This window comes from Bufo gargarizans, chromosome 2, assembly GCF_014858855.1.
Source record: "Bufo gargarizans isolate SCDJY-AF-19 chromosome 2, ASM1485885v1, whole genome shotgun sequence".
Classification (NCBI taxonomy): domain Eukaryota; kingdom Metazoa; phylum Chordata; class Amphibia; order Anura; family Bufonidae; genus Bufo; species Bufo gargarizans.
Window position 1 is genome coordinate 568,951,358 of NC_058081.1, and position 144,179 is coordinate 569,095,536.

Here is a 144,179-nt window from a genome sequence, read left to right on the forward strand (position 1 = left end):
CCAACTACATGACAATCAGTCCAACTAAATTTTTTTATACAAAGTTGGCATTTGACCAAGATATTTATCTCACCCAGCATGGGTATATGTAAAATGACACCCCAAAACACATTGCCCAATTTCTCCTGAGTACGGCGATACCAGATGTGTGACACTTTTCTGCAGCCTAGGTGGGCAAAGGGGCACACATTCCAAAGAGCACCTTTAAGATTTCACCGGCCATTTTTTGCAGATTTTGATTTCAAACTACTTCGCACACATTAGGGCCCCTAAATTGCCAGGGCAGTATAACTACCCCACAAGTGACCCCATTTTGGAAAGAAGACACCCCAAGGTATTCCGTGAGGGGCATGGGGAGTTCCTAGAATTTTTAATTTTTTGTCACAAGTTAGTGGAATATGAGACTTTGTTAGAAAAAAAAAAACAAATCATCATTTTCCGCTAACTTGTGACAAAAAAAATAATAATTTTAGGAACTCGCCATGCCCCTCACGGAATACCTTGGGGTGTCTTCTTTTCAAAATGGGGTCACTTGTGGGGTATTTATACTGCCCTGGCATTCTAGGGGCCCTAATGTGTGCAAAGTAGTTTGAAATCAAAATGTGTAAAAAATGACCTGTGAAATCCTAAAGGTGCTCTTTGGAATGTGTGCCCCTTTGCCCACCTAGGCGGCAAAAAAGTGTCACACATGTGGTATCACCATACTCAGGAGAAGTTGGGGAATGTATTTTAGGGTGTCATTTTACATATACCCATGCTGGGTGAGAGAAATATCTTGGCAAAAGACAACTTTTCCAATTTTTTTATACAAAGTTGGCATTTGACCAAGATATTTATCTCACCCAGCATGGGTATATGTAAAATGACACACTAAAACACATTCCCCAACTTCTCCTGAGTACGGCGATACCACATGTGTGACACTTTTTTGCAGCCTAGATGCGCAAAGCGGCCCAAATTCCTTTTAGGAGGGCATTTTTAGACATTTGGATCCCAGACTTCTTCTCACGCTTTCGGGCCCCTAAAATGCCAGGTCAGTATAAATACCCCACATGTGACCCCATTTTGGAAAGAAGACACCCCAAGGTATTCAATGAGGGGCATGGCGAGTTCATAGAATTTAAATTTTTTTGGGCACAAGTTAGCGGAAATTGATTTTTATTGTATTTTCTCACAAAGTCTCCCTTTCCGCTAACTTGGGACAAAAATTTCAATCTTTCATGGACTCAATATGCCCCTCACGGAATACCTTGGGGTGTCTTCTTTCTGAAATGGGGTCACATGTGGGGTATTTATACTGCCCTGGCATTTTAGGGGCCCTAAAGCGTGAGAAGAAGTCTGGAATATAAATGTCTAAAAAATTTTACGCATTTGGATTCCGTGAGGGGTATGGTGAGTTCATGTGAGATTTTATTTTTTGACACAAGTTAGTGGAATATGAGACTTTGTAAGAAAAAAAAACAATTTCCGCTAACTTGGGCCAAAAAAATGTCTGAATGGAGCCTTACAGGGGGGTGATCAATGACAGGGGGGAGATCAGGGAATCTATATGGGTGATCACCCCCCTGTCATTGATCACCCCCCTGTAAGGCTCCATTCAGACGTCCGTATGTGTTTTGCGGATAAGATCCATGTATCCGTGGATCACCCCCCTGTCATTGATCACCCCCCTGTCATTGATCACCCCCCCTGTAAGGCTCCATTCAGACGTCCGTATGATTTTTACGGATCCACGGATACATGGATCGGATCCGCAAAACACATACGGACATCTGAATAGAGCCTTACAGGGGGGTGATCAATGACAGGGAGGTGATCACCCATATAGATTCCCTGATCACCCCCCTGTCATTGATTACCCCCCTGTCATTGATCACCCCCCTGTAAGGCTTCATTCAGACGTCTGTATGATTTTTACGGATCCACGGATACATGGATCAGATCCGCAAAACACGTACGGACGTCTGAATGGAGCCTTAACGGGGGGTGATCAATGACAGGGAGGTGATCGCCCATATAGATTCCCTGATCACCCCCCTGTCATTGATCACCCCCCTGTAAGGCTACATTCAGACGTCCGTATGTGTTTTGCGGATCCGATCCATGTATCCGTGAATCCGTAAAAATCATACGGACGTCTGAATGGAGCCTTATAGGGGGTGATCAGGGAATCTATATGGGTGATCACCCCCCTGTCATTGATCACCCCCCTGTAAGGCTCCATTAAGACGTCCGTATGATTTTTACGGATCCACGGATACATGGATCGGATCCGCAAAACACATACGGACGTCTGAATGGAGCCTTACAGGGGGGTGATCAATGACAGGGAGGTGATCACCCATATAGATTCCCTGATCACCCCCCTGTCATTGATCACCCCCCTGTGGGGGGTCTATATGGGTGATCACATCCCTGTCATTGATCACCCCCCTGTAAGGCTCCATTCAGACGTCCGTATGTGTTTTGCGGATCCGATCCATGTATCCGTGGATCTGTAAAAATCATACGGACGTCTGAATGGAGCCTTACAGGGGGGTGATTAATGACAGGGGGGTGATCAGGGAATCTATATGGGTGATCACCTCCCTGTCATTGATCACCCCCCTGTAAGGCTCCATTCAGACGTCCGTATGTGTTTTGCGGATCCGATCCATGTATCCGTGGATCCGTAAAAATCATACGGACGTCTGAATGGAGCCTTACAGGGGGGTGATCAATGACAGGGGGGTGATCAGGGAATCTATATGGGTGATCACCTCCCTGTCATTGATCACCCCCCTGTAAGGCTCCATTCAGACGTCCGTACGTGTTTTGCAGATCCGATCCATGTATCCGTGGATCCGTAAAAATCATAAGTTTTTTTATCACAATAAAAGCACACAGAGCTATGGGGACTGGGTATTGTGGATGTGCTAGCGGCAATCTAGAAACCCATGTCCTCAGCTCTATACACAAAATCCTGGTGACAGGTTCCCTTTAAGCTTCTGTCACAGCCTACACCTAAGGCTACTTTCACACTAGCGTTTCTATTTTCCGGTATTGAGATCCGTGATAGGGTCCCTATTCATTGTCAATTGGGACAAAATGTAACTGAACAGAACCGAATGCTCCAAAATGCATTGAGTTCTGTATGGTTGCGTTCTCGTACCGGAGAGCAAACCGCAACATGTTGCAGTTTTCTTTCCATCATAGGATCCGGAGCAAGACGGATCCGTCATGACCCACAATGCAAGTTAATGGGGACAGATCTGTTTTCTCTGACACAATCGGACACAATAGAAAACAAATCCGTCCCCATTGACTTTCAATGGCTATGTTACAGATAATACAACAGGATCCGTTCATAACTGATGCAGATGGTTGTATTATCAGTAACTGAAGCATTTTTGCTGAGCCTGCCTGATCCAGCAAAAACGTTAGTGTGAAAGTAGCCTTAAAGGGGTTGTCCGGGTTCAGTCCCCCCTGACTTGAGCATCGGAGCAGTTAATGCTCTGATGCTCTCCTTTGCCCTGCACTAAATCGCACAGGGAAAAGGCATTTTTTGGAGATCTGGTGACGTACCGGGCTCTCCATGGGGCTGCCAGGAAGCCCGGTGACGTCACCGGCACTGATGGGCGGGATTTAGCGCTGCCCTAGCGAGTAAAACGGCTAGGTCAGCGCTAAAGCCCACCTATCAGAGCCGGTGACGTCACCGAACACACTGCCGGGCGGAGGCCTCCGCCCGCCAGTGTGTTATTGGAAACAAAAGAGACAATCGTGCAGGGCAAGGGAGCGCATCGGAGCATGAGATGCCCCAATGCTAGCCTCAGGGGGACTGCCTGGGTGAAAATAAGGGTATGTCCGGGTTCAGGGTATGTCCGGGGTAACATATATACATCGGGAGCTTTTCTTGATGTATATATTACATGAAGACCAAAGCAACAATCTGAACATAGGCCCTGATTTATCATACCTTCACTCCAAAATTCTGGCTTCAAGGAGTTGCAAAATGTGGCTTTTGCGACCTTTTTGGGCTCAGTTGTGCAAAAATAAATTGTGATATTTTGCATTTTTAAACAAGTCACTCAGTTTTGAAATATGGGTGGAGAAGTTGGTGTGGTTAGCTATGTTAATCAGTTTCATTCCAGATTTAGGCCTCTTGCACACAACCGTTTGTATTTTGTGGTATTTTACAGAACGGAACAGCTGTCCCTTCATAGAACAGTACTATCCTTTTCCTTATGTGGCCAATAATTGGACAGTTTTTTTTGTGGACCCATTGAAGCGAATGGTTCCGGTCTGCAAAAAAAACTGAACGGACACAGAAAGAAAATACGTTTGTGAGCAAGAGGCCTTAAATAGTTACATAGTTAATACAGTTGAAAAAGACATAAGTCCATCAAGTTCAACCAAGGGAAAGGTGGGGGACGTGAAATCCCAGAAGTAAGTGAGACTCAAATGTCTTTAGATTTAGGCTACATTCATGTGTGCGGACCCATTAATTTCTATGCAGCCGCAAAAGATGAGTACAGCACACCTCGTGCTGTCCGTAACTGTTGCTCCGTGCCCCCGCAAAAAAAATACATGTCTTATTCTTGTCCGCAATTGCGGACAAGAATAGACATTTTCTATGACAGCCGCAGCATGTGCGGTCTGCAAATTGCGGAACGCACATGGTCCGGTGTACGTGTTTTTTCGGATCCGCAAAACACGTTTGTGTGAATGTAGCCTTATTGTGATTTTTAAAAAGTCACAAAAGAAGTTGCAATTTCACTACAGTAGCAGGGTGGAGTAGGAAATCTGGAGTCATTTTTCTAGACAAAAGTGTTAGGTTTAGTCCCATTTCACAAGAGCGAGTTTTCCGTGCGGGTGCAATGCATGAAGTGAACGCATTGCACCCGCACTGAATCCTGACCCATTCATTTCAATGGGTCTGTGTACATGAGCGTTGTTTTTCATGCATCAATTCTGCGTTGCGTGAGAATCGTAGCATGTTCTATATTCTGCAGAAGTGAATGGGGCTTCAGTGAAAAGACAAAACTGACTGAACTTGCTTGAGAAATGGTGCGAGTTTCACTGGACGCACCCTGACACAATCCGTATTGTTTGTGTGAAAGAGACCCTAAGGATAAGAGAAATTTATCAAACAACTTGAGACATTTGATAAATGTGGCATAAAGTACTCCAATACAGACTCAAGCAAAACTGACTTCAAATATTCCCCTCATAGTCTCAGCGTGGCAGGAGAAGCACACTTTTCGGCATGTGTCATGTCAATGGCTGCCTATGGCTATGTTCAGAATATACACAGAACGCAACCATCACATGACCAAGCCAGCTTCACACATTTGCCACACATCCTCCTCCGTGTGGAACTGCAAGTCTCAGCAGGTCTACCTCACCCCCTCTTAATCATCTCATGTTGTTCCAGTGTAGGAGTTGCACAGTATGATATGACAGCCCAGCTACACGACTTGCAAAACCAGACTGACACGGAGTGGATGACTCCCACTTTCTGCCCTCCCCGATGGGAGTAACTGGAGGCAGCCAGTGAGCTCTGGAGGGGGCAGTTCTGCTTTGTGAATCATTCAACAGAGGGTGAAGTCCTAAAGTTTGTAGTTTACATTGTAAAGCAGGGACCGAGGCAACTGCAGTGCTGAAATTCATCCCTTCTCACATAGCCTTTGTTACAAGGACATTTATTATTCTCCGGTGAGTAGTGGTTGAGTGCGGGGCTCTGCATACTGGAGATTTTACTTGCTTGATACGTTAGCATCCATGTCCGTGTGTCTGTTGTACTGTATAATGAAGGGTCTGACAATGTCTTCATGGAATAGAGGTCCACCACATGTGCCACTGTGAAAGATCGGAAAAATCGTCTACGCTGACAGTGGTGGGGGGCAGTTATCTTTATGATCACCGTGCCCATATCTATGTTGTGTTTAATGCAACTTGTTTCAATGTAGAAGCTACTATCTAATCTGCAAATATATAGAATTGCCAGGGGGTCCAGGACACCTCCAAACACAAGAGATCCACCATGGCCAATTCACCAACAGAAAATACCCAAAAAAGTATGACAGACCTAAATTTCACAGAATTTTTAGGGGCTCAAGACTGAAATTTAGAATATGTTTCTATCAATCTGATGTCCATGGAGGGATCCCTTATTTGTCCTCGTTCTTTCCAAGCGCTAAACCTTTGACGTGTAGCGTGAGCATTAGGATTTGTAACTCAGGGCTAGGTCATGACTTCCAGTAACGGGGCTTCTTCAACACAGATTTTAAGGAAACCTCAAGACTTGTGAAATACATTTCCACAAGCAGTAAATGATGACGTGCGAGCTCGCAGACCAGCGAGTGTGAGCTGATGGATGAATAATTCAGATGGTTTAATGAGGTATACAATATACTGGCAATGTTTGCCTCGCAGAAATCGGTCGTTAGCGGCGTGATGTCTGGGTTGTATTAGAGTAAGGAATTCACACATGCTTTAATGTTATAGCAAGCACATTTAGTTTATCTGGGGGTTTCTTATGGATAAGCAGATCTTTGATGTGCAGCTGCCCGTCAGAGGTTAAAAGATGGAGGCCTGTTATCAATTGTGAGCAGTCAAAGCTCATTCGATGGGGCGCCTGGATGCTTAAAACCTTTTCATATTCACGCTACACTGGCTGGATAGGATGCGAACGAGTTCTGGGTGCTGAAGTCACCTAGCTACTCCGACCTTGAGCTAGGGCTGTGAAGAAAAGTCTACTTCCCCCTCTGCCCCAAGACGAGATTGAAGGGACGATGACTATGGAGGAGACTGATAGCTCTGAGGAAGGGTCACACGCACATCACTTTATAAAATAACAAAATAATTGATACTCATGTCTTTTCTCCCCTGCCGCTTTCTGGGAAGTGCTGCCCGCCACTGTTTGTTTACCTGGCTGCAGCTGTGACTTTTCATTGGCCACAGCAGCGACATACCATCTACAGCTGAGGCCATTGACCTGTGTGCAGCCAATCACTGGAATGTCACTGCTGCAGCCAGGAAGATAATGTCAGGGGTGAGGATGATGAGAGTGCATTGCTGTAAGCAGCAGGAGAGAAATGGGTTGAGAATGGATTCTTTTGTTATTTTAGCAAAAAATTAAATTAGACCAGCACCTCCAAACAATATGGAATAATATAGGTGCATGCTACCATAAATGACATGCAAAAGCAAACCCACTGCTTCAAGCACCCAGACACAAGCAAACACTTTAAACATGGATTACTCTGAATTGCATTACTTCTATACTAACTATATATGAAAATTAGAAGCTATTTGCGCACATTTTGATCAAAATTGTGTCGGGGCCCATCTACCAGAGACAAAGAGGCTTGTACAGATGGGAACCTACACTATCAGCATAAGGCCTCTTGCACACGACCGTATGGCCTTTTCAGTGTTTTGCAGTCTGTTTTTCACGGATCCATTGTTTTGTATTTTGTTTCCGTTGTGTTTCCGTTTTTCTGTAACGTTTTTCCGTATGGGATATACAGTAATTACATAGAAAAAATTGGGCTGGGCATAAAATTTTCAATAGATGGTCCCGCAAAAACGGAACATATACGGATGCATTTCCATATGTGTTCCGTTTTTTTGGCGGAGCCATTGACTTGAATGGAGCTACAGAATGTAATTCGCGAGCAATAATAGGACATGTTCTATCTTTCAACGGACGAAAAAACAGAAATACGGAAACGGAATGCATACGGAGTACATAATTTTATTATTTTTTTTTTTTTTTTTTTGCGGAACCATTGAAATGAATAGTTCCGTATACGGACTGTATACGGAATGCAAAAAACGGCCTGTAAACGGAAAAAAAAATTGGTTGTGTGAAAGAGGCCTAAAGCCTACAACAGTCAGGGCAGTTTGGGGTCAGCTATAGTATACTCTATTTAAAAGCCTTGGCCAGATGGGCAGGAGCGCACTGTCTAAACTGAGGCAGCCGCTCCCCCAGATGTGCAATGCAAAAAATGAAATTAGACCAGCACCTCCAAACAATAAGTAATAAAGTGCAGGTGCACATTACCATGGCTGACATGTAAAAGCCAACAAACAGTATATATAGCAGCACACTGCACCAAACACAGACACCTGCAAGCACTGGAAACATGGATTGCTCTGAATTACATTACTGCTTTACTTACTATATATGAAAATATGAAGCTCTTTGTGCACTTTTTTTTATTTTCTTATATAGTAAGTATAGCAGTAATGTAATTCAGCGTAATCCATGTATCCGGTGCTTGCAGGTGTCTTTGGGTTTGGAGCAGGGTGCTGCTACATAAACTGTTTGTTCGCTTTTGTCATTTTAGAACATTCACAGCGACTGCCCGAGTTTTTATTCTACTTGAACAATCCTTTAAAGGGGTTGTTCATCCCTTCGGGCAGACCCTCAGCGTGGCCGGGCCTGCAGAGGGAATCACATCTACCTGATCGCCGCTGCTGGATTCTGGCTCCTTTGCTTTCTCAGCACCTCTGTGTGACCCAGTGACATAATGGGGGGCATGTCACTGCTGCAGCCAGTCGTGGCTGCAGTGGGTACGTGAATCCTGTCAAACCAGATGTTGACGTGGGGAGACCTGAGAGATGCAGCAGCGATGGGGGAGCGAAGGAGCTAGAACCCAGTGGCAGGGATCAGGTAAGTATGATTCCCTCCGAAGTCTGGCCATGCTGGGGAAGGGTCTGCCTAGAAGGCCCACAGGGGTTAATAACCCCTTTAAGGTGTCCATAAGAATATGAGCCAAACACCTGATTTTGGTGGGACCTGATGACCAGTTAATGTGTATTGGGGTGTCCCAACTTTCCCCCCATGGCAGTTGTCAGGGGAAGAAAGGGTCGGACATGCTAGATTCCAACATGTCCAATCTTTTTTCCCCTCAAAAGTTACTCACAAAGCTGTCCGTCAGCAGCTAATTCCTCTCTCCCCATTGAAGACACATGATTGCCTGGCCAAGCCCAGCATTTAGGAGTAAGTTGGGAGCTATCTAAGGTATATCGCCACCTTCAGAGCAAAGGCTGCTGAATGTAGATGTCTGTTTAACTGTTCAGGAACCCAGTGTAATGGACCCATAGTGGTCAAAGTCTTCTTCAGGAACATATAAATATGGCTAACGCAACACTGGAACGCTATCATAGGCTATCTGTTAGGCCTGATGCACACGGCTGTTGGCCTGCCATATGAATTGGGTCCGCAATCCGCTTCTGACACACCACAAAAAATAGTGCATGCAAGTGTATGGGCTGTTTGCGGGCCACAATACGGGCACTGGCCAACAACGACCGTGTGCATGAGGCCTTAAAGGGATTATTCGTGACATAGAAAAGGAGTAAATGTGGAAAATTCCTTCAAATGTGATGGTCATGGCTAATATACTTTGTGGGTAAGAGTTAGGGTTTGTCCACATGGGGTCCACTGCTGATCTTCTGCAGATAGCAAAATCCAGACCACAAGAAGCCGATTTTCTTTCAAACTTGATAGCACATAGCTTATGCTAGTCACTGCAGGACAGTTCACACTGCAGATTCTTCCAGCAGCGTGTGGATGAGATGTTACCACTTAGGGTGGGTTCACATCTGTGTTCTGAATTCCATTATGGCTTTCCATTATAACATGGTTATAATGGAAAATAACAGAATCCATAAGTCGGAAGTCAAAACGGAATCCTTTAAGAGGCGTTCCGCTTTGCTTTCCGTCACAATAGAAGTCTATGGTAATCATGACGCATCCGTCTGGTTCCCGTTATGCAAGATGGAGAACAGAGTCCTGTCGACAGGACTTTTTTTTCCGTTCTGCATAACGGAAACCAGACGGATCCGTTATGATTACCATAGACTTCTATTATGACGGAAAGCAAAGCGGAATGACTTTTAAAGGCTTCTGTTTTGCATTCCGTCATAATACAAGTCTATGAGCAGCATAACGGATCCTTCCTGGTTTCCGTTATGCAGGACTGGACTCCTGCATAATGGAAACCAGGACGGATCAGTTCTACTGCCCATTGACTTGTATTATGAAGGATCAAAACGGAATGCCTCTTGAAGACATCCGTCTTATGGATTACGTTATTTTCCATTATTACCATGTTATAATGGAAAGCCATAACGGAATCCATAACGCTGATGTGAACCCACCCTTACCGGTACAGCAATATGCTGCAAACTCACCACATGCAAATCTGCAGCATATCCATCCCACACGGACATACCCTAGAAGTGGAACTTCAGGCTTCTGGCAAAGGCCAAGGAGCAACGTGAGCCTCTGATTCAATAGTTGTCACATCTCTGACAACTAATAGAAAATAAAAAAAATACAATGGGGGTCATTTACAAAGACCAGCTTTTTTTATGAGGGTCTTTGTTCCCCCCCCTGCGCTTTTCATACATTCGGTGCTTCTACTGCAGTCAGTGCGCCTGGAATGAAAAACGCCTCCACTTCCTGAGTGTTCACGGTTGGAGTTCACAACTTGCAATTTGCCATAATATGTGTAGCCATTTGTTTGCAGTGGAAAACCAGTTGGGAGCCATGTTTGCTTACTCGTGCTTGCTTACAGAGGAGGACAGATGTATTGAACTCATCCTGACAATTGTTCAAGCAGGAAAGTAAAGACATGCTTAGAAGGTAGATTGCAGTAGATGAGATGACCCCAATTACAGTCTTTCTGGCACATAAGTGCCGTTCTTTTAGCGTAGCTTGCGGCAGTAAGTCGAATATGTAAGTGTGCACAACGCCCTACCCCTGGGCACCACCTCTGCTACTTTAGTGCATATACTCTCCCCCCTTTTACTGACAATGGATATATCAGTTCGTAGTCTAAACTGCTCCTTGTAAGGATACAGACATCTAAACTTGTGTCCAATGCTTTTAATCTGCACCAGCTTTTTCGCATGAGGTCTTCTCTGTTCTGCTATTTTTCCAAAAGCTGAGCAGCAGATGTTTTCTCTTTATTTGTGCATATCTGTAACAGGGTGGGGGGTGTTGGCTGTTCATCTTCACATCAATGGAAAATAGTGATGCACATGGCACGTGTTATCATTTGACCATAGCTCTGAAACTTCTTAGCCCTCATGTGCGCTTAAAGGAGCCTCTTATCTGGACCTCCATTTATCTAAATAAGGAGCTGCTGGCCATCACTAGGCCGCTCAAGCTGGGACGCCCGGTGCAGGACAAACCTGGCATGGGAGTAGCTATAGGGGTTGCAGTCGCTACCGGGCCATGAAGCCTGAGTGGGCCCAAAGACCCTTGTGCTACACAAGAAGACACTGGTATTATAGAAAGTGCATGCTGGTTCAGTTACACCTCTGGCTGGAGAGAAGGGGTTAGGTCAAGAATTTAGCATTGGGGCATTCCCGTTTCATTTTTTTTCCTCAGGCAGCACGAAGGCAATGTGCTTCCCTGCCCCTGGCCACAAAGTACTGAGGGAAGAGGGGCCAAGCTGAACTCTTGCACCAGGGCTCATGAGCCTTTAGCTACACCCCTGAAATCTGGTATTACACCCTTTCAAATATATGGACTATGTAAATACGTATTTGAGCTGACAGGGCAGAAGACACTGGAGGACATTTACTAAAGACCGGCATTTCATACACCAGTCTTAGATCAAACCAATTTATTAAGGGGTGCAGGACTCGTATTAAATTGTTCACATCTTCTGTTGTCAGTGCACCAGAAACTAGAATCTATTCCGTCTCCTGGTGTAATGTGTGGCATTTTTCTGGTGCACATGTTGTTAATATAGTTGGTCCAAAGGCCGCCTCCTCCCACCCACATCCTGCCCACTTTTTTAGAAAAGCGATGAGCTTGTCATAAAAAGCCAAAAATGCACAAACTTTGTTGTAAATCGCAACTTGTGACAAAATTTGTGATTTTGATCAAATTGGTCTAGAGCTTTAATAAATGCCATCAACTATTTGTAGCAGCTTTCCGCTCTTGCTGACAGACGGGGTCATGCATGAAGAAGACCCTTCATAATGTCCTAATTGGCCAAATTAATGTAGACTTCTACATGGAAAAGGAATTCCAGAGTAATATATGACATTGATTATCAAATGCCAACCTTGTGACAGGAAGCCATCTTTTCAATCCAATGCAATATATTGGTGATGTCATCATCTCCATTTGCTGCTGTGCCGTCACAGTTGGTTTGGAGAGGACCACCATCCATCAGTGATGTCACCTTGTGCTGGAGATCATGGACTTGAGCCCCTCCTTACCCTCTGCAGGGTGTCAATGGGTGTCACCAGCATTGTATAATGGTTGGAATATTTCAATAGTTGAGTAGATTCATAGAAAACTTTATCTAAGCTACATTTTGTGTTGACTTCATCTCCTGTTGTGACATTTCTCTTGAGTCAAGGTTGCTAGGAAAACTGATTCAAACCAGATGCCATGGAAAAGTTTACTTGTAAGCATAACAGCTAAAGTTTGTGATTCAGCGCTGCATGCCTTACTAATACAAGGAATTTTAGATGATTGTTATATTAGAAGTTTTTTGTTTAGAAGGTTTTCCTATGTAAGACATTTATGGCATGTTGGTTTAAAGGGATTGTCTCGCCTGTAACATTGGTGGCTGCAGGCATTGGACCCCACTTATAAGGCATTCATGGTATATTAAAGGGGTTGTCTTACCTGGAACATTGGTGGCTGCAGGGATTGGGCCACCTTATAATTCACTAATGGTATATTAAAGGGGCTGTCTCACCTGGACTGTTGGTGGCGTATCACTAGGATATGCAATCAGTGTCAGAAAGGATGGGAGCCACACTAATCTCTAGAACGAAGCCCCTAAAGAGAACAAGAGCGGACAGCGGCTGCGCGGCTGCAATCCATTAATTTCTGTAGGGGTCCCGAAAATAGCCAAGCAGTGTGCTTTACTATTTTTGGAAGTCCCATCAATGGGAAGCACCATAGCTCCATTCATTTCTGTGGAATTACCGACTGTATTCAGTGGTCCCATAGAAATTGATAGAAGACAGCCGCGTATGCAGCGCGCTCTTGTTCTCTTTGGAAGCTTTGTTATAGAGATAGGTGGGACCTGCACCTTTCTAACATTGGTGGCATATCCTAGCGATATGCCACTAATCTTCCAGGTGAGACAATACCTTTAATGCACCATTGGTGCCTTCAAAAGTGAGGTCCAACCCCTGCATCACCAGATATGGATACAGCTCATGACTATAGTATAGAGCGGCAATATACACTTGCCAACTATATGCCAAGACCAGGAAGCGCCCAATACCAGCATTAGTGGGAGTCTGAGTGGCTTTAGGCCCCAATTACAAGTATCATATTTGATTTCCATGATGACATCTACTTCATGTCTGATGACAATCTGCGTCCATTGCATGTGAAGGAAGTATCTGCAACCCCATCTACATGTTACCAAAAATCTCTATGTGGCTTTTTATCTGTGTTGCTGATGTGCACAATACTTATTTCTGCAATACGCAAAGAAAAGCTGAGTTCATACTGTGCATTTGTGGCAGGAGTCTGACTACTAGTGTCAGATTTCCACCAGTGGATCCTCTTGGTAAATTGAGTTTTTTGTGGCTTGGATCACTCCTATAGAGAAAATTATGAAATGAGGAAAGTTAGCATTCCTTAGAGGTCCTATCTCACACAAGGGAAACATGGTGACTGGCCTCTCATGTGTTTATTAACCTGACATTAGCACTTTACATGATGAATTATTGTTGTAAGTCGTAACCTATAAAGATTCACTTGTAAAAGACTAAAGTCACAAGATGTTCTTTGCTAATAGATCTCGGCTTTTCCATCTTAGGCCCTTTCTCCTATTAATGTCATTATTTTACACGGACAATATCAAACAAATAAAGATTAAAGACAATCTGTAGGAAAACTGCTAACAAAAGGAATACTAGAATGACATCTATTCAAATCTGCGAACATTCCATATCAGGCCAAGGGACAAATTTGTGCTAAGGTGACTTTACTTTGGGATCGGACCAGATGGACAAGTCTTTGCTCCTCACGTGTGTCCATGGTCCGTGGGCATCCATAGCCTTGTCACTGGTTGTAACAATGGCGATCCGTGCCTGCCTTCATCTCCTTGCTCTGTCACGCGGGCATCAGAGTGGTGTTAGGCCTGTCCAGTCCACTCTGGGCCTGCAGCCTCTCACTTCTTTGTTCTGTGTTCTCCTGCTGCTTTTCAAGCACTGAGACCTCTGATCTGTGCCTGCGCTGTATCTCCCGATCTCAGTGCTTGATCAGCTGACCAAGCGGTGAGACCAGGAGATTTAGCGCTGCACAGATGACAGGTGTGAGTTCTTGGAGAGCAGCAGGAGAACACAGAACCAGGAGAGCAGACACAGGCACATGGCTATACCTTATGTCTAGCACTGTCAATCCAGGGGAAGTGAGAAGGGAGTATAACAGACTGGTGCTCCGAGGGCTTTGGCCAGCCTCTTGGTGCTCCATTTAGGTCACTAGCATATAAATAAAAATGTTGCCTGATTTAATAGGACAGATCATTCTAACAAAGGCTCTTTAAAATTGTGCTTTAAGGAAGTTTTCCATTTTACTTTTACATGCTTTAAAGTGTTTTGCATCAGCATTCTTTTAATAGTCATTTATGAAGTTAGCTGTAATTTTGCAACATATTGTATTTTACCTTTATTGCTCCTATCTTCCGTTCTAGGCTGTGGTCACATGTCCATGCAGCTCTTACTTATTTCCTGTGATGTTATGTCCAGTGTCATTGATAGGGGAGTGTCTATGTAACTAAATGGGTGGGAGGAGCTATAAACTAGCTGGGTGTTGTTAGGGTCAGTGATAGTGGAGTGTCTATGTAACTAGCTGGGTGGGAGGAGCTATAAACTAGCTGAGTGTTAGGGTTGGTGATAGGGGAGTGTCTATGTAACTAGCTGGGTGGGAGGAGCTATAAACTAGCTGGGTGTTGTTAGGGTCGGTGATAGGGGAGTGTCTATGTAACTAGCTGGGTGGGAGGAGCTATAAACTAGCTGAGTGTTAGGGGCAGTGATAGGGAAGTGTCTATGTAACTAGCTGGGTGGGAGGAGCTATAAACTAGCTGGGTGCTGTTAGGGGCAGTGATAGGGGCGTGTCTATGTAACTCGCTGGCAGCTATAAAAAAAACTGGGTGTTAGGGTTGGTGTTGGAGCTGTGGCAGAGAAAGGAGAAGTGCATCATGGGTTTGGTTGGTTACAGCCACAGGAAGTGCTACATACAGGATGGAAACAGACCAGATTTGTGTACATGGTAAATTCATACACATATGATCACTGTATACCTGTTTAGTACAATAGTGGGAGGTGACAAGCTTCTGAAACCTTTGGCACTGCTTATCTCTGGGAACAAGGGATTGGTCATGTTGAAATCCACATTTCTGCCACAAAGGGGCAGTCAGGTGGCTTCTATGAACACTACGGTAGTTTGTTGGGAGATGTTCTTTTTACACGTTCTATAGAGAAATTACTATAAAACCCTCTATGTTCACATATATTAGGGGTATGCAAACCTCTAAGGGTGTGTTCACATCACGTTTCTACCATCCACATAGCAGACCTGTGTACTGATATGCGAAAAACATTAATGAGCAGCATCAGAAGGGCCTCCATTTGTATTCGTTTTACATAGACTTCAATGTTAAAAAAACAAAGACATATTTGTCGCTGTCCAAGACACCAAAAGCAGAGTCTATTACGCTTTTATGTTGGGCAAAAATAACAGACATTGATGTTTGTGTAAAACGTATGCAAATGGATGCTCTTCTGTTGGCATCTGTATGGATATGCTAAGCAAATGATAGAAACGTGATGTGAACGTAGCCTGGTGTAACTTCACACCAATCACCCCACTAACTTAAAGGGGCTTTCCTGCATTACTGGCATATCCACAAGATATGCATACACGACTGATACATGCAGGTCCGCCTTTGACATAAATTTCAAGTATCTCAATAGATCGGTGAGAAGAGATGAACAGATGAAAGTAATGTATGTACACCATCACCAGTTCCTGTTTCCTGTCACTGATGGTTTCCTGTTCTCCACCATCAGATATAAATTGTTTTCTGATGTTTTTCTTGACTTTTTAAGGTTCCCCTTAAGTTATACTTGAACATTAAAGGATTATGCAATTTACAGCATATTTCCCGGGACGTCTGTAATGCAGGATGACAGAGGCCAGATCAAGACTAGTGGAGGTATTTTTGGGAAGTAGGAATCTGATGGGTTCAGTTGTACTGCCATAATATAGTTCAAATGAATGAGCGAGCATGTAATATAGAGTAGGTCTTAGTAGCGGTTCTATATGCAAGTAGTGTGTGTTCTATATAGGGAACCTTTCTACAATACCCTGATATCTCCTTGAGTCTGGATGACATGCTCTTCTAGACAATCTTGGGGGAAGTGCTGGTAGTGCTATGTATGGTCATTACTTCTCCACTGTAAAATGTGACCACAATAGATCATTTCTCACTATTTAAGTGTTTTAAAGGGGTTGTCCAGCTTATGACACAGATTGGTATAATACAATAAAATAAGATATACTCACCTTACTGTTCTCCTGCTACCTTTTCCAATGCATACCGGGTCCCCTGCTTGTCTCTGTTTCCTGGTCCCTCTTGTCACACAGGAAGTATCCACTCAACCAATCACTAGCCAAAGTGTTGACCCACCTCAGCCAGTGATTGGCTGAGCAGGCATCTCCTGTGTCAGAAAGTGGAAACTAGCGAGGACTCAGTAACTGTTGTAACAGTATGGTGAGGATCACTTCTTTTATTGTTTTAAGCCAATCTGAGACAGGTTTTTAAAACCTTTCCCTGACCAAACATCTTTAAGTGTTATTGAATCAACCCCTATCTTCTCACATGTGTATGATGCTTTAACTAGGTTCTGCATTCAAGTCCATTGTAAAAGGAAAAAAAAAAATTGTTCTTTCTGGAAAACTGGAGTCTGCGAGGCAGGAAAACATGAGTTTTCCATCTGTAAACCTGAAGATTTATTGGCCACAAGTGAGTCTTCAGCTTTAACATTTCTCTGGAAACTGGGTCAGATTTTCAGCATTTCTACTTAAAGAACAATGATTCCTATATGAGAGCAGAGCTTGGTGTAAAGTTCTCAGGTATGCCACAAATAGCTAAAGGAAAGTTGTAGAAATACACTGATTATAAAAGCAGCCCCCCTCCCCGATGAGCTGACCACAAGTTCTCCAGCTGCTGGGACCTCCTGCGGGAAGCTCTTATCACCAAGGGAGCCATGATCCAAAAATGTATTTGAATCAGTCAGCAGTCCATTTAATGCACATACAGTCAGGTCCATAAATATTGGGACATCGACACAAGTCTAGCATTTTTGGCTCTATACACCACCACAATGGATTTGAAATGAAACTAACAATATGTACTTTAACTGCAGACTGACAGCTTTAATTTGAGGGTATTTACATCCAAATCAGGTGAACGGTGTAGGAGTCACAACAGTTTGCATATGTGCCTCCCATTTGTTAAGGGACCAAAAGTAATGGGACAGAATAATAATCATAAATTAAACTTTCACTTTTTAATACTTGGTTGCAAATCCTTTGCAGTCAATTACAGCCTGAAGTCTGGAACGCATAGACATCACCAGATGCCCGGTTTCATCCCTGGTGATGCTCTGCCAGGCCTCTACTGCAACTGTCTTCAGTTCCTGCTTGTTCTTGGGGCATTTTCCCTTCAGTTTTGTCTTCAGCAAGTGAAATGCATGCTCAATCGGATTCAGGTCAGGTGATTGACTTGGCCATTGCATAACATTCCACTTCTTTCCCTTAAACAACGCTTTGGTTTCTTTTGCAGTATGCTTTGGGTCATTGTCCATCTGCACTGTGAAGCAACGTCCAATGAGTTCTGAAGCATTTGGCTGAATATGAGCAGATAATATTGCCCAAAACACTTCAGAATTCATCCTGCTGCTTTTGTCAGCAGTCACATCATCAAGAAATACAAGAGAACCAGTTCCATTGGCAGCCATACATGCCCACACCATGATACTACCACCACCATGCTTCACTAATGAGGTGGTATGCTTAGGATCATGAGCAGTTCCTTTCCTTCTCCATACTCTTCTCTTCCCATCACTCTGGTACAAGTTGATCTTGGTCTCATCTGTCCATAGGATGTTGTTCCAGAACTGTGAAGGCTTTTTTAGATGTCGTTTGGCAAACTCTAATCTGGCCTTCCTGTTTTTGAGGCTCACCAATGGTTTACATCTTGTGGTGAACCCACTGTATTCACTTTGGTGAAGTCTTCTCTTGATTGTTGACTTTGACACACATACACCTACCTCCTGGAGAGTATTATTGATCTGGCCAACTGTTGTGAAGGGTGTTTTCTTCACCAGGGAAAGAATTCTTTGGTCATCCACCACAGTTGTTTTCCGTGGTCTTCCGGGTCTTTTGGTTTTGCTGAGCTCACCAATGCGTTCCTTCTTTTTAAGAATGTTCCAAACAGTTGTTTGGCCGCGCCTAATTTTTTTTCTATCTCTCTGATGGGGTTGTTTTGTTTTTTCAGCCTAATGATGGCTTGCTTCACTGATAGTGACAGCTCTTTGGATCTCATCTTGAGAGTTGACAGCAACAGATTCCAAATGCAAATAGCACACTTGAAATGAACTTTGGACCTTTGATCTGCTCGTTGTAATTAGGATAATGAGGGAATAACACACACCTGGCCATGGAACAGCTGAGAAGCCAATTGTCCCATTACTTTTGTTCCCTTAACAAGTGGGAGGCACATATGCAAACTGTTGTAATTCCTACACGGTTCACCTGATTTGGATGTAAATACCCTCAAATTAAAGCTGACAGTCTGCAGTTAAAGCACATCTTGTTCATTTCAAATCTATTGTGGGTGTGTATAGAGCCAAAAATGTTACAATTGTCTTGATGTCCCAATATTTATGGACCTGACTGTATATGTCAAGTGTACCAGATTGGGAGCTGTTCCTTGTAGTGGCCCTTTGCTCCGGGTATTAGTTGTGGCTCATAAATCACTGACTGACTCTATTAGGCTTTGTTCACGTCATGGCCTCAATTTGAAGGATACCCTTCTGGCATATACCTCTGACGGCTGACATACAATGCCCCCTACACTTCCTTCCACTCCTGCGGTAAATTTTGCCCCATGATGCACTTTTTTTTACTGGATTCTGTATACTATACCTTTTGTTTGTGGTATACTGGCCCAACACAGGCCAAAAGGACACAATTGTGGTTGTCGAACAGATAATGGAACCGCTGTGGATACACTGAGTATGAGTGTGAACGCAGCCTTACATCGGTATTAAATAAAACAATGCAATGTCCAAAAGTCTGATAAACTGGCTACAACAAAGAAATTTAAAAAAAATATTACTGGCTTTACATGCAGTACAGATTTGCCACATATGCCATAGATTTTTTAATGAAATTTCTGCCACACATTGACCAGCAGATCCCTGCATGGATTAATCCTCATTGTAATTCAATGGAGCTAATCTGCGGATTTTCCATATGGAATCCATGGCAATAATGCTGTGGTTTTAAAAGATCGTATGGTGTAACTCATTATTCCACGCTGATATTTTCCACCTCATTTGCATGCATTGCTGGCAGAATGTTAGTAGATTCGGTTAGGATTTAGCCATGGAATCCCTGTCTATCTCCTGACAGAACATGGAATAATACGGTAATTTTGTTATCTATACTGAAACCTCTTTGAGATGACCACCCAAAATTGCATTGGAAAGTGTTGGTCTGCTCAAAGCAGACGGCCAGTGTGCATAATATATGATAAAACTGGAAATCGCAGTGATTGAGACAACAGGAGATAATAACCTGCAGGCAGCAAACACAGGCTGTCCAAAAACAGTCTATTCCCACACAACATTGGGTATATGCTGCAGATGCACCCAGCTTAAAATAGCCTGGGGCATGGAAAAAGTTATTGAAAGTCCAAAGCGTTATGAGTCATGGAGTCAGTCATGGAGCTGCGACAATATGCAATCAGTTATAGCATAGCTTGCCAAACAAATTGTGTACAAAAGGTCTTTTTAAATCCATGCAATTCTTAAAATGTGAATAGCGTTCAGTAAGTTGTTATGGGAAACAGATCTATGCCCATTGTGGGCAGCGGCATTGATACATCTAGTGGACATGCGCCGGCGCGAAACCAACGACCAGTGCGCATTTCCGGGCCGGCGGTGAACTGCACATGTGCGGGATCTGGGCCGGTACTGGGGATGACGCAACAGACTTACAGGGCGGGACAAACAAGAGGCTGGGGAGAAGTAATGTGAAAAAAAGGCAGAGTGGCCCGGGCACCTACACCACAAACCCTGCCCCTGGGCACTTGCGAGCCCTCATTTGCATATGGATTAAACATTGTTTTTTTCGGCTGGTAAAAGTCACAACAAAAGAAGAAAGGTACCACTGGAATCACGGGTAGTTGTGCCAGAGCGCCATGTAAGCAGTGTGTAACGTCCAATTTTGGTGACAGATTCCCTTTAACCACCTACTGTCTGGGCATGGTCAGACAATGCAAATGTGCTTGATTATGAGGGAGTCAAGATACATAGTTATCGACCAAAGCAGCAGCCAACAGCTCATTAAGGCTCCATTCACACGTCGGCAATTTTGTTCCGCATTTTGTGGAACGGAATTGCGGACCCATTCATTTCTATGGTCCGCAATTCCGGGTCCGCAATTCCATTCCCGAAAAAAATTAAAAAATAGAACATGTCCTATTCTTGTCCGCAATTGTGGACAACAACAGGCATAATCTATTAGTGCCTGCAATGTGCAGTCTGCAAAATGCGGAACGCACATTGCCGCTGTCTGTGTTTTGTGGATCCGCAAAACACGTTGCGGATGTGTGAATGGACCCTAACGGTCCATTCACACGTCCGAAAAATGGGTCAGCATCCGTTCCGCAATTTTGCGGAACAGGCGCGGACCATTAATTTTCAATGGGGCCGGAATGTGCTGTCCGCATCCGCATTTGCGTATCCGCACTTCCGTTCTGCAAAAAAAATAGAACATGTCCTTTTGTTGTCCGCAATTGCGGACAAGAAAAGGCATTTTCAATGAGAGTGCCGGCGATGTGCAGTCCGAAAAATGCGGAACGCACTTTGCCGGTGTCCATGTGTTGCGGATCCGCAAAACACATGCGGACGTGTGAATGGACCCTAATGTGTATGTGGCTTTAGATGTATATTTAGAGGACATAAACTAATATCGGCAGCCTTACAGATCCTAATAGCAAGGACTAATAGAACCAATTGGACAGGGTATGACTGTGTAGGGACATGCCGCATTGACAAGAAGGCTTGTAACCTAGTTGTCAGTTTATTCAAACTTTGCCAGGATGAATAACAGAGGAACATCACAAAGCAGAGATCTAGGAAGAGATGCTCTAGAATTGTCATAGGGAATACAAGCATGTCCTAAAACAAACATATCAGGAGAGAAGACAGATTGTGGGGACTACATTTCACAGGGCATAGTGGTCGGTGACTCCACATTTGATGTTGTATTACTCATCCTGTCCATGAGTCTAGTTTTTACTTCCTCGCTGGTTTACAATGTGGAGCTTGAACTAGAAGATAAAGAGCTTTCTGTCACACAGTGTGAGCTGTATTTGGTGAGTAAGTCCCAGTGCTAAGAGCAGCCTTTGTTGCCCAAAGAGGCCTCTTCCAAGCCCGGGGGCGTGATGCGGGGAGTCACAATGTGCCTTAAAATAGCTCAAATTAGCTTAATGATGTGTTCAACATTTCATATCATTCTGAAAGCAACCTGATCTTACACATTTCAGCCAATCTGCATAAAAGCATTGTAAATGACTATAAAAGCAACATAAATAAAGGCAGAAATGCATCATTATACAACCTAAAGTGTAACCTGAGGCTTCTGGTCCCAGTGCAAAAAGTGTAATGGGTCACCCAATGAGGGGTGCACTTTCTTAACTCACCAATTTCTTAACCTAACCCCTTCACTTCAGCCCTACTGTTACATTACATACAGAGCTACAAAACATACAGGGTAATACAGCGCCACACACCTCTTACATCCAGTGATGTCTCCTCTGATGTAGACGTTCTCTTTCTTTATCGTCTCCATTCAGACCAGACCGCCATGATGATTTTTTTCAGCCATCTCTTGTCTCTGCAGAGTTTTACAGACATCTGTTTCCTACTTTTCCATCCTCCTCCCCACCTTCTGAACACCCCATCCTGCCACCTGTAATACTGTACCCACTGTGCTTCCCTACACTATAATGCAGAAACAGATAATCCTCTTGAAAATACTATTATCACACAGATAGTACCCCTTGAATAATTATTGGCACACAGTGCCCTAAAAAATAACTGTGCCCAGCAAATAGTGTCCCCGAAACTTATAGTACCGTAAACATATTGTCCTCCAAAAACAATTGTGCTCGGCCTGATACTGTGCCAGGGTGCCTCCCAAAGTAACAGTCCTCCCAAAAGTCCCACCAATAGTAATAATTCTCTGCCAGAGTGCATAGTGTTAACAGTGCACCCAATAGTAATAATGTCCCTCATTTTGCCCCCAGAATTATGCCCCCATAGTGCCCCCAGTAGTATTAATCCCTCCTATAATTGCGTGCCTGTACAAAAAATACCACCTTAAAATGGGTCCCAGTACAAAAAATTACCCCTTATAATGTTTGCCAGTAAAATAATTCCCCCTTGCAATGTGTGACAGTACAAAAATACCCTCTTTTGTGTGCCAATACAAAAAATACTCCCTTATAACGTTTGCCAGTACAAAAAAAAACACCTTTTAGTGCCCCCTGTAGAACAAATGTCCCGATAGTGGCCACTTTAGAATGTGTGCCAGTACTAAAAATATTCCCTTATAAGGTGTTTCAGTACAAAAAAACACCCCCTTTTAGTGGCCCTAGTAGACCAGTGACCAACCTTATAATGTGTGCCAGTACAAAAATAATCCTTTTTATAGCCGCTATGCCCCCATAGTGCTAGCTCCAGTTATAAAAATAATGATCCCCACCCCATTGTGGCTCAACAGCGTGCTGACAAATAAAAATAATAAACTTAAATACTTACCTCCATTCTGCTGTCAGCAATGCAGTGCAAGACCCAGACCTCTTCTAGTCTGTGCCCTGAGCTCTATGCGACCCTGCTCAGGCAGCGTGATAATGATGACATGGGTCTCTGATAGGCTATAGAAACTAGGACTAGAGAAAACGGTGAGCCAGGGAGACATTGCTCCCATGCCCCGTCGCAACATTCAACTGTATTTCTGTCCTGAGTACAGCGATGCAGTTAAAAATATAGAGATGAGCGTTTCCACAATGGAAGTGCTCAGTTCCCATGGCCCTTCCGCTGCCCCCATATTGCCCCTATCAGCTACTGTCTGAGGCAATCGCCTCACCTCGCCTCATTGGTGGTGCACTCCTGCACCTGCAATGAGCAGAACACTGGTACAGTGGGTCAGCTATGCAGTGGGTCAGTATATAGGTGTAGTAGTCTATAGTAGTTTGTGACCCTAATTGCAGCTTGCGCAGGTACTGTAGCAGGGCCCTTTAAGATGTTATAACTCACGTACCAGGTGAGGAATGCCAGAGGGGGGATAATGTCTCTGTGTAGCAGATATGGTAGTGTCAACGGTGTCTCCTACCTTGGTACGGCTGGACGCCTGGATCCTGGCTCACTTGCAATAAATTGAGTGTGGTCAGTAGGAGTTATGGTGGAATGATTGAGATCCAGACAGGAGATATAATCCAACTTTTCTTTACTTAATGGCAACAGATATCCATACGAGTTACAGCAATAGTCTTTTGGGTCCCAGCAGGTATTGGCAATATGTGGCAGGAATTTGTATCTATTCTGCTTCTTGTCATATGCCTAAGGAGTCTGGCAGGTATTTATCTTCTGCTCTGTCTGACTTCTGCTTGTAGTGGGCCTGACTAGCTGAGGAGGTATTTGGCTTCTCCTGGACTCTGGATATGTACTCACAGCACTGCTCGCAGGGAATGATGTCATCCTGGAGATCTGAAGTTCTGGAGGTTGTTGCTTGCCTGTCACCAGCTGAGGTAAAAGACTCAGGCTGGGAAGATGGATCCTTGCCTCAGCCGAGGCGGGATCCAGGGTTGAGATCCCTGGTTCTGGGAGCTCCTACCAACACAACCTACCCCAGCAGGGGGTGGCTGGTACACTGACTACACTTCCTTCTCCTCCTCATGAGACAGGACATGGGAACGTCCCACTTCTGCTCACACAGGAGAGCCTAGACTGGAATGGACTATTCCAGACTAGATCTACTAACTAACCATGGTCTGCTTACATATTGCTGCCACCTGCTGGCGGACAGGGAAATCACAGCAAATACATGACTCAAGCCTGGAAAATACATATACAGGAAAATGCTAAGTTAGATTACACAAGATGATAACAAATATACACTTGACATATTGTAGCAGGGAGATAGGGTTTTTAGTGACATACTCTGGGATGTTACACACCCAATGATCATTTATCATTCTTAATACTAATGTACTCCTATGTGGCAGAAAGGCCAATGAGCTCCATAAGATCCTAATACCCGGATTCAACTGCAATCTCTGCACCCCTGTAGCCATGTCCCTGTAGGTACCCTACAAAATATACCCCTATATGTTCAGTGTCATACCCTTGAACACTATTTAGCGTTCTTTAACCTTTGCCCCTTAAAAAAAAAAACTCACTTATCTGTACCCACTATGCCTGTGCCACTGCCCCATTCCTTGCAGGACCAGGAAGTGGCTCAGTTATGTGACTGCTGTGGCCAGTCACTGGCTTCGGTCACACATGCTTGAATGTCACATACTAGTACTGATGTGTCACAGGACCAAGCCGATTCCTGGTCATGCATGGAACGGAAGCAGCTGGAGACGGGGCAGTGGTGTATGGGGCACAGGTTAGAACCACTGCGGTTGTCGGCATCTAGGCTGCACAAGCTACTTCAATAGGTCCAGCATATGAGGATTTTGTTAGTATATTGTTAAATTGGTCAGAGTTCTCCAGCTGTCACGGCGGGGAGTGGGGGAAACCCCTCACCGAGCGGTGTAAAAGGGTAAATGGGGATCAGCCTGGCCAAAAGGAGTAAAAAGGAGCAGGTCACCTCCTACAGCGTCTCTAATCCTCTCCCTGACTCCTCACCGTATGAGCGGACCCCGATGGTAGGACGACTCATACTCAGGATTCCTAGAGACCCTAAGTTGCCCTGGAGAAGGGAAGAGACGACCTGTTTATCCCAGTAATGGAGGAACAGGAGTCTCTATCTGAGGCCAGGCTGCAAGGAGAGGGGAACACATACAGCAGAAGGAGATGGCAGGTAAACGAAACCAATAACACACTTACCTGCCACAGACACACTGACTGGAACCCGTGCACTAGTGCTGCTGTCCACACCAACATTAAAGGACACACCACACACCACATACCACACAGGAACCCAGGACACCTATAGCTGCAATAACATGAGAAAGGGGAATGTTTAGTAAACATGCTGGACACCAAACACCACCAGACATGTAACACCAAACTAGACATACAAACACCCTGAACATAACCCACTCCATACAAATAGGGACAGAAAGGGAAGGAGACACCAGGATGACATTGATGACCACAAGGGTGGCCCTAACTGGACAGATGGAAAACCCTGGACTGGAGCAGATCTCCAGCACCAACAACAGCTGAAGAACAACAGACTCCAGCCAGGGAGCCACAGGGGATAAAACCCTAGTGACCACACCCAGTCAGGGAGTAAAGCCTTACAGCACCAGACAGGACAGAGGGAGGCTACAACTTAAAGGGGAACTGCACCCACAAGCATATCAAACATGTAACCACCGGCAACAGCATGCATGGCAACCGTGTCACGGCAATCACCCAGAAGGCCGAGACACTGCCACCGCATGCTCTCACAGCAACACGTTGCCGCGGGCAACCGCAAGTGTGGCAACAGTGTCACAGCGTACACCATAGGCCGTGACGCCAGCATAAAAATCTCGGAGAAAAATTAGATATATAGCAATAGTATGTGTCCATGAAAGTGAATATTAGCCTAGAGATTGGACCCTTTTAAAATGTAGCTTTTATTGGTTCAATTAAAAAGCAAAATATATCACCCTATGATAACTGGGTGACCGGAAAAAAAAAATAAAAAAAATATATATATATATATATATATGTATATCAAGACAGGATATCGCCCAGCTACCACCGTGAATTGGTGCAAATAATAAATAATAATGAGAGGTTTGGGATTTGGGGAAAGGTTAGGGCACTTTTGATGGGTGCTGGGGATGATTCTCTCCCTGTACCCGCCCTAGGTTAACCCTTTGCCCAGGGATTATCCCCGATGGTGGGATCGCCCTGTCCCCGTACCTACCCTGTCTGGCCCTGTACAACCCTGTACCTTGGGAATTTCACATATATACCAATGTCAATTTTAAATCCCACACCTCTCATCAATGTCATAAGTGCCCTTGGAATTTGCACTATTTACATCCTATTTATTAGTGACACCAGCATAGACAGAGTTTAAGCCACCACTAAATGAAGTTTAGAAATTTACAATGTGCTTTTTTTTAAATCAATGATACATAAGTAATTATATTGTAAGTTCATGCACTCCCCCTAGAGGTGACTGAAGGCAGACAGAATATTATTTTTTAAAAGGAGTCTTCCAGCAGTTCTGACCATGCTAAAGTTCTGACAGCACTAGGTACAGGGCTGGAGATAGCAGTACAAATATACCTCTTGTAGAATGTTTGTAATCAGGAGTGGTGTGAATATGAAGTTTTATTCTGCCAAATTCTCCTCCTTAGGTGTCCAGTTGGTGGGGCTTCACTGTGACATGCTGTCTGCTTTGAACTACTTTACAGATCCTCCCCTGTGCTTTGAGCGACAGAAGTAGTAGTTGGGTGCTACATGTGTCACTCAGAGCAGAAGAGCAGTGCTGTAAAGGAGCTCAATTGAGAGACACTTGCACCAATAGGTATGCCGTACAGTCCGCTTTCCCAACTCCCCATCCTCCGTCTGTCGGGCACAGGGCCTGGACGGACACTAGAGCCAGCAGACATGTCATTCTGTGACTGACTCAGGGTGAGAAAAGCACTCCAGGCCTGCACGCAGCTCACATTAAGGTCTCCCCCTGTTTTTATTTTTTTATTTTGACCCACACTGTTACTAGGAGAGTTGTCTATCTTAGAAGAGTTAGGGACATGTGCAATGAGCAGGACCGTGGTACGGTTAAGCGGCCGCCAAAATATGCAGTGGGTACGGATATGGGTATAGAAGTCTAAAGTTTTTGTTCGTGACGCCAATTGCAATGTGCGCAGGGTACAGTCTCAGGGCCCTTTAAGGTGTTGCAACTGACGTACCAGGTGAGGAATGCCAGAGGGGGGTAATGTCTCTGTGTAGCAGTAGGTATAGTGTCAACGGTGTCTCCTACCTTGGTACGGCTGGACTCCTGGATCCTGGCTCACTTGCAATAAATGAGTGTGTTGCTAGTAGGAGTAATTGAGGGATTTGGTAGCAATGAATGAGCTCCAGACTTAGAAATATAATTCAACTTGTCTTTACTGGAGGCAGCATCAATCCACATGAGATACAGCAATAGTCTTGTGTCCCAGCAGGTATTGGCAATGTATGACATGGATCAATATCTCTTCTGCTTCTATAATATGCCTAGAGAATATGGCAGGAATCTATTTTCTGCTCTGTCTATCTTCTGCCTGGTATGGGACTGACTAGCTGAGGAGGAATTTGGCTTCTCCTGGACTCTGGATGTTACTCACAGTTATGCTCACAGGGAATGGTTCGTTCTGGAGGTCTGGATGTGGATGCTTGCTTGTCACCAGCTAAGGCTGTAAGGCTCAGACTGGGACGGGTGATCTTTGGTCTCAACCGAGACGAGATCCTGGTTTGGGATCCCTATTTCTGGGAGCTCCTACTTGCACAGCCTTCCCCTAGCAGGGGTAGCTGGCACACTAACTCTAACTTCCTTTCCTCCCCATGAGGCAGGATGTGGGAACATTCCACACCTCCTCAAAGAGGGGGAGCTAGAAACAATAAGCTGTTACTAAGGCCCTGCTAACATTGCTGCCACCTGCTGGTGTACATGGATATTACAGCAATTACATGTGACAGGCTTAGAAAATACACATTATTGAGGATGTGATGTTAAATTACACAAGATGACAGTATAAATACACTTAACAGGTTGTAGCAGGGTAAAAGTGTTTCGTAACATAACTCTGGGATGTTACACATGGTCTTGGGGTGTCCTCCTTTTTGTGATTAAGCAAGTGGCCATCCTATGCACCTGAGAGTAGAATCTGGCAGAATAAACCTCCACATTCACACTATTTCGGATAAGAAAAGCTTCACAAAGGGTACTGCTCTTGTCACCTCCTACCTAGTGCTGTCAGCAGTTTAGCATGGTCAAAACATTTTGTACGCCTAAACCAATTAGGAATGAGACGGGCCTCCTCTTCACCACGCCTACCTTTTTAGACCTGGCGTGAGCGGGGAAGAAGTCGCAAATTCTGCCGCACCATGGCATGCAACAGAATCTGCACCAGATATACGCCACAAAAGTGGCGTATGGTCATAAGGGTGGTTTCATATCAGGTTGTTCCCATCCTTTTAACATATACAAAAAACGTATAAATTAAACGGATGCCTCAGGCTGATGCCATACATTTTTTTTTACCAGACTGTGCAGGATACAAAAATATAGTGTGCTGGGTTCTTGTATCTTTTTTTTTGGTAACATATACGTAACATGGAGACATAAAACGTGTTTGAACCCACCCTAAATGCTCCTCATAATCTTTAACCTAACAGCAATCACATACAAATTGTTGGGTCATTTTGTGTCATCTTGTAAAGGGATAGATGTGGCCTCATCCCCTCCAGGAAAGTAACACTAGCTTTGTGAGAAAGCGGAACCTGGAGTGCTGCTATTTCCATTGCATTTACTGTGAGTTGCTGTTAAGATGAGGCAGTTTCTTTAACAAGAAAGGTCTTATACAGCAGTTTATTATGTAAGGCCATCAATAATAGATTGCAGACGGATGCCTTTAAATATTTAAGAAGCCAAGCACAATGGAATGTGTTATCTGGATACGTGCGTCCTCCTATAAAGCCGTATGCTGTACACGTGGCAGAATATCTGTGGTCAGGCGTGTTAGCCCTTTTCCTAATAACTGGATAACCCTTTAATTTATATAATTATATATTTTTATTTGATTCATTCTGCCTAGCGCTTACATATTCTGCTGTGCTGTACAGAGATTGAAAGGCCATTATTAAACATAGCTGTCGTTAATATTAGCCCCTTCTGAAACTGATATATACTGTACCCCCCAGGTCCCCCTGAAATGAACTGAGCGCAGTTTGAGCATGCACACTGTCGCTCTGTTCTGGAGACAGACGAGTACAGCGCTCGGTCATTTCCCAGAACTCCCATAGAGATGAATGGAGCAGCAGTACGCAAGCCCGACCTGCCACTCCTTTTATATAAGGGGTTCCTGTTCTTGTGATTGGTGTAGGACCCAAACTACAAATTGGCATGGTATTAAAAAGCAGGAAGTGCTCAACCCCATATGCAGTGGCGCATCTATACCGGGGGGGGGGGGGCAGATCCTGCACTTGTGGCCCGTTGCTAATGGCAATCCCCAGCAAAAATGCATACAATGGAGGATGCCTGCAGCGGACCACAAGTATCACAATGGACATTCTACACAGGATAGCAAATATGTGGATGTGATAAACAGTATATATAATATAACAAAAACAAAGACAGGTGCACCCTACGGTCTTACTAAGCCCTCAAACTGGTGTTAAAATTGAGAGATTAGCCAACATGTCCTACGTGAGGACATGTCTGAGCCCAAGCACCGCGCCAAGGTTTCTCAAGTAGCTCGGGACCTAACGCTAAACCTACCTGGGCCGTGTGGGCAATACCAGGAGCCAGTGGGCGAATTACAGGAGCGCAAGGTCCGACTCAAAGCAATCTCCCAGTAACCTCCAGCATGGGACCATGCATACAATGGGAGGAGGCAGAGAGCTCTGAGCCCCACCCAAGACTGGCTGATATAGCCCGGGCCTCACATGTGCACCAGAATGCTGCCTGTGGATGGAAATAAAGGCACATTCAGACTAGGAGTTTCTACACCTCCAAAAAATTCCAAATACAAACTACAAATTGGCGTGGTATTAAAAAGCAGGAAGTGCTCAACCCCATATGCAGTGGCGCATCTATACCGGGGGGGCAGATCCTAGACTTGTGGTCCTCTGCTAATGGCAATCCCCAGAAAAAATGCATACAATGGAGGATGCCTTCAGCGGACCACAAGTACCACAATGGACATCCTACACAGGATAACAAATGTGTGGATGTGATAAACAGTATATATAATATAACAAAAACAAAGACAGGTGCACTCTACGGTCTTACTAAGCCCTCAAACTGGTGTTAAAATTGAGAGATTGTTGTTATATTTGGTGTAGGACCCCCACCAATCGGATAGTTATCCTCTATCCTGTGGATAGGGGATAACTCGTCACAACAGGAATATTCCTTTAATCTGTGGTCTGCTGGTGTCAGATGGGGCGCACCTTTTAGTAAATGTGACACATCTTGGGCTATCTGTTCGCCAGAACTGAAATCTACACCTACCAATTCAGCAGTTTTCTGGTGTAATTGATAATAAATTAGCTGGCCGCCTAAGCAAACCCCCCAAAAGTGGGCTTGTGCCAAAATGTGTGAGTTTTTTACGCCAGAAAACTGGCGTAGGGGGTTTAATAATTGTACCTCACAGATACACCAGTATTGACATCATGACTGGCATCAGGCTGTGCCTGCCCGACTATGGCAGGAAACTGTCTGTCACTGATAAGCCGAGCTTCCGTTGTAACAGAGAGATGGGAGAGTACTTATGGTTTTTACTTTTATATTTTCTCTGTCAGGGGGATCATACTGTACATCAAAGCATTTTATCCTAGGAAACCCTGATGACATCATCACTAGGTTTTCCATCGGCAGTAGGTTCTAATAGACTCAGGCAGTCTGCCTTCACATAATTAGCTTATATATGAAATAAAGAGGACCTGTCACCTCTCCTGATGTGTATACATGTATATTTTGGGGAGAATTTATCATGAGCTTAAGGTTGCACGCAGCGGTTTTCGGCTGGCCGATGCTCTGCATATTTGCCGGATTACGGTCGTATCTCTGCCGGTCTCCATTATAGTTAAAGGGTCCGGGTGGCAATGCTGTAGATTCCGGCAGTGCCGGATCCATAGAGACTGGCAGCCTGTTCCCTGCCAGATCTCACAACTCCAAGTGTAAAACTAGTCTAATATTTGAAGTCAGTTTTGAGTTGGCAAATTTATACTTGTGAGAGACAGGGTTGCCAACTGTCCAGAAATTTCTGGAGAGTCCATAAAAATAGGCGACTTTTTTCCTGTGTCCGTGAAAAAAAATAGAAGTGTCTGTGATTTTTTTTAAACTGGTGGTATTTGACTACATTATTTTGGTGGTAATTATCATCATTTTACAGCTCACAGTAAAAGCTGGTAATGAGGTGTTATCAGTATATTGAGATATAGACATGGATTACTTATAACCTTTATCGTTCATTATGGTTTTCAAGTTTGTATGTAAAAAATGTTGGCTATCCCTGATTTTGGGATAAATTGTCCAGAAAAAATAAAAATTATGGTTGGCAACCCTGGTGTGAGAGTGTCCCCACAGCTCTGGGCACTCCCTCTGTTGGCAGATTACCATAGCCACATATCTCATGCCACCCTGGTAATCTTGCGCATGTGCCATTACTGCAAGTATCGGCACATGTGCGATATCAAAATGAATCCTCGTCAATGAATTTGCATGTGCTGCTAAACAAACGTTAATGGCGTGTTCACAATCGCTGGTTCGGTTTACCAGACAGATCATGGTACTCGCAATAACCGTGAAGACAAGAGATTGTCATGGTCTTGCGAGATGTGCGCCCATGTTAATCTGCCGCACATTAGAGAATCGTCTGTAGAGGAATGCTCCCTTTGTTCAAATTAATGAATCGATTTGCTTATCCCTAGACTGATCCTTTGATTTTCCACTCTGAAAAATGAAAGGTAAAATCTGATTGGTTGCTATTTTTTTTCTGGAACAGTTTTGATAATTCTCCATTGTTTGATAGATCTGGAGCATCTTTAAAACTAATACTTTTGTCTAGGAATGCTCCTCCAGTTTTCAGCAACACCCCCCACTGGAGTGGCTTTGGGGCTTTTTTTGCGACTGGGTTTTTATGTAAAGTAAATTCTTGACTCCTCCCCTGTCCAGCACTAGGAAGATTTTTATTTTCATATTTTTTACATGACTGAGTGGGTCGGGGTTGTATGGCAAGTATGGGTGGTCTTGACTATACGTGACAGAGTGGTTGTGGAGAAGTTGCTTGGGGGTCCAGGGTTGGATTATGAGCTATGACTCTTTACCTACTTTTGGTTTGCTTAATTTGAGACATCAGAAATGGGTACAATTTTGGCGTAAAATGGCACATCTTAAGCCCCACCCCTTCCCATGAACTTCTTCCTATTTCGGCTAAGCACCGCCGCATTGTTGAGCATGTCAGAACCTAGGTGCGCCTATTTGCCCCACATTTTTAGACAGTTTCTTTGTGCAGATTTAGACTTACTAAATCTGGAGCCATGAGTTTGTATATAGATTTATAAACTGATGGCTTTTGAGATGTATTCTGATATTAAATATTTCTTCATTGAATCGCTTAAATGCATATTTAGCATCTTTCAGAAAGTGATTGATATATTTCTGGTTATCTCTAATAGCACTTGGCAAGTGTCTAATGGAATGCTACATGTTTGAAGTATCTTTCTGTAAGTTATTACATTTAATGTAGTTTATGTTTAGAAGAGGCTGGAATTTTAGGAATTCGAGATCTGGTATGTTCTCACTCTTATGTTGGTGATCTGTGCCCATCACACCCCTCTGCTCTTGGTACTCACTAGTTCACTGCTCCCTTGTTGGAGTTCTGTGCCTATGGATGTCTTTATATGCCGCCTCAGCGGGTACAAACTTTGGAGTTCTTGGTCTAGGCTTCAGCTAGGCCTGTGAAGCCTGTATGTTCTTCCTAAAGCATAATCCGGGGTTGTGGGTACACTGCTCTCAGCTATTTAAAGGCCCAAAGTGCGTACACCTTCTGTGTTCCCTGCTTATGGCAGCTTTCCCATGGGTATTTAAGGCATCCTCACACAGGAACAGGTGCCTGAGCAATAAGTTCTCGTTAGTTTCTTTCAAAAGCGTTCTATTGTCTTCTTTATCTGCCCATGTACCGAACACTGCCTGACACCGAACACTGCCTGACCTCTGCCTGTTTCTCGTTCTGACCCTGTGCTGCCTGCCCTGATCTTTGGACTGTTTACCTGTTTGCTTGTATGCTGTTTCCTGACTGGCTTGGCTTGTTTACCGACAAGTCCTCAGTACTCTGCACTGGTGTCTCTTCACCCCCTTTGAACTAAGAACCTGCAGAGGAACCACCAAGCCAAAAAAGACCAAAGGATAGATGATAAATTAAAAAGTGAATCAGCACTGGAGGCCCCGCCGTTGAACTACCATGACCACTAGAGTAGGGGTCCCAAGCCCCTATTTAGAGAAGTTTGAATGGAGCAGTGTTCATGAATGCACACAACCACTCCATTACAGCTCTATGGGATTATGTATGACCACTGCATCATTCAAACTCCTCTGAAATGGGAGCTTGGGGCCTCTGTTCTAGTGATTGAGGGGGTCCAGCAGTGGTGATCAGTTTTGCCCTATGCCTTAGATGGGTGGTAAATGTCATGATATAACCCCTTTACAGCATAATAACAATATCGGATAGACTATTTGTAGCTGGTAGAGCATTCCCAGAATAAAATGCATGACTACGAAGAAATATAAATAAAGAAAAATCTAGTTAAAGGGGTTGACCGGGCCCTGAAAAAGGCCAGGTTGGGACTGGGTGGTGGGGATGGAGACACCACAGGGAACCAGAACTCACAAAAAAAGCTTGTCTATTCCAAGTTTTTTTTAGGGCCTAGGCAACACCTTTTAGTGATTAGCTGCCAAATTTTTCCTCTTGTGTAAAGTCTTTTTCTGATGCATTTAGATGTAATGTAGTATTTCTGCATCCAAAACAGCCCCCTAAGTTTTCTCATCCCATGGTTCAAATCATAACTCCCTCTTAACCATTGCTCGTCCTATTCTTGTCCTTTGTGTCCTTTTACATGGGCAGAGAATCTGCAAATAATGAGCGTTGATCACCGATCTGTCACTCAGCACTCATTATTAAATTAATTTGCACTGGCAATGATTGTGAAGTGGTACATATCCCTCTTCTCATACACTTTACTTGATTATCAGCAGAACATTCCTTGTTTACACAGAGAAATGTTCTGCTGAAAAGTTCTGCTGAAATTTTTTTATTTTTGTGGCTGCATGAAAGATGCAATCAGCCAACTGCATGTTCTTATTTGTCAGCTGATCGGTGGACTGCTACATGGGGCAGTGTTCAGGAAGGAACATTTAATCAGTTGATAACAATGGTAAAATGCCTTTAAGTGCCACAACAGTTCTGGTAGTTTTGCATCTCTGCAAGAAAGCCTGGAGAGGAGAGAGGCAAAAATGTGACTGGTGGTGGTAGCGTAGAAAGGAGTAGTAGTAGTGGTACTGTAGTCAAAGTGGCAATCCTCACTCTGATCCTTCCTTGGTCATACAGTCATCGGAGGGGCACAACATTTCTGGTTCCCGAGCTCCCGCCTGATGTTAGGTGGGGTCCCTTGGTGTCATCAGGTCCTGGGGTGCAAGGCAGGGCTCCTTTGTGGCACCGGCAAGGAGAAGCAATTGTGTCACAGTGCAAGTAGGTGATACAAGGCAACGAGGAGGCTGGTTTTGAGGGTAACAAGTCCCTCTAGGTTACATACCCAGGTTTCCCAAGGCTGTATATAGGGATACAGACTGTACAATATATGCCTCTCTGAGTTTTTCCCTAATTAATCTAAACAATTTCCCAAGTCAGCCAAAGAGAGCAATCTCTTTCTCTCTGTATTTCTGCAAAAGGGGCAGGCCAAGCAATAGTTGGTATAGAGTCCGAGAAAAGATTTTTTCCCTGCACCACATTTATCATCAATCCTGAGCCCCTATGATAAATCTGGTGCAGTCTAAACAGCTGGTCTAAGCTTACGCCATCTTTAGGATTAGTAAATGTGTGTGACTAAAAAATGCCACCTTCAAAAAACACTTGCAAAAATTCATTGAATATCATTCAGTGTTTTTTACAAGCCAAAGAAAAAACGTCAGGAAAAAAATGTGTCGGCAGGGGGCTACATTACTGGTACGTGTGCCTCTGAGTGCCTCAAGTAATAGCTCTTTAAATGAAGAAAATAGTTTTCATGTACATTTCAAGCTCTGTTCTGTGATTCATCGTGCAATATCCCAGAATCCTGGACAGTGTTAAGAGTTGAAGAACCTGGAACGCTTCCTTTGTAGGAATCGTAACTCATGCGAGTTCATCCTAGGTGAATGTGTATGCTGGATGAGGAACAATTGAAATTAGGCAGTATAATAGAAGAAATCGCATCCACTAAGAGGTTCACTACTCTGTGGCTAGAGGAGTAGGGGGATTTATATCTTTCTGTTGCCAATGGTTCTGGGATACATTACACAGCAAATTGCTGCTGACTATGCAATTTGTGGGAAGGATTTGTCCCTTGCACCAGTGGAGACTTCTAAGACAAGGCACCTAGCAATATTCCTTTGTTCTTTAGGTTTATAAAGTTTTTATACAGCCCTGCTTGTTCTCTTTTATTCCTTTACACGTTGTTAAATATCTTTTCATATCATATGCATATTTGCCGAAAAAATACTTTTTTTTCCTATACTAGGGCTTCCAGGAAGCTCGACTGGAAAATTTTATTTTGGGAGTGTTGCTTGCCAAGTGGAAATAAGAACCAGAAGGTTCAGAAAACACGTGTCCCCCTCTCCAATTTACCCCTCCCTACTATTTTATTTTCCATTGTTCAGTAAAGGCCAGAAGGGGCAGAAGCAAGCGGATCTATATCAATGTGATATAATAGCTATGATCAGTTTAGATACCTGGAATGGAAGCTAGACCTAATCCTCTGATGCCTCTGTAATAATGCCCCATAATAATGATAATAGTAATACATCTGAAAAGCCATTGGGTCCAATAATGACAGTCATACAGTACCTACTAATGCTTCAGTGGCAATTCATTCATTGCTGTTTTTTTACAGTTATTTGTCTCTCGAGATATAGCATTTCACATATGCCTATATGTTTTATTTGCAATTGCTCCTGTAAGCCATCCCAAGCTAGACTTGGCTCCAGGGGCAGATTGGGAACTTTAAATGGCCCTGGAAACAAAAACTAAAAGTGGCCACATGTTGTAGGTCAAATTTTTAAAAGGAAGAGCAACACAAGTAGACAGGGCCAATACAAGTAGTTGGGGACATCACAAATAGGTGGGGTCAGCAATAACATAGTCAGCAAAAAATACTGTCCCAGCAGAACTAAATTCCACAGTGCAGCACAAAATACTGCCCATGAAGCTGTATCTCTGTGGTGACCATCAATAAATGACAAGCCTGTCCTCCTCCAATTGTCTCTAATTAACATGAAGCAGGGGGCATAGAAGGCGAGATCAGAGCCACAACACCACACCAGCCCTACCTTCAGCATGCTGCCTAAACTTCTAGTAGCAAAGTGCTGTTCCAAGTCACCATCTCCACTGCAGGACACAGGCCTATTCCAGCCTGGGCCTCTGTTTATGAGCTATTTGTACACTGCTTCATATAGTGGCCTGTGGAGGCAAGGAGACATGGGATTCCATGCCACATTGCAGTATTCAACTGTATCACCCTCTTGAGGACAGTGATGCAATGGAATTCATGAGGGCACCTGATGCTGCTGGGCAGGTACATAAGTACCTGATGCCCCTAGCATTAATTAATACTGAGAGCATCAGATCATTATGTACCCATCCAGCAGCTGTGAGGGGTGATTGGGTGGCTCCCTGGGCATCAGCCCATTGGGAAATTTCCCTATAGGGTCTATGGCCATTCCGCCCCTACTTAGCTTAGGTTTGTAGAGTCAAAATGAGCCTAAACTTATTAGGAGCTTGCATATGATGCCATAAAGGACAGCCTGTGCACTACTATTGGATACTATCTTTGACACACCATATGACCCACTTTTATACTCATGATAATTGATGTGTATGGTTGTATACTGGATGTTGTTGTATGCCCTTAAATACAATCATAGGTTCACCAAGTCATTGCTTTCTGTACATTAAAGGCCACGTACACATTAGCGCAATGTTGGCTCAACAGTCTAATGTGTATGGGTAGTTATTGACTCTCCCCCAACAGATGAGAGAAGGATTGGGCAAAGTGAATACTTTCACCCCATCCTTCTGTTCTCCCAGGAGACAAGCCACCCCTAGAGATGTCTGTTAACAGCTTTTTTTTCTCTCCCCAGTGAATACACATACACATTCCGCTGAACTAAATGTGTATACAGTTGCAATAAAAAAAGTATGTGAACCCTTTGAAATGATATGGATTTCTGCACAAATTGGTCATAAAATGTGATCTGATCTTCATCTAAGTCACAACAATAGACAATCACAGTCTGCTTAAACTAATAACACACAAAGAATTCAATGTTACCATGTTTTTATTGAACACACCATGCAAACATTCACAGTGCAGGTGGAAAAAGTATCTGAACCCCTAGACTAATGAATTCTCCAAGAACTAATTGGAGTGAGGTGTCAGCCAACTGGAGTCCACTCAATGAGATGAGATTGGAGGTGTTGGTTACAGCTGCCCTGCCCTATAAAAAACACACACCAGTTCTGGGTTTGCTTTTCACAAGAAGCATTGCCTGATGTGAATGATGCCTCGCACAAAAGAGCTCTTAGAAGACCTACGATTAAGAATTGTTGACTTGCATAAAGCTGGAAAGGTTATAAAAGTATCTCCAAAAGCCTTGCTGTTCATCAATCCATGGTAAGACAAATTGTCTATAAATGGAGAAAGTTCAGCGCTGCTACTACTCTCTCTAGGAGTCGCCGTTCTGTAAAGATGACTGCAAGAGCACAGCGCAGACTGCTCAATGAGGTGAAGAAGAATCCTAGAGTGTCAGCTAAAGACTTACAAAAGTCTCTGGCATATGCTAACATCCCTGTTAGCGAATCTACGATACGTAAAACACTAAAAAAGAATGCATTTCATGGGAGGATATCACAGAGGAAGCCACTGCTGTCCAAAAAAAACATTGCTGCATGTTTACAGTTTGCACAAGAGCACCTGGATGTTCCACAGCAGTACTGGCAAAATATTCTGTGGACAGATAAAACCAAAGTTGAGTTGTTTGGAAGAAACACACAAGACTATGTGTGGAGAAAAAGAGGCACAGCACACCAACATCAAAACCTCATCCCAACTGTGAAGTATGGTGGTGGGGGCATCATGGTTTGGGGCTGCTTTGCTACGTCAGGGCCTGGACGGATTGCAATCATCGAAGGAAAAATGAATTCCCAAGTTTATCAAGACAATTTTGCAGGAGAACTTAAGGCCATCTGTCCACCAGCTGAAGCTCAACAGAAGATGGGTGTTGCAACAGGACAACGACCCAAAGCATAGAAGTAAATCAACAACAGAATGGCTTAAAAATAAGAAAATACGCCTTCTGGAGTGGCCCAGAGTCCTGACCTCAACCCAATTGAGATGCTGTGGCATGACCTCAAGAAAGTGATTCACACTAGACATACTAAGAATATTGCTGAACTGAAACAGTCCTGTAAAGAGGAATGGTCAAGAATTACTCCTGACCGTTGTGCACGTCTGATCTGTAACTAAATGGTAACATTTAATTATTTGTATGTTATTAGTTTAAGCAGACTGTGATTGTCTATTTTTGTGACTTAGATGAAGATCAAATCACATTTTATGACCAATTTGTGCAGAAATCCATATAATTCCAAAGGGTTTACATACTTTTTCTTGCAACTGTATATATAGCGTCAGAAGGGAGATATGTGGCCAACTGATCGGTCTGCCAACAGCTATTGAATGTGTTTATTAAAACTAAGCCACTATTGGACTGGCTGCCGTCAGTAGCAATATAGTGAGGAAAAATCAGGGTAGAAGTCATGATATACTGGGTGATATATTCACAATCTTATAATCTAGATTGCCGCAAACATGAGCACAGTCTTTGTGGTTTTAGCACAGCGGTTGCACCACAGTCAGCATTCACTTCACATACGCTTTGTGAGTTATCGCTTTCCATCTACAAGAAAACTTGATACGTGTCAAGCTCTTGTAATGTCTTGATTAAATCTTGCCTCAGAATGGAAATCGAGCAACAGACATTCTTCATGGCTTAAAAAAATAAATGCATCATTGAGCGCTGCTGTGCAGATGAAAATGTCCACAAGTGTATGTAGCCTGACGTCCAGGAATACAAGCTGGCGGACCTGTGAACGTGCTCACCATCAGATGCTGCAACAGACTTACAGAAAGCAAAGTAGATCTTTGCCAATCTTCTTGACATGTAGCTGACAGCACCAAGTGAGGAAGCCATAAGGAGGTCATAAATGACAGGAACATAGGGCCATATTACAAATCCATCAGATTTATATCCTCTGTAGATAGTCTCCTGAGCTCTATCATCATTGTAACTCATCTACGATCCCTAACCTTTTAAATGTCCTCTAGGCCTCATGCACAGGGCCGTATCCGTTTAGCAGTCTTCAAATCGCGAATCCGCAAAATATGCATGCAGTCTGTATGTCATCCGCATATTATTTGTGGATCCATTGTTTTCAGTGGGTCTGTGGTCCACATTTGCGGACATAGGCTATCTTTTTGAGGAATGGATATACAAATGCAAAAAGAACACGGATGGTGTGCTTTTCGCATCTCTATATCCATTCTGCAAAAAGATAGAACATTCCCATACTTGTCTACTAAATGCGAACCACAGACCCATTGAAGTTAATGGGTCTGCAAAAAATGTGAATTCAACACGAACTGCATCCTTATTTGGCGGAACCGCAGAACAGATGCGGTTGTGTGCATGGGACCTTATGCTTCAACAGGGTAATTGTCTTAACCATCAAGTATCAAGTTGTAAAGCTGTATAACAGTGGACCATGGGTTGGATCCCTCAAGTTAAATTTGGGTGCGATGCAGCAAGAAGATTATGGAAGTCATTTATGACCTGATATACCCCAGTTTTCTTTTGAATATCTGTCGCAGATTGCGGCGCAAAGGTCTTTTGCGCCACAATCTGCAACTTTTCTCCACTCACACCAGGTCTAAAAAAGGGGTCCTGGTGGGGAAGGTGACGGGCCGTTTATCATTTTCTACGCCTGTTTTAGGTGTAGAAAATGGTCTAAATTCAAGACAGCAGAGAAGCTGTCTTACATTTAGACTGGCGGTAGATGTGCTGAAGTTTTGTAGATGCCAGCGCCTCTACGTAACTTCGGCAGATCCACAGTTAGCGCACGGGGTTATCTTAATAAATGACCCCCTATATGTTTTTCACATTTGCATGGATTTTCCCAAACTTCTTCTGTTTGCCTACTCCGAAAACATACAGAACTGCTAGGCCAGGTGACATCCTCTGTCACTGACTATTGTGCAGGTGTTTCTATTCAATTTTTTTATGCTATATTTCAGGGGAGACCCATCAGCATACCTCCCAAGTTTTTGGATGTTTATTATGGTTCATTGTGTGAAATATCCATTTTTTTGAATATCTGTTTTAATTGACACAATAATGAAAACTTCTTCTGAATATAGAATTTTTAAAATACATTTATACAAGGAGTGTAATATAAAGATAGGAACCTTGCGTACACTTTCTGGATCAATATAGTAAAATGTAAATGAAAATCTGATCCCCAAATCAAAAAGAGGGACCTTTTTAAGGGGTTTTCTAAGCTACAAATATTAAGTACAGATCATCAATATTAGATTGGTGGGTGTCTGACACCTGGTGGCACTCCCATCAATCAGCTGTCAGCTGATGGCATTGGAACTCACACAGAGAATGCGACGTGGAAGCAGACAGCTCCATTTTCTGTGTAGTGGTCATGCCAGCTTACTGCAGCTTAGCTTCCATTCAAGTGTCCGGGTGTCAGTCACCCACCAATCTGAAATTGATGCCCCATCCTATGAACAGGTCATCCATACTGTAGCCCAGAAAACCCCTTTTAGGAGCAAAGAGGGACCTGGGCCAAAAGTAGGGGGATCCTGACTGATGGCAGTTTGGGGGTGCTCTTGATGTTAAATGTCCATGTGGGTGCAAGATGGGGCTTAAAATGGTGCAATGGCCAGTGTGTGGTGTTAGGAGAGTCAGTAACCAGGCCAGATTAACAAAACAAAAGTCTCTCTTTACTATGTACAAAATAGGAGTTGTAGTACATCCAGCAGTTATCTGTGCACTGAGCAAATTCTTCCCAGATGCATGAGATAAGCAAGTAGTTGGCAGCAATGGCTCTCTGATTACCCTTTCTATTCCTAAAGTCTCAGTGACTAGGATCTCTGGTTAACAATTGCAATCTGGCACCCAGGGCTGTAGTGTCCACCAATCTGAATTATAGAGGGTATCTTAGCAGGTTTCCCCTCTCCCGCAGCAGGTTTGGGAACGCTTTATGCTGGGTGACCTTGCTGACTTTTACACTGTAGCCATGCAAATCCTCCTTTCATACCCAAAAGCTTGTGGATGTACCGAAGGCTCCAGGGCTTGAAGCTGGAGTCTGGGGGAGAGAAGCCCGCTCCCTACTTTCTCTTTCTCTACAGTGACTCTGGAATTAGGGGGTTGGGCCAGCCCAAACCCTAAGCTCCAGAAAAGGTTGGGCCAGGTGGTGAATCCTGACCCTGCTTGGCTCATGCTGGAACATACTGAGTATACAATACAATACATTAACAATACATAACTATACAAGTTTGAAATATTTCTTGCACAATGACAGTTTTTTTTAGTCGGTTCCAACTGTATATAAATTGTGCCCGCCATATGTGCAGAGTCATGTTACTTCCTGTCATACGTTGTCTATCACGGTCACTGAGCTGACCTACCCTTTGCTATTTGTAAAGCCATTCATGTTTAGGGTTCATTCTACAGTTTAAGAAATATGGTTACTAAGACAAAAAGGCTGCCCTAACTGCCCATATGTAATAGTCTATTATGTTAATGACCCCAAATCTCTCGTGATATAACTTGTACTAAGGTCATATGACAGCATAGTTTATTGAAAGCTGCTTTGTAAAGGCAAATATAATAATCCCATTGCAAACCCTCTTTGTTTTATCATATCTTTACATATGGTATCATTCTTGCTAAAGCCAAATACCAGCATATATCTAACAATAATACGGGAAAGCAAAACTGTATATCTGCCAAACAAAATGTAAAAGACCACAGGAGAGATTTACTGAGAGCAGGGTAATCTTATGTACATAGCACTGCAAACACACATTCAATACACTTATTGTAAGTTCTTCCTTTATTTTAGCAGACCTAAGCCGATCCCATTGCCAGCACTGAGAAAACATACTGCTTTCTTCTTAAAGGATCTTAAAGCTTATAAGAAGCAAATAACAGTAAAATATAATGTTCTAGAAGATAAAAAGATCTAAACAGCAGGCTTTTGATAACACATAGGCAGCTAAATCAGGCCATATTCCAGTCACTATAGCTGTGGGGTCAGGTTGTTTCTGTTCAGATTTAGTCATACATACCACAGTGTGTCACTATATAGTGCTCTGTACACAGTGGTGGACTGGCCATAGACCGTACAGGGAAATTTCCTAGTAGGCCGATGCCCGAGGGGCACCCAAGCCCTGCTCACAGCTGCCAGCCTGGTGCTTAATGATCTGATGCCCTCGGCATTAATTAGTGCTAGGAACATCAGGTACTTATGCACCTGGTCAACAGCCGCAAGTGCCATCCTGAATTCAACTGTAAAACTGTCCTCAGAACAGTGATACAGTTGACTACTGTAGTAAGGGCGGCAGTATTTTGTACAGCACTGTGGTATTTGGTTCTGGTATTTTGTGCGGCACTACAGTTTTGTAGGCCTCGCCTACTTCTGTTGTCCCTGCATACTTGTATTGCCACACCTTCTGTCAATTTGGACGCGCCTACAACATGGGGCCACTTTTAGTTTTTTTCCAGGGCCACTTTAAGTTCACAGTCTGCCCATGTCATACATAATTTAATATATGCCTACATATGCATATCAAATCAGAGGAAGATCGGGTCCAGTAGAGACCCATAGAATTCTATGAGTGCTGTATGACGGCTTAGTGCAACTCTGCGTATTAAAGAGGTTTTCCAGGAGTACTGTATTCTCAGAATAGGTCATCAGTATCTGATCGGTGGGAGTTTGAATTCTCACACCTCCAACGATCAGTTGTTTAAAGAGGGCATGGCTTTATGGTGAGCACTGTGGCCTTTTCACAGCATACCAAGTGGCTGTGCTTGGTATTGCAACCCTGGCCCATTAACTGTAAATAGGACTGAGTTGCACATAGGCCATGTGACTGATGAACTTGATGTCACTGGGCCAGGAAGAGGCTGCAGTGCTCACCCGAGTGCTGCAGCCTCTTCAAACAGCTGATTGGCAGGGCTGTCGAGAGTCGGACCCCCACTGATCACTTATTGGTAACCTATCATCAGCATAAGTCATCAATATCAGATCATGGGTGCCTGACACCTTGCACTCCCGTGATCAGTTGTTTAGAAGTAGATCCGGTAAGTCAGTTTGTCGTATTCTGCATGAAATCACTACTTCCTGAACTCCTTCTTACCAGGGTTATTGAACATGCTGAAGAAATCAGTGCAGTGCAAGGTTTTCTAGGTAATCACAGGCTGGAAGATGAATGTAGTGTAGTAGTGAAAGGTTAATGACCTGTAGGCTCAGCAATAAATGGACTTGATGTTATCAGATACAGTATATACAATGATTTTATGGCCTCAAAACAGAAACAAAATCTATATGTATATACAGTATAATATTGCTGATTGCCGCAATTTTTGTGGTCTTACCTTTAAATGGCATTTTGTGATCCATCAGTAAGTCATGAACTGGCCCCTGGCACAACTTACAAGCCCCCCAGAATCTATCATTAGGCAGGAAAGGCCCCAGTCTAGAGGCCAGGTGTGTTATTAAGTGTGCCATCAGAAAAGTCCCTCATACACGTTAGATTATTGTTGGGCAAACCCACAGTTTTCTGCTGAATCGGCCAACAATCTGTTGTGTATGGGTAGATCCAGACTCTTCCATGACAGATGATGGAGAGAGGAAGGATTAACCACATGCTGCTTTCATTCTCCCGGAAGGTGTCTGGCAGTAGCTTTCTCTCCTACCTCCATTCAAAACTGAGCGTGTATGTGTATTGAGGGAGAGACAGCTGTTGACCTACAGTTTTTGAAGGTGTATGGGCACCCTAGGCTGTAAGGTGACTCTTCTGTAAACCCTTCTCACCATGGTTTTTGCATCTGCATTTTTTTTGCAATTGGCTTGGTTTTATGCTTAATCTGCTGTACATGATATCTTGTGCAGTCTTTCTGTGGTTCCTCTCTATGTACTGTATAACTGACAGAACTTTCTGTGACCACATGATATGTACTCAAATGGTGGTCACCCAGACAGGAAGTCATGTGGTGGCCAAGCAACATGATATGTGAATATATCAATATTTGCAGATGCAGAAGATGACATCATTCTTACCAGTGTCTTATGAGGGGTTGGATGAAAGTCATAATTGAGTAAGGAATGCGAAGAAAACTATATTGCGTCTTATTCCAGTGTCATAAATGTCTAACCATAATGATTATCTTTTTAAGTATTTAAAAAGGGAATATCGCTAGTCCACATTATAGTAAATATCCTGGCTATATACGCTGCCTGGCCAACAAAAAAGGTCACCACCTGGATTTAAATACACAAATAGGTAAGAGCTTCCCAGTTGGTTCAGCAAAAAAGAAGCCAGCTGACTGAATGACCAGGTTATTTCATCAATGGATTTTTTCTTCCCTGATGGCACAGGCATATGCCAAGATGACAATGTCAGGATTCATCAGGCTCGAATTTTAAAAGAGTAGTTCAAGAAGAAAGGGACATCATTTTCACACATGGATTGGCCACCAGAGTCCAGACCTGAACCGCATTGAGAATCTTTGGGATGTGCTGGTGAGGACTTTGCACAATGGTCCAAATCTCCCAATACAAGATCTTGGGGATTAAATTAATACAACGCTGGACAGAAATAAATATTGTGACATTGCAGAAGCTTGTGGAAACGCTGCCACAGCAATGTGTGCCATAATCAAAGCTAAAGACGGTCAAACGAAATATTAGTGTGTGACATTTCTTTTGGCCAGGCAGTGTATTAATAATGAGAAATTGCAGTTCCTTAAAGACTTTCTATAAACCTCACTATAGGAGCTTTTGCACTTCTCTGGGGAAGTCACTTCATAAAGATACCATCCCGATTCATACTGATATGTACTGACACGTTAGAAACAGGGTACTTTCCCATGATATATTAAGTAAATGTTTAACTATATGATGAACTGAGTTGAATGTTAGCCCATTTTCTTAGTGGAACCTGATCACATATATTCACTACATTGGGCTAAAAGAGTTCTCCAGGCATTTGGTTGAATTAGGGCATGGTGCTAACCATGGATGTGGCTGCTTCTTTTCCTGTTCAGTTGCATTGACTATGATGCAGCCGAAAAGAAAAAGAAGCAAACACATCCGGTTGAGACCCGGGTGGAAAAGCCCGCTGCGAGGCTGTGGTGCTTTGGTGAGCGCCACAGCATCTTTGTAGGCCAATTATGTCATGTTCATCGGTCACATGGCCTAGGCGGAATTTAGTCCAATTTGAGTGAATTGGGCTGAGCTGTGATACCAAACACAGCCGCTGTCAATGGATGACACTGTGCTTGCTTAGCTGCGAAAAGGCTGCAGGGCTCACTGGAGTGCTTCAGCCTTCTTAACTCATTATCAGTGGGGGTCCTGGGTGTTGGAACTGCTGTTTATATGGCTGGGCAGGGTGGTATACCATAGGGTATTTAGCGGCGACAGGTCTTTGCGTGGCATGCAACTACTTCCACCATTGATTGGCCACAGAAATTATGCACATGTAGATGTCACGTCACGCTTCCAGTTCAGTGGGGACTGTAAGCGGGAGAAAAAGGAGCTCCTTTACTTTTTTTACTTTTGAACCCTGCCTGGCTTATAAACAGGGTTTTCTGGTTTTAAAGACCTTCTTGATCTGAATTTTTTAAGACATCCTCATCTGCATTTTTCTTCCAAATTATGTGGGCATGGCCTCTTAACTGCTAAAACTTAACTTTCTGAGTTGTTGATGTGTAGGGTGTACCAAAACCTTAATTCCAAACCAAAATGAGCAAAATGTACAGTCACACTTTTATCATTCTTGAAATTCTGATGATTGATCTAATGGTTGTCAAGTCTTTGAATAGTAACAGTAGAAAGAGAACTTAGGGAATGTGTTTGGGGAAAAACATGTACAGTAAGACAAGAAGACTTAAAAACTTCCTCAACAGACACTCAGATTAAGATTTGAGCATGTGAGCAATAATCAGTTTATTTTCCAAGGGCAACATCAAGGCTGTGGTGTGAAATCTATGGCAATGGTGCTAGTTTTTATACAAAACTGTGACGGTGTCCTCCTCATTCGAAGGCCTGCAGATGGGGTTAGCGGGCACCTGGGGGAGTTCAAAGCTTCCAAGCAACAAAATGGTCTACAAAGGTGCAGCAGTGTCTTTTAGTTTTTCTTTATCTTTAAAAAAAAATTGACGTTTTCTGCTAATTAGCCCTACTACTCAAGTGCAACTAATTCTGCTGCTGTTTGCTTGAGTACGGATCAGAAACAATCAGTGTGACCAATTTACAATAATAAGGCAAATACAGTACGAAGTCCACCTGCAAGCTGGATGACCCTACTTTTCTTTATTGTATATAGATTGTATGTTGCATATAGGATTAAGTACCAGGTTATATTTGGTGTATCCAGTATATGCATTTATACCCAATTGCTGCCTCGAAAAAGATGTAGTTATGAATGAACTTTGTGATGGACCATGACATTGCCATTTTTGGTGTATATAGGATAGATATGGACAGCATATATCATGAAATCACAAAACATTGCATTTGTCTACATTCTATTTATGTATTTCTGTTAAATTCCCTTTTAAGAAATTCTGTGTTTGCAAAAATTAAATAAATAATTGATATTTCAGTTCTTGTAGCACAAAATTTGACAGAAGTTGCAGGTAACTTCCCATTTTCATGGTTCCTATTTTCTACATCACCTCTGTGTCTTACATATTTAGTCACACAGGAAAAAACAAGAAGTGTTCAGCTTCATGTTCTACATTGAAATGTGATTGGTTTGCTATGGTCAGTTCCTCTCCTTTTATCTGTGCCTTCCATACATAAGGAAGATAATTGATGTTTTCTATATTACGCACACAAGAATATTTTGAAATGTACATTTGTAAATACTGTACCTTGTGGGACGGTGGGAATAAACACTTTGGAGGTTTCTATACCTCCCATTCATGTGTAGTCACTTCACCATTTTTATCTGGGAATGCTCCTGGCACATTATCGGGATTAAATTATGACTAGGCTGACATTGCGTGGACTTTTATGATAGAAGTCTTTTAAAAATAATTTTGGAAGACATTCTATAACTGTAGTTTTATGTGTTTATCAGGCGCCTGACTTAGGGCTCTTTCACACCTGCGTTCTTTTCTTCCGGCATAGAGTTCCGTCGTCGGGGCTCTATGCCGGAAAAATCCTGATCAGTTTTATCCTAATGCATTCTGAATGGAGAGAAATCCGTTCAGGATGCATCAGGATGTCTTCAGTTCCGGACCGGAACGTTTTTTGGCCGGAGAAAATACCGCAGCATGCTGCGCTTTTTGCTCCGGCCAAAAATCCTGAACACTTGTCGCAAGGCCGGATTTGGAATTAATGCCCATTGAAAGGCATTGATCCGGATCCGGCCTTAAGCTAAACGTCGTTTCGGCGCATTGCCGGATCCGACGTTTAGCTTTTTCTGAATGGTTACCATGGCTGCCAAGACGCTAAAGTCTTCTGGCAGCCATGGTAAAGTGTAGTGGGGAGCGGGGGAGCAGTATACTTACCGTCCGTGCGGCTCCCGGGGCGCTCCAAAGTGACGTCAGGACGCCCCACGCGCATGGATGACGTGATCGCATGGCACGTCATCCATGCGCATGGGGCGCTCTGACGTCATTCTGGAGCGCCCCGGGAGCCGCACGGACGGTAAGTATACTGCTCCCCCGCTCCCCACTACTACTATGGCAACCAGGACTTTAATAGCGTCCTGGCTGCCATAGTAACACTGAACGCATTTTGAAGATGGATACGTCTTGAAATGCTTTCAGTTCACTTGCGTTTTTCCGGATCCGGCGTGTAATTCCGGCAAGTGGAGTACACGACGGATCCTGACAACGCAAGTGTGAAAGAGGCCTTAGGAGGTGGCCCACAAAGAAACTAAAAGTGGCACCATATTGTAGGTGGATCCACATTGACATAAGGGTGGCCAACACAAGTAGACAGAGTCAGCAGTACTACAGAACTAAATGCGGCAGTACAGCAGACATATTGCCCCAGCAGGACAAAATACTTGCCCAGCAGCTGTTCCTCTGTGACTTTTCCTCCTCCTGATGCCTCTAATTTTGGAGGAAGGATCTTAGGAGGTGAGACACGGGCCACAGCACAGAGCCAGTCCTACCTCCAATATGCTGCCTGGTCTAGTGCTACCAAACATACAGGAGAATACAGCACCACATACCTATTACAACCAGCAACATTTCCTCTGATCTAGACATTCTCTTTCCTCATCTTATCATTTGGGCCAGACCATGATGACAAGTGGCGGACTGGTCGTAGACCGTTCAGGAAATGTTCTGGTGGGCCGATGCCCAGGGGGCCATTTGAGCCCTCTTCTCTTCCGCTGAAAACATCAGGTACTTATGTACCGTGCCAGTGGCTGCAGGTCCCCTCCTTGAGTACAACTGTATCTCTGTCCACAGGAAAATGCAGCAGGGCATGGGTGCCCATGGCTCCCTGTCCTGCTGTTCACCTTCATAGGCCACAGGCCACTATATTTGTCAGTGTACAAGTGGCGAATGGCGCAGGAACACGGTCATGTCATGTCATTACTATTGGAAGTCAAGGGAGGCATGCGTAAGAGCAGGGCTGGCTTGGTGATGTGTTCTTCGTCTCACCTTCTAAGCCCCCTGCTCCATATCTTAAATAGAGATAATTGGAAGTAGACAGAACATGGTACCTATTGGGGACCACCACAGGACAGCCATTTTGTGCTGAACTGTGGTATTTGGTTCTACTGGAACTGTATTTTGTGCTGCACTGTTGAATTGCTGACCCCATCTACTTTTGTTGGCCCTGTCGGGTCAACTTGGACCTGCCTACAACATGGGGGCCACTTTTATGGTTTTTCCCAGGGCCGCTTTAACTTCCCAGTTACCCCTGATGACGACTTATTTCGGGCCACGTCACATCTCTGCAGAGTTTTCCAAGCAGACCCTTAGATTCCTCACTTTTCCATCATTCTCCCCACCTTCTCAGCAAAAACTCCCCATCCTAGTGCCCCAACAGTGTCATCTTGCTGCAACCCCCAATACTGTGCCCACCAGGCTCTCTAAAGCCTCCTGATATTTTACTGCAGAAATAATGGTGCTATACTGATATTTATCCTGACAATATTAGTACCATACAAACATAATAGTGCCAAGCATCGTTCCCTCACTAGCTCTCCACAGGCGTTCACGAAGATGTAATCGATTCAGGTCTGCACTGTTCGTGCACTGCCACACGAACGCAAATTTAGGAGGTCACCTGCAGCTGCAGACCTTGTACATATGTACCTGTTGGTCCCAGTGCCAATGCCGGGAGCATCAGGTCACTATGTAGCCTGCTGCTAGCTGTGATGAGGGCCTGGGTGGCCCTTTGGGCATCAACCCACCAGGATCTTTGCTGGTAGGATCTTGTCACAACCAGACAGCTGAGAAGCTCTGAAAGAGGCCTTTCAGAACCTCCTCCTTGAGTTTTCTTTGTTGTGGTATTCAGTTCCTCATCTCGTTAGCCTCTCTCAGCTATCATGTTGTTGGACTGATTGCTTCCCTTTAAATTCCTCCCCATAATGCTTTACTGGGCGGCTTATACTTCTTCCTGGAGTGTGTGTGCATGCTGATCCTGTTTCCCAGTCTGCTACAAAGTTAAGTGGTGTACATTTATCTGTTATTTTCTGTTTGCTGGATCCCAGGTGACCCTGACTCCCTCCGTGTCTGGTGTAGGGAGCCGGTGGTCATGTCCCCTCACTATTGTAGGGTGTTCAGGGGTTATATAGTCGAGGTACATGGATATGCAACCATCCACCTTTGGGATCTTTGCATAGGCTGAGCAGCCAGGGATAGTGCGAGGTCTTGTGCAGGGGTCTCCCTTTTGGTTCCTTAGCTTTGGATCCAGTGAGTCATATTTGCATGTTGCTTTGTCTTGTTTCCTGTACACCGTCCGTGACAGATCTATGACCAGTCATCTAGTGCTTGTATGATTATATACTATCACTTTGTGTTTTGATAACCCTGTACATTACATTTCAAATATATGATCCCAAGTGGCAAGTGGATAGGCGTATTGAAACAATAATTTTGATTTACAAATAGTCCTTTTAGACCAAAATTCGCTATTTTTCCACCTGCTTACTATATTAAAACCCTGTATAAGCTATGCTCATATTTATTTACAGTGGGGTCTGCCGGGGTTCTCTTGTGGTGTCTGTTGTTTTGGAGGGAAGAAAAGCATTACATGAAGCACTAGACCATCTGTTAAAGACAGTATGTCATCAGCAGCTGCTGTAATAAACTAAGCACATGGACATATCGGCTTTGCTCATCTGAAATAATTCATTGGGGGAATTTATCATTCCCCCACGCCAGTTTTCCTAGCTCTGCGCTGGCACAGATTTCACATTAGGCGCACGGACTGCCAAGTTTGCGCCTAATTTATGATGAGGCATGTAGCTCCTCATATATTAGGCGCATCTTCTAGTAGTGCAGGGGATATCATAGACCAGTGATGGTGAAGCTTTGAGAGACCGAGTGCCCAAACTGCAACCCAAAACCCACTTATTTATGGCAAAGTGCCAACACAGCAATTTAACCTGAATACCAATATATTATATCTTCCATGTACTTTATCATTTAGCTATAACAGCCTACCTACATTCAGTGCGCTGCCTGTGCTGATCATAGTGTGCTCTGTGCTGATGAATGGTAGGAAAAGTCTAAGGCATATTGGTACATTATAGACTTATTGCCGGGCATGGGTGCCCACAGAGAGGACTCTGAGTGCCGCCTCTGCCACCTGTGCCGTAGGTTCACCACAACTGTCATAGACAATTGTGATAAATCCGGTCTATGATGAATTGATGAATACCCCCATGTCTCCATTTATCTGTTGTGCAAAAATACGAGTATTTTAAAATATGCAAATTAGCTGTTGCCTGCTCAAAGGGTGTTCCCTATACCCTCAGTGCATGAAACACCCCCTCCTTCAGCTCCCAGCCACTCCTTCTGAAGGTTGATTGAGAGGGCCAGGCATTAACTTCATCATCTTGCTTGGCCCTGTCTTCTTGCGCAAGCGCCATACAATTACACTTCGGCACATGAGCAATAGACTTGTTGTTCTTCTGGTAGACACTCTGGGCTCTACTCAGCATGCGCCCCTGTGTAATGGCACAGCGTTAGTTATATGTAAATGAGGTGCTTGGAGTACTGAGGGGCTGGCCTTGCATGAGATTTCAGGGCCAGGCATCCTGACCTCTATCAATTCCACTGGGAGAGGGAGTGGCAATGGGGAGAGGCGGAGCTGAAGATGTGCTCTTGGGGGCTAGGCCAGCCTCTTGTGCTCTGAGCACCTCATTTACTTAGAACTCAAAGTAAGAATTTCTCTGCACTGGTTGCAGAGAGAAAGGGCTCATTTTAGTCACCGTGATCAACCCTACCAGGCAGTATGCCTGATTTAATAGGGTTGATCATGGTGATAGATGCTCTTTAAATGACCAACTGCTACCCACCTGTTTCTTGCTTTACTCTTGTTTGTAAAGACAGGGACATGGTTGTGCCAGATTATAAATTATTCTGAATGACTAGATGGCCATAGTAAGTATATAAGATATACGGACATGTCAGCAAATTCTGTATCGGAAGTTAGCAAAACCCCCCTCAATGGTTATTAGATGCCACTCTCCTGTTATAGAACCATATTCTACACATAGAAAACAATAGAGTTGTATTGCAAATCTAAATTCTATTGTCACATTATGGCCACCTTGAAATGCACGTCTAGGTTTAGAAATGCTGCTTACAATGCACAGATGTTATAACAGTATAATAGTGGTGCTAAGGTAACTAATGGGCGGTATCACAGGATATCATTTTTGAGAAGCATTTTCTGAAAATCCAGCATGGTAAATCCTGCAATGAATAGCAGCCAGGGCATAATTCTCTAGGTTTCTTCAATGGAAAAATTGGTTGTACGTCAGTCAGTTTTTGCTTTGAATGGCATCGGTTCTTTTAAAAGGTCATTAAACATGAGAGTGCCTGCGCTCCCTGCTTTCAGATCTGGGGTTGAAACAAGCAAATCTCCCTGTTCTCCACCTGCTGACATACAACAGGAAAATGGAAAGAGATTTATGTTCCTCTTACCATTTCCTACTAGAATAAAGAGTTCAATAACCCACAAGCAAACAACTCGCTCATTGTCTGAGTTCACAGTAGGTTATGTAGGAGTTTCTGTGTCTGCATTTTATGGAATGGAGTTTTACTGATCATATCAAACCCCCATAATGGCCCCCCAAATGCCCGGGTCCCTCACACAGATTGTACTTACCTTGCTACACGGCACCCATGTCGCTCCTGATTCTGCAGGGCCACTGCTGCATCTCCCTGTCACGCGGATCAAATCATCCGATGGGGACGAGCCTCCCTCGCATCATGGGTGACGCTAGGGAGGCTTGTCCCCATCACGGCCTGCTATTGGCTAATCACCCCGCAAAATATGCGGATCGCACATGGACCTAAAATACGATTATGTGGATGAGGCCTAATATTAAGATTCGTTGTGGTCACAGGCCTCAGGTGCCAGGCTATCTCCGGTGACCCTTTTTGCTGAAGGGGCCTTCACATGTGTCAGATTTTGTTGCAGAAAATTTATCTAAATGGAGTTGTTTTGGCGGGAAGCACATGGATTTCTGCAAACCTATTCAGATAAATGGAACTAATCTTCTGCATGTAAAGGCACCCTGATGTCCCCTGTTTGACCGCACAAGTTGTACTCACCTAAGCCAGGACTGACTATAATAGCCCCATATTGTGTGTTACTCAGCTTTCCTGGGATTTTCTTTTTCTATATCTTTTTTTTATACCTTTTACTCACCCTACATACACATCTGCATTTTGGAATCTGGCAGGCTGTTCCCACAGAGGAACAGCCTGCAGGAGTGCACTGTATCCAGCATGGCCGGATAATGCCGCATCCTGCCGGATCCCCATTGACTACAAGGGGATCCAACAGGGATCCGCCCATTTTCCACCTTAACGGCTACAGAAATCACATGCCAGCAGGACTGGACTCACAGCGACAGCACAGGTGAGCCCATATTTCTAAATCACCTTGCCCACAGCAGGACAGGACCAGCGGGGATTGAACTGTCGGCAATCTCAGCTGCTGCACCACACGGCACAGCCTGAGCTAGTTTATTGCTCTTCTTAGTAGTGAGCGGCAGGTTGTGGTTGTGGACAAGAGGCTGGCTGTGCTTTGTGTGCTGAGCAGGCGGCTACTAGGAGGAAAGTACCATCAGGGCAAGGCTGGTCTTTCAGGAGGGCAACTACTAGAAGTAGTTTCACCTTGCCAGCGCCAAACTCACTTTCCCCTAGATGGCACTGTCCGAGGCAGCTGCCTCACTTTGCCTCATTAAAGGTGCGCCCTTGTCATTTATGCCGAGATTACAGAGTCTAATCATCTCTGCATGTTCTACCAAGAGAGAACCATCTTTGCATTGTAAAACTCCTGGAGAAAAAGAGAAAATTCTAGTAATCAGTCAGCAAGGTACACATTTATGCCGGAAAGCATCTGGATACCCTTCAGATCCCATTGTAGTCAAAGGGGATCCGGCGGATTCTGACATCATCCAGGTATATGCTGGGTACAGTGAATTCTGGCAGGCTGCCACATTGTGAAATCTGCACAACAGCTATACATATCTCTATAGCTTTATGCACTTTTTAAATCTAGTGGTAATGCTATCATTCAAAGGGAGGCCACCAGGGTATATGTTCTACATATAGGAGTGAGGGTATGTTCACACATAGTTTTCTCAGATTCCACGCCAAAAACATGCAACAGAAATGCATGCAGATCTTCCCCATTTTTTTTTTTCAATGGATTATCTGCATGTTAAAAACCACACGGCCTAAAAAACAGAAGTCTCCTCTCCATTCTTGATGCGGAATCTGCATTCAGAATTCCAAATGAAAATAGGCAGGAATGAAAATCCACACCAAATCTGCATCAAAAACCACATCCAAAAAAACCTGAGGTGGGTTCCAAATCGGGTATTTTTCAGCATAGAAATACTCAGTTAGCAGGTTGGTCAGTTTATAGCGTTTGAACTCATTTGTAATATTGCTGGCTATTTTTTTTTTTTTTTTTTTTTTTTTTTACAAATTTCTAGCCACTGAGAGTAATTTATCAAAGACCATCTTTTTACGCTGATTCTAGGCCATCGGAGGAAGTGTTTAATTTATGATGAGGCACAGCCTTGTCATAAATTAGGTGCACCTCCAGCATCCGTACTCCAGTCAGGGACTGACGTAGTTTTCACTCCTCTTTTATGCCTATTTACAGATGTAAATGTTAGTAAATTTGCCGGGGCTGATGTCCCAGTCCCCACCACTCCCAAGTGGCAAGGACAGCGTAAAAACGCAACGTGTGACAAAATTGTGTTGCACTTCATTTTAAAAGTCACAAATCGGGGTCTTGCCACTTGTATGCCAAAAACCGGAATACTGCTGTTAGTAAATGACCCCCGCTGTTGTGTAAGACACATGGTCAGTATAAACTGAATCCCGTCAGACCCACACCTGCCTATCTATTAATATATATAAGGAACTACAGACACAGCAATTTACTTATATATGCTGTTATCAGAATCACTCTCATTACTGATAAAGAGAGAATATATCCGAACACTGATATTCATCCAGAGGTGAGCCGCACCACAGAGGCGTTACTTATCTCGTCCTGCAGAAGTAGATATATAAGGTCATAAATATCATCATGACTTTATCAGAAATCCGTTCATGCCAGTTCTGATAACAAATAACAACATGTATCGAAATCTAACGTAAAAATAAGCACCTGCTCAAATGGATGTCTGTGGTAACTGGCACAAGGTGAGCCGTTGGCGGCAGCTGGGGAGGACAGGACAGGGTGAGAGCAATCTTGCTCAGCAGTTTTTGTCCATAGACTTAGGGGCACATGCATGCCCGCTCCTTTTAATCTCCAAGTCTCCAAATAAGTGAATGTGCAGTACTCTAGAGCAGGGGATACTTGTGAATTGTTTAATTTGTCTTTTTATACGTTGTATCCCCAGTATAGTAATGTATGGGAGTGACTGAGTTAACCAACTCTGGCACTGCCCCTAGGGAAGCTGAGTTGTGGACTGTTAGTTCCACCGCTAGCTCAGTCTAGTAGAGAAGTCTAGTGTGAGCAGGGAAGGAGATATGACGCAAAGTCCATGTGCTCCACTCCTTAGTACTAGGCCTCAAGCTACAGAGACTAATCATCTCTGCATGATTTTGCAGAGGAAGAGTGAAGGAGTACATTCAATCTAAACCTGGCCTATACCCATACAAAACCATCTGGGGGAAGATTTGCACTCTACACTCTTGGAACCGTGATCTCATACTGTTGGAAGTACTACAACCCTCATTGTGCACTACAGTAAAGACATTTATTCTGATAAATCTAGCCTGGTTACTGATTTCTATATCATATGACGACCATTGCAATCTCTACACGCCCTGCCTTGCACCCATACAAACATTAACACCAGGGGCACCATCAGACAGGAGCCCTAACATCAGGGAGTGCCCTAAGGGAAGAAAGAGTGTGTTCTTTTTTTTTTTTACTTCACTGGCCATAGGCAGCAATGGGGTGAGAAAAGTCACTATGGTAGACTTTCTGCAGCCACTACCATTCCCATCCTACACTCCGGCTCCTTAAGGGCTCAATGCAAATGGGTGTGTGCGAAAGGTCTATTCAGATGAATGGAGCCAGGCTGTAGTGCACCGTGCAGTGGTGACCTGGAAGGCTGAGGTGCAGATAAAACTTTAAACAGGACACATTGCTATAGCAATACTGCAGCCCATTCATTCAGTGACTGCAAGCAGCAATCTTAGGCTGAGCGGAGGCTGAACGCCGCCAGACTGATGCAGTCTGAGCGGATCCGCATCCATTCAGACTGCATCTGGGCTGGACGGAAGCGTTCGGGTCTGCTCGTGAGCCCCTTCAAACGGACCTCACGAGCGGACAGCCGAACGCTAGTGTGAAAGTAGCCTTAAAAAGCAGTGGTGTCATTTCTCCTAGACTTCAATATAAACAGCCCCCCTCCCCCACCTACTACATGATATTCCTTATACTAGTATATTCCAATGTGGCAGAGGAGCCTTTTGGCCCTGTTTTGGCACCAGGGCTCACACACCCCAACTGTTGAGCTAAAGCTTAGGTTAGGAAGATTTTTTTTATCGTCTGAATGTAAACAATGAAATATTGCATTCACTGACTGCAAGCAGATATTTTTCAACTGTCACAGAGCAATTCTGCTAACAGATACTATTAGGGGCACATTTATTAAGACCAGAGTTTGAGATGCCGGTCTTAATAAGGCCCTGCGCTGGCGGTGGATCACTAAAGTTATGCAGAGGTGCGGCGGTTGATCACCGAAGTTATGTAGTGGTGCGGCAGTTGATCACCGAAGTTATGTAGAGGTGCGGCGGTGGATCACTGAAGTTATGTAGTGGTGCGGCGGTGGATCACCGAAGTTATGTAGAGGTGTGGCGGTGGATCACCGAAGTTATGTAGAGGTGTGGCGGGGAATCACCAAAGTTATGTAGAGGTGCGGCGGTGGATCACTGAAGTTATGTAGAGGTGCGGCGGTGGATCACTGAAGTTATGTAGAGGTATGGCGGTGGATCACTGAAGTTATATAGAGGTGTGGCGGTGGATCACTGAAGTTATGTAGAGGTGTGGCGGTGGATCACTGAAGTTATGTAGAGGTGTGGCGGTGGATCACTGAAGTTATGGAGAGGTGTGGAGGTGGATCACCAAAGTTATGTAGAGGTGCGGTGGGGAATCACCGAAGTTATGTAGAGGTGCGGCAGTGGATCACCAAAGTTATGTAGAGGTGCGGCGGGGGATCACCAAAGTTATGTAGAGGTGCGGCGGGGGATCACCGAAGTTATGTAGAGGTGCTTGCCTCTACATAACTTCGGCACATCCACCGCCGCTTCTAAATGTAAGACAGCTTCCTTGCTGTCTTACATTAAGACCATTTTCTTTCCCTAAAACTGGTCAACTTTTCTGGACCTGGTGGTAGCGGGGAAAAGTTGCAGATTCTTTACGCCGCAATGTGCACCAGAAATAAGCCAAATATAGTTTACTATTATACTATTTAATAAAGGACCCCCCTTAATTTTTCCCCCACAGTTCCTCTGCTGCTCTTGCATTTCCAGATCTATTCAGCATTCCTGCTCTCTCATCTGTGGCCCTTTCTTCACCCTTTCACGGCATCATGCATTTAAAGGAGAAGGTCTAAATTGAATAATGGCCTCCATGTGTTACAATCTGTATTTCCATATCTCCTCTTGGATCAGTCTTTCATTCAATTATCCCTTCCATCAATGTTTACTTCCACATTTACATTACATACTGACTAAATTATTCACGACGGTGATCATGCAGGACTGGATTGGTCCGTGTCAGGCTGAGGGTATTAGGCCGTGCTTAAAGGCTTGGGATACTCTCCAGAGTACTTTCAACTCAAGACGTGGAAGATTAAATGTTAACTAGTTTTGAGTAGCCATTAAGTCCATTATGTTGAACAGAGGATAATTGCAGTCACCCCCCTGCACCCCCCCAAATAATAACACATAATAACCTAATGGTCTTTAGGTAATTTCACTGGAAGACCAAAGAAATCTCCAGATGTGTTTTATGTTCTCCTTGAATTTCAGTTGAAGTGACAGTACTAATAATGTGATTATCTCCTAAATGCATCCAGTAGAGGCATCCTTATAGTTCATTGCTTTAATAAGGTTATCTACAATAATCTCTGCTGGACCAGGTGTATGAGCGGCTGAGACCACCATGAGACTGCTGGTGCCCAGATCAATTTTCAGCAGCCTAAAATGGTTTAGAGGACATTCTAGGCTAGTTACGTGAGAAAATTCCAGATGCCTGCAGCCACCGCTAGGAACAGCAGTGAAAGTGACTGCATATGGATTTATTTGTGAGCTCACTGGGAGCTGTCTAAATCTGTATGCAGTAAGCTCCCCCTAGTGGTGGCCGCAACATTTTGTAATTTGAAGGAGATTTGTCATGATGATATACCTCTAAAGCCAAACAAGGTGCGATGGAGTTACAAAACTTCTGCTCAGGTGCCCTGAATAGACAGAACTGTTATATAAATTACTGTACCTGCTAAACAGAGCCCTCGATTATAAAGAAATAATATTCCAAACTGGACTTACCCTTTAATTTTTTAGGTTTTATTTGAAAGTGAACATTCTCCTAGGAAAGGTAATCTTCTTTCTCATGATATCACAGGATAAAGGAAAATGTCCTCTGATCTAGACTGTCACCATAAAGTATAATGGATGACGGGCCCTTTCTTGACATGAGAGAGTTTATCACCGGTGGATTTTTCTCCTGCGCTTCTACATAATAGACAGATATTGCCACAGACTCGCTGTAGATTTTTGCACTGTAAAAGGTGAAATATGTGGCAAACATCTGGGGCAAATCCACAGCATAGCTTACGTGAGGCGGATTCAAAAGTCCACAGAATGATCTAATATCTGCACTTGAGAAATCTACTATGTACAAATTGGGTTTTGTGACACAGCACCCACTAGTATTGTATTGTAAGGCCTGATTCCCACAGCCAAGCTCGGCCTGGGAAACAAGGCCCGTGTGACAGCCACGTCCTCAAACCTGAAGTGACTGCATCATAGCAGTTTATTTCATCTTAGGTCTATTGTACTGTACTCACGTCATCATTTCCTGGACACGGTCATGTGAATCAGGCCTTAGAAGAATCTGTCATGGAAATTTGCAAAGGATCCACCATGTCTGAACATAGCCTAAAGACTATTGTTTAACCCCTTAAAGAGTACCTAAACTAAATTTTTTTCTATCTATAAGTTAGAGGGCTTGTCTCACTTCAGCAAATGGGATTTATCATGTAGACATAATTAATACAAGCCACTTACTAATGTATTGTGATTGTCCACATCGCCTCCTATGCTGGCTGTATTCATTTTTCCATCACATTATACACTGCTCGTTTCCATGGTTATGAACATCTGCAATCCATCAGTGGTGGTCGTGCTTACACACTGTAGGAAGAAGCACTTGCCTATGTGCGCTCCCGCGGTCCAAAGGGTCTGGCGCTTTTTCCTATAGTGTGCAAGTACGACCACCACTGATGGATTGCAAAGTGGTCGTAACCATAGAAAGAAGCAGTGTATAATATGATGGAAAAATTAATCCAGCCAGCAAAGGAGGCAATATGGACAATTACAATACATTAGTAATTGTCTTGTATAAACTTTCTCTATATAATTAAAGCTGTTTGCTAAACCCCTTTAATAGTAGATGAAGATGAAAAATGTTGTAATATATCTTATTACAGAAACATGCCTCTTTCTCCACCTAATAGACTTTTCTCCTTCTCCCCCACCTCCTGCACTGATCTTTTACTCTCAATCCACTGGTAAAATTCATACATAGGAGTCCATAGCAGGGTCTCCTCTTTTCTATATATGCAGTGTATTGGAGACATCACAGCAGCTAATGTCTGCCCACAATTAGAGATGAAGACCCCAAAGGTAGAACATATCCAGCTCTCAATATAAAACCTAGTTTACTTTTTATTTCAGAAGACAGATACTAGAAAATTTACAAATACAGGTCTCGCTTACATGTTTCGATATGTAAGTGGGACCTGTGGTTTTAAATATTCTGCTCCCTATAAGGACACAACTTCATTTTAAGTGCATTTACTTCTTTAGATAAAGTGCATCATCCATGTTCCACAGCACAAATTCATATGCATTATCCATAGCAATTTAAAAAACGCAGCATCTGAATAAAGTCCAAGACACTTCATTAGTATTTATCCATTCAGGGAGCTAGTTCTATTATGGGCGGCCCGTTCCGTTCTGCAAATTGCGGAAAGCAAACAGGCGGCATCCGTGTTTTGCGGATCCACAATTTGCGGACTGCTAAACGCAGAGCGGTCATGTGCATGAGCCCTTATTTTACCAATGTGAAAATCTTGTTACACTGTCGGGTTAGCACATTTAACCCACTGATGTTGCTAGATCTGTACTGTATGACTGCTATGGCACCGATGTAAAAACATGACCCCACTTATAGTAATGCGAACTTCTACATAGTCCCCTCACCAGGGATTGTGATGGCATACATGAAAACTAGGAGGGGGCTACAGTTTCATATCTAATAGGCACCGTCTATGTCCACAGAAAAGGAATGTTTACCTACCTTGCATTTCAGATAATCTGTATATTAAAATAAATGATACAATGAAAATGATGACCCAGGGAAATAACGTTTGCATAATGACCTATATAGAATTTCTGTTTTTGTGCTTGGTGTACAGGAGGAAAGAGAAGATGGCTATGAAAGGCTGCCTGAGCGTGACAAAATATTTCCTGTTTGTCTTCAACCTTTTTTTCTTTGTAAGTACCATGTGCATTCATTTGTTTTGTTAGAAATTTTTATTACTTCATGTTCTGTTATAGTGTTATTGTTTAGATAACCTCTAATATTTTCTGTATTGTATCATATTATAGCTTTATTCTATTATGAATACAACAATTTTGCTGAATTGTGGCATCTTTTCTTTTTCCCATACTATCAGGTCCTGGACTAAAGTAACATTTTTAAAAATTTTTTTTTTTTTTTACATTGCCTAAGGGTACTTTCACATTAGCGCTTTTCTTTTCCGGCATAAGTTCCGTCACAGGGGCTCTATACCGGAAAAGAACTGATCAGGTATATCACCATGCATTCTGAATGGAGAGTATTCCGTTCAGGATGCATCAGGATGTCTTCAGTTCAGTCGTTTTGACTGAAAAGAAAAACGCAAGTGTGAAAGTACCCTTAAAGGGAACCTGTCACCGAGATTTTGGGTATAGAGCTGAGGACATGGGTTGCTAGATGGCCGCCAGCACATCTGCAATATGCAGTCCCCATAGCTCTGTGTGCTTTTATTGTGTAAAAAAACTGATTTGATACATATGCAAATTACCTGAGATGAGTCCTGTAGGTGAGATGCATCAGGGACAGGACTCATCTCGGGGTAATTTGCATATGTATCAAATCAGTTTTTTTACACAATAAAAGCACACACAGCTATGGGGACTGGATATTGCGGATGTGCTGGCGGCCATCTAGCAACCCATGTCCTCAGCTCTATACACAAAATCCCGGTGACAGGTTCCCTTTAACATGCTACGGTTTTATCTCTGGCGAAAAAAACTGAAGACTTGCCTGAATGCCGGATCCTGCATTTCAATGCATTTTTTTGACTGATCAGGCATTTTTAAGACTGATAATGATCCTGATCAGTCTTACTAATGCCATCAGTTGGCATGCGTTTTGCCGGATCCGACAGGCAGTTCCGGCGACGGAACTGCTTGCCAGATCTCTCTGCCGCAAGTGTGAAAGTAGCCTAATACAAACACATACGTCTCCTAAATCCGGGTTTTCATTCATCTATATGAGTTTATCCATGCTCAACTACATGTGATATTCATGCGGTATGTATATTGTATGCAGAGATGTCATTTAACGCTCCTGTGCCCCATTGCAAAATCTATTACCAAGTCTCCCAACTACTATGCATAATCTATAGTACAGATCTCTTGATTTGTGACAAAGGGACCTTTTGACTTCCTCCATCCTAGTTCCAAGGCCCAGATGTGATTGCAATTTCTGCACACCTAGGTACCCCATCCATTTATGCATTTTCCAGAATCGGTAGTTTTACTTTTATCTACCGTAGTTTACATTGGTGCTTATTCATTTCTCCATCCAGCTCATGTACACGTCTGGGCACCATGCCTCTGCTTTATTGTGGTTTCAATGTTTCTAGAGGAGAATACCACGCCTCACCCGGCAGAAGGTGCGCCTATGGGTTTGTAGTATTGACTCTGCAGAGGTTCTGTGCAGCTTTGTCATGTGCATGAGCCCCTATGGCTATTATAAAGAGCCACAGATTTAACACCTTGTCTCCTAGACGCTACTTACTTTGACCCAGAGCGGTTACCTCTTACAGTCCCCGCCACATGTAGTGGTTTTTGAATACATTTCACTCACATGATGTTCTTTGTTTCCAGACTTTTTATTGCTCAGTTTTTCTTCAGATTGGATTTGGTATCGAATTCTTGCACTTTTATTACATTTTTCTAGGGCCCATCCAGAACTTAACGGGCACTGGTCCTGAAATAACCTATGAGTATTATGGGTCTGCTGTTAAAACATTATAAATCAAGAACAAACTGTAATCGGCTGAATTGCTGCTGCATATTGCCTTTCAAGTTTTCCTACAGGACAGTTGTTTGCCAGCATTTTAAGAACAAGCTTTACCCAAGAATGGTGATCAAGCTGTTAGGCATATTCTCAGAAACAATATTAAGAGACCTAGATATTTTCCGGGCGTGGTACGCCAGTATGAAAACTGTGTCTGGGTAATTGGACTGTTTGAGACTGTGCTGCGTGTGAACTTTACAGCATAAACATAAAAGCTTTATTAAAACTATCCTGTAATATTTGATCTTTCACTGCAAGGGGCCCAATAACAAAATGGGCCCCTAATTATGAAACCAGCTGTTTTGCCACATAGGACTGGATGGCATTGTGTTTGCTTCAAATCTCTTACCACTGTCGATGATCCTTTCCTTTTTTTAATTAACAATGTGGTTCCTCTGAATGGGGAGTAGTCCGTAGGTTCTCACCCGTAGCTTTTAAATTTGTATTTTAAATACTTAACATTTCCAGTAACCGCTATTATTCTCCTATATACTGTACTATAATTAGATCTTTGACCCTTTCATCTGGTTCTGCATTTCTAGGTTATATTTCTGTTGGGTAAGGGTTGTCATCTCTGCGTTGTTCCACTTTGGAGAGGTGACAGATAACAGTCGGAAATGGCACCCCTCCCTCCCCAATGCCAATTTCTTAACCTAACCCCTTTCGTTCAACCCATGGCCCTTCGACTGCCCCTCTCTTGCCCCGACCTGGTGCTACCTGATGCGATCGCCTCACCTGGCCTCATTGGTGGTGCACCCCTGTTCAGGAGACTATTAGCTGTACTGAGACACGAATCCTGGAGCCACCCCTCTTACAATGGATCATTAATGTACGGTGCTGTGCTACCTCTCCACCATATGAGAAGACACCTCCATGTTTGTCATACAGTTGCTGTGCACCAGACTTCTGCTTTCCATAGAGGTCAATGAACTTCTTTATGGAAGTTTTTTTCTGCCTTCTAGTTCCCTATACCTGCCCCAAAAATAAGACAAAGCAAAAACTACTACACACAATGCAAATGTAAATGTAGTAGACAGACCGCCAAATGGTGCTTTCATAAAACACTATATTCTCTAGCTATGTTTGTGCCATATTACAAACTCATACAACGGCCATGTGCTTGAGGCCTAAGAGTTATGATCACTACCCGTGATGCTAAGCAGGTGACTTGCTGGTCAAAATGTTAGAGTGGCCAATAAATAGACATAGTCAATATCAAGGCTTTGTATGAGAGATGCAGCTGAAATACACTAAAATAACAGGTTCTTTTTTTTCCCATAGATTGATATTACTGCTTGGGCAAAAAGCAGTAGTGAAGTTATAAAGGCTGCAGAGGTAGCACGTGCACCGGAGCTCTGTTGCCTGACGGGACCCAAAAACCACATAACAACACTGCTGTAAAGGAAAACTGGCTTAGTTGCCCATAGCAACCAATCAGATTCCACCTTTCATTTTTTCAGAGCTCCTGTGGAAAATGAGAAGTGGAATCTGATTGGTTGCTATGGGCAACCAAGCCAGTTTTGCTTTACAGCAGTGTTGATAAATCTTCCTATAAGATTCAAAATGGCACATGGTATGTGAGGTCCAGTTACAGATGTTGCATTAGGGCCCTAGAGATTCAAACTACGCAGCTCTAACACAGTGTTTGATAGTAGGGTAGCGGTAATATTTTACAGACTACTTTCTATGGCAGTCTATATAAAATATAAACAGGTTTATGGACTATAGCTGGTGGGATCTCAGGGCAAGCACAGGTAGATTCTCTTGGCTGCCTCTGCTCTCTTTACAGATTATGTCTGCTGTGGATGACATCACAATATGGGTTCATTCACACGACTGTATTCATTTTGAGGTCCACAAATCTCAGATCCAAAAAATAAGGATGTGGTCCATGTGCATCCTGCACTTTTCGTGGGCCCCATTGAAAAAATGCCTATTCTTGGAAGTGTTCAATTTCCCTGCAGCACCACCATGGGGAAAACAAGGCGCTGCACAATGGCTATTAAAATCCTTGGATTAGCTCTGTTTTACAGGACAGGTTCTCCAGATGTTCTATGTAGCTGCTCTCCACTACGGGCCAAGAGATGAGGATCCTGAACAGAGGACCTCCTCTATTAACTCATAATTCCCTAATAGGGTATATAAAGATGTTTTTTCTAATCTAAACAGCCCCTTTAAAGGGATTGTCCACCTTTGGGGGCCGTTTTGCCTGACCCCCTCTGCTTCACTGGATCTGCAGAGAGAAGCATACTAAGATACTCCCCACCACTGGGTTCTGTCTTGTTCGGTCCCCCACTGCCAATGACATCCAGTTTGACAAGGGTCACATGTGTTGCAGAAGCCATATGTCATGACGGACTGGTGTGTGTCTGGCAGCAGGGAACAAAGGAGCTGGAACCCGGCAGCGGGAAGCAAGTAAGTATGCTTCTCTCCACAGGTCCAGTGACGTGGTGGGGTCAGGCTGAAAAGCCCCTGAAGATAGACAACCCCTTTAATGATTTCATGTAATTCCCAAATATCATATGCCATTTACCTGCATACCATATGTGGGAATTTGTAATCTGTGCTTCAGATATCGATGTCAGACATAACACTGATTCTTATATGGCTGCTTTATCTAATGACATTGTGTGTTCTGTTCCTGACAGATCCTGGGAGGCGTGCTGCTATGTTTTGGCCTCTGGATCCTGTTTGACAGGAGCAGTTTTGCCTCTATGATAGGTGAGTGAGATCATTTTTGGAGAGGCCCTGTTGCTTACATGCCATGTCTTTTTATTTACACTCACGGAGACAAAGAGAGCTTTTTGGCTGCATTGAGCGGTCATTAGAATCGTGGTCTTTTTTATACCAGTATTAACCCATTCTCTCCTGCAGAGGTATTAGCCGGAGCTTGACAGGCATAGAGACACATTACCCCTGTTACAAGCCAGATATTAGCCGAACAGGCATGTGTACATGATCCTTTATAGTGGGCTGGAGGCAGAAATTGCATCATTTACGTCATTTTAATGGGTTAAAATAGGACACATGATTTGACTGCTAGTGTGTGAATGTAAACCTAGCATTAAAGTAAATTTCCTGTAAAACATGGGAGGACTAGTAGTAGAAAAGGCAAACAGCAGGAATGCCAATTAGTGTGTTGAGCGAATCGAAGTCAAACAAATAGACTTTGATCCGAATTTCAGGAAAAATGAAACAAATCCATCTTCCCTGAAATGTAGGGGGGAAAAAACATACTCACCTCATCCATCTGCACGCAAAGACGCCACTGTGCCCATCTTGATTGCACATATCGCACAAAATCTCACTGGCACGTGCGGTGACGTATGACGTCACCACACTGGCTAGCGCGATTGCGTTATCATGTCACCACGTGAGATGCCTCTATGTGATCAAATGGATAAGGTGAGTATTTTTTTTTTTTACTGTATTAACCCCTGAAAGCTCTCAATGTTAGGGCTCATGCACACAGCCGTTGCCCGGGCGTGGCCGTGTTGCGGCCTGCATACAGCATGCACCCTGCATCACAGATGCGGACTCATTCACTTGAATGGGTCTCCAATCCGGGAGATGCGGTACAGAACGGAACGGAGGCACGGATCGGAAGCCCACGAAAGCACTACGTAGTTTTCTGTTCGTGCCTCCGTACCGTAAAAAAGTAGTGCATGCACTACCGTAATTTTTTGCATTGCGGACCGTCGGATGCAGATCGCAGACCCCATTCAAGTGAAGGCCAATGTTTGGTAGTTAGGTCCCCTAGAGATATTGATATTTTTTGTATTTGCAGCCAGCTTCTAAAGACTCCTTTACACGGGTCGACTGAAGAGGCAATTATCAGGGACAAACCATTCCTTCCCAATAATTGCCCGCTTGTCAGGAGAGATGACGCTGTCATCTCCTTTGTATGAGAATGAGTGATCGCTACTGCAGGGATGCTCAACCTGCGTCCCTCCAGCTGTCACAGAACTACATCTCTCAGCATGCCCTAATAACTGTAGGCTGACCAGGCATGCTGGGAGTTGTAGTTTTGTAACAGCTGGAGAGCCGCAGGTTGGGCATCCCTGCCATAGAGGATCATTGTTTACACAGGACGATCTGCTGAAACGATGATTTACAGTAGGTATTGAGATCAGTGATGCTTTTTAGCCTATAAAATGGCATTTGATTGTTCATCGGGTGATCAGCGGCATCTTCACACAGGGCAGTTATCTGGAACAAGTGTTCATTTCCAATAATCGTTCCATTTCTCTTTAACATCTTCAGCAGCCATTTAGTCAGCATGTTCTAGCGGTAATAACTTTACCAGTAGTTGCTGAGAAGATAATTCAGTAATGACAACCGATATAGCTGCACAACTGGCCATGATGTTTTCAAAAATGGTTGCTGAAATTAAATAAAGTCAATCCCTTCTTGTCGGAAGTCCCTCTGACATTGATCTGATCACAGGTTGTTCTGCTGTTGCCCAGTTCTCAACTATAATCTGCTAAGGCCTCTTTCACACGACCGTATGGCTTTTTCAGTATTTTGCGGTCCGTTGTTTCGTTTTTTGTTTCCTTTGTGTTTCCGTTCCGTTTTTCCATATGGCATATACAGTATACAGTAATTACATAGAACAAATTGGGATGGGCATAAGATTTTGGATGGTTCCACAAAAACGGAACGGATACGGAAGACATGCGGAGTATATTCTGTATGTGTTCTGTTTTTTTTTTGCGGACCCATTGACTTGAATGGAGCCTCGGAACGTGATTTGCGGGCAATAATAGGACATGTTCTATCCTTCAACGGAACGGAAAAACGGAAATATGGAAAACGCAATGCATACGGAGTACATTCCATTTTTTTTGCGGAACCATTGAAATGAATGGTTCCATATATGGACTGTATATGGAACTCAAAAAACGGTCCGCAAACTGAAAAAAAAAACCGGTTGTGTGAAAGAGGCCTAAGAAATTCGGGTGCAGTTGTCCTGTTCCCCAAGAGCACCACATGAGGGGAAATGAAATATTAGGCTATATATTTACACAACACCATTACATACGGCAAAACTGTATGTTTTTAATAAACGATTTTTAACCAATGCCATTAAAAATGGTCCTCTCCACTTGTATGGGGGGCCGTCGGTCCGTGAAAACAGGACATGTCGGAATTGGCTGTGTGAATATCCCCATAGACTACTATTGTTTGTGTGACGGACATTTTTTCAGTTGTGTGAAGGTGGCCTTACAGAGATAAATGGACTGTATATGTAATGCAAGACGTGGCAGTCCTCCAGAGGAAGAGAAGCACTTGGTAGATAATAGCCAAGGGTTGTAAAAGAATAATCCCCTCTAAAATCACAATTCCCTAGTAGGCTAAGTTAAAATGGGTTTTGTAAACCAGGCAACCCCTGTAAAAAAAAAAAATGACAATATCTCTGTAAGTAAACTTATAATTTACTAATTATGTCCTACAAACTTATATCACTTCTTCCAAAAGAGGCAATTCTGCTATTAAATGGACATTACATAGGGGAATTCATGTTTATGCAATTTCCTGAGATATGAGTAGGCTCACTAAGGCTAGGTCTACACAACGACACTTGTCGCGCGACATTTTGTTGCACCAATGTCGCGCGACAATTTTTATAATGGCAGTCTATGGTGTCGCACTGCAACATGAGATGGATTTTTCTGCGACTGTTGCGTCGCAGTCGCAGCATGTTGCATGTTGCAGTGCGACACCATAGACTGCCATTATAAAAATTGTGCAACAAAATGTTGCGCTACAAATGTTGCAGTGTAGACCTAGCCTTAGGCTAGGTCTACACGACGACAGTTGTCGCGCGACATTTTGTTGCACCAATGTCGCGCGACAATTTTTATAATGGCAGTCTATGGTGTCGCACTGCAACATGCGACATGCTGCGACTGCGACGCGACAGTCGCAGAAAATCCATTCAAGATGGATTTTTCTGCGACTGTCGCGTCGCAGTCGCAACATGTCGCATGTTGCAGTGCGACACCATAGACTGCCATTATAAAAATTGTCGCGCGACATTAGTGCAACAAAATGTCGCGCGACAACTGTTGCGCCCTATCTGTCGCGCGACTTTTTGTAGCGCGACAAATGTCGTCGTGTAGACCTAGCCTAAAGGTAAGACTTTGTTGCATAAGATTTAAACATGCTTTTCAGCCATCAGATCCTACAAAGTGACCCAGGTAGACCTAAGGCTGGGTTCACACCTGAGCGTTTTACAGCGCGTTCCTACGCGCTGTAAAACGCTCAACAAGGAGAAACCAATGCTTCCCTATGGGAATGGTTCTCACCTGGGTGCTTTACAGCGCGTACGATCGCGCTGTAAAACGCCCGACGCCCCAAGAAGTACATGAGCTTCTTTGGGGCGTCCTGTCGTGAGTTCCCGTACATAGACTTTCGGGGAACGCGCGACAATGGGCGTTCGCTTGTCTCTGTATGCGCGATTGCAAACGCCCGTACAATCGCGCATACAGAGCGTTCTATCGCGAACGCTCAGGTTTGAACCCAGCGTAATGCAGCTCAATCAGAGTTCAGACATGAGAAGTAGAGACATGAGATGAATACAGGGATATGCCCTGCTCCAACTTGCAGGAATCTTTGTAGTTTGATCCCCCGAGGCTAGGGCTGAAATCTTCAGAGAAAAAAAACAGAATGATTCAGCAACTAATATTTATGTAACCTGTTCCTCCCTTCTCACCCCCTTCTTTCCTTTCCTCAGGGTCTTCTACACCCACCTTGAAGATTTGGTCCTATGTGTTGTCAGGAGTCGGAATCCTTACAATGCTGCTGGGGTTTCTTGGCTGCCTTGGCTCATTAAAAGAGATCAAGTGTCTCCTTGGATTTGTAAGCAAACTTGTTTTTCAGCAATCAGTACACAAAATGCCTGAGCGGTTTCTATTATTGATAAATCCATAATCTTGTCAGTACAGAACCTGAGCATCAGGGGTCACTGAGAACCAAATGGGAGAACTCAAACACAATTGAGGAGGACCTGTCCCCTTTCCTGACATATCTGTTTTTAGTAACTGCTTGGATCCCATATGTAATAGCAATTCCACAGCATCTATTTTTATGACTCTCTTTTGTGCCATTCCTTTTATTATTCCCACTAAAAGTTATAGATGAATTGCTTTTAGGTTGCAATGAAAGTCCAGATGATCGTTGCTAGTGTTAGGCGAGCATGCTCGGCCGAACACTTTTTTTATTCGCGTCTGCTCCCCTCATATTTGTTGGCTGCTACGAAGCCATTAAACGTGCGTGGGGGTGCTAGCACTCACTGTAATGCCGTACCCATGTTGGTTACTGGCATTACAGTGATTGGCTGGCCGTAACGCGTCATCGGGTGCTATATAGAACCCGATGACACGTGGTTCGGCTCAGTCTTAGTCAGGGAGAGCTGTAGAAGAAGGGACAGATAGTGTAGGGACAGGAATATTATTTTTTTTTTTTAGGCAGGGATTACTGGTGAAAGATGTTAGAGACCCAAAAGTCTCTGGCTGCCATAAAGATTATTAGCGCAACCTGCTCTAAATTGCGTGCAATTGTTTGGCCGCTGCTGACAGTGACCCAACCTTTGCTACATCTGTTGTGCTACATTTGCGCTGTGAAATTTTACAGCGCAATTGTTTGGCCCCTGGTGACAGCGACATTACCTGCCCTACATCTCCTGTATAACGTTTGCGCATCATAAATATCAGTGACATTCAGTCTAATGTTTTCGCCGCTAGTGACAGCCACATTACCTGCGCTACATCACCTGTATAACGTTTGCGCATCCTAAATATCAGTGACATTCAGTTTAATTTTTTCACCGGTGGTGACAGCGACATTACCTACGCTACATCTCCTGTATAACATTTGCACATCCTAAATATCTGTGACATTCAGTTTAATTTTTTTGCTGCTGGTGACAGTGACATTACCTGCGCTACATCTCCTGTATAACATTTGTGAATCATAAAGATCAGTGACATTCAGTTTAAATTACTTGCGCATACACTTACAAAACCTGCGCTACTGTACATGTGACATACTTGCAAGCATATATACCATTTAATATGCTCAAGGCGAGCAGTAAGGGACGGGAAAGTGGCCGTGCTGCTGATGGTGCACGCAGAGGCCATGGCCCTGGGCGCGGTCAAACTGTGCCTGCTGCCAGAGCACAAAAAGCACACTCATCCACGATACCTAGCTTAATCTCCCAGTTTGCAGGGCGGCGCAGGACACCACTCTCAAAGTCAGACCAGTGCGACCAGGTGGTCGGTTGGATTGCAGCAGATAATGCTTTTAGTCGGTTAAGCACCACCCTGTGTTCCACAAAGTCCAGTCTCAGTAGCCAAGAGTCTGGTCAACAGAATTCTCACCCTGATCCTCCTTCCTCCCACCATGGAGAGTCTTGGCAAACAATCGTCCACACTCGGATAGTCCGAGGAGCTCTTTTCATCGCCATTCCTTGATTTGGCCCTCTTGCCAAGCCCGCTTGAAGAGGGACATGAGGTGATCTTGTGCCCTGATTCCCAAACTCTTGAGCATCCACAGTCAGAAAAAGATGACGGTGGGGAACGGCAATTAGTGGTTCACGAAGTGGATGATGAGACACAGTTGCCAATAAGTCAACCGCAATTAGTGTCTCAAGAGGTTCATGATGAGGATGAGACATAGTTGTCAATAAGTGAGGTTCTTGTTAGGTCAACAATTCAGGAGGATAATCAGACTGAGGAAGTGGAAGAGGAGATGGTGGACGATTAAATCACCGACCCAACCTGGGTAGGTTGCAAGTCGAGGACAGCAGTACAGAGGGGAAGGGATCTGCAGCACCACAACAGACTGGAAGAGGCAGTGGGGTGGCAAAAGGAAGAAGGCGGGCCACACCAAACAGGCCCACAACTGTTGCCCGGAGCACCCACTTGCAGCAATCTCCTAGGTGTTCCGCAGTCTGGCGCTTTTTTTAGGAAAGTGCGGACGATAAAAGAATTGTCATTTGCAATCTGTGTCGTACCAAAATGAGCAAGGGCATGAACAACCTCACCACCACCAGCATGATCTGCAACATGGCATCAAAGCGCCCTAATAGGTGGGCCGAACGCCTGGGTTCACAATCAGTGTCTGCGGTTCACTCCACTGCCTCCTCTTCCCCTGTGCAGGGGTCGAGTCGAGGGGGAACGGGTGGGAACGGCGTTCCTGCACTTTTTTCACAGCAGGAATGCCGTTCCCGTTCTGGGCCGGCGCTTCCATGAGGCAGCTGCCTTAGGGCGCACTCTGCACAGAGAAAGGGGTGGGCGGAAAAACTACCTTTTTTTTTTTAATCACTTACTTGCCAGCAGCACAGCGCTGCCGGGCGCCCTCCCAGCCAGTGTTCACTCTAAGCCGCAGATAGAAGCAGGAGGCTGCTGATTGGCCAGTATCAGCTAGCTGCCCTGCCATTGGTCCATCCTTTCACACCCCCTTCTCTCTGGAGCTGAACACAGCAGGAGGCAGGCGTTCTCACAGTGGAGCATGTGACCAGTGACGTCACAGACCTCCTTCTAACAAATCCATTCTAGCATCTACCCAGCATGTATGGCAGGACTCTGCTGAGCAAAGACCATGTGCCCAGGTGAGGTAACCACAGAAGTGCCCTGGCATCTGTCTGCTGTTGGAAGCTCAATGTGGAGCTTTATGAATGTAAAAACTAATAGCCAAGAGGCTAAAGAAACCCTGCTTGTCTGCTTCTGACCCCCTAATCTTAACACATAACGTTAATTTGATTGCAATCTACCCTAACACCTAAAGGGATTTTTTAAAGCCTGCTGTTTCTCTAGATGACCTTATGTTGATAGTAGTGTTAATAGAGTCTCAAAGGTCTGTAAAATAGGGTAACTGCTTTTATAGATCATTGAGACTCTATTAACACTACTACAAGCATAAGGTCACCTAGAGAAAAAGCAAGTTTAAAAAAAAAAAAATTTCCCTTTAGGTGTTAAAACATAACTTATTTGATTGCTTGAACACCTAAAGGAAAACAAATTAAAAACCTGCTGTTTCTCAAGATGACCTTATGTCGATAGCAGTAGTAATAGAGTCTGAAAGGTCTATAGAAGCAGTTACCCTATTTTTACAGACCTTTGAGGCTCTATTAACACTACTGTCAACATAAGGTCACCTAGAGACACAGCAGGTTTTTAAAATGGTTTTTCCTTTAGATGTTACAGCAATCAAATGAAAGTTACTAACACCTAAAGGAAAAACATAATAAAAAAAAACATGCTGTTTCTTTAAATGACCTGATGTTGATAGTAGTGTTAATAGTCTCAAAGGTTTGTAAAAATAGTGTACCTGCTTCTATAGACCTTTGAGACTCTATTACCACTACTTTTAGCATAAGATCATCTGGAGAAACATCAGGTTTTTTAAATTATTATTTTTTCTTTAGGTGTTAGAGCAATCAAATGGAGGGGGAGAAATGTGACATGGGTGAGGATGGGGTTACATGATGGGCCAGAGACAATGGACGGGGAGAAATATGGACGGGGAGGGCTGATGGCTGACATGGGGGTCTGATCTGAGGCATTGGGGCTGTGCCTGCGAGCTGAGGTCTAATTAACATTGTGGGTCTGACCTGAGGTGGAATGAAAAATATTGTTTCCTATTATCCTCCTCTAAAACCTAGGTGCGTCTTATGGGCCGGTGCATCTTATAGGGCGAAAAATACGGTACTTGCTTGCTCCTCCTCCCAACCTCCCCTGCCCTTTGCGTACGCCGCGCACCGTGACGTCACGCGGAGGCATTTGGGTGAGTTCCCACACTTTTTTTCCCAGGACTTGACCCCTGCCCCTGTGTTACTTGCTGGCCAATCCCCTGTCCAGGACGCAGGCCTGGATGCATTCCGCCCTGCACCTGGACCTTCGCAAGCACCATTAGCTAGCACATCCACTTCTGTGTCCCATACAGATGTCCATACCCGAGGCCTTTGGACGAAAGCGCAAATACCCAGCCACCCACCCACAGGCCATAGCACTAAATGCTCACCTTTCCAAATTGCTGGCCCTGGAAATGTTGCCATTTAGGCTTGTGGACACTGAGGCTTTCCGCAGCCTGATTGCAGCGGCTGTAACTCGTTACTCAGTCCCCAGCCGCCACTATTTTTCCTGGTGTGCTGTCCCCACCTTACACCAGCATGTGTCCCGTAACATCACCCGTGCCCTGACCAACGCAGTTATTGGGAAGGTCCACTTAACGACTGACACATGGACAAGTGCTAATGGTCAGATTAGCAGCAGGCCCCTCGCCCCTAATGTTTTAGATGGTCAGATCAGCAGCAGACCCTCACCCCTAATTTTTTAGATGGTAAGCTCAGCAGCAGAACCTCACCCCAAATTTTTTAGATGGTTAGATCAGCAGCAGGCCCTCGCTCCTAATGTTTTAGATGGTCAGCTCAGCAGCAGACCTTCACCCCTAATGTTTTAGATGGTCAGCTCAGCAGCAGACCCTCACCACTAATTTGTATATGGTCAGCTCAGCAGCAGACCCTCACCACTAATTTGTATATGGTCAGCTCAGCAGCAGACCCTTACCCCTAATTTTTTAGATGGTCAGATCAGCAGCAGGCCCTCGCTCCTAATGTTTTAGATGGTCAGCTCAGCAGCAGACCTTCACCCCTAATGTTTTAGATGGTCAGCTCAGCAGCAGACCCTCACCACTAATTTGTATATGGTCAGCTCAGCAGCAGACCCTCACCACTAATTTGTATATGGTCAGCTCAGCAGCAGACCCTTACCCCTAATTTTTTAGATGGTCAGATCAGCAGCAGGCCCTCGCTCCTAATGTTTTAGATGGTCAGCTCAGCAGCAGACCTTCACCCCTAATGTTTTAGATGGTCAGCTCAGCAGCAGACCCTCACCACTAATTTGTATATGGTCAGCTCAGCAGCAGACCCTCACCACTAATTTGTATATGGTCAGCTCAGCAGCAGACCCTTACCCCTAATTTTTTAGATGGTCAGATCAGCAGCAGGCCCTCGCCCCTAATGTTTTAGATATTCAGCTCAGCAGCAGACTCCCACCCTAATGTTTTAGATGGTCAGATCAGAGACAGGCCCTCGCCCCTAATGTTTTAGAGGGTCACCAGCAGGCCCTTGCTCCTAATGTTTTTGAGGGTCACCAGCAGGCAATCAATCATAATTTTTCAAGGGTGTGTATGATGCCCTCCTTTATGTGTAATAAATGGTGTATTGGAGTGCCGGTTCCTTGTAATTTTTGGCAGCCCTTTCACTTAGTGCATGGATGGGCAAACTGCGGCTCTCCAGCTGTTGTAAAACTACAACTACCAGTATGCCCAGTCTGCCTACAGCTATCAGCCTACAGCAGGGCATGATGGGATTTGTAGTTTTGCAACAGCTGGAGGAGTCCCACTACCTGAACAATTCTACCACAATGTGAATGAGGACCTCCTTTATGTGATATACAGTTGTATCGGAGTACCTCTTCCTTGTAATTTTTGGCAGCACTTGCACTTTATATACAAGTAAATATACTGGAAAGAATGTTTCCTAACAATTTTTCCTCTAAAATCGATTTTTATCATTTTGGTTTGGTGTGTATTATTGCCAGTCTGTAATAGTGTCAGACTGTGCAGAGACACTCTCCTCTGGTAACACCCTTCTGAACTTTCATTGCAAACTGCTAGTGATTCATTTACGTTAGGTTGGCAGTCTTTGCCTGCCATGCTGCTGACTATGCTGCCTGGCCCAATCCTCTGCAGGTTGCGCCCTGCACAATCCCTTCCAGCCGGCCAGAATCTGTGCAAGATGCCTGTACATGGGGTTAAAGGGGTAATACCAGGGGAGTGCCGGCTTAATGTCCTTATGGTTAGCCCAACACCAAAGCAGTTAGTTGGCACAGTGGGTCCACAGTCGCTGATCTGTAACAATGAATCATTTGTAGCAGGAATAATAAAGGAATGGCACATCAAAGAGTCATAAGATTAGATTCTCCAGAATTGTTATTACATGGGAAGTGTAAGTAGTTACTAAAAACAGACATGTCTGGAGACGTGAAAGATCCTCTTTAACTATAAAACCGACAAGAATCTGGAACCTCCTATTTATACCCCGAACAGTCCCTTACAATTGAATCCCAAAGTTTCCCATGCTTGAAAATACCGAGTACCCAGTCTCTAAATCGTTCACTTAGGGCAAGGGTGCACAATCTGCAGCCCAGGGGCCACATGCGGCCCTCGATACCTTTCTGTGTAGCCCCCAAGCATGTGGTAAAAGACAGATATGTCTCCGTCTTGTGGCTGACCACATGTATTTTCCCATTGAATGTTAGTCCTGGAAATGTAACCAGACATTTATGGTATTTACTGTATGTTTAATATGCCATAAATACAGTATGTTAGTTGGTAATGCCCCTTTAAGTTTTATTTTTGGTCCTGGGGGTTGGTTAAATCTGACAGAGTGGTCCTGAACCAAAAAAGGTTGTGCACCCCTGATTTAGGGCAGAAGTTGAGGGCACAGCTCCCAGAGCACAATCGCTGTGCTGACATGTCATAAGCTAGTGGTAAAATAAAACTACAAAATGAAGGGCAAAGCATCCAGAGGATGTCCATTGCGTTCTATGTTCAGGCATAGATTTGCTTATATTGTGTCAGACATACCCTGTAGAAAATAACATATGCTATGCTATTCTAGATAGATTTGAAGGGGTTAGCCAATCCTATAAAATGTCCCCCCATATGCCCGGCTCCTCACATTGAATATACTTACCTGGGTTCCCGCACCGCCGCTGCTGCTTCTCCCCATGTGTGGATGAAAACATCCGGTGTCGGGGGGGCAGCCGATGGCAGGCAGGGACGGGAAGGAGCCTCCCTAGCGTCACCCGCTTTAAATAAAGTTTGAATACTGTATGGCAAAAGTATAATGTGTGCGCTTTGCCTAAAAGAGCTATAATACATACTAAAGTTATGTGCGCCACAAATTCAATAGCAGACTATGGAATTAACTGGTAATGTCGTATAGACTGGAATCAAACTGTTATTTCAGGAAGCACGTATTTTATCAACAGAGCTGTAATAATGAAATCATGGACACTTGGCAGTCGTAAGAGGCCTCCAACATCTGCTGTCAATACAGTCCCATGTATGTCGTAGATGTGACTGCAGCACAAAAGTATGGAGGCCATCTGCTCAGGTCAACAGCTAAATCAGCCTGGATGGAAACTCGATTTCCAAGCCGTTGCTTCAGGAGAAAAGTACTGGAGCCAAAAAACTTGTGTTACGTCATCTGGAAGTCATTAAGATTTGTAACTGAGATTCGTGGTGCCTCGGAATTTTCTTTGTAGCCACTTTACTCAAGTCTGAACCATGTAAAACAAAGTCAGTTGTGGACAATGAGTGAATTCCATGCACATTAATATACTGTGGGAATTACTTTATGTTCCTCGTCATTAGAAGCAATGTCAAGGCTAGACTTTATGTTTCTAGAAGTTTTTTTGTTTTTGTTTTTTGTTTTTTTGTTAGCATGTGAAATGCTCTTTTGTCTGATATCTTTAAGACATCTTATCCAGTAGACCCATGCTCACAGTAGTGTGAGCCATATGGGTGTTTAACCCTAGTGAAAGGCATAAAAGATGCATCAGTTTTGCTGTCTGTACTCCCCTGTAGACAATGGAAATGCTAGAATTATTAGTCCCTATGCTTACGGTATGGTTGATGTTTGATCCAGGGTGTTACGGATCAGTGAGTGTGGACCCACTATGCCAACTAACGGGATTGACTTTGGGTTAATCTTAAAGCCCCATTCACAAGACCATATTATTATTCCGCACCCGATCTGCATTTTTTGAAGATGGGATGTGGACCCATTAATTTCAATGGGGCCACAAAAGATGTGGACAGCATTTGTTACATAGTGTGGGACCTGTGGAAAGGGAAAATGCAGGATAAACGCAGCCTGTGTCCCTGTTTTGCGGTTCTGCTGTTTGTCATCCGCAAAATGGACATGGTCGTGTGAATGCGGCCTAAGGAAGTTATTCTGGTGCTGCCCTGGTATTCACCCTTTAACCCCAGTACAGGGATCAGGACTTTGCTGCGAGGAAGCAACCAGACTACTACTTCCTGGGATAATCCCAGTATGGATGGCAACAGACCTACTGGGTTTAGGGACTCCGATGCAAACATCAGGAGCTCAGGATACAGAACACTGTAGGCGTAGACCGAACATTCACTAAGGGTCCATTCACATGTCCGCAAAAGGGCCTGCACCCGTTCCGCAATTTTGCGGAACGGGTGCAGACCCATTCATTCTCTATGGGCCCGGACGTGAAGCGGAGAGCACACTATGTGCTCTCTGCTTCCGCATTTGTGGAGCGCGCCCCCGAACTTCCGGGTTTCGGCCCCGAACTTCCGGTCCACAGCTCCGCAAAAGATAGAACATGTCCTATTCTTGTCCGCAACTGCGGACAAGAATAGGCATTTCTATACGGGGTGCAGGCCGGGTGTGTTGCGGATCCCTTTGCCTGTCATTTTCTAAATGACCCTCTGCCTAAGCCCGTAGAGAAGAGCAGTATTTGTGGAAGAAGGTATATCGCAGCCCTCAATCACTATTTGGTGGAAGAAGGTATGTAGCAATAGCACCCCTCAATCAGTATTTTTTGAAAGAAGGTATATCGCACCCCTCAATCAATATTTGGCAGAAACAGGTATATAGCACCCCTCAATCAGTATTTTGTGAAAGCATGTGTATAGCAGCCCTCAATCAGTATTTGGTGGAAGAAGGTATATAGCAATAGCATCCCTGAATCAGTATTTAGTGGAAGAAGGTATATGGCACCCCAAAATCTGTATTTGGTAAAAACGGGTATATAGCACCCCTCAATCAGTATTTTGCAGAAACGGGTATATAGCACCCCTCAATCAGGATTTTGTGGAAGAAGGTATATAGCACCCCTCAATCAGTATTTGGCGGAAACAGGTATATGGCACCCCTCAATCAGTATTTTGTGGAAGCAGGTGTATCGCAGCCCTCAATCAGTATTTTGTGGGAGAAGGTATATGGCACCCCTCAATCATTAATTGACAGAAACAGGTATATAGCATCCCTCAATTAGTATTTTGCAGAAACATATATATGGCACCTCTCAATCAGTATTTGGTGGAAGCAGGTGTATTGCAGCCCTCAATCAGTATTTGGCGGAAACTGGTATATAGCACCCCTCAATCAGGATTTTGTGGAAGAAGGTATATAGCACCCCTCATTCAGTATTTGGTGGAAACAGGTATATGGCACCCCTCAATCAGTATTTTGTGGAAGCAGGTGTATCGCACCCCTCAATCAGTATTTGGCGGAAACAGGTATATAGCACCCCTCAATTAGTATTTGGTGGAAACATGTATATGGCACCTCTCAATCAGTATTTGGTGGTAGCAGATGTATTGCAGCCCTCAATCAGTATTTAGTAGAAGAAGGTATATGGCACCCCTCAATCAGTATTTGGCGGAAACAGGTATATAGCACCACTCAATCACTATTTGGCGGAAACAGGTATAATTGCACCCCATAATCAGTATTTTGGGGAAGCAGGTGTATCGCAGCCCTCATTCAGTATTTGGTGGAAGAAGGTATATAGCAATAGCACCCCTCAATCAGTATTTTGTGGAAAAAGGTATATGGCACCCCTCAATCAGTATTTGGCGGAAATGGGTATATAGCACCCCTCAATCAGTATTTGACAGAAACAGGTATATGGCACTCCTCAATCAGTATTTGGCGGAAACAGGTATATCACCACTCAATCACTATTTGGCGGAAACAGGTATAATTGCACCCCATAATCAGTATTTTGGGGAAGCAGGTGTATCGCAGCCCTCATTCAGTATTTGGTGGAAGAAGGTATATAGCAATAGCACCCCTCAATCAGTATTTTGTGGAAGAAGGTATATGGCACCCCTCAATCAGTATTTGGCGGAAACAGGTATATAGCACCTCTCAATCATGATTTTGTGGAAGTAGGTATATCGCAGCCCTCAAGCTGTTTTTTGGGGGGCAACAGGTATATCACACCCTTTGAAATGAGTTACTCCAATAGCGCTTGTCTCTCTATCTAGCTGCGGTATCGCAGCAGCACCGCACACAACTGCTGCACAATACAAATACACTATAATATAATTTCTATGTTAGAAAGTATATTATAAGTATATCACACCCCTCTATATTACACCTATCGATAGCACACCTATACCAGTCCTTAAAAGGACTTTTGTGGCCCTATTAGCTAGCATTTTTGTGTCCCTAAGGCCTCCTGCACACGACAGTTTTTTTTCACGGTCCACAAAAACGGGGTCCGTGGGTCCGTGATCCGTGACCGTTTTTTCGTCCGTGGGTCTTCCTTGATTTTTGGAGGATCCACGGACATGAAAAAAAAGTCGTTTTGGTGTCCGCCTGGCCGTGCGGAGCCAAACGGATCCGTCCTGAATTACAATGCAAGTCAATGGGGACGGATCCGTTTGATGTTGACACAATATGGTGCCATTTCAAACGGATCCGTCCCCATTGACTTTCAATGTAAAGTCTGGAGTTCTTTTATACCATCGGATTGGCGTTTTCTCCAATCCGATGGTATATTTTAACTTGAAGCGTCCCCATCACCATGGGAACGCCTCTATGTTAGAATATACTGTCGGATATGAGCTACTTCGTGAACCTCAGATCCGACAGTATATTCTAACACAGAGGCGTTCCCATGGTGATGGGGACGCTTCAGGTTAGAATACACTACAAACTTTGTACAAGACTGCCCCCTGCTGCCTGGCAGCACCCGATCTCTCCATCGCCCCCCCTCCCTCCCTCTATTGTAATAAATCGTTGGTGGCACAGTGTGCCAACCACCATCGGCCCCCCTCCCTCCCTCTATTGTATTAAATCGTTGGTGGCACAGTGTGCCAACCACCATCGCCCCCCCCCTCCCTCTATAGCAGTAACATTGGTGGCAGTGTGCGGTCTCCCATTCCCCCCCCCCCCCCCAACATTGGTGGCAGCGGAGTTCCGATCGGAGTCCCAGTTTAATCGCTGGGGCTCCGATCGGTAACCATGGCAACCAGGACGCTAATGCAGCCCTGGTTGCCATGGTTACTTAGCAATAGTACAACAGTAGAAGATTCATACTTACCTGTTTGCTGCTGCGATGTCTGTGTCCGGCTGGGAGCTCCTCCTACTGGTAAGTGAAAGGTCTGTGCGGCGCATTGCTAAAGAACTGTCACTTACCAGTAGGAGGAGCTCCCGGCCGTTCACAGACATCGCAGCAGCAAGCAGGTAAGTATAAATCTTCTACTGTTGTACTATTGCTAAGTAACCATGGCAACCAGGGCTGCAGTAGCTTCCTGGTTGCCATGGTTACCGATCGGAGCCCCAGCGATTAAACTGGGACTCCGATCGGAACTCCGCTGCCACCAATGATGGGGGGGGGGAATGGGAGACCGCACACTGCCACCAATGTTACTGCTATAGAGGGAGGGGGGGGGGCGATGGTGGTTGGCACACTGTGCCACCAACGATTTAATACAATAGAGGGAGGGAGGGGGGCCGATGGTGGTTGGCACACTGTGCCACCAACGATTTAATACAATAGAGGGAGGGAGGGGGGGGCGATGGTGGGGGCACACTGTGCCACCAACGATTTATTACAATAGAGGGAGGGAGGGGGGGGGGCGATGGTGGGCGCGCACTGTGCCACCAACGATATTCAAACTGGGGAGGGGGGGGGTCTGCCCCCTGCTGCCTGGCAGCCCTGATCTCTTACAGGGGAATATGATAGTACAATTAACCCCTTTAGGTGCCGCACCTGACGGGGTTAATTGTGCTATCATATCCCCCTGTAAGAGATCGGGTGCTGCCAGGCAGCAGGGGGCAGTCTTGTACAAAGTTTGCAGTGTATTCTAACTAGAAGCGTCCCCATCACCATGGGAACGCTTCTGTGTTAGAATATACTGTCGGAAATGAGTTTTCACGAAGTGAAAACTTAGATCAGAAAAAGCTTTTATGCAGACGGATCTTCGGATCCGTCTGTATGAAAGCAACCTACGGCCACGGATCACGGACACGGATGCCAATCTTGTGTGCATCCGTGTTCTTTCACGGACCCATTGACTTGAATGGGTCCGTGAACCGTTGTCCGTCAAAAAAATAGGACAGGTCATATTTTTTTGACGGACAGGATACACGGATCACGGCCTCGGCTGCAAAACGGTGCATTTTCCGATTTTTCCACGGACCCATTGAAAGTCAATGGGTCCGCGAAAAAAAACGGAAAACGGCACAACGGCCACGGGTGCACACAACGGTCGTGTGCAGGAGGCCTTACTGTCCCTGCTCTAAAATTAAACCTCTCCCTACACTGGCAAAACACATAATGTAAAATGGCTGCCAGATCGGGTTCTGTTATAGGGTAGGGTGTGTGTCCATGTGCTGAAACGTCTCAATTAGCTGTCCTGTCCCACCTGATGGATCTGTCATGGGTCAAATTTCGGCGCTATGCAAAAAAATATGGCACGTGCGAATATTGCCACATGTTCGCATGTTCAGTGAATCGCGAACGAGCAAAGTTCACCGCGAAACGACTGCCGGGCGAACCGCAAGGCCATCTCTACTCATAATGTAAGAATTTGAGATAATCTTTTCTTACAACTGTACTATTGTGCCATATCTCTGTTATTACTCCTACAATTGTACGAATAAATTGACCACCAGGTAATACCAGTTGAAGGTGTGTCCCCACAATCTAATTAGTGCTACTGGTGTCAGAGTTTATAAGGATACACCTATTTGGCATGGCGGTAACACCCAGTTGTTAATTCATTGACAGATTTCTAGGTATAACAGAGGAATAGTACAATGAGTTATGTACTGATGCACTAGAATTGTTATTTCATTGGGAATACATGTAGTTACTAAGACAGACATGTCATGAGAGGTGATGAGTCCTCTTTAACCTACTTTCTATAGCCTCTGGCAATAGTGCTGCCTGTCTACAAGTGCTGGGTACGTCTGCCATCTTGGCTGCTGTATAAATGAGCAAGTGCTTAACTTTCACACTGGTGTTTTGGTTTCCGTTTGTGAGATCTGTTCAGGGCTCTCACAAGCGGTTCAAAACGGATCAGTTTTACCCTTAATGCATTCTGAATGGATAAGGATCCGCTCAGAATGCATCAGTTTGCCTCCGTTCCGTCTCCATTCCGCTTCGGAGGCGGACACCAAAACGCTGCTTGCAGAGTTTAGGTGTCTGTCTGATGAAACTGAGCCAAACGTCCGTCCTGACACGCAATGTAAGTCAATGGGGACGGATCCGTTTTCACTGACACAATCTGGCACAATAGAAAACGGATCCTTCCTCCATTGACTTTCAATGGTGTTCAAGACGGATCCGTTTTGGCTATGTTAAAGATAATATAAACGCATCTGTTCTGAACGGATGCAGGCGGTTGTATTATCTGAACGGATGCGTTTGTGCAGTTCCATGACGGATCCGCACCAAACGCGAGTGTGAAAGTAACCTAATGATTACAAGATCTGATAAATGATTTCATGCTCTGTTCACGGGTGTTAGCTCATTATAATTCAAAGCAAGAAACTGAGCGTCTAAACTCAGCAACAAACTGATCAATGCCCTTAAGCGCAAGAGAACATGTACGATCAGAACCCCTGATATTGAAAGACATGTTTGTCTTCTCCAGAATTTATAACTTATAGTAGTATACAGGTGAAACTCGAAAAATTAGAATATTGGGCAAATGAGATAGACTCATTACATGCAAAGCGAGATATTTCAAGCATTTATTTGTTATAATTTGGATGATTATGGCTTACAGCTTATGAAACCCCAAAGTCACAATTTTGAGGTACTCTTTGCTTAGAGGGTATTGATTAATTAGCTGACTAGAGTGTGACACTTTGAGCCTAGAATATTGAACCTTTTCACAAAATTCGAATTTTAAGCTGCATTAATACAATTCCTTTTAATTTGCATTACTGAAATCAATGGACTTTTGCACAATATTCTAAGTTTCACCTGTATTTAGAGGAACACTCCAAGAAACCATACCTACTGTGTTATGCCTACGGCAGGGCCTAATGGGGTGCCGGACAACTCAGAATTTCGAAGACCCTAAACGGGTCATAGCCATTGTGCAGCCATATTGTGTCCATCTTTCCTGGAATATTACTCTAAGGGCTTATTCACACGACCGAATGGCCGTCATGCCCATGTTGTGGACCACAATTAGCGGTCTGTAAAACACTGGCACCAGAAAAAGTAAAGGTATGTAAATGAGCAGGTAAGTGCACTGAGGGTGGGCTTAAACTACACTGTGCACCCGTGCTCCTCCTGTTTATTTTGCCAACCCCTCCTGCTCCTTCTTGATTGACAGAACAAGGTTCTTCCATAGTCATCTCGCCTGGTCTTGTCAGTCAAGAAGGAGAGGGAGGGGTTGACAGAGGAAGCTGGAGGAGCAAGGGTGCACAGCGTGGTTTGGGCCTGCTCTTGGTGCACTTATCAGCTCATTTGCATATGGATTAAGAATTCTTTTTTCTCCAGAATGAAGCAGTGGATTGCTAATATGTTCAGCTGAGCTAGGCCTACAAGCCACTGTACCTGGTTTAACAGTGAACTTCGTGGTGAGAGGTTCCCCTTAATACCATTTCCCTTCCTTTCCCTATAGACACCTATAGTGGTAAGACTTCAAAATCATCATTAATGCATGTCATCTTTTAGAAAAAAAAAGGCAAATATGAAAGATCAAAGACAGGTGGCTTTCTTCAATGGCATGTTCTGTTGGAGAGCAGAATACAGTGGTGACACCCTACCCCATTTATTTTATAATTAATCACATCATTATCCTGCCCTCATTTTATATTAATGACTATATTGTTCTCCCTGTTCACGATTATCCGTAGAGCTCCTTCTTCTGATATCATGAGCAGGAACTTCATAAAGGACATAATGTGAACATACCGTATCTGCTGTAAATGTAACATGGATTAGGTCTGTACAGCAGGGTGTACGGGCGTTGTCAGGACAGAGTCATTTCCCAGTGTTTGAATGCTGGCGCTTACATCATCTTTATGCATCGATTATCCAAATGCATATATTAGTGGAGATATATTCAATGATTTCTAAAAAACAAAACAAAAAAGAAAACCTAGTGCAGGTAAAACATACTGCCTAAAGTAATAATAATTTTCAGTTGTCAGGCAGGATGAAAAGCAACAAAGGCTATGTTCTCCTTAAGGGCTCATGCACACAACTGTGTTTTTTGTCCGCCTTAGGGGGGACAGGTCTTAATGATAACCATTCTCATCTTTTGCTGACTTGACTTCCTAGAAAAGTCAGCAAGATGCAGAGAGAGAAGGCCCTGGATGTTCCTGATGACCTATTCTCATCAATATTAGATCATGTGGAAAAGGAGGAAAAGCAGATGGCAGAAGAAGGGCTCCCACCTGTAGGGCAGGAGAGCGCTGGGGTTGGAGAAGTGGGTATTCCAGAGCCAAAGCAGAAAAAGTCACAAATTATGATGCAAATATTACATATTTTTACACCACAATAATGGCGTAAAAACTTCACTGAATGCCCCTCAGTGTCTTTTACCTCTAGTGTTTTCTTCTTGGCATTTTTCCAAAAAACACCAGGATCTCCAGCATGTTGCATTTTTGTTAAGAAGCAAGATAGGCAAAAATCATCATCCAATGAATCGTTTGTCCTCCATGTCAGATTTTTCATAGAACTTTAGCTAACTGGAGTAAATGCAGCAAAAAACGCAGGTGCAAAAAATGCAAAAGCTCCGATGCCACTAAAATGATGTGTTATAATTGCCTAACTGCGATGTTGACAAGGGGCTCATAATAATGTTTATCAGGGTTTAACACCAGTTCATCACTGGTACGAATTGCTTTGGGCCGATCACCTAAAATATCTGTTGCCAGTGCCATGAGGTAAAGAGGAAGCAGCTGTCATTTGACAGCCACTCCGTTCTCAGTGATCATAGACAGGGGTAACTAGTAATAGACTGTCTATACACAGGGACAGACAGACTTAGGTAATTTAAAGGGCATCTGTCAGCAGATTTGTACCTGGCTGACCTGTTACATGTGCACTGGGCAGCTGAAGACATCTGTGTTGGTCCCATGTTCCTATGTGCCCGCATTGCTGAGAAAAATGAAGTTTTAATATATGTAAATGAGCTATGCAACGACCTCTGCACTTTGATTGACAGGGCCAGGCAGTGTAAGCATCATCACACCTGCCTGCCCCAGTCAATCAAAGTGCTGCCACTTTTTTTTTTAACAAAGCGGGCACATATGGACATGGGACCAACACAGATGTCTTCAGCTGCCCAGTGCACATGTAACAGGTCAGCCAGTGTCACAGGTACAAATCTGCTGACAGATGGCTTTTAATCTCTCAGATTGAGGACAATGTCTCTGATGGAGGATCCTGCTATGGTCAAGGCAAATAGTTTTATTCATATTTATGACTGTTGTGTACATATTGTTGCAGTGTTAACGGCAATTAGTTTTTTCTCACCTCTTTTTCAGTATTTTGCATTCCTTCTTTTGCTCTTTGCCGCTCAGATTACTGTGGGTGTGCTGGCATACACACAGCGGTCATCCGTAAGTAGTAACATGCTTTGTGCGCTATATGCTTTTTTAGATATAACTGAAACCTGTGGACACCTAACTTCGGATCACGATAGATCCCAGTGAGATACTATGGATTATTGCTGAATTTCATTATAAGCAGTTAAAGGGGTATTCCGGTAAAGTAACTTAATTTTTGAAAAACTGCATTAAGGCTGCAACCTGTGACCCAACCAGAACCCATACCTATAACCAGAGTTTCAAGTTACCTTGCAATCCATTTGTCTAGCTCCTGTGTGAGCCTGCAACACACAGCGTATCATGGCGCCTGATCTTCGCTCACAAAACTACAATCCCCACAATCCCTAGTTTTCCTGCTGTGAGTGTTGATGTTTATTGATTGGCTGCCTGATATTACAGTCTGAAATTCACAGAAAGGACACAACCCTGTCCAGGGGGATTATAGTAGAATGTGGTAATATTACTAGGGCTCACAGGAAGACCACTATTCTAAAAGTAACCTTTAATAATTTAATAGTAAAAACCAATGCACCCTTAGTACAATGAAAAGAAAAGAAATCAAAAATAAAATAAAAAGCTAATGCGAAATGACTATTCCAATGGCCTATGATTGTAGGAGGATAAGCAGACGTATCATAAACATTGGATAGGGGCGATGTCCCTGATACTGGTCCTATCTCTGCCGCCCTGCCTGCATACCAGGAAAGATTAAAGGACCTTAACATGTATAGCTTGGAAGAAAGAAGAGACCGAGGGGATATGATAGAAACTTTTAAATACATAAAGGGAATCAACTCGGTAAAGGAGGAGAGCATATTTAAAAGAAGAAAAACTACCACAAGAGGACACAGTTTTAAATTAGAGGGGCAAAGGTTTAAAAGTAATATAAGGAAGTATTACTTTACTGAGAGAGTAGTGGATGCATGGAATAGCCTTCCTGCAGAAGTGGTAGCGGCAAATACAGTGAAGGAGTTTAAGCATGCATGGGATAGGCATAAGGCTATCCTTCATATAAGATAGGGCCAGGGACTATTCATAGGATTCAGATATATTGGGCAGACTAGATTTGGCCAAATGGTTCTTATCTGCCGACACATTCTATGTTTCTATGTTTCAAACGGAATAGCCCTCCCCGTTAGGGGCGATATCGTGCCTCTTAATGGCCCTATTATACGGTATTGGGTGGTTCTTGTCAACCCACCTGGGGCACTATATCTGGTTGTTATTTTTGGTACTTATATTAGTCCAAGTCCATATTTAGGGCCACCATTCCACATAGTTGGAATACTTCCCCGTGTCAGGGTTATCTTAGGGCCATTAGGAGGCACGAGACACGGGATCGCCCCTATCGGGCGGCTATTCCGCTTGCAGGCAGGGAGGCAGAGATAGGGCCAGTATCAGGGACATCGCCCCTATCCAATGTTTATGATACGTCTGCCTACCCTCCTACAATCATAGGCCATTGGAATAGTCATTTCGAATTACCTTTTGATTTTCTTTTTGATTAATTTTCTTTTCATGATATCACAGTCCGGTCACACCCCCTCTTCTCAGTGATCACCAGCACACTAACACTCCCTTTGTTTCACAAGACATTTAGTGAGAGAACTGATAGCAACACACTGAGCATGCTCAACCTAACAAAGGTTCAGAACTGCAAGTCGATCCCATGGTAATTTATGAGGAAACACTGAGTAGGAGAGGACGAAAACTACTTTTATAACTACTGAACTGTAAATATGTGAACTTTACATTATATTAGGCAAGTATTGATGATGAATTAGTCTAAAACATAAGTTATATTTATGGTAACCGGAATACCCTTTTAATATTCTTAGCTCCTTCAAAACCCAAGTCCCAACATGCTCTTCAAGCACAATCAGCAGAATATTTCAGATACTTACAACATCCTGTATTCTGCAAATGGTCCACCGGCAATCATGAGCGACTTCTTAGGCTTTATGCTAGCAAGATGGGCAAACTGCGGCTCTCCAGCTGTTGTAAAACTACAACTCCCAGTATGCCCAGTCTGCCTACAGCTATCAGCCTACAGCAGGGCATGATGGGATTTGTAGTTTTTCAACAGATGGAGGGTCGCAGTTTGCCCATCACTGTGACAGCTAGAGTAAAATTTTGGTTATTTTTTTTATTTCATGAAATGCTTATTATTCTTTTACTTATGGTCATGTTTTTTTAATTCTTTCTCCAGTTGAATCTAGCAGTCGGAAAATACGTGGAAAATATTATCAAGAACTATGGGATTTTCACAAACCAAACAGAACTTCAGGAAGGTTTGGATTTTGCACAGGAGCAGGTATTTTGGGATAAACTTTTGAGTAATTGATAATATTGCCTGAGCCATTACACATTTCAGTTGAGTGTCTAATATGTCTATATTATCTTCTGTACCACTGCATCTGTTATAGTTCTCCTATTCATAAAATTTTCTTCATGGCAATAACTATGCCTAACTAAGCCCTGTCAAATCTGCTCCGACATCTACCATGTGCCATTTACAGTCCTGATCAAAAGTTTAAGACCACTTGAATAATGGCAAAAAAATCATATTTTACATTGTTGGATCTTAACAAGGTTCCAAGTAGAGCTTCAACATGCAACAAGAAGAAATAGGAGTGAGACAAAACATTTTTTGAGCATTCAATTTAATGAAAACAACGAATAAACTGAAACAGGCTGTTTTTCAGCTGATCAAAAGTTTAGGACCACACCTCCCAAAAAAAACTAAACCCCCCCCAAAACAGAAATCCAACTTCCAAACATAAACTCAGTAATGAGTAGCTCCGCCGTTATTGTTTATCACTTAAAAAATTTGTTTCGGCATGCTTGATGCAAGCGTTTCCATGAGGTGAGTGGGAACATTTCTCCAAGTGGTGAAGATGGCCGCACGAAGGCCATCTACTGTCTGGAACTGTTGTCCATTTTTGTAAACTTCCCTTGCCATCCATCCCCAAAGGTTCTCAATTGGATTTAGATCAGGGGAGCACTCAGGATGGGCCAAAAGAGTAATGTTATTCTCCTGGAAGAAGTCCCTTGTCCTGCGGGCATTGTGTACTGTAGCGTTGTCCTGTTGAAAAACCCAGTCGTTACCACACAGACGAGGGCCCTCAGTCATGAGGAATGCTCTCTGCAACATCTGGACAGAGCCAGCGGCCGTTTGACGCCCCTGCACTTCCTGAAGCTCCATTGTTCCACTGAAAGAAAAAGCACCCCAGACCATTATGGCGCCCCCTCCACTGTGGCGCGTAGAAAACATCTCAGGTGGGATCTGCTTGTCATGCCAGTAACGTTGGAAACCATCAGGACCATCAAGGTTAAATTTTTTCTCATCAGAGAATAAAACTTTCTTCCACCTTTGAATGTCCCATGTTTGGTGCTCTCTTGCAAAGTCCAAACGAGCAGTTCTGTGGCGTTCAAAGAGACAAGGTCTTTGAAGACATTTTTTGTTTTTGAAGCCCTTCAGTCTCAGATGCCGTCTGATGGTTATGGGGCTGCAGTTAGCACCAGTAAGGGCCTTAATTTGCGTCGAGGATCCTCCAGTGTCTTGACGGACAGCCAATTGGATCCTCCGGCTCAGTGCTAATGAAATTTTTTGGGGTCTTCCACTTTACTTTTTTGTTCCATAACCCTCAGGATCATTTAAGAAATTCGAAATGACTGTCTTACAGCGTCCCACCTCAGCAGCGATGGCACGCTGTGATAGACCCTGCTTATGCAGTATAACAACCCGACCGCGTTCAAAAAGGGAGAGTTTTTTTTGCCTTTGCCATCACAACGTGTGACTACCTGACAGAAAAATGACAATGAATCCACATCTTTGAACAGATTTGGCCTTTTAAAGGCATGTGGTCCTAAATTTTGGATCAGCTGAAAAACAGCCTGTTTCAGTTTAATCGTTATTTTCAATTAATTGAATGCTCAAAAAATGTTTTGTCTCACTTTCATTTCTTCTTGTTGCATGTTGAAGCTCTACTTGGAACCTTGTTAAGATCCAACAATGTAAAATATGATTTTTTTGCCATTATTCAAGTGGTCTTAAACTTTTGATCAGGACTGTATATGGCAGAAGGGCCTTTCCGCACCTTCAGGCACTAGGGACTGATGCAAATGGTACCTCTGCGCCCTGTATAGCTGCCTCCTGTCTCTTTTACACCTAGTGGTTGTATTGTGTTCTTCATCACTACTTGTTGCTTGGTCTTCCTGCATCCAGAAGTAAACAAGAACTATGCCTAGCCTTATTTACTCCCCAGTTCCTCTGTACCTTCCATGTATTGTTTGTGATCCCTCAAGATGGTTTTAATAATTAGGGCTCTGCAATAAAGCCTAAGGTAAGTAGGCAGATTCAATCAAACCCGAAAGCAGTCTCTGCCCAAATACTGCATTAAATGGATCGTTAGAAGGCACTGGAAAAACCCATACACATTAGTGTATTGTGGACCGAACCTGCCAAGAATGGCGAATTTGGCTGCCAGTCCACTGTGTATAGGGAGTTCCCAAATCTGCCCCTACAGATGATGTCGGGGGAGAGAATGATTGGGCAAAGTGAATCATTTTGCCCAATCTTTTTGTTCTCTCAGGCGATAAGCCGCTGCCAAATGCTTCTCCTCTCTCCCCACTGAAGACACATTCAACTGAACCAAACGTGTGCAGACAGTACTGTGCAAATGTTTTAGGCACACATGTATGTTTATGGTGGAATCCAAAGGGAGATTGAATGTGTATGGCTGGCTTCCCTAAGAACCAGATCTTGTAGCAGCTGTAAAACTTAACCCTAATATGTAAATTTATGGAGTAGCTGGACCCAAAATCCATGAAATGATCCTCCAATTACTCTCTAAATGTCTCCATGGTGTTTATGTATCATACTTATGTGTATTTATACCGTTTTATTTGACATCACTTTATGGTTACTAGGTGATATCAAAACCCATCACCAAAATACACCACACCATTCAGTTATCTTCAATGACAAGGACCTATTTCATCCGACCAATTCACTAGCAGATATACATCATCAATGACTTCTTATGAGATAGTGTCATATAATGTCACCTTGTTTATACAAACCGGATTCCCAAAAAGTTGGGACACTAAACAAATTGTGAATAAAAACTGAAAGCAATGATGTGGAGATGGCAAATATCAATATTTTATTTGTAATAGAACGTAGATGACAGATCAAACGTTTAATCCGAGTAAATGTATCATTTTAAAGGAAAAATACGTTGATTCAAATTTTCACGGTGTCAACAAATCCCCAAAAAGTTGGGACAAGTAGCAATAAGAGGCTGGAAAAAGTAAATTTGAGCATAACGAAGAGCTGAAAGACCAATTAACACTAATTAGGTCAATTGGCAACATGATTGGGTATAAAAAGAGCTTCTCAGAGTGGCAGTGTCTCTCAGAAGCCAAGATGGGTAGAGGTTTACCAATTCCCACAATGTTGCGCAGAAAGATAGTGGAGCAATATCAGAAAGGTGTTACCCAGCGAAAAAATTGCAAAGACTTTGCATCTATCATCATCAACTGTGCATAACATCATCCGAAGATTCAGAGAATCTGGAACAATCTCTGTGCGTAAGGGTCAAGGCCGTAAAACCATACTGGATGCCCGTGATCTCCGGGCCCTTAAACGACACTGCACCACAAACAGGAATGCTACTGTAAAGGAAATCACAGAATGGGCTCAGGAATACTTCCAGAAACCATTGTCAGTGAACACAATCCACCGTGCCATCCGCCGTTGCCAGCTGAAACTCTACAGTGCAAAGAAGAAGCCATTTCTAAGCAAGATCCACAAGCTCAGGCGTTTTCACTGGGCCAGGGATCATTTAAAATGGAGTGTGGCAAAATGGAAGACTGTTCTGTGGTCAGACGAGTCACGATTCAAAGTTCTTTTTAGAAATTTGGGACGCCATGTCATCCGGACCAAAGAGGACAAGGACAACCCAAGTTGTTATCAACGCTCAGTTCAGAAGCCTGCATCTCTGATGGTATGGGGTTGCATGAGTGCGTGTGGCATGGGCAGCTTGCATGTCTGGAAAGGCACCATCAATGCAGAAAAATATATTCAGGTTCTAGAACAACATATGCCACCATCCAGACGTCATCTCTTTCAGGGAAGACCCTGCATTTTTCAACAAGATAATGCCAGACCACATTCTGCATCAATCACAACATCATGGCTGCGTAGGAGAAGGATCCGGGCACTGAAATGGCCAGTCTGCAGTCCAGATCTTTCACGTATAGAGAACATTTGGCGCATCATAAAGAGGAAGGTGCAACAAAGAAGGCCCAAGACGATTGAACAGTTAGAGGCCTCTATTAGACAAGAATGGGAGAGCATTCCTATTTCCAAACTTGAGAAACTGGTCTCCTCGGTCCCCAGACGTCTGTTGAGTGTTGTAAGAAGAAGGGGAGATGCCACACAGTGGTGAAAATGGCCTTGTCACAACTTTTTGGGCATTTGTTGACACCATGAAACTCTGATTCAACATATTTTTCCCTTAAAATGGTACATTTTCTCAGTTTAAACTTTTGTTCCGTGATTTATGTTCTATTCTGAATAAAATATTAGAAGTTGGCACCTCCACATCATTGCATTCAGTTTTTATTCACGATTTGTATAGTGTCCCAACTTTTTGGGAATCCGGTTTGTACTATGTAGTCCAAAAATTTTAAAAAATTGCTTAATAAAAAAAAATTATTCATTTAAAATGAAAGGCAGGTAGTTGGTTTGGAAGCAGCTGTAAATGTTTCTTAGGGAGTGGGTGGCATGTTCTGAATTGCTCCACAAAACTGACAAGAATAGGACATGTTCTATCTTTTTCGCAGAGCTGAAGAACAGACATACAAATGCAGACAGCACGAGGTGTGCAATCCGTATTTTTTGAGGCACGATTGAAATCATTAGGTGCGGATTGGAAGCAGAGACAAAAATATGATCGTGTGAATGAACCGTTAGGGTCAATTCGCAAACATCCATAGTGCATTGCGGATCCGCAATACACCCGGCCGGCACCCCTATAGAAATGCCTATTCTTTTCCACAATTGCGGAAAGAATAGAACATGTTCTATTTTTTTCGGGAGCCGTGGACCGGAAGATCAGGGGTATGCTCTGGAAATGCGGATGCAGAGAGCACATAGTGTGCTCTCCGCATCCATTCCCTCCCCATAGAGTATGAATGGTTCCGCACCCGTTCCGCAAATTTGCGGAACGGATGCGGAACCATTATTACGGATGTGTGAATGGAGCCTATCTGTGTAGGCGATTTCAAGATCCACTGGGATAATAGACACTGCAACAAAACCACTGGAGATCATGATTGTGTTGGACAACAAGGGATGTCTGAGGCATCAGGTTACTGAGCACTGCAATCAGTAGTCATGTTTATTTTCAATGGTCAGGAATTAAAATGTAACAATATATTTAAATAATTATGTTAATTGAGGTGAAACTGTTGTCATTAGATCTTTATTTTAACATGTTTTTTCTTTCTTTCATAAAAAAAAAATCTGGATCTGAAATGTATACAGTTAGCATTACTTTAACTCCTTTTATAGCTGGGTTCAACCTCTTGTGTTCCAGATGAGTTGCTGTGGTTGGTTTGCCCCTGAAGACTGGATGAAAAATCAGAAAATCCATGAAAACTCATCAGTCAACTTGTATCCTTGCTCCTGTAGAAATACTTCTTCCTTCCTTCCTTCCCCAAACATCAATGGCACTGCTAATGATACTGACATTTCCGAGGCCCTACCTGAGCACAGGAGCGGATTCTGCACAGCCCCTGCAAGGGACAATTGGCCTGTATATAAGACAGTAAGTGTTAAGCAGCTAAAGATTTAGGCTCCATTAACATGTCCGCAATTTCGTTCCGCATTTTGCGGAACGGAATGGCGGAACCATTCATTTCTATGGGGCAGCACGATGTGCTGCCAGGACACGGAATTGCGGATCCACACTTCCGTTCCGCAAAAAAATAGAACATGTCTTATTCTTGTCCGCAATTGCGGACAAGAACAGGCATATTCTATTAGTGCTGGCAATGTGTGGTCCGCAAAACGCGGAACGCACATTGCTGCTGTCCGTGTTTTGCGGATCCGTGGATCCGCAAAACACGTTGTGGACGTGTGAATGGAACCTTAAGAGAGTTTTCCAAGAGTTTTTCAACATTGATGGGCTATCATCAGATGTTTTATTGGTGGGGTTCCAACAGATGCTGATTAGCACAATAGAATAGAAACAGTGCTTCACCCCCAGAACCCAGGCTGAGCAGCACAGTGCTTGCTGGAGCACCCCTTCCCCTTTATCATTTACACAGGCACAGTGGTTTGTCCACTTGGGAGACTTGCACCTGGTACTGCAGTTCAGCCCAACAGCAGTGAATTGAATGGGCTGCGGGACTGTTGTAGACAATGAAGGGTGCAGTGGTCCAGTAAGCACTGTGCTGATCAGCTTGGTTCCTGGTGGTCAGTAGTGTTGCTCGCGAATAATCGAATCGCAAATTTTTATTGTGAATATCGGCACTTCGAGAATTCGCGAAGATGTAGAATATAGTGCTATATCTTTGTAATCTTCAGTACTACTGATCCCTCCCTGCTTCTTGCTTGTGGGCCAATGAGAAGGCTGCAATGTCTTTGTCAAATCTTAGCAACATCCCTAGCAACCAATAGGAAGGTTGCCTACCCTTTACTATATAAGAACCTCCCCAGCAGCCATTTTCTGCAGTTTTTTGCAGTTCTGAGAGAGAGAGAGAGAGAGCAGTGCCATTGCTGTGCTCTGTGCTTTCATCTGGATCCTTCAGTAATATCTACTCAGACCTGATAAAATATTGGAACACTCTATTTGCATATAAAGCTATTGTTCTTCCTCACAGTCACAAAAGTTGCTACCAACCATTTTCTCCAGTCTCAGGAAACTTCTGGCAGCTTGAAAAATGCAAAAGTGAGCCACGCTTGTATTGCGTGTGCAGTACGCGCATATTACATTGCCGATTTTTGCAATCAAGAAAATAATGACGAATTCTCGAATTTGCGAATTTATGGTGAATATTAGGCCTCAAATTCAAGGAAATATTGCAAATTCAAATATTGCCTATGCCGCTCATCACTAGTGGTCAGACCCCCACCAAACAAGCATTAATGACTCATCCTATCAATGCAAAGTAATATTCCTTTAAAACAATAGACAACTGTAGAATGAATATACTATATGGGCAAGACCTTAAAGGCCATCTGTCAGCAGATTTGTACCTATGAAACCAGCTGACCTGTTCCATGTGCACTTGGCAGCTGAAGACTTCTGTGTTGTTCCCATGTTCATATGTGCCCGCGTTGCTGGGAAAAATTCTATTTTAATATATGTAAATTAGGTTCTCAGAGCAATGGGGGCATTATCGTTACTCCAAGAGGCTCTGCTCTCTCTGCATCTGCTCTGCCCTCTGCATGTTGATTGGGCCAGCCAGTGAAAACATTATAACGCCTGGCCCTGTCAATCAAAGTGGAGAGGGTGTGGCAGTTTCAGAGAGAGCAGAGCCTCTAGGAGTAATGGCAACGCCCCCATTGCTCCTAGAGACTGATTTGCATATATTAAAACGTCATTTTTCTCAGCAATGTGGGCATATATGAACTTTATTATTGAATTTATTTATTATTGATATTGAGGAGGGGATTGATAGCACCATATCTATTTTTGCAGATGACACCAAGCTATGTACTGTAGTACTGTACCGTCTATGGTAGATGTCAATAAACTACAAGCTGACTTGAACACTCTGAGTGATTGGGCATCAACTTGGCAAATGAGGTTCAATGTGGATAAATGTAAAGTTATGCATCTTGGTAGTAATAATCTCTGTGCTTCATATGTCCTAGGGGATGTAACACTGGGAGAGTCACTTATAGAGAAGGATTTGGGTGTCCTTGTAGATGGTAGATTAAATAACAGCATACAATGTCAATCAGCTGCTTTTAAGGCTCGCAGGATATTGTCATGTATTAAGTGAGGCATTGACTTGCGGGGCAGGGATGTAATACTACCACTTTACAAAGCGTTGGTGCGGCCTCATCTGGAATATGCAGTTCAGTTCTGGGCACCAGTACATAGAAAGGACGCACTATAGCTGGAAAAACTACAGAGGAGAGCGACTAAACTGATAAGGGGAATGGAGGGTCTTAGTTATGAAAAAAGATTAAAAGAATTGAATCTATTTAGTCTTGAGAAGAGACATGATTAACCTATACAAATATATAAATGGGCCATACAAAAAATACTGTGAAAAGCTGTTGCATGTAAAATGTGCTCAAAAGACAAGGGGGCAGGGCCGGCGTCAGAACCCGGCATACCCGGGCAAGTGCCGGGGCCCACTGTAAGTTAGGGGGCCCACTCGTCTCCGCGGCGGCGGCCCCTTTCACATTTTTACATACAGCCATACAGGTTCATTCATGCTGCGCAGCGCCCGCCGCCCGGCCCCTCTCTCACATGATCTTCTGACTCCAGGCACTGCAGGCAGTTTCCATAGCAGCGCACGCCGCACAGATCATCATCGGAGTCTGACTGCTGTAAGCCCGCCCTCAGCCAGCAGCAGAAGATTCAGAACTTGAAGACAGGACTCATAGCCGAGCCCAGAGCGGGAAACCTGGCTCCCAGGCAGGCCAGCCCAGAGGAAAGCTGAATGCTGCTGCTGCTGGACTCGGTTTAAATTTAGGAAGAATTCAGGTGAACTAGTAAGTTAGAAACTGTCACTAAACACTCACAGACACAGACTAAGATCAGTTCTTGTAGTATGACATGAGGGGCCTGCCGCCTGGGGGCTGGGCTATCTACAGTGTCACTAGACTAGTCTACACCAAAACACCTAAATAAAGGCTCAAAGGAGCCAAAATTTATATAAAGAACAATTACCATGTGTTGCACTTGCTTTGCTCTTGCTCAGCATCAGCAGCACACATGCCTGTAAGGCCGAATGCACACTGCCGTGAGCGGTCCGTGGTATCCCGGCCTGGCATCCTTCTGAGAGCAGGAGCACAAGGAGTCATTGGTTGCTATGACACCGTGCGCTTCATGCCGCCACTGCACTACAGTAATACACTTGTATGATCTATACTAGTGTATTGCTGTAGTGCAGCGGTGGCATGAAGCGCACGGCGTCATAGCAGCAACGAATGACGCCGTGCGCTCCTGGCTCTCAGCAGGATACCAGGCCGGGATACCACGGACCGCTCACGGCAGTGTGCATTCGGCCTAAAACACAATGTAAACTATAAGAAAATACCAGAACGCATGAAATCAATTATACAGTTTATTGCCAAAAATTCATAAGAGGAAATTTTCCTCTTATGAATTTTTGCCAATAAAGTGTATTATTGATTATTATTTTCTTATAGGAGTTTATGTTTTAGGCCTCATGCACACAGGTGTTGTGTGCCCATGGCTGTATTGCGGCCCGCATACGGCAGGTCCGCAACGCAATACACGGGCACCGGCCCATGTGCACTCCGCATCACAGATGCAGACCCATTCACTTGAATGGGTCCGCAATCACAGAGATGCAGAACGAACGCATGGATCGGAACCCCACGGAAGCACTATGGAGTGCTTCCATGGTGTTTCTGGCCGTGCCTCTGCACCCCAATAAAATAGAACTTATTAAAAAAAATTGCGGGGGCGGACGGTTAACGGACCCATTCAAGTTGAATGGGTCCGGATCCGTCCCGGCCGCTGCACGGACGTTGCCCGTGCATTGGGGACCGCAACGGATGCACAGTGGCCGTGTGCATGAGGCCTAAGGGCTCTTTCATACGAGCGGATGCCGTGCGGGTAATCCACTGCATGAAAGACAGCCAAGCCCCACTCCGGACAGCAGAGACACGGAGCAGTAACATGATTGATAATGCTCTGTGTTTCTCTGTGACATTTTTACTATATAATCACGGTGAGATACAGCTGTCACTGTGATTTTGTAGTAAAATGATCACAGAGAGGCAAAGAGCATTATCAATCATGTTAATGCTCCGTGTCTCTGCTGTCCGGGACGGGGCTTGGCTCTCTTTCACGCAGCTGATTACCCGCACAGCATCTGCTCGTATGAAAGAGCCCTTAGGCCCCTTACAGACTAGCGTTCCTCCTGCAGCAAGTCCACATCGCAGCACCCGGCCTGACCTCCCAGCGCTGCCAGAGGTCACATAGCATTATAATGATTTATGATTTAACCCTTAAAGTTCTGGAATGTATTGGATAACACTGGCATAATGCTGTTAGCATCATCTAATACATTCCAGGACTCTAGGGGTTACATAGCATCATAAATCAATATAATGCTATGTGAATCCCATCAGTGCTAGGAGGTCAGGCTGGGTTCTGCGATGTGAACTCGCTGCGGGAGGAACGCTCGTCTGCAGGGGGTCTTAGCACAGGGGGGCCACTGAGGCTTTTTCGCCCAAGGGCCCACATGAACCTGGAGCCGGCCCTGCAAGGGGGCACTGCCTCCGACTGGAGAAGAAAAAGTTCAGTCTCCAGAGGCGTCAAAGCTTCTTTACTATAAGAACTGTGAATCTGTGGAATAGAGTTCCTCAGGACGTGGTCACAGCAGGAACAGTGGTCAGTTTCAAAAAGGGTTTAGACGAATTCTTAAAAATAAAAAACATTAATGCTTATGAAAACATGTAGAAATCTGAGTCTCAATTCCTTTTGGGATTTGCATCCCCACCTATCCCTTGGTTGAACTTGATGGATGGATGTCTTTTTTCAACCGTATTAACTATGTAACATGGGACCAACACAGATGCCTTCAGCTGCCAAGCACACATGCAACAGGTCAGCCAGTTTCATAGATACCAATCTGCTGACAGATGCCCTTTAAATATGCTAACCCTGATATGTCTGATTTCAATACATTTAGTGCAGACTTTTATATTACCGTGTACTAAACTGTCAACGTTAGTCACTTTAATTAAAAATGTAAAAAAATAAATCTTCTCCCATCTTATTTTAGGGCTGTATGAACAGTATTCAGACGTTTATAATAAATAATCTCATCTGTATTATTGGAGTATGCATAGGCATTGCCTTACTGGAGGTGAGTGCTATTACATGACATATTTCACAGTACACGTTATTGTATCTGACTGTTTATTGGAATGGCGTTCCCACTTTAACTTATTATCATCATGGAGGGTCCATTTATAAGGGGAATCGTTTCTAAACCCCCTTCATGACTAGGCCACAAATTTGGTGACAACAGTTTTTTTCTTCCACGCTTTCCAAGAGCCATAACGGTTTGATTTTTTGTATTGACATAGCCATATGAGGGCTTGTGTTTTACGCAATGAGTTTTTTTTTTTTTTTATGACACCATTTGTTGCTACATGTAATGTATAGCAAACCTTTAAAAATGATTTGGGAGGTAGAGCAAGAAAGACAATGCAATGCCACTATTGTTTTTGGGGGGTTTCATTTTTATGGTTCACTGTGTGGGGGAAATTAAATGCCTACAATATTCTACAGGTCAGTAAATTAAGGTGATACCAAATTTGTATAGCCTTTGTTAAGTTTTACTACTTTTAAAAAACTAAACACATTTTAAAAATGGCCTTGTGTAGCCATAAAAATAGACTTTTATTATGTCTCTGTCAATGTAGGTGTGTGAGGGCTTATTTTTTTCTTGCAGAGTGAACTGTAGTTTTTATTGGTAAAACTTTGGGGTACATATGACTTTTTGATAATTTTTTTATCCCATTTTTGGGGAAGGCGGGGTAAAAAAAAAAAGGACAATTTTAGCATTGGGAATAAAGAATAAAAATCGGGCCCTTTCATCTGAAGCAGGGATGCTCAACCTGCGCCCCTCCAGCTGTTGTAAAACTACAGCTCCCACCATGCCCTTCTGTAGGCTGAAAGCTGTAGGCTGTCCGGGACTGATGGGAGTTGTAGTTTTGCAACAGCTGGAGGGCCGCAGGTTGAGCATGCCTGATCTGAAGCATTGCAAAGATTAGGAAACACACGGAAGTGAGAGGGTTATTTTTGCATACAATTTATATTTTTGACAAAAAGAAGGTATTTTGAATGATATATTATTTCTGCCCATTCTCTCTATATAACTTTTAAAATGTATCAAACAAAAGAATATTCACTCTTAGAATCAATCAGGTTTCATGAGTAGGGTTGTCACCAAGCCAGTAAACCACTAGCAGCATCAGGACCATTACAAATGGGAGATTGGTGCTGGTGAAAGATTCCAGTGGGCAGGACAACAGACAGCCAGAGACACTCACATCCAGTGTTGAACTGTTCCTTGGGCCCACCAGAGGAAATTATTTTCTGGGCCCAATCCTTATAGAATCAATAAAATATAACAGATTTGGAATAAAAGAAATAGACGCTAGTGGCAAGTAATTATCCTGGACCTTTGGGGCCTACTACTCCATCACAGCCTGGGCCAGCTGGAAGAACCTCTGGCACTTTGGTTGGCCAGTCCAACCCTGCTCACATCTGCCACCCAGACATGGGTACATAGACCTCAATACTTAAGACTGAAATTCGAGAAGGATACTGTCTAAGTTACAGGAAGTAGTGAAGTTGCAAAGTCACACATACAAACTCCATTCATTTTATACTTATGTTAGACTATATTTACATATGGCAATTTTGTGGTCTTTTTGCCAAGATCTGCACATAATCAAGGCAAATGAAGGTCTCAAGACTGGCACTTTTGAATACACCCAATGTCTGGCAAGTACAGTATTTTTGGGTGGCAAAAGTGGAAACCATGAGACATCTCATCATCTCTGGCAGTCTAACCTGATTACAAGGACCACTTACAAGTAGCTGAGGTCTTACAACCACTAACAACAGTTGTAAAAAACATACATTTTTCAAGCTGAATAGCAAATGTCTGGCTCTAAATGGTTTACCATAAGGCTAGAAAATCATTTCATGAGGTAGTCTGTAGGGCCAGATGTTAGGTACATTGTCGCTGGTGGGACGTGGACGTCTAGAACACAACTAATTGTATTCAAACAGCAAAAAAATAGGTTTCACAGTGATCCCAAAACGTTATACAAGTGTTGTTAGACCATTACATAGAAAGTTTTAACTATGATAACTAGGGTATACTAGTGGTGACTGAACATCTTATTTCATACATATTTCTTATACATAATCATTCACATTTTGGACTGAGGAAGTTTCATGCAGTGCAAGGGCTATTTGTTGTACAGAGAGGAAACCATGTTACGTACTGGTTTTGAAACTTTACTGTTATTTTTACAAATGTGCAGGAAATGAGCTCACACCTGCTGCTGCGGGGATTCACTCTCATCTTCACATGTCTAAATACAGACAGTTCTTATATAGAACATTTGCATTATTTTGTGAGGCCCACATATCCTCTTTCATCCGGACCAGAAATAGACAAAGACTAACTAACCGCCTTTGTACTTTATCAGTTTCTCCAGTTCTTGGGCCACATACTGGCTTTGGTTCTAGAAAAAAGGTTAATGAGAAGCTCTTCGGATGATATCCTGTTCTTCCCAGTCAGGTTATATCTTGTGTGGCCTTTGGTTTGTTTGCTTTGTAGACATCATTTATACTTACATCTAGTCCACTTTACCCTATTTCACTCTTTGTAGATGCACCCCTAAACCAAATCAAGGTGCACTTGATTATATATACACCTTTTGTATTTATAGGTCATAAGTAGACTTTTTCCTATTTTCATATTTTAAATCTAAGTAGGTCCAATTTCATATTTTAGCTTAATAGCACTCAGAGAACAATTTATAGAAATCTCCTGCATAAATATAGCGTTAAATAATAAGATTCTGTATGCCTGCAACCACCACTAGAGGGAGTGTAGGAGCTGATTGCACGCCGATATACTCAATAACAATACAACATGGAGTTTGCTCCTAAGCTCCCTCTAGTGGTGGCTGCAGACAGACAGAATATCATTATTTAACTTTTTAACTTCTTTCGGTATTCAGAGAGACCCCTGGTGTGGTGAGGCGGCTGCTTCTGTAGCTGTAGCATCTTCTCTGCTTCTTAGAGGATATGCTGATGAAGTGTGATTACAATGATGCCATGTCATTCTCTTATCACTTGTTCAGCTTCTCCTCACCACCCCAGGGATCCCTCCCTCACATACCCAAAGGTGCAGAGAGAGAGGTATAATTCAGCATGTGTCCACCCTAGCACACGGTGGTCCCGGGTGTTGGACCCCCCACCGATCAGATACTGATGACCTATCCAGAGGCTAGGTCATCAGTAGAGCTGAGTGAATAGAATCCAACGAAGTGGAATTTGATCAAAATTTCAGGATAAATTTAATTCGCCACAAAGCCGAATTTCCTCATGCTTTGTGGTAGCGAATCGATTTAACCTGAAATAGTGTAAAAAACAATAAAATCATACTTACCTCCTCAATTTGCTTGCGATGGGCCGGCTGCCGCTATCTTGATTGAAGATCAGGGATGAAATACCATGCGTGATGACGTCATCTCGGGCCGCGTGAGATTTCGTGCCAGATCTTCAAGCAAGATGACGACCAGCCCGTGGTGAGCAAATGGAGGCAGTAAGTATGATTGAGTTATTTGTTAATTTTACACTGTTTTTACTCTCAGATGCCGCGATCATGAGGGGTATAATGATGGGGAGCGGTGCTATCGCAGCTCCCTGTCATTGCACCCGCTACTAAAAAATGTGCGTTATGACAAAGTAATACCCTTTTAACTACAAACAATATTCTAATATTCTTCATGGGATAACCCTATTAAATATATACAGGAGATTTGGAACTCTGCATAAGAAAAGCTATACTAATATATTGAGAAATTAATCAGCATAGAATTTAGGACCTATTCAGATAAAAAAAAAATTAAAAAAACATTATAGTGTTCATTCACCATGCGGGTGGATATTCACTTTAAGGAATCTTTTCCTGCTGGTAAATGTGGCGAGAACAGAACTACAAATTACCATTATGACCCTGTTGATGTGGTCACCACTAACTACATGATCATGCTGACATGGTATAATCCTAACCGTATGTGTCTTTGATTCTGTTGGTCAGCCTTTAGGGCACGCAGCAGAATTGTACTATGGAACTAGGCTTATGACAATGACATTGTGGTTGTCAGGTGCAGCATGGTCACTTCTAATAAGGCTTTGCTTACACGGCCATGTCCGTATTTCAGTTTGCAAACAACGGATCCACAAAATATGGAGACCTTCTGTGTAAATCCCACATTCTTCTCACTCCCATCAATAGAAATAATACTGATCAGAGTAGGATATGGTCTATAATTTGCAGAACGGCCACACGGATCTGCAAAAAATATGGATGTGTGCATGACCCCATAGAAATGAATGGGTCGGTGTACTATTCACAAAAAATGCAGATACCGCACAGATGAAAAATCCGGTCACTTTATGCATGAGGGTATTTTATATAACCGTTTTGGCATTGCTCTTGTATAAGCACACCTGCTTGAAAATATTCTCTTCTCTTTCACAACTGCGCTGTCTGTTTTCTGTTCCTCTTTTGTTTCCTTCCGCGGCTGACCCCTTAGGCCCCTTGCAGACGACCGTGTGCGGATTAGGTCAGGATGCGTTCATTTCGTAAGCAAGTTCATTCAGGTTTGCCTGCGATTGCATTCAGTTGTTCAGTTTTTATCGCTCCGGTGAAATGTGCATTGATGCGTTTTTCACGCACGCGATAGAAAACTGAATGTTTACAAACAACATCTCTAAGCAACCATCCGTGAAAAACACATCGCATCCGCACTTGATTGCGGATGCAATGCCATTTTCACACAGCCCCATTCACTTCTATGGGGCCAGCGTTGCATGAAAAACGCTGAATATAAAACATGCTGCGATTTTCACGCAACGCACAAGTGATGCATAAAAACCAACGCTCATGTACACAGACCCACTGAAATGAATGGGTCCGGATTCAGTGCGGGCGCAATGCGTTCACCTCACGCATTGCACCCGTGCGGAATACTCACTCGTGTTAAAGGCGCCCTATTTGCTCAGTGCATGTTGTGGACGGGTGAGACAGACAAGCCGAATATTTCCCCATTCCTCTTCTCTGTTCTGTGACCTGTGCACAACACATCATTTCTGGGTAAACCTAGCAAAAACAGATGGAAAAATTGTGCTGAATAATAAGCTCGAGAGCGAGAAATCTAATAACTCATATCGTAACAAATATATCCTCTCATTCCATTATTCAGGTAACGTTTAAAGGGATGTCTGGTCAAGGCTCACAATAGTGTCAAATAATAAATCAGCCAGAATCATCTTGCCGATCCCCTGCCACTTCCCGCTCCCCTGCCGATTTCAACTTCCTGTTCTCTTTCAACAGGCAGGAAATGACCACTCAGCCAATCACTAGCTAGAATAGGTGACAGCTGGGAGCAATGATTAGCTGAGCAGTTATTTCCGGCTTGTGGAAAGGGACAAGGAATTACAGACTGACCAGGATCGGTAAGATGAGTATGACTTACTTCATTATTTACACATCTTAAAGGGATTCTGTCATCAGATTTTACCCCTCTAACCTAAACATATGCTCATGTCCAGACTAATAAGAAGAATCTTAAGCTGGCCTTATTAAACCTCACTGTGGCTCTATTTGCCCAAAAAAAAGTTTTTTATAACCTGTCAATCACTTACTTAAGGTGCCCAAGGGGAGGTCCGTTAATACAGGGTGCCCAGAGCCGGCTTTCCCTGTCTTCAGCGCCGCCTTCTACAGCTCAGCGCCGCCTCCGCAACCCTCCCCGTCCCTCTGCCAGATCCCGCGCCTGTGCACTAGGCTCAGCCAATCTGCATGTCATTTCAGGGTTGAGCGAAAAGCGCATCAGGCAGGGGCATGCGCACTTCGCTCAACGAAGCCGCTGCCAGGAGTCTGCACGGGCGCATCAGGCTGAGCCTAGTGCGCAGGCGCGGGATCTGGCAGAGGGACGGGGAGGATTGCGGAGGCGGCGCTGAGCTGTAGAAGGCAGTACTGAAGACAGGGAAGGCGGAGCTGAAGACAGAAGTGCGGCCGGGCACCCTGTATTAACGGACCTCCCCTTGGGCACCTTAAATAAGTGATTGACAGGTTATAAAAAACAGTTTTTTGGAAAAATAGAGCCACAGTGAGGTTTAATAAGGCCAGCTTAGGATTCTTCGCATTAGTCGCATGAGCATATGTTTAGGTTAGAGGGGTAAAATCTGATGACAGAATCCCTTTAAGCCTTTTACAAAAAATATAATTGGCCAGACATCTTCTCTGTGGTTTACTGCCACTTGAAAGGGAACCTGTCATATTGACCATGGTGTCTGATTTACAGGCATCAGGTTGTAGATCGGGAGGAGCTGAGCAGACTGATACATAGTTTTGTGGGAAAGGTTCCAGAATAACTTATAATCTACGTATTTAAATCTTTGCTTGTTCTATGTTCCAGAGTCCAGGAGGCGGGCTTATCAGTGACTGACACTCATATAGAGAAGGCTGTCAATTACTAGGACCACCCACTGGATTCCTAAACAAGAACAGACATGTAAATGAATAAATTACCTTATACTGGAACTTTTCTCACAAAACGATATATCAGCCTGCTCAGCTACTTCTGCTCGATAAATTGTTGCAGACAGATTGGACTACATGTTCATGATGACAGGTTCCCATCCCATTACACGTTAAATTAAGAAAATGCTTTATGAGTAATTATTCTCTAAAACATAAATATTAACCATTTAGGACTGTAAGGCAAGGAGATCCAGCTGCACACCAAAGCTTCCTTTACCAGCAGCACACTGACATTATACAGACTTTTCAAGGGAGAGACTAAATCTGAAGTACAATAAGTGAAAGTCACAGTGCTCGCATAACAGTGACAGCTGCAGTGTCCCCTTAACAGTGACAACCATTGAGTCCCCATAACAACGAACAGTGCTAATTCCATGGGGCACTCTGGTAGGGTGAATGAAGTCCTATGATTACATTTGGTGTACATGCTAGGAGATTTTCCTGGCGTATACGCTAAACGTAGGGCTCATATGTGACGTGGCAAGAGTGCAGGGCGCTATTTTCCTTTGCGCAATGTAGTAAGCATAGAGAGAGCACTCCTACCAGGCCCATGGGCAGAGTCTGTGTTTTGCCTTGCAATGCAGTTTACATAGATCTCCCCCTGCTGGCCACCTCTGGCATTGATCTCAGCTTCAGTTATCCTATAGGCACCACTAAGATAATGTGGCAGCATAGTAACACTGCAAAATATTCAAGACACAGGGTGTGGGATTCAGGGCTCATGGATTTGCTGTGATTGTTGGTCAGCCTCGCAATTGTGCTCACAGGATCACCAGCAACGGCGGCTATGACTTTATGAGATTGCAAAAACAGGGCAAAAACAGGACCACTATGATTTAGGATTTGGGCCTGGTAATGTAGGCGAGCCTCTTCTAGTTAATGGGGCCGAGGTGCCATACCAGATAACGCCTATGGACATGGGGGGGTGCTGTTTGTGGAGGATAGCAGCCATGTTTTTGTAATCTCACACAACCCATATGACACCAAAAGCAGATCAGATAACACATACAGTATATCTGGTACACAGACTGGTAAATCTTCTCTGGGGAAACAAACCTCCGTGTGATGTGTCTTCTGTGTGTTTGCCGTGATGGATTTGGTTTGTTTTTCATCACTGTTCATAATGTAATAACACTGCAAATGACAGAGCTAATATCTGCAGCCTTTTGTGCCCTTGTTCTACAGGGACTTTTATTCGGAGTACTGGCAAGGTAACATACATGTTAAAAAATGATGGTTGTGTCTCTTTAAGTTAAAGAAACCCTCCCGTATGAAGGCTTCACCACTCCTTCGAGTCTTCTCCTTCATCATCTATTCTGCATCTTGCATTTGAATTAAAAATGAATGGTCTCTTATCACAAGGGTATAGATTATTTAGTGTCCTCTGGCTGTAAAAAGAAGGCCGTGTCTGTGATAAAAATGTATGATGAGTGAGAGTACGAGGAAGATTAGATTTATACGTACAGGCAAATGGGAGACAGAAATGGGTCAATTAGAGGATAAGACAGTGGGGAAATGTCTTTACGGATATTCTTGCAGTCTTTAATTGCTAACTATAGGGACATACAGTTTAAAGGGGGTTTTCAGGATTTTTTAATCAATATCTGATTGGTGGGGGGGTCTGACACCCGGGACCCCAGCCGATCAGCTGTTTTGAAAAGGCAGCGGCTCTCATAAGCTCCTCCCAACCCATACATCGTATAGCGGTTGTGCTTGGTATCACGCTCAGCCCCATTCATTGGATACAATGATATTTTTGTGTACAGTAAATAAATTGTAATATGAACTTTTTTTTATATATCAACCTTAGAAATATAAAAAAAGGTCTTCCTTTAAAGCTATGGGGGAGAGGATTACTAGCACACAGGGTGAGGGGTGAGCAGGTGTCACAGGCGTCAAGGTGCAAAGTGCACATCTTCTTGATGGGTTCGCTGTAGGTTGAAATCGATGCCAGGGCTAATCTTTTTGAAAAATTAATTAGGAATTTCATTTATTGCAATTGTAAATGCCTGCTCACTTTTTTGGCACATTCGTATCTGTTCGAACAAGTGCTGAAAACCGGCATTGATACAATTGTCCTAGAGCCACAAAGCATGACGTTACATTGTGCTCAGCAGTACTTTTACATACTGTTGATTCTGTAGAGAGGATGGGGGGTGGGTGCGGACTCTTGGAGGTGGCAATAACATATCTACAACATTTTGAGATAAAGAAGGGGAGCGTAAGGGTTTGACCGGACGTTGGTCCTGCTCCTCTGGCTTCTCCCATCTCTGGCCACGCCCTGCTAGACTTGATTGACAGGGCCAGCCTGCGTTCATGTCATTCTGCCTGGCCCTGAGTTCGGGTGAATTTTTTGGCCATTTAGTGTGTGGCACAGTGCAGAAAGGATGCTCGCCGGCTGTGGACTTCCTTACTTACTACTTCTATCTGTGGCTGGTCGGAAATACACACCGCCACTCAGTCCATTTCAGGGGGGTTCCACAGGGTATGGGGCCCCCGTTCTCGTGCTTGGTGGCGGTCGCATTGGTAGAACCCCCACCAATCTGATAGTTATCCCCTATCCTTGTTATAACCGGAATACCCCTTTAAGTGAGGGTGGCTGCTGGCAGTTGCTAAAATGTCATTATTCCCGGACAACCCTTTTCAGGCTACGACAAAACAGCGATTCTGACAGCGAAACACACTGCACGTTCTAAAGATCGCAGCGATGCTACTGTACTGTATATCACATAATGACAGCAACTGGGGGTGCGTTGAAACCTGGAAGTAGCAAGTAGGTTTGGATTTCTTGTGGCTGTCACATCACATTGGCAGCAACGTCCACTTTTAAAAGTTGCAATGCCTCAGGGCTAAATTGTGATATTTGTCCCTGCGAAGGGCGTTGTGGCCAGTCACCCCAGCCTTACAAAACAACAGCAAAAAAATGCATATCCAAAATGTTACATTATAAAAAAACATTAGTAACAAACAATGAAAAGTGGTGCTTTGGTGTTTTTTTCTTTTCTACAAGACATTTAAAATGCTGAAAACAATGTAAGACCTCTTGCACATGAACGTTGTGCATCCGTTCTGTGCATTGGGGACCACAATTTGCGGTCCTCAATGCACAGGCAACTTCCATACGGCGGGCAGGATGGATCGAGACCCATTCAACTTGAATGGGTCCGTGATCTGTCCGCACACTGCAAAAAAATAGAACAACCACGGAAGCGCTCCATAGTGCTTCTGTAGGGTTCCGATCCGTGCTTCCGTTCCGCATCTCATTGATTGCGGACCCATTCAAGTGAATGGGTCTGCATGCATGATGCGGAGTGCACACGGGCCGGTACAGCCATGGGCACACAACGTTCGTGTGCACGAGGCCTAAGGCCTCGTGCACACGACCGTTGTTTGGGTCCGCATCTAAGCCACATTTCTATAATGAGCCGCCTGTTCCGTTCTGCAATTTGTGTACCGCAAAACACGGCACGGTCATGCGCATGTAGCCTAAAGGCTAGGCATTGGGGTGTAGTCAAATGCAGCAGATTTCTTAGATGTGGTAGCTCTCCATTTACTAAAGAAACATTGAGGGTCATTTACTAACCATAAATACGCCTATATTAGGCATATTTCTGGTGCAAATTGCAGCACAAAGGTCTTCGGCGGTAAATCCGACAAAGTTATATAGAGGTCTGTGCCTTTACATAAGTCTGGCGGATCCACCGCCAACTATAGGGTATATTAAGACCGGCATCTAAAACGCCGATTTTTAATAAATTACCCACATTGTATCTAAATTATAGCAGAAAAATGAAAATATTTTCTCTGATTTTTGTGACATTGCTCTGGTTAATCTTTTCTTGTCTGTTTCCCAGCTCTTTGTCATGACGTTGTCGATGTGTCTGTGTAGAAATCTCGACCAGAACTACAACAAGCTTGCACGCTATTCCTAGAAGACTGTTCAGCTGCTTGGCACAGCCCAAGAAATAGGATGGAAACCCTGCTCATCCAACCACAGCCAAGAAACTGCATGTTCCCTCTCAGCTTGTTAACAGCACACCCCTCCTCCCCCGTTAGCATCCGCGACTCCCATTGATCTTTACCATGGATGACCTACTTGCAAAAAGTTTGACACTTCTGGACTTCATTCAAAACCCCACATCTTCTCTGTGTGGACAGCAGGCTCTGCTCACCATTGAGTCACCAACTCTCTAAACTTAGACTCCTTTTTATATTTGGGATATTTAATGAAATCCTTACCCTTGCAGTATTTTAGCCCCGGGGATGAACTGCCATACCATACTCTGAGCATTTTATACTTTTCATGGGGCTTTTACTATTGTCAGGTCTGTTAGACAATAGTGACATCTAGAGGTCATTGTGTGTATAACAAAGACTTTTTAATTTTCATTTTATTTTTTACTTTCAAAGTTACAAGGATCAAAAATACATAATCCAAAAAAATAAATAAAAGAAGTTACTCTATGGAGTGGATTACTATTGTAAATAGATTTACATGTGATACCTATTTACATTATTATATGTGTGTTGTTCTGTGACTGGCCCAGTGGTTGTGATTGTTTGTTCTTTTTTGCCTGTTTTATACAAATATTCTTCATAATCCGAATGTAGAATCTGCATTTTAGAATTCATACTGAATTCCCAAGTTCTAAAGAAAAGTAATATGATTATTTGAGTACCCTTGTTTTATACATTCCGATATGAGCCATTTAATTGCCTACCCAGACAACCTAACAAGTATGACAGGTGCACACAAATATTAAAGTGCATTAACCCACTGTGGTTTTTCAGCAGTTTTTTTTTTGCCAAGGTTTTTGCAAAAATGGCAATTAATCAGGTGTAAATGCAACCTAAGGGGATGACCTAATATATCGATATGAACGACACCTAGTGCTTTAGCAATGTGAACTGTATTTTCAGATTACTTCCATTGCTAGCAGTCATAATAATTATAACAATACATGAGGACATTGTTATTAGTCCAATAATAATAATAATAATAATAATAATTTATCCAAAGTACCTCCAACCTGGAAATACACATTTTAGTTGTTATAGTTTTGGTTGTCAGATATGGACAAATTTGAAATATTCACAATCAAATCTTGTGTACTGCATGTGAATAAAAATGCAACTACTCATTCAGCATGTGTAGTTCTTTCTTTTAAAGAGTCCCTGGCATCATCATCATACTATTCTGGTCTGTTCTCTATAATGCACATTGCATACCCACTGCAAATCATCAGTGAAGTCATCAGCAAACTCCTAGCTACAGGCAGTTCCAAGAAAGTGTAAATGTAGACATGCTAATAGGGAGAGTGAGCGCCGAGTATGTGGACAGTAGAGGTAAACCTGGCACCTGCTCTAGAGCCCATAGAGAGCGGCTCTCAATTAAAGGGAGTCTGTCACCTACTTTGAGCATTTTAGATTGTTCATATCACGTTACAGAACAGTTGCCCACCATTAAAATAGTACCTATATTGTGTATTTTCCACGTAGAGCGGAACGGAATTGCGGACCTATTCACTTCTATGGGGCAGCACGATGTGCTGCCCAGACACGGAATTGCAGACCCGCACTTCCGGGTCTGCAATTCCGTTCCCGAAAAAAATAGAACATGTCCTATTCTTGTCCGCAATTGCGGACAAGAACAGGCATATTCTTTTAGTGCCGGCAATGTGCGGTCCACAAAATGCGGAACGCACATTGCAGCTGTCCGTGTTTTCCGAATCCGTGGTTCCGCAAAACACGTTGCGGACGTGTGAATGGAGCCTTAGGTCTCGCAAGTGCCCAGGGGCCGGCGTTATGGCTACCAGTGCTCAGGCCCCTCGTCGATGTGCCCAGATAACCATGGGATCTCCGAGCCAGAGGCGGATGACGAAGTATGAGGGCAGGGCGGGCCAGAGGACTGAAAGGGGATCGGTTATCTGGGCACATCAGCAAGGGGTTTGGGCACTTGCGGCCATAACGCCGCCCATGGGCACTTGCGAGACCTAATTAGCATAACTTTATAAAGTTGTCTTTTTATAATCTCTATGTGGGACAGACACTATATATATATATATATATATATATAAATATATACAGTACAGACCAAAAGTTTGGACATACCTTCTCATTCAAAGAGTTTTCTTTATTTTCATGACTATGAAAATTGTAGACTCACACTGAAGGCATCAAAACTATGAATTAACACATGTGGATTTATATACATAACAAAAAAGTGTGAAACAACTGAAAACATGTCATATTCTAGGTTCTTCAAAGTAGCCACCTTTTGCTTTGATTACAGCTTTGCACACTGTTGGCATTCTCTTGATGAGCTTCAAGAGGTAGTCACCTGAAATGGTCTTCCAACAGTCTTGAAGGAGTTCCCAGAGATGCTTAGCACTTGTTGGCCCTTTTGCCTTCACTCTGCGGTCCAGCTCACCCCAAACCATCTCGATTAGGTTCAGGTCCGGTGACTGTGGAGGCCAGGTCATCTGGCGCAGCACCCCATCACTCTCCTTCATGGTCAAATAGCCCTTACACAGCCTGGAGGTGTGTTTGGGGTAATTGTCCTGTTGAAAAATAAATGATGGTCCAACTAAACGCAAACCGGATGGAATAGCATGCCGCTGCAAGATGCTGTGGTAGCCATGCTGGTTCAGTATGCCTTCAATTTTGAATAAATCCCCAACCGTGTCACCAGCAAAGCACCCCCACACCATCACACCTCCTCCTCCATGCTTCACGGTGGGAACCAGGCATGTAGAGTCCATCTGTTCACCTTTTCTGCGTCGCACAAAGACACGGTGGTTGGAACCAAAGATCTCAAATTTGGACTCATCAGACCAAAGCACAGATTTCCACTGGTCTAATGTCCATTGCTTGTGTTCTTTAGCCCAAAGTCTCTTCTGCTTGTTGCCTGTCCTTAACGGTGGTTTCCTAGCAGATATTCTACCATGAAGGCCTGATTCACACAGTCTCCTCTTAACAGTAGTTCTAGAGGTGGGGGAGCTATAGTGATTATGAATACTAAAGATTATAACAACGAATGTTGGAGACATCTATCTGATGCCAGTACTTACAAAATACTGAAAGTAGACCCAACGGTGGCCTTCAAAGAGAAATTGCTGAAATATTGCAACAGAGGGTTACATCTGGGAATCCTAACAAAGACAGAGTTTGATTTTATTGTGGGAACGCCGGGCAGACTCTCAGTCCTTTATTGCCTGCCGAAGGTACATAAGGATCCTGTTAGTCCGCCCGGCTGCCCCATAATATCTGGCATCGGTCCCTTAACTGCAAATTTGCCTAAATACATTGACTCATGGCTTCAACCGTTAGTTAAAAAAACAGTGTCACATCTAAAAGATACCACACAAGTGATATAACAGAGGGTGTAAGACCTATATTGGAACACAACTTCTTCTATTTTGAGAAGAACTACTACCTCCAGATCACAGGGACTGCCATGGGCACCAGGTTTGCCCCTAGTTATGGCAAGGGGTCCTAACCACTACTCTGACTATGGTGTGAACACGGTCTGGGGATGATATAATTCAGCTCACAGCCAAGCTCCCCACAATTGCCCAGCATGAATACTGCGGTTGTACAATGTGGATGAAGCCAGGCCGTGAGCCACACCCACACCAGACCATGTGATGGAGGTTACCAGGTGCAAAAAAGTGTTAGAGTGCCAAGTAAAGGCAAACACACTCAAATCTAGCAAGACAGAAAATGAAAAACAAAATTTTTTTTTTTGTTTTTAATTTTATTTATTTTTTTAATTTTCTGTCTTGCGAGATTTGAGTGTGTTTGCCTTTACTTGGCACTCTAACACTTTTTTTGCACCTGGTAACCTCCATCACATGGTCTGGTGTGGGTGTGGCTCACGGCCTGGCTTCATCCACATTGTACAACCGCAGTATTCATGCTGGGCAATTGTGGGGAGCTTGACTGTGAGCTGAATTATATCATCCCCAGACCGTGTTCGCACCATAGTCAGAGTAGTGGTTAGGACCCCTTGCCATGCTGAGAACCGTGACGTGGTGCATGATGGGCTCCGATATCTCCATGACTGGAACATATTGGCAAAAGTCTCAGCTTTTAATACCTTTACTTATGTCTTGCCAGCATAGTCAGTGTTATATCTGTTTGGTGCATTCTCTCTGTGTGTTCTATATGATTGCTACATTCGGTGTAGTTTGCTCTTGTGGTGCATGTGGACCGCGTCGATATCCTCCATTGTATGCATATTTTGCTGGGGTTAGTCGATTACTGCGGTCCACATGCGGTCGGGCTGCTCCCCTAACTAAAGACACGCTACAGTGTCATGGGCTGAGCAGCTCCTCCAGAATTGCCACAATTTTTTTTTGTTTTTCATTTGCCCCTAGTTATGCAAACTTATTTCTGGCACATTGGGAGAGTTTGTTTGTTGATCCCAAGAGGGGGGGGCAGCCTGGTGCTCTGGCAGAGATATATTGATGACGTCATATTGATCTGGAGGGGTAATGAAGCTACCCTACTGTCATTTATATCTGAATTAAATAATAATTCATATAATCTAACCTTTACAGCTAGTATCAATAAATCAGAGACAGAATTTTTAGATTTAAACATCAGTAAAAAGGGAGACAAATATATATATGTCGAACATTTCAAAAACCAATGGCGAGGAATGGATACATATTATATTCAAGCTGCCATTTGCCACACTGGCTGATGAATGTACCCTTTGGACAATTTCGCCGGATAAAAAGAAATTGTACTGAGGATTCACAATATTTAGAAGAAGCTCAATTGCTTAAAAATAAGTTCATTGAAAAAAACTATCCCACACACGTATTAGAACGAGCGCTTTGTAAGGTAAATGAAACACCTAGAGATTCTTTCTTTGTAAAAAATCACAAAAATAATACAAAGGGGGATAATATAGACTTTAGGATCATATTACCATTTTCAACACAACACAAACAAGTTGAACACATCATTAATAAATATTGGAATCTGTTAACACAGGATAAAACAATTGATCCACTTATACCCACCAAACCTAAAATTATATACACAAGAGCACAAAACTTAGGAACTTAAAATTGCACCTTCCATTAAACACAAACTGAAAAAGTTTTCCCCTCACACAAACAATTGGATTAACCTAAAGGGATTCTATAGATGTGGCAAGTGCCAGGGTTGTAAAACAACAAAATTCCCTAGAAAAATCACAGAGGTATCCTCATCTCAGAATAATTTTTCAATGACGATAATTTTTTTTCTCAATTGTGATACCTCAAGTGTAATTTATCTGATCCAATGTCCCTGCAATAAGCAGTACATTGGCAGAACAAAAAGATCTCTTAAAGTTAGAATAAGCGAACACCTGCGAAATATCAAAAGTGGCTATATGAAACATGCACTATCAAGGCACTTCAAAGAATTCCATGATAAAAATCCGAAAGGGATGTCTTTCATGGCGTTACAAAAAATTTATCAACACTGGCGTGGTGGCAAACATATAGAAAGAATGTCTAGAGCCGAATCAAGACTCATCTTTGATTTCGGCAGCCTCATTCCATTGGGTTTAAATGCAGAATTAGAAATTTTTGGCTTTCTTTGAGTTTGGGCTGCATGTCTGCCATCCGATGGAGAGTCTCATGTCTAGCTGTTTATCAGCACTGAGACTCCCCTTCGGTGCCAGACATGTACCCCCCATATCATCAACATCTCAAGTTGAATCCCCTGAATGTCACTTTATACAGTTAATGATTTATAAATATATCTATGTTCCATTATGATATAATACAAGATTTTTATTTGTTGTATGATTATTATTGTAATCTATGTTTTTAGCAGTATTAATTCAGTTTTTATTATAATTTTATTGAAAGCAACAAGATATAACATTTATCTCTATTGGGTGGTGACTACTCATCACAAGATGCAATATATAAAAAAAACGCATAAAAAAGAAAAAAACGCATGACAAAAAAACGCGTCATAATCGCATATAGAAAATCGCATACAAAGAAACAAAGTTGATTCCTGAATTACTAACTCCACACCACTAATTCAGATAGACCTGGGCGGTCTATAAATAGCCAGTTGAAAATGGGAGAATAGCTGCCACTGAGGAAGGGGTAAGAGGTCCCCGAAACGCGTCTGGCGTGAACAGAGTACTACTCCCTTTCTTTGGACTTAAGAAAGAGGCCTCTACACTAATGACTACAAAAATCTGAAGGATATTTTCGATTGATTTTTGAATGAACGGAGCGCTCCGGATTCTACCAACCTTCTATATTCAAAATCTTGGCTCCAATACCCGCGATACCTTGTACTGTGAATCACACACTACAGCGCAGCACTAGACCACGTGACCTGCCGGCGTCCGTGTGGAAAGTTTGAAGACATTCTAACACAGCAGCGTACACTGATACGCAGGTTTGGAAGACCACAACTTAAGATCTATTGCCTCGATCGTGGAGAAGGTAAGACCCACACAGGGTTCTACATAGTGCAAGTGAGCACTCTTGTTGTTGTGCTGAAATTGAGTCCGGACATTTGCCAGCAACTCAAGACTAAACAAGACTTTTGAGCCCACATAGAGCTCCATTTAATGCAAATCAGCACTTTCACACTGCTATATGGACATTGAGTCTGGATAATTACCAATAATCTGAGACAAACAGAACTCTTTATTCCCATAAGAATATTCCACAATTGGGGACAGGAAATACCTGATTCTTCTGCGCTATTTTACACCTTAGACCCCCATCCATTTAGATAACAGTAGCTTGTACTATTATTGTGTTTATATAGGTATTTTAATGTTTTAGCAATCATTAAACGAATGTGATCACTTTATATTGTATACATCATTGATTTTATCCACACATACAGAGTGCCAGTCCATAATATTTCTTTGTTTGTAATAATTTTTTCCTGTATGGGTGATACAGTTTAAGGACTAGAGCACCTGGTCCCTATCACACAGGAGTGAGCTATTCCCATTATTTAAAGTTCACATTTGTTCTAGAGACGTGTCTGCTGCTAGAACTCTGTGTGGCATTGACCTGGTCTCTAATCTGAGCTGCTGTTAACCTGCGATTTCTGAGGCTGGTGACTCAGGTGAACTTATCCTCCGCAGCAGAGGTGACACTTGGTCTTCCTTTCCTGGGGCGGTCCGCATGTGAGCCAGTTTCTTTGTAGCGCTTGATGGTTTTTGTGACTGCACTTGGGGACACTTTCAAAGTTTTCCCAATTTTTCAGACTGACTGACCTTCATTTCTTAAGGTAATGATGGCCACTCGTTTTTTCCTTACTTAGCTGCTTTTTTCTTGCCATAATACAAATTCTAACAGTCTATTCAGTAGGACTATCAGCTGTGTATCCACCTGACTTCTCCACAATGCAACTGATGGTCCCAACCCCATTTATAAGGCAAGAAATCCCACTTATTAAACCAGACAGGGCACACCTGTGAAGTGAAAACCATTTCAGGTGACTACCTCTTGAAGCTCATCAAGAGAATGCCAAGAGTGTGCAAAGCAGTAATCAAAGCAAAAGGTGGCTACTTTGAAGAACCTAGAATATGACATATTTTCAGTTGTTTCACTTTATTGTTATGTATATAATTCCACATGTGTTAATTCATAGTTGTGATGCCTTCAGTGTGAATCTACAATTTTCATAGTCATGAAAATAAAGAAAACTCTTTGAATGAGAAGGTGTGTCCAAACTTTTGGTCTGTACTGTATATATATATATATATATATATATATATATATAAAAGCAATTATGTAATGCTTTGCTAGATTATAAGTCTAGATTCTTCTGCAGGTAGAATGAAGCCTCACAATATCCTAAGACTACATCTCAATATGGAGATGATCAATTCATTTAATTATTTATTTATTCGCCAATCTAGATGGTATAATTTCACCCATACTATCAAATTAGTCTTAATAAAATGAAATATCATTTTCTGTGTTTCTTACCAAATCCTAGTAGGAATCTCACTTCTTCTCCTAGGAAAGCTGGGTGGTCCATCATAGCGCATCTCACCATGGCTTTTATCTTGATAGACCCCTCTAGAGAGCTTTACTTCTCTTCTCCTCTCTTCCCCTTTGTGTATTGTTTATGACCACAAACTTATCAGTTAGACACACCTTCCTAGTTTGGAACTTTCCAATCATTGTCGGATGGGCGTGACCATTGATAAAAAATGTGACATCATAACCTTACCCAGAATGCACTTTTGCTACTGTTGTAATGTCACCTACTCATACCTAGGTGGCACTGCTGTGTAAGCTATTTTCAATATAGTATAAAGGGTTAACTTATGTAAGTCTGAATAAAACGTATTCTATACATTTGACCTTAGAAGCTTTAATTCAAAGCTATAGGGATTCATTCTGATACCTGTAGAAATTAGAGACAGACCTCTAGGCGTCTCTCTGAATGTTTCTTACACTGTTGATTTATGGACTATAATTATATGAATGGCCTTGTTTTCTCACAGAGATATCAGTACCTCATGTCATACCAAAGATGTGATTAATTGTTACAAAACACACATCTTTACAGACACTCTTTTAGAGATGAATATTCTCCTAATGAGAAATATATATAATATACTGGATACATGTTGTCTTTATAACATATAACAATATAATATAATATATATATATATATATATATATATATATATATATATTATACAGGTCCTTCTAAAAAAAATAGCATATTGTGATAAAGTTCATTATTTTCTGTAATGTACTGATAAACATTAGACTTTTTTATATTTTAGATTCATTACACACCAACTGAAGTAGTTCAAGCCTTTTATTGTTTTAATATTGATGATTTTGGCATACAGCTCATGAAAACCCAAATTTCCTATCTAAAAAAATTAGCATATTTCATCCGACCAATAAAAGAAAAGTGTTTTTAATACAAAAAAAGTCAACCTTCAAATAATTATGTTCAGTTATGCACTCAATACTTGGTCGGGAATCCTTTTGCAGAAATGACTGCTTCAATGCGGCGTGGCATGGAGGCAATCAGCCTGTGGCACTGCTGAGGTGTTATGGAGGCCCAGGATGCTTCGATAGCGGCCTTAAGCTCATCCAGAGTGTTGGGTCTTGCGTCTCTCAACTTTCTCTTCCCAATATCCCACAGATTCTCTATGGGGTTCAGGTCAGGAGAGTTGGCAGGCCAATTGAGCACAGTAATACCATGGTCAGTAAACCATTTACCAGTGGTTTTGGCACTGTGAGCAGGTGCCAGGTCATGCTGAAAAATGAAATCTTCATCTCCATAAAGCTTTTCAGCAGATGGAAGCATGAAGTGCTCCAAAATCTCCTGATAGCTAGCTGCATTGACCCTGCCCTTGATAAAACACAGTGGACCAACACCAGCAGCTGACATGGCACCCCAGACCATCACTGACTGTGGGTACTTGACACTGGACTTCAGGCATTTTGGCATTTCCCTCTCCCCAGTCTTCCTCCAGACTCTGGCACCTTGATTTCCAAATGACATGCAACAGTCCAGTGCTGCTTCTCTGTAGCCCAGGTCAGGCGCTTCTGCCGCTGTTTCTGGTTCAAAAGTGGCTTGACCTGGGGAATGCGGCACCTGTAGCCCATTTCCTTCACACGCCTGTACACGGTGGCTCTGGATGTTTCTACTCCAGGCTCAGTCCACTGCTTCCGCAGGTCCCCCAAGGTCTGGAATCGGTCCTTCTCCACAATCTTCCTCAGGGTCCGGTCACCTCTTCTAGTTGTGCAGCGTTTTCTGCCACACTTTTTCCTTCCCACAGACTTCCCACTGAGGTGCCTTGATACAGCACTCTGGGAACCGCCTATTTGTTCAGAAATTTATTTCTGTGTCTTACCCTCTTGCTTGAGGGTGTCAATGATGGCTTTCTGGACAGCAGTCAGGTCGGCAGTCTTACCCATGATTGCGGTTTTGAGTAATGAACCAGGCTGGGAGTTTTTAAAAGCCTCATGAATCTTTTGCAGGTGTTAGTTAATTAGTTGATTCAGATGATTAGGTTAATAGCTCGTTTAGAGAACCTTTTCATGATATGCTAATTTTTTTAGATAGGAATTTGGGGTTTTCATGAGCTGTATGCCAAAATCATCAATATTAAAACAATAAAAGGCTTGAACTACTTCAGTTGGTGTGTAATGAATCTAAAATATATGAAAGTCTAATGTTTATCAGTACATTACAGAAAATAATGAACTTTATCACAATATGCTATCTTTTTTAGAAGGACCTGTATGTCCTACTGATTGTCTTATGCTAAGGACTAACTAAGGCTCATTAAATGAATACATGAATATTATATATTTTGCTTCATTAATAAATGCCTAATTGTATAGGTAATTATTACCAGCTGCATAGAGCTTATCTTTATCTCCCGTCATAAATTTATAAGTAGACAAGGGGTATTCTTCTCAGACTGGTACATTCATGAGAAGAATAACACTAAAAAGCAGAAACCTTTGTACGACCCCTTATTTTGGCCTACTCAAGACATACAAAATTGTAACTATAGTCGAGCATGGCTCTTAAAGGCAATGAACATCCATCTTGACTAGAATAATTGGATATCAATGCATTTACCTATGAAAAGGCACAACAGTGCGATAATGGGCGAAATCCCGTTGCAGCTCTGGGACTACCCGGTTTGACGCACATCCCTTGCCTGGCGCATGTGCTAAATTTGGTGGTGCAGAAATTAATTCACAACTACCCCGACATGTCAGAGCTGCTGCATAAAGTTCGGGCCGTCTGTGCGCGCTTTCGGCGTTCTCATCCTGCCCCCGCTCGGCTGTCTGCTCTACAGCGTAACTTCGACCTTCCCGCTTACCGCCTCATTTGCGACGTGCCCACCAGTTGGAACTCCACCTTGCACATGTTGGAGAGACTGTGCGAGCAGCAGCAGGCCATAGTGGAGTTTCAGCTGCAGCACGCACGGGTGAGTCGCATTGCGGAACAGCACCACTTCACCACCAATGACTGGGCCTCCATGCTCCACCAACATGGCCAGTGGCGATGACGCCGTTATCAGCGTTACAATACAAGTTCTATGTCTCCTTGAGAAAACACAGGGTGATGATGGGAGAGGATATGGCCCAGGACGAGGAGGAGGAAGAGGGGTCCATCTCTAACACTTTCAGGCCAGTCTTTTAGAAGTTGCTCAGATAGAGGATTTTTACAACAGCAGAGGCCAGGTACAAATTTGGCCAGCCAGGGCCCACTACTGGAGGAGGAGGATGGGGCTGAAGCATGTTCACAGCGGGGTGGCATCCAAAGCAGCTCGGGCCCATCACTGGTGCGTGGCTGGGGGGATACGGAGGACGCAGACGATACGCCTCCCGCAGAGGACAGCTTGTCCTTACCTCTGGGCAGCCTGGCACACATGAGCAACTAATTGCTGCAGTGCCTGCGCAACGACTGCAGAGTTGCCCACATTTTAACGTGTGCGGACTACTGGGTGGCCACCCTGCTGGATCCCCAGGTACAAAGACAATGTGCTGTCCTTAATTCCCTCACTGGAGCGTGATCGGAAGATGCGCGACTACAGGAGCACGCTGGTAGACGTGCTCCTGAGAGCATTCCCGACTGACACAGGGGGACAAGTGGAAGCACAAGGCGAAGGCAGGGGAGGAGGAAGAGGTCGCCAATGCAGCTGTGTCAGCGCCAGCACCTCAGAAGGCAGGGTTAGCATGGCCGACATGTGAAAAAGCTTTGTCACCTCGCCGCAACAACCGGCCCCAACTGCTGATATGTAGCGTGTTAGCAGGAGGCAGCATTTGAACAACATGGTGGAACAGTACCTGTGCACACGCCTACACGTACTGACTGATGGTTCTGCCCCATTCAACTTCTGGGTCTCCAAATTGTCCACATGGCCAGAGCTTGCCCTGTATGCCTTGGAGGTGCTGGCCTGCCCTGCAGCCAGTGTACTCTCTGAACGTGTATTTAGCACGGCAGGAGGCATCATTACAGACAGACACAGCTGCCTGGCCACAGCCAATGTGGACAAGCTCACGTTCATTAAAATGAACCAGGCTTGGATCCCACAAGACTTGTCTGTACCTTGTGCAGAATAGACATTTATACCACCATCAAACATACATTCTTGTACTCAAGTCAAGTGCAATGATTCTTTGTTTTCTTTTTTTTTATTTGTCCCAATATTTTGGGGGCTACCTACTGTACCCCAATAAAAAAAAAAAAAACATTGTTGGCTACCTCCTCCTCCTCCATTGCTGCCTCCACCTACAACACCACATTCACCGCCTCCTCAACCTCCGACCCCATATCCACCTCCTTCTCTGAGTTGCAGGTTAATAATTTCTCATTTTTAGTTATTTTATTTCATTTGAAGTTATTTCCCTATCCACATTTGTTTGCAGAGCAGTTGCCATCCTCTTAAGCACATTTTACTGCCTTTTACATCCCTCTAGCCTTTTCAAGGACTATTTTAGAGCTATTTTAATGCAAAAAAGTGCCCATTTTGGTGCCCTAAATTGAAAAAAATCTTATTTTCAATTGTCGGGTGACATTTTACCATTTTTGGCGTATACAAACCCCTGCTGTGCCTAGGTGACAGGGGCCTAAATCTCTCAAAATCATCTGTTCTATTGCTGGGTGACATGAACCCTCTTTTGCCGTGAATGAACCCCTGCTGTTCCTGGGTGACATGAACCCCCTATTGCTGGGTGACATGAACCCCCTTTTGCCGTGAACGAACCCCTGCTGTGCCTGGGTGACAGGGGCCTAAATCTCTCAAAATCCCCTGTTCTATTGCTGGGTGACATGAACCCCCTTTTGCCGTGAATGAACCCCTGCTGTGCCTGGGTGAGAGGGGCCTAAATCTGTCAAAATCCTCTGTTCTATTACTGGGTGACATGAACCCCCTTTTGTCATGAATGAACCCCTGCTCTGCATTGCTGACAGGGAACTAAATTTTGTGAAAGATGCGCGAGTACAAGCGCACGCTGATGATAGCATTTCCACCTGACAGCGGGGGCACAGTGGAAGTACAAGGCGAAGGCAGAGGAGGAGGAAGAGATCGCCAACGCAGCTGGGGCACCACCAGCACCTGAGAAGGCAGGGTTAGCATGGCCAAAATGTGGAAAAGCTTTGTCAGCCTTGGAGGTGCTGACCTGCCCCACAGCCAGTGTATAGTGTGAACATGTGTTTAGCACGGAAGAGAGCATTATCACAGGCCACAGCCAATGTGGACAAGCTTACGTTTATTAAAATGAACCAGGCATGGATCCCACAGGACTTGTCCGTACCTTGTGCAGAATATACATTTATTCCAGCCTCAACCATCCATTTTTATACTCAAGTGCACTTATTCTTTGTTTTATTTTGTTATATGTCCCAATATTTTGGGGGATACCCCAATTTAAAAAAAAAAATAACACAAATCAGTGTTGGCTACCTATTCCTCCTTCACCGCCTCTTCCACCTACACCGCCACGTCAACCTACACCGCCACATCCACCGCCTCCTCAACCTCCTACTCCTAGATCCAGATTGTTATTTTTAATTTTTCTGTATTTTATGTTATTTTAAGTCATTTCCCTATCCACATTTGTTTGCAGAACAGTTGTCATGCTCTTAAGCAAATTTTGATGCCTTTTGCAGCCCTCTAGCCCTTTCCGGGACTATTTTAGAGCCATTTTAGTGCCCAAAAGTTCGGGTCCCCATAGACTACAATGGGGTTCGGGTTCAGCGTCAAGTTCGGTTCCCGAACCCGAACGTTTTTTTCAAGTTCGGCCGAACTCGTCGAACCCGAACATCCAGGTGTCCTCTCAACTCTAAACACTACCTTTAAATTGGCATACTACCAACATATCATCAACACATACAAAGACATTTAAATTTAATTGTGTATAGTAGGCACTCTATCATCCAGAACTGTACCCATATATTGTACACACCAAAGAATAGTACAAGGATATACAGGTGAAACTTGAAAAATTTGAATATCGTGCAAAGTTTATTTATTTCAGTAATGCAACTTAAAAGGTGAAACTAACATATGAGAGACTCATTACATGCAAAGCGAGATATTTCAAGCCTTTATTTGTTATAATTTGGATGATTATGGTTTACAGCTTATGAAACCCCAAAGTCACAATTTTGAGGTCCCCTTTGCTCAGGGGGTATGGATTAATTAGCTGACTAGAGTCTGACACTTTGAGCCTAGAATATTGAACCTGAATTCTAATTAATGCAATTCCTTTTAATTTACATTACTGAAATAAATGGACTTTTGCACTGTGGCGAAACCAACCTCGCCACTGGGTTTTGGAGAGGGCTGTTTAAAAGCCTCTTGCCTCAGGATTATGGCCCATAGTAACTTTAAAGGATAAAACAGACCGGCCGCACAGCTTAAATCTGTCTGTAGAATTGTATTTTATGTTATTATGCGTTCGGTTAAATTGTATGTTATGTGAGGGCACCCAGATAGCTAATATTATTGTATTTGTGTATTCTGAGTGCCATTCACCTAATGATATGCACTCAGACTTGAGCTATCTGGGGATATGTTAAATGTCTGTGTTTGCTGTGGGGGTGTGCCATTGTGTGTTTAAATGGTGATGTCTGTCCTGTTGTCTCCACATGTGTATTGGTGATCTCCCTTTGTCCTGAGAGATAATTGGATTGCCTTCGGTTGTCTCTGGGACAGAGAGGAGGAAACCATGATGCATTGTGGGGATGTGTTGTATCTGTTCTGTATTTGCAAAACTGTAATAAAAACCAGGCTGGGTGTGCCAGCACATCAGAGCACTGCTAGACCCTCAAGACGGAGCCTTGTCTCGTTATTGGGGGGATTCCCTGTATGCTGTTGGAGACTGATTGCCAGGAGTGTAAGCCGATTGGATGCTTTTCCTGTTCGTCTGCTGGCAGCTATTTGTGAGCTTCCAGTTTGGAGTGCTATTTTGTATCCAGTTCGGGAGATTGGTGTTCTGCAGTAGCTGTGCCTGTCTCTCAGAAAGGGGCATATCGCCTAAACGGATTTTAACCCCTTGTCTGCTGAAACGGTCCGTTACATTGGTGGCAAGCAGCAGGATCGTTCCTACAGCCAGAAGGACAGCTACAGGTGACACCATTTCTGTGGATTCTACAATTTAAGGGCAACGCATGTCTCAGTACAGTGACCCTAATAGCACCAGGATGGAACCAGCAGTGGAGTACAGATACTCTGTGGAGGAATTTGACCGTATGACGTGGTTGCGGCTGAACTTCTTCGGACCCAATCCAGCTGAGAAATACGTGAAGTTCGTGAGGAGTCTAGTGTTCAAGACCCTACTATACCGGGCAGAAGGTGACGGTCAGCTGCCACGTTGGGTGGACCTCCATCGGAAGTTACAGTTGCGGGACAGTGGGAGCCCAGTCTCCATTCCCCAGCGGCAGTGTGAAGTGCAGGGAGGGGAGAGCAGCGGCCTCCCTCCCCAGCGGCAGGCTGAGTTACAGGGGGCAGAGGTAGTTGCTCCTGCCCCCCAGCAGCAGCATGATTTTTTGGGAATTGGGAGCCTAGTCTCCATTCCCCTGCGGCAGTGTGAAGTGCAGGGAGGGGAGAGCAGCGGCCTCCCTCCCCAGCGGCAGGCTAAGTTACAGGGGGCAGAGGTAGTTGTTCCTGCCCCCCAGCAGCAGCATGATTTTTTGGGAATTGGGAGCCTAGTCTCCATTCCCCAGCGGCCGTTTGATGTACAGGGAATTGGGAGCCGAGTCTCCATTCCCCAGCGGCAGGCGGAGTTACAGGGGGCAGAGACAGTCGGTCCTGTCCCCCAGCAGCAGCAGGATTTGTTGGGAACTGGGAGCCTAGTCTCCATTCCCCAGCGGCAGCTTAACGCACCAGGGGGAGACAGTAAGCCCCACAACTGTGCAGATAGGACCGTGGTCTCTGCACTCACAGCACAGGGGGTAGGGACAGTTGGTCCTGTCCCCCAGCAACAGGGCTGTTTAGCCAAAGAGGAGACAGTCGGTCTCCCCCTCAAACAACCAGATTTCCAGCCATCTCCGCAGGGATACCAGGAGGAGGATGTAACCGAGCCCTCCCCTTCCCAGCTACTTCCCAACCGAGTTCTGGGGGCAGGGGATGAGCCTGCAATACCCACTGATCCCTTCCCAGCGGAAGAGCTGGCATCAGGGCAGAGAGCCGCTAGCCTCTGCTCCACCAACCCCCTTGTTACAGGACTGACTTGTACCCCCCCTCACCCCAGCGGAAGAGCTGGCATCTGGGCAGAGCACAGTCGGCCTCTGCCCACCAAGTACCTACAGCTCCAAGCTGGAGAACCACAAAGCAAGGAGTAGCAGATGCACACTCAACAGCTGGGGACCTACAGAACAGAGCCAGGCCCCAAAATTCAACAGGTCCAGTATTGGGTTGTGGGTGGGCTGCCAGACTAACTCAGGTACCGACCGGCGTGAGGTCAGGTATCTGGTTAGTCTTCCCTGGGGGGGGGGGGGAGATGTGTGGCGAAACCAACCTCGCCACTGGGTTTTGGAGAGGGCTGTTTAAAAGCCTCTTGCCTCACGATTATGGCCCATAGTAACTTTAAAGGAGAAAACAGACCGGCCGCACAGCTTAAATCTGTCTGTAGAATTGTATTTTATGTTATTATGCGTTCGGTTAAATTGTATGTTATGTGAGGGCACCCAGATAGCTAATATTATTGTATTTGTGTATTCTGAGTGCCATTCACCTAATGATATGCACTCAGACTTGAGCTATCTGGGGATATGTTAAATGTCTGTGTTTGCTGTGGGGGTGTGCCATTGTGTGTTTAAATGGTGATGTCTGTCCTGTTGTCTCCACATGTGTATTGGTGATCTCCCTTTGTCCTGAGAGATAATTGGATTGCCTTCGGTTGTCTCCGGGACAGAGAGGAGGAAACCATGATGCATTGTGGGGATGTGTTGTATATGTTCTGTATTTGCAAAACTGTAATAAAAACCAGGCTGGGTGTGCCAGCACATCAGAGCACTGCTAGACCCTCAAGACGGAGCCTTGTCTCGTTATTGGGGGGATTCCCTGTATGCTGTTGGAGACTGATTGCCAGGAGTGTAAGCTGACTGAATGCAGGTCCTTTACGGATTTTAACAGTCCGTTACATGCACAATATTTTAATTTTTCGAGTTTCACCTGTATATCCCAGGAGCCAATTATTTGGATATTTTGGCCACTGGAATATATTTGATAGTATCTGATTTATGGAAAGATTTCATAAAGTTGCTAAAAAGTACCGGTATATATAATTTATTAGAGTATTTATATAAAGGAATTTAAAAAGATGTTTAAAAAAAATATATAAAAAATAGGATATTCCGGATCAGTCATTTAATAATAATGATACGCTAAGTCCATGTACAGGAATTCAGTTTAGTGATTATGAGATATAAAAAAGAAAAAATTAGTATGATGAAGTAAAAAACTACAGGATGAAAAAATATGTTGAGTCCAGTGCTATAAGAGATAATAATAATGATACAAGGTCCACTGATTGGGATAAATTAATTGTGATACTTCAAAACGTGATCGTAAAAATAATAAAGACATGATTTGAATATATAAATATAATCTGTGGGTAAAGAACATGGTTTGAATATATACATCTCATCTGTGGGTAGAAAATAGTTATAGTGATGGTTGGTATTCCAGTAGTGATATAAGCATAAGTATAATCAAACAGTTCCACTGTATGAAGTGATAGCGTTTTATGACATTCAAAGTATTTAGTAATGGCTACTATGTAGCTATGTAGCTAGATTACCACACAAGTGCTGTGATGCGATCCTCTCCTGGCTCTCTTCTTTCTGCACTGAATCGGGTTTGGCGTCCCACGTGGCGTCCCACGTGTTGGCCCGCTTTTACTCCCAGTTATGGTGGTGGGCTGTATTGCTTGCCGGATAGTTTAGTTGCTGCAGATTGTGGCTGTGTATAGGAGTTGTAGGAATCTTACCCCTTCGTGGATCATAGGAATCTCGCCCCAATTACTTTGCCGAACTATTTTCTGCAGCCGGCAATTTACTGTCACTTTTCCTGAAAGAAGAGCTGGTTTCGGAGTGAGCCGCCCAGGGTAGTAGGTAGTAGGCAAAAAAACTGGATATTTTGCCCAAAGCCATGAAAATATTGTCCACCAGCCCACACATACAACTATAACATGGTTCTCAGAATGTCGATACAGTTGAATAGTGCGGCAGGCACAGGGACCAAAGGTTTCCAGTCCTGCCATTCACTCTCATAGGCCACAAGTCACTATGAGGCAGTGCAAGTGGTCATAAAGCGATGACATCATTGTGAACACCTATGCTGGGTCTCAGGCGATCTTGATGATGTCATTTTGGAGCAGGTGGAACAGTGTCTTCATAGCGACCACCTGTGCAGAGATGTGGGGAGCTCAGGTTGTGGACTGCTTTGCAGACTAAAGCATGGAGAGGAACTCAGGTGAGTATATCGGCTTTTTTTTTTCTTTTACTTTTGGGGCAATACGGGGGGCAGCATAACTGCAGGGAACAATTCAGGGGGACATAATGACTGGGGGCACTACAGGGATGCATTATAACTATGTGGACACTATAGAGGGAATTATAACTACTGTACGGCATACATATTAGGACATCGTCAGACATCATCCACAACTCCATCCTCCGTCAGGAAAAACTCAATCAGCCCTCAGACATCAGACAAAACTCCATCCTCCGTCAGGCAAAACTCCATCAGACATCAGACAAAACTCCGTCCTCCGTCAGACAAAACTCCATCAGCCCTCAGACATCAGACAAAACTCCGTCCTCCGTCACCCAAAACTCCATCAGACCTCAGACATCAGACAAAACTCCGTCCTCCATCAGGCAAAACTCCATCAGACCTCAGACATCAGACAAAACTCCGTCCTCCATCAGGTAAAACTCCATCAGACCTCAGACATCAGACAAAACTCCGTCCTCCATCAGGCAAAACTCCATCAGACCTCAGACATCAGACAAAACTCCGTCCTCCATCAGGCAAAACTCCATCAGACCTCAGACATCAGACAAAACTCCGTCCTCCATCAGGCAAAACTCCATCAGACCTCAGACATCAGACAAAACTCCGTCCTCCATCAGGCAAAACTCCATCAGACCTCAGACATCAGACAAAACTCCGTCCTCCATCAGGCAAAACTCCATCAGACCTCAGACATCAGACAAAACTCCGTCCTCCGTCAGGCAAAACTCCATCAGACCTCAGACATCAGACAAAACTCCGTCCTCCGTCACCCAAAACTCCATCAGACCTCAAACATCAGACAAAACTCCGTCCTCCGTCACCCAAAACTCCATCAGACCTCAGACATCAGACATCAGACAAAACTCCGTCCTCCGTCACCCAAAAGTCCATCAGACCTCAGACATCAGACATCAGACAAAACTCCGTCCTCCATCAGGCAAAACTCCATCAGACCTCAGACAAAACTCCGTCCTCCGTCAGGCAAAACTCCATCAGACATCAGACAAAACTCCGTCCTCCGTCAGGCAAAACTCCATCAGACCTCAGACATCAGACAAAACTCCGTCCTCCGTCAGGCAAAACTCCATCAGACCTCAGACATCAGACAAAACTCTGTCCTCCCTCAGACATCAGCCAAAACTCTGTCCTCCCTAACTCAAAATACGCCCTACTACACACACTCTTCACCTGACGGAGCTGCCAGCTGCTGGAGAGGCAAAGGACCTGTGATGACGTCATGACCATGTGACGAGTCACGTGTGTGGGAGGGGTCAGATGTGCACAGCAGCTGGTAGAGTGTACAGAACAGTAGCCATCAAATAGAGCTCTGTACTAGAGATGTGTGTGTAACCTGCATGTAGCAGAGCTGTGTACTGTGTTACAGAGATGTATGTGTAACCTGCAGGTAGCAGATCTGTATGTGTAACCTGCAGGTAGCAGAGCTGTGTACTGTGTAGCAGATCTGTATGTGTAACCTGCAGGTAGCAGAGCTGTGTACTGTGTTACAGAGATGTATGTGTAACCTGCATGTAGCAGTGCTGTGTACTGTGTAGCAGAGCTGTATTTGTAACCTGAATGTAGCAGAGCTGTGTACTGTGTAACAGAGCTGTATGTGTAATCTGCATGTATCAGAGCTGTGTGCTGTGTAGCGGAGCTGTATGTGTAACCTGCATGTAGCAGGCTGTGTACTGTGTTACAGGGATGTATGTGCAACCTGCATGTAGCAGTGCTGTGTACTGTGTTACAGAGATGTGTGTGTAACCGCATGTAGCAGAGCTTTTTACTGTGTAACAAAGATGTGTGTGTAACCTGGGAACTATAAAAAAGTGTAAAATAAAACATAAAAATTCAGATCACCCCCCTTTTCCCAAAATGAAAATAAAAGAACTAAAAAAATACACATCATGGGTGTCGCAATGTGTAAAAACACCCATTGTATAAAAATATATTCCCCATACGGCAAACGGCAAAACAGAAGAAAAAAAACAGTCCAAATGTCCGATTCGCCTTTTTTTGTTGCTTCATTTGCTACAAAAATGTAAATAAAAAGTGATCAAAAAGCCTTAAACACCCCAGAATGGTATCAGTGAAAAGTTCAGATTGCCCCGCAAAAAATGAGCCCCCACCCAGCTCCGTACACATAATTACAAAAAAGTTATAGAGCTCAAAATATGACTACAAAAAAAAAAATCTGATTCTGTAAATCTCCTGTCACTCCGAGTTACTCAGAATTGGTAGCCCTAATTAATAAATACATGCAACATGAATGCATATATGCCGCTTCACACAGATCACAAGTGTTAGGCCTCTTGCACATGAACGTTGTTGGTCCATTCCGTGCATTGGGGACAGCAATTTGCAGTCCCCAATGCACGGGCAACGTGCGTGCAGCAGCCGGGACAGATCCAGACCCATTCAACTTGAATAGGTCCGTGAATATGTTCTACTTTTTTGCTGTGCGGAGGCATGGCCAGAAACACCACGGAAGCACTCTGTAGTGCTTCTGTGGGGATCCGATCCGTGTTTCTGTTCCGTTCAAGTGAATGGGTCGGCATCACGGATGCGGGATGCACACGGCTGGTGCCCTGTGTATTGCGGAACCGCCGTATGTGGTCCACAATACGACCACAGGCACACAGCGACCATGTGCAAGAGGCCTTACAAAGATGGGATTTATGGTGCACATCCTCTTGTGCTTCCCATATTCCACAGATTTATATCACACAGCTACTTACAGTTGTGCTGATAAGTTTACATACCCCTGCAGAATTTATGATTTCTTAAAGGGGTATTCTCATCTTCCCTTTTTCATACTTACCTTCATTGAGCGTGAGGTTCACTTCCTGTATTCTCCTCCCGCCGGGCCGCGCTTGCGCAGAAGACTGAAGATTCTCTCCCGGCCGGGCCGCGCAATGTCCTGAATGCGCACAGCGCCGCGCATGTGCCATGGTGACTTATTCCTGGCCTGTATAGTACAGAGTCGGCGTGCGCATTCGCGGCTCTGTACTATACTGGCCAGGAAGAAGTCATCATGGCGCATGCGCGGCGGCATGCGCGTTCAGGACATTGCGCGGCCCAGCCGGGAGAGAATTTTCCGTCTTCTGCGCAAGCGTGGCCCGGCTGGATTCGACAGGAGAGGTGGCTGTGACCAGGGGAGACCAAAGACAACATCAGGTAAGAGGGGACTTATTTTCTAAAAAAGGATGGGAATTGGGTAATAAAAGATATTTAGAAAAATTATCACTGTCAAATCATTAACAGATTTACCGGTGATCATTAAGATGAGAATACCCCTTTAACCATTGTTCAAAGAATATGATTGATACCACGGACACTTCTCTCTCGCTCATGGTTAGTGGTCGGCTGAAGCCATTTATGTCAAACAACGGTGTTTACTCTTTATAAATCATAATCACAACACAAACTCCCCAAATGACCCTGATCAGAAGTTTACACACCCCAGTTATTAATGCCATGTATTGCCCCCTTTAACATCAATGACAGCTTGAAGTCTTTTGTGGTAGTTATGGATGAGGGTCTTTGTTTTCTCAGATGGTAAAACTGCCCATTCTTCCTGTTGAAAAAAAAAAAGCAATTCCACCACAGTTTTACGTGATTTTTATTTACGACATTCGATGTGCGATAAAACTGACTGGTTACTTTTATTCTACAGGTCAGATCGAATCCGGCAATACCTTATATGTATAGTTTTTCTTGCGTTTTAATAGTGATAAAAAAATTAAAATATCCGATTTTTTTTGTCGCCATATTTTGAGCCCCATAACTTTTTTGTAATTATGTGTACAGAGCTGGATGGGGGCTCATTTTTTGCGGGGCAATCTAAACTTTTTACTGATACCATTCTGGGGTGTTTAAGACTTTTTGATCACTTTTTATTTACATTTTTGTAGCAAATGAAGTGACCAAAAACGGCGAATCGGACATTTGGACTCTTTTTTTTTTTTTTTTGCTGTTTGCCGTATGGGGAATATATTTTTATACAATGGGCGTTTTTACACATTACGAAACCCATGATGTGTCTTTTATTTTAATTTTGGGAAAAGGGGGGTGATCTGAATATTTATGTTTTTTTTACACTTTTTTATAGTTCCCAGGTTACACACACATCTCTGTAACACAGTACACAGCTCTGCTACATGCGGTTAGACAAACTGCTCTATATACACAGTACACAGCTCTGCTACCTGCAGGTTGCACATACATCCCTGTAACACAGTACACAGCTCTGCTACATGCAGGTTACACACACATCTCTGTAACACAGTACACAGCCCTGCTACATGCTGTTACACACACTGCTCTATATACACAGTACACAGCTCTGCTACATGCAGGTTACACACACATCTCTGTAGCACAGTACACAGCACTGCTACCTGCAGGTTGCACATACATCCCTGTAACACAGTACACAGCTCTGCTACATGCAGGTTACACATACAGCTCTGCTACACAGTTCACAGCTCTGCTACATGCAGGTTACACATACAGCTCTGCTACACAGTACACAGCTCTGCTACATGCAGGCTACACATACAGATCTGCTACACAGTACACAGCTCTGCTACCTGCAGGTTACACGTACATCTCTGTAACACAGTACACAGCTCTGCTACCTGCAGGTTACACATACATCTCTGTAACACAGTACACAGCTCTGCTACATGCAGGTTACACATACAGATCTGCTACACAGTACACAGCTCTGCTACATGCAGGTTACACACACATCTCTAGTACAGAGCTCTATTTGATGGCTACTGTTCTGTACACTCTACCAGCTGCTGTGCACATCTGACCCCTCCCACACACGTGACTCGTCACATGGTCATGACGTCATCACAGGTCCTTTGCCTCTCCAGCAGCTGGCAGCTCCGTCAGGTGAAGAGTGTGTGTAGTAGGGCGTATTTTGAGTTAGGGAGGACGGAGTTTTGGCTGATGTCTGAGGGAGGACAGAGTTTTAGCTGATGTCTGAGGTCTGATGGAGTTTTGCCTGACGGAGGACGGAGTTTTGTCTGATGTCTGATGGAGTTTTGGGTGACGGAGGACGGAGTTTTGTCTGATGTCTGAGGTCTGATGGAATTTTGGGTGACGGAGGACGGAGTTTTGTCTGATGTCTGAGGTCTGATGGAGTTTTGGGTGACGGAGTACGGAGTTTTGTCTGATGTCTGAGGTCTGATGGAGTTTTGGGTGACGGAGGATGGAGTTTTGTCTGATGTCTGAGGTCTGATGGAGTTTTGGGTGACGGAGGACGGAGTTTTGTCTGATGTCTGAGGTCTGATGGAGTTTTGGGTGACGGAGGACGGAGTTTTGTCTGATGTCTGAGGTCTGATGGAGTTTTGGGTGACGGAGGACGGAGTTTTGTCTGATGTCTGAGGTCTGATGGAGTTTTGGGTGACGGAGGACGGAGTTTTGTCTGATGTCTGAGGTCTGATGGAGTTTTGCCTGATGGAGGACGGAGTTTTGTCTGATGTCTGAGGTCTGATGGAGTTTTGGGTGACGGAGGACGGAGTTTTGTCTGATGTCTGAGGTCTGATGGAGTTTTGGGTGACGGAGGACGGAGTTTTGTCTGATGTCTGAGGTCTGATGGAGTTTTGTCTGACGGAGGACGGAGTTTTGTCTGATGTCTGATGGAGTTTTGCCTGACGGAGGACGGAGTTTTGTCTGATGTCTGAGGGCTGATGGAGTTTTGCCTGACGGAGGATGGAGTTGTGGATGATGTCTGACGATGTCCTAATATGTATGCCGTACTACTGGGGTATTATAGGGAGCCTTATTACTACTGGTGGGAACTTTGGACAGCTTTATCACAACCGAGGGCACTATTAGTACTGTATGTTCTGTGGGGCATTATTATTATTGGGCACAATATGGAAGGCACTAATACTAAGAGGGGCACTCTCAGGGAGCATTATCACTGTAGGGGACTGTGGCGAAAGCCACTTCGCCACGGTGTTTTGGAGCGGGCTGTTTGCCCGCCTCCTGCCCCAGGATTATGGCCCACACTAACTTTGAAGGAGAAGATAGACCGGCCGCACAGCTTAAATATGTGGAACTGTTTTGGGCAGAAAAGCCATGCTTGCGGCCGGCCAAATGTGACTTCCATGGAATTCGGGAACCCCTGCTCAGATCTGGGTGATTTTTGGATATGTTGTTGACCCAGATCAGAGCTATCCATGGATGTATAAATTATGGGGATATGTGGGGTTTTGGGGCGTTTTCTGTGTTTGGGGGAAAAATGTGTGTTTTCTGCATGTGAGTGATTAAGTTAGCCCATTACGTTTGATAATTGTATTTTGTGGATTGCGTCTCTGTGTTAGTTAATTGCGTCACAGACAATGCTCATTGTATTTTGTTGATTGTGTTACAGACAGAGGGAAGGGGATTTTGTGTACAAATGCTGGGAAGGTTCAATACTGTAAATGCATGTGATTGGCTAAAATATAAACTGTCACAGCCTTTTACAAGGGCCCCAGGGGGAGTGTCCCTTGCTAGGAGACCTGCATAAAAGGCTGGAAAATAACCCATTAAAGAGCTCTGCTTGACCTCCAAACGAAGTGTCGTCTCGTTCTTGGGGGAATTGGATTGTATGCTGATTGCCAGGAGTGTAAGCCGATTGTATGCTTTTCCTGTTCCGGGGTTTCCAGGATTCGTGTAGTTTGCAGTTCGGCAGACTGGTGCTTGCAGTAGCTGCCTGTGCATGGAAAGGAGGATATCGTCTGAACGGAGTTGTGTGCTGAACGGTCCGCTACAATTGGTGGCAAGCAACGGGATCATTCTCACGGCCCAGGAGGACAGCTACAAGGCAACACCAGTTCCTGGATTACAAACTGAGGGCAACGCTAGTACCCGTACAGCGCCCCTATCTACAAAGGAACCTAAATCAGCAGAGCAAGCATGGAGCCCTGCTACACTCAGGAAGAGTTTGATAGAGAGGTTAATTGGGTGCTGTCTCTCTTGGGACCCAACCCTGCGGAGGGCCTCGTGCAGATCGTGAAGTGGAGGATCAGAGAGTACCTGCAGGCCATGGCAGCGGTAGACAGGGGGGAGATACCCCAGCAGCCGAGCAAGTTCCCGGGAGCTGAAGATGCCGTCCTTGCTCCCCAGTGGCAGTGTGAGTTACAGGGAGATGAAGGTGCCGTCCTACCTCCCCAACAGCCGAGTATTGTATTGGGAGCAGAGACAACCGGTCTCTCTCTCCAGCGGCAGTGTGTACCCTTAGGAGAGAAGACAGTTGGTCCCTCTCCACAGCAGCCAAGTGATCCACAGGGAGCTGAAGGTGCTGGCCTTCCTCCCCAGCGGCAGTGTGTCCTGCAGGGAGCAGAGATAGTTGGTCTCTCTCCCCAGCAGCCAAGTGATTCACAGGGAGCTGAAGGTATCGTCCTTCCTCCCCAGCGGCAGTGTGTCCTGCAGGGAGCAGAGATAGTTGGTCTCTCTCCCCAGCAGCCAAGTGAGTCCCAGGGAGCTGAAGGTGCCGTCCTGACTCCCCAGCGCCAGTGTGTATTCATGGGAGAAGAGACAGTCGGTCCTCTCCCCCAACAGGGACCAGAAGTACCGGAGGTCGCGGACCTCATAGACTGGTCCTGGGAGGACTCCCAGCAGGCAAGGGGAGATGGGACCGAAGTCTCTCTACCAGCCCTACAGGGATGCTGGGCAGTCGGCCCAGATCTCCAGCGGCAGTGTGAGTACCAGGAGGAGGTGGTAAGCAATCCCTACCCTCCACAGCTGACCCCTACCGAGGTACTGAGGTCAGTAGAGGAGCCGTTAGCTTCCTCTGACCCCCTCCCAGCAGAAGAGCTGGCATCTGGGCAGAGCGCTGCTGGCCTCTGCCCTAACTTTCCCTTTGTCACCGGGTAGGACTATACCCCGATTGCTCCAGCGGAAGTGCTGGCAACTGGGCAGAGCACAGTTGGCCTCTGCCCTTCTTTGTCCCCTTGTCCCAGGCTTGTCTACCTGCAGGTCCCCCCAGCTGAAGCGCTGGCACCAGGGCAGAGTACCGCCGGTCTCTGCTCACTCAGCGACCCACAAAGCCAAGAGACCAGTGCCCAACACAGCCATGTTGAAGCCATGGGACCGAAACAAGCTACAAAATTCCCCGGGTGCAGTAACCAAGTGTTGGGGGGGGGGGGGGGACTGCACTGCAGATTGTATATTATTGTGGGGGGGCTGCCTTATTGATTGTAATTTACTGTGGGTGGGTGACTCGACTAACTCAGGCACTGACCGACAGAAGGTCAGCTACCTGGTTAGTCTCCCCCCGAATGGGAAGATATGTGGCGAAAGCCACTTCGCCACGGTGTTTTGGAGCGGGCTGTTTGCCGCCTCCTGCCCCAGGATTATGGCCCACACTAACTTTGAAGGAGAAGATAGACCGGCCGCACAGCTTATATCTGTGGAACTGTTTTGGGCAGAAAAGCCATGCTTGCGGCCGGCCAAATGTGACTTCCATGGAATTCGGGAACCCCTGCTCAGATCTGGGTGATTTTTGGATATGTTGTTGACCCAGATCAGAGCTATCCATGGATGTATAAATTATGGGGATATGTGGGGTTTTGGGGCGTTTTCTGTGTTTGGGGGAAAAATGTGTGTTTTCTGCATGTGAGTGATTAAGTTAGCCCATTACGTTTGATAATTGTATTTTGTGGATTGCGTCTCTGTGTTAGTTAATTGCGTCACAGACAATGCTCATTGTATTTTGTTGATTGTGTTACAGACAGAGGGAAGGGGATTTTGTGTACAAATGCTGGGAAGGTTCAATACTGTAAATGCATGTGATTGGCTAAAATATAAACTGTCACAGCCTTTTACAAGGGCCCCAGGGGGAGTGTCCCTTGCTAGGAGACCTGCATAAAAGGCTGGAAAATAACCCATTAAAGAGCTCTGCTTGACCTCAAAACGAAGTGTCGTCTCGTTCTTGGGGGAATTGGATTCTATGCTGATTGCCAGGAGTGTAAGCCGATTGTATGCTTTTCCTGTTCCGCGGTTTCCAGGATTCGTGTAGTTTGCAGTTCGGCAGACTGGTGCTTGCAGTAGCTGCTTGTGCATGGAAAGGAGGATATCGTCTTAACGGAGTTGTGTGCTGAACGGTCCGCTACAGGGACACTACTAGTTATAAGGCCACTGTAGTAAAGAATTACTATTGGTCTGACTTTTGGGAGAACTATTTATGGGACTATCTGTATTTCTATTATTTCTTCGGTATAGTATTTAGGGGCATTGGGGAGCAGAGCGGGGACATTATTGGGGGTAGCAGCAGGATGACCCTGTTGGTGCACTAGGAGTGGGGATGATGGAAAAATTAGGATTCTAACATGTCTGACAAACTCTGCAGAGATGATACATGGCTGAAAGATTTTAGTGGTCTTCTTCTAGTGAAGAAGATGAGGAAAGAGAACATGTACATTAGAGGACACGTCAGTGGATATAATAGGTATATAGTGCTGTATATAGCAGGCATAATGACATGATTTAATCGCTCCTACTGCTGGGCAGAGGCTGCTGTGTCTGTCATCCATAGCGGCCTGACCCTTGCCCATTAGTACTCACACGCACACAGTAATGATGATTGTGTGTGTGTGTGTGTGTACTGGCAGGAGAGGCTTGGGCATCACACCCTGGGCCCCTCTGCTGCCACAGACCTCTGGTAGTTCTGCCCCCTGTATATGTAGATAAAGAAAGAGACATATCACACTCAGGGCCGCCTTTTCCAAGGGGCAAAAGGGGCAGCTGCCTCGGGCCCAGTTGCTTCTGGGGGGGCACAAGGCAGCTGCCTTTTGAGCCCTGCTAGCCACTGCCCCGGGTGTCAGGCTGTCAGCTACACAGGGGGTGCTGCCATGCCATGCCTGCCGGCACTGAGTCCAGGCATCGTACTGTGTTAGAGCTGTGATCTAGGACCTTAGATGACATCATCACCATGTGACCAGTAACCTAGCAATATTACTGGTCACATGGCTATGAGGTCATCACATGTCCTACCAGGAGTGTTGCAGAAGTTAACTGTGGAGCTTTTTTGTGTGAAGATTACATCAGAAAAAGGTGACAGGGGCTGTTATGTTAATATACTGTAAACTACTGTATAGTGGGGTGCGACTGTAAACTGTGGGGGGCTGTATACTGTGGGGGGCCTGTATACTGTGTGGGACTGTATACTGTGGGGGGCTGTATACTGTGGGGGGCCTGTATACTGTGTGGGACTGTATACTATGGGGGCCTGTATACTGTGGGGGGCCTGTATACTGTGGGGGGCTGTATACTGTGGGGGGGCTGTATACTGTGGGGGGCCTGTATACTGTGGGGGGCCTGTATACTGTGGGGGGCCTGTATACTGTGGGGGGCTGTATACTGTGTGGGGGGCCTGTATACTGTGGGGGGCCTGTATACTGTGGGGGGCCTGTATACTGTGGGGGAGGGCTGTATACTGTGGGGGGCCTGCATACTGTGGGGGGCCTGTATACTGTGGGGGAGGGCTGTATACTGTGGGGGGCCTGTATACTGTGGGGGGCTGTCACGGACGGTGTACAGGAAACAAGGCAAAACAACATGCATATATGAGTCGCTGGATCCAAAAGCTAAGGAACAAAAGGGAGACCCCTGCAGAAGACCTGGCACTTTCCCTGGCTGCTCAGCCTATGCAAAGATCCGAATGGTGGAGGTCTGCATATCCACGTACCTTGACTATATAACTCCTGAGCACCCTACAATAGTGAGGGGACACGACCACCAGCTCCCTACACAAGATACGGAGGGAGTCAGGGTCACCTGGGATCCAGCAAACAGAAAATAACAGATAAATGTTCCACACTTAACTTTGTAGAAGAGAGGAGAACCAGATGAGCATGCACACACACTCCAGGAAGAAGTATAAGCCGCCCAGAAAAGCATTCTGGTTAGGAATTTAAAGGGAAGCAATTAGTCCAACACATGACAGCTGAGAGAGGCTAACGAGATGAGTAACTGAATACCACAACAAAGAAAGTCAAGGGGGAGGTTCTGAAAGGCCTCTGTCAGAGCTTCTCAGCTGTCTGGTTGTGACAGGGGCCTGTATACTGTGGGGGGCTGTATACTGTGTGGGGGGCTGTATACTGTGTGGGGGCCTGTATACTGTGGGGGGCCTGTATACTGTGGAGGGGGGCTGTATAGTGGGGGGGCCTGTATAGTGGGGGGGGGCCCGTATAGTGTGGGGGGCTGTATATTGTGGAGTGCTTTACTGCTGTACTGTATAGTGTGGGGGGCTGTATCGTGTATAGTTTGGGGTGCTGTATACGGTGAAGGTGCTATACTGTGAGGTGTTGTATACTGTGGGGTGCTGTATACTGTGGGCTGCTATACTGCTCTACTATATACTGTGGGGTACTGTATAGTGTGGGGTGCTATACTGCATACTGTGTGGACCAGAATTACTATTGGTCAGACTTTTGGGAGAACTATTTATGGGACTATCTGTATTTCTATTATTTCTTCGGTATAGTATTTAGGGGCATTGGGGAGCAGAGCGGGGACATTATTGGGGGTAGCAGCAGGATGACCCTGTTGGTGCACTAGGAGTGGGGATGATGGAAAAATTAGGATTCTAACATGTCTGACAAACTCTGCAGAGATGATACATGGCTGAAAGATTTTAGTGGTCTTCTTCTAGTGAAGAAGATGAGGAAAGAGAATATGTACATTAGAGGACACGTCAGTGGATATAATAGGTATATAGTGCTGTATATAGCAGGCATAATGACATGATTTAATCGCGCCTACTGCTGGGCAGAGGCTGCTGTGTCTGTCATCCATAGCGGCCTGACCCTTGCCCATTAGTACTCACACGCACACAGTAATCATGATTGTGTGTGTGTGTGTACTGGCAGGAGAGGCTTGGGCGTCACACCCTGGGCCCCTCTGCTGCCACAGACCTCTGGTAGTTCTGCCCCCTGTATATATAGATAAAGAAAGAGACATATCACACACACTTGAGGCAGTATGGTGGCATGGGGCAGACAGACACTAACAAAAAAGTGCCTCTTCCCCACCATCAAATAATGCTACTTGGCTGTGGGGTATGCCGTTCCTTCAGTTCTTCCTATAGGCTGCTGGAGGCCATAACTGTAGACGAGACCTGCAATGAGACACAGACCGCGTCATATATAGATGTACATGGATGCTGTGTACTAACTTCTGCGGCTGCTGATGTTCTCTTTGCAGAACACTACGCATCCAACAAAATGAAGATCAGCAGAACCATCCCTATATATCACGGCCTGTGTCTTATCACCTGAGACCCAGGCTGCATTATATACAGATGGGATGGAAATGGACGGGGTGCTCTTCAGCCTTCTGCAACCAGTCCACCATGCATCAAACCCCAAATTCATACAGACCCTTGATCAGCCCCCAAATTCATACAGACCTCAGATCAGTGTATAAATGTAACCACTTTTAGTGGGTGACAATACAACACACAGAATGGAAACCTTAATCTATATACCAGCATCAGAGGACATTACAGGAAGGAGGTGTGAGATGAGAGGACTACAACTCCTAGCATGCCCTGGTATTTATTATGGGATATCAGAGGACATTTCAAGTGGGAGGTATAAGATGAAAGGAGTACAACTCACAGCATGTCCAGGCTGATATAATGTGATAGCAGAGCACATTACAGACAAGAGGTATAAGAGGAGAGCACTACAACTCCCAGCATGGATGATATAGTGTGATAGCAGAGCACATTACAGACAGGATGTATAAGAGGAGAGCACTACAACTCCCAGCATGGATAATATAATGTGATAGCAGAGCACATTACAGACAGGATAAATAAGAGGAGAGCACTACAACTCACAGCATGGCTGATATAGTGTGATAGCAGAGCACATTACAGACAGGATGTATAAGAGGAGAGCACTACAACTCCCAGCATGGATAATATAATGTGATAGCAGAGCACATTACAGACAGGATAAATAAGAGGAGAGCACTACAACTCACAGCATGGCTGATATAGTGTGATAGAAGAGCACATTACAGACAGGAGGTATAAGAGAAGAGCACTACAACTCACAGCATGTCCAGACTGATATAGTGTGATAGCAGAGCACATTACAGACAGGAGGTATAAGAGGAGAGCACTACAACTCCCAGCATGGCTGATATAGTGTGATAGCAAAGCACATCACAGACAGGATGAATAAGAGGAGAGCACTACAACTCCCAGCATGGCTGATATAGTGTGATAACAGAGCACATTACAGACAGGAGGTATAAGAGGAGAGCACTACAACTCCCAGCATGGCTGATATAGTGTGATAGCAGAGCACATAACAGACAGGATGAATAAGAGGAGAGCACTACAACTCACAGCATGGCTGATATAGTGTGATAGAAGAGCACATAACAGACAGGATGAATAAGAGGAGAGCACTACAACTCACAGCATGGCTGATATAGTGTGATAGCAGAGCACATAACAGACAGGATGAATAAGAGGAGAGCACTACAACTCCCAGCAAGGCTGATATAGTATCATAGCAGAGCACATAACAGACAGGATGAATAAGAGGAGAGCACTACAACTCACAGCATGGCTGATATAGTGTGATAGAAGACCACATTACAGACATGAGGTATAAGAGGAGAGATTCCACAGGCCTGAGGAAGCGGAGTTAGTGCGAAACAGCTGCTGCCTCACTTTGTCATCCTGCACTTTAAAGCCTATATATTTTATGGATTTCTGGCTAAAGAAAGGATTTTCTGGTGAGTGCTGCATTGCTTCATCCTTCAAAGATTGGATTGTGAAGTATTATATGCAGAGCACCACTTATCCATTAGCATCCCTGATAAGTTCCATAGAGTTCTGTGGTACTGCAGTGATCGGAGCAGAAGAAGGTAGTGTCGACATACTGACTTATATTGACCTATTTTGGATATAAGAGGAGAGGACTACAACTCCCGGCATGTTTAGGTCATTATTATGGGAAATAAGAGGACATTTCAGGGAGGAGGTATAAAAGGAGAGGACTACACCTTTCAGCGTGTCTAGGCTGATATAATGTGATAGCGTAGCACATTACAGGAAGGAGGCATAGGCGTCGCCACGTGTTCCCCGCCCCCCACCCGGCTGATTCCCCTTTAAAACGCTGCCCGCCAGCGCTAGTACAGTGGCGATCTGTCAGTTTTGCCAAACTGAAAGTACTGCCCATGCTGCCCACCCGCTTCACTACGGGCTCCTCGGCAGTTGGCAGCCAAGTGAATCTTCCCCGCCCACCTCAGCTGCTATTGGCTGGGAGGGAGAGGGCAGCACTGCCATTGGCTGCCTGTGTATTTCAACCTAGCAGGGGCATAAAATAAAGTGGTTCGGGGATTTAACACCAGGAAACATCGTTGCGCGCCCCTCCCCCGTGCCACCACGCCTAGAGGAAGAAAGAAACGAGGACAGAGCACATCAGAACTGTAAGTACCTTTTCTATCTGTGATGCACCCCTGCCCAGCGCCCCCTGTGTTACATGCACCCCTGACCAGTGCCCCCTGCGTTACATGCACCCTTGACCAGCGCCCACTGTGTTACATGCACCCCTGACCAGCGCTCCCTGCGTTACATGCACCCTTGACCAGCGCCCCCTACGTTACATGCACCCCCTGACCAGCGCACCCTGCGTTACATGCACCCCTGACCTGCACCCCCTGCGTTACATGCACCCTTGACCAGCGCCCCCTACGTTACATGCACCCCCTGACCAGCGCACCCTGCGTTACATGCACCCCTGACTAGCGCACCAATACCGAGGAAGAAAGGAAAACTCTTGAAAGCTTGTCTTTTAAGTATTAGGTTAGTATAATAAAAAGGTACCCCTGCATACCGCAATACTCTCGTATTTTGTAATCTTATTTATATATACTTATTTCGTTTTTTTCAGTAGTATGATTAAATGGTGAAAAATTTTGTGCCCCCCAATTTTTGACTGTGGTATCTTATGTGCCTCCCCTATATATTGTTTCTAGAGTTGCCACTGAGAGGAGGACTACAACTCCCAGCGTGTCCAGGCGGTTATTATGTTACATCAGAACCAGAGGACAATTCAGGGACAACTTCCAAGGTTTCTTAGGCTCACCAATTTTCAGCTGCTAAACTCTGCCCCTCCTGCACTGATCACATGACAGTGACATCATCACAGGTCCTCAGCACTTCTCAACTGCTGAGCTTCGGCCCCTCCTGCACTGATCACATGACAGTGACATCATCACAGGTCCTCAGCACTTCTCAACTGCTGAGCTTCGGCCCCTCCTGCACTGATCA

General features: G+C 44.2%; 1 protein-coding gene across 2 annotated transcripts; it reads left to right on the forward strand.

Moving 5' to 3' along the window:
* The first annotated feature begins 5,544 nt into the window (after positions 1-5,544).
* On the forward strand, positions 5,545-111,517 carry LOC122928650 (leukocyte antigen CD37-like). Of its 2 annotated transcripts, XM_044281697.1 has the most exons (9): positions 5,545-5,694; positions 61,207-61,285; positions 65,789-65,861; positions 69,877-70,001; positions 86,719-86,793; positions 88,991-89,095; positions 94,389-94,619; positions 99,793-99,876; positions 110,226-111,517. In XM_044281697.1, exons 2-9 carry the CDS (start codon positions 61,220-61,222, stop codon positions 110,301-110,303), a joined length of 837 nt encoding a protein of 278 aa, XP_044137632.1. In that variant the 5' UTR covers positions 5,545-5,694; positions 61,207-61,219; the 3' UTR covers positions 110,304-111,517. The 2 variants fall into 2 exon arrangements, with proteins under 2 accessions (XP_044137632.1, XP_044137633.1); XM_044281698.1 differs by lacking the exon at positions 86,719-86,793.
* Positions 111,518-144,179: the final 32,662 nt, after the last annotated feature.

What these genes read in the sequence shown, in the direction of transcription:
- LOC122928650 (XM_044281697.1), top strand. Translation starts at nt 61,220, where the DNA reads ATGGCTATGAAAGGCTGCCTGAGCGTGACAAAATATTTCCTGTTTGTC. An exon ending in CAGTTTTGCCTCTATGATAG is followed by an intron (nt 65,862 to 69,876) that starts GTGAGTGAGATC and finishes TCCTTTCCTCAG; the next exon opens with GGTCTTCTACACCCACCTTG. An exon ending in TGGATTTTGCACAGGAGCAG is followed by an intron (nt 89,096 to 94,388) that starts GTATTTTGGGAT and finishes CTTGTGTTCCAG; the next exon opens with ATGAGTTGCTGTGGTTGGTT.